General features: G+C 46.5%; 2 protein-coding genes and 1 long non-coding RNA gene across 3 annotated transcripts; all 3 read right to left on the bottom strand.

Annotated features, from left to right (window-relative positions):
• Window positions 1-26,859: 26,859 nt before the first annotated feature.
• LOC115332160 lies at window positions 26,860-56,374 on the bottom strand. Its single transcript, XM_042289143.1, has 16 exons — window positions 56,345-56,374; window positions 56,128-56,203; window positions 49,824-49,883; window positions 45,207-45,260; window positions 42,996-43,058; window positions 42,840-42,902; window positions 41,516-41,569; window positions 41,383-41,442; window positions 41,264-41,314; window positions 39,632-39,685; window positions 37,747-37,809; window positions 37,588-37,647; window positions 37,448-37,501; window positions 37,312-37,371; window positions 37,196-37,246; window positions 26,860-27,732 (listed from the first exon to the last, which is right to left on the bottom strand). The coding sequence occupies exons 1-16, from the start codon at window positions 56,372-56,374 to the stop codon at window positions 27,344-27,346; spliced, it is 1,242 nt and encodes a 413-aa protein (XP_042145077.1). The 3' UTR covers window positions 26,860-27,343.
• Window positions 56,375-58,150: 1,776 nt separating this feature from the next.
• LOC121046176 lies at window positions 58,151-80,174 on the bottom strand. Its single transcript, XM_042289142.1, has 18 exons — window positions 80,105-80,174; window positions 79,954-80,013; window positions 70,402-70,455; window positions 69,089-69,151; window positions 68,307-68,366; window positions 67,228-67,269; window positions 67,094-67,153; window positions 66,975-67,025; window positions 65,784-65,843; window positions 64,233-64,286; window positions 62,754-62,816; window positions 62,590-62,649; window positions 62,451-62,504; window positions 62,315-62,374; window positions 62,196-62,246; window positions 61,313-61,621; window positions 60,472-60,531; window positions 58,151-58,358 (listed from the first exon to the last, which is right to left on the bottom strand). Exons 1-18 carry the CDS (start codon window positions 80,172-80,174, stop codon window positions 58,201-58,203), a joined length of 1,389 nt encoding a protein of 462 aa, XP_042145076.1. The 3' UTR covers window positions 58,151-58,200.
• Window positions 80,175-96,877: 16,703 nt separating this feature from the next.
• On the bottom strand, window positions 96,878-104,666 carry LOC121046177. Its single transcript, XR_006077416.1, has 4 exons — window positions 104,373-104,666; window positions 103,516-103,671; window positions 103,230-103,324; window positions 96,878-96,891 (listed from the first exon to the last, which is right to left on the bottom strand). It is a non-coding gene; the product is annotated as an uncharacterized LOC121046177 (long non-coding RNA).
• Between the last annotated feature and the right edge of the window lie 13,208 nt (window positions 104,667-117,874).

Raw genomic sequence — 117,874 nt, 5'->3', positions numbered from 1 at the left:
ATTATATTTATGTAGAAAAAAAAAAAACATATGTGAAAGCCATGTTCTTGGGAGAAGCATTCAGCTTTATTTGAACGTCGTAGCTAATTTCGAAACTCGAAGCGTAGAGATTGCCAATGTTTTTCTATGGTAATTTGCACAGCCGTCTGTTTCATATAGAAATATGCACGCAGTAATAATTTTTCCTACATATTTCATTAAAGGCTTATAATATGTAGACATAATATTAAAAATTACAACAAACAATTTCCATGCAAAAAGTAAAAAAAGCTACGAAACACGTAAAGTTTATTGTGTTTTAGAGACATATTCAGAAATTATATAGCAAAAAACTACTTTACATGAAATGGCGCCAAATATATAAAAATGAGCATATCCAAATGATCTTTATGAATAAATAAAAAATATATGAACAGCCGTTATTTTAGTAGGGCTATTAATTCAGAAACGCAGCTGATTTCTCTAAATGTGGCAAAACTTCACGTCAATATTAAAAAAAAAGCCTTTTATTTAGACGCTCGTTATATCTTGAACTAACTTGTGATGGCAAAACCGTTGAGCAACATATGATCCCAAACAAGGAGAACGACAACACACTTTCACTCAAATTTATCTAGCTTGTCTTCGATAGGGGTTTTGCCGCGCGAAGTGGGCTCCAAAGAAACCGACAAAGGCTGTACCTGACTTCGGAAGTAATCCGTTAAAAGCAACAGATTACTTGTAATCCGTTACTTTTTAAAGTTATTTTGTAATTGCCATGCTACTTTTTTTCGGAAAAGATTTGTCATGTATTCTTTAAAAAAATATTGGTAGCGGATTACTTTAATTACTCGTTACTTTCTAAAAATATCAGCATAATACAGTAACTGGAGCAATACGAGCAGAACATTCAGCGGCACAAAGAGAGCAAGTTAAACACAATAGAAAGCATAAGGAAGATGAGAATAGCCGAAAAGAAGACACGATTTTTTGTATGACCGGTCACTAGAACCACTAGAAAAACGGGAAAGGCATGTACAAATATACGAAAGACAAAGATCACGTATAGACAATGTCGAGTAGGCTCTCCGTCGCCTTCCATCGTGTTTTTCTTCTCCCGGGCAGGAGAAAGCTCTTCGTGTTTATTTGTTTTTCACTTTTACATCGTTTCACCCTTTCCAACTTCTTCGACGTCTCCCGCCACCTGCACAGACATCAAACGCGGGTCCGTACCCCCTCGATTCGCGGCTTCAGAACTCGCGTAACAGACGATGTAGCCTCGCGCCAGGGGGCGAATTCTCTTTGTCTTTGATCGCCCTCGATGCACGCCTGAAAAGTGCCCTGCGCGAGGCTAAGAGCATCGTCTTCGAGGGTACGGACGATACTTCTTTTGGTTTACTTGTCTGGGCATGGTGGTCGAGTCTACTCATCATTTTACAGTCAACTGTCAACATAAAAGCGGGAAAGGGGGGGGGGGGGGGGGGGGTTAGGCCATCTAAGGAGTGCTGACAGAGGTAGAAAGAGATAGAGAGAACGCGTAAAAGTGGTGCAATCGTCTATTATTTTGTGAGACCGATGGCCATCGCATCTCTCGCTCTCTATGCCCTCCCCTCCCCTAGTCTCCACGAATATTGGTATGAAAGTGAGAACAGATGAGCGATCGATAACCCATAACCGCCACTTTTTCTCTGACTGGTCGAGTTTTCGGTCACGTCGTCTCCATGGCCATCTCTTAAAGGACACATGCAAAGGAAAAACACATTTTATTTTTTTTTAAACAGCTTAGGTGGAAATAGGATATCATAAAACGATTTTACTACGAAGAAAACATTTTTTAGAGCTATATTTACGGCTCTATACGAATTTGTAGTTGGCGCTCGCGGGCGCCGCGGAAAAGTGGCCCTTATTTATCACGTGACGGGCCCAAATTTATCACGTGGTGCTTTCGCTCTTTCGGAAGCTTCCTATGGCCTCTAAAAGTAACTTATTCTTCCTTGTTTGAAGTATAACAATAAACTAAGATGAATAAGTAACTTTTAGAGCCCAAAGGAAACTCCTGAAAAAGCGCAAGCAGACGTGATAGACCTGTGCGCCGGTCAGAAGACGGCGGCGGCGCCCCGAAGCAGACGAACTTGTGCGGCGGCGGCGACGGCGGCGGGAGAAACGGGTTGAAGCGGCGTCGTACAATGCTCAGCGTGCATTTGGCGGCGACGCAGGGCGGCGGCGCACAGGCCTGCCACGTGACCAGCGACGGTTCTCGCGGGCGCCGACTACAAATTCGTATAGACCTTTCCAGAAAAGGACTGCTGGCCGGTTTCATTTTCAGTGTTCGTGCGTATCGCGGGTGATTTGCTCGCTTTCCGAAGCGACGCACACGCGCGTGCTGAGCTGTGGAGATCGCACGCTGAGCTGTGGATTTGTAAATATTGGAAAGGTCTATAGCGCCGCAAATATAGCTCTAAAAATGTTTTTCTTTGTTGTAAAATCGTTTTATGATACCTTTTTCCCATATAAGCTGTTTAAAAAAAATTTTTTTTACTCTTTGCATGTGTACTTTAACACATCTTGGAATTAAAATTTTAGGCTGAAACTTTTTGTATTGAGCATTTATGCATTGTTCACTTTTAACAAAAAAATTTAGCCGCTCAGTGTTTCGTCCTTGCGCCCAGAAGTCGACAATATCGAAAAAGTCAAAATTGTGAAATTTTTTCTGCGGCAATTAAAAAAAAAAATCGTCCTCGATTTTTTTCAAATTTTCTTCGATGAACCCTTGGAAACGAGTAATCCAAAATCCGGAAAAACCATCTTGCATTAATATATTGTTTTAAATCAGGAAAACAAAAAGCATTTTGAAAACGGTCTATGTTGCAGCCAATTACCGTTCGAGGGTTTCTATCTTCAACGACTAGTGGTACTCGAACACCGCATTCACAGTGACTGTAGGTGGTCGAATTATCTCACAGACACCTAAAACATTCCACTTAAAAAAAAAAAAAAAAAGCTGGGAGTTTTTTTTTTTTTTTAATTTGTAATGTGATTGATATTGTTTATGAAAACTGAACTTTGCTGCGCATTCGCGGTTCTTAGGCTGTTGTGGCTGGTTGATAGCGCTGCGCTGCGCTACTTTCCGAGCGTTGGATATTAATGTGGGTAGCCAGTTGACAAAATTATTCGATTCATTTATCTTCTAGACATTACTCTACTCGGTTTCTAATTACGATGGATTCTAGCGGCCGTTACGAGCTATATCAGCCAATTTATATAGCGTATCAAGTGTCAACGCCCCACTGCGCATCTCTCAAAGGTCACGTGATACTCACACGATATTAGATTAATTTTTATGACTTGTAACGTCGTCTGTGGTCCATCGTAATGTAAAACGGAGCATATGAACAGGAGACGTTAGGAGTCTTATGCCCCAACCGATGGCGGGCGTGGCGAGGCCGCAATAACAACAGGCTGCGCCTAAAAAAAGAAAAAAAAAAAAAGGGACCAAGAAGCGGAAAGCTATGTGTAAAGTCGTTGAACCAGCGTTGCGCCGGCGCGCCAGATGTTTTTGCGGATTCTGAATTACCCGTTTCCAAGGGATCATTAAAGGAAATTTGTAGAAAATCAAAGATGATTACGTATCCTTTTTTTTTTTTTTTAATTGCCGCAGAAACATTTCACAATTTTGACTGTTCGGTATATTGCAAAATTCCGGGCGCAATACAAAAACCACTTACAATAGTTAAGCACGACATTTTTTTTAATGACAAAGCATGAAATATTATATAGGAAAAGTTTCATCCTAAAAATTTATTCTTAGATCTGTTAAGAAAAATCGCCGAAAACTGCCTAATATAAAAGAGTTACGGAAGATGCCAAGTTCGTAACTTTATTTCACTTAAAATATAAACTTAAATAAACTAAATCTAACTGCGTCGAGGAGATCAGCTGGTGTGCTTAATACATAAAAATGGTTACGTTGTAGAATTTTTTTTATCCCTTTGGCCCTCACAGTTGAGTCTACGTGCAATCGGAGAAATCGTAGTTCTACCTCCCCTCAGACGCGACATTTCTTGGCGAAAATCAGGAAGATTTTTTGCATAATTGAGGTACATTACGTTGTATGTAAAGCACCTCAATGTGTTTGCGTTTGTCTTTCAAGTAGTGTCAAATGCTTTAGTGCACGAGGAACGTGTCTCGAGCGGTACTTGGAGGCAAATGGCGGCGCAGCACTGAAATCAGTGGTCCTTGGAAGCGAAAGACGGCGAAGCACCCGTTCGTGGCACGCGTCTCGCAAGATTCCAGAACAATGCTTGGTGGTACTTGTAAGCCTGAATTTTACCGAGGGACTTTAGTTGTTGAATTCGTTTTTCTATCTCATACAAAAATGTAAATTAAAAAAAAAAATTCGGCAGAGACATTTAAGATTGTTTATGTGTAGGAATGCGAAAGGCATTTTTACAAGCAGCGCATTCTTACGAGCAGCGCGCCACGTCTTCCCTTTTGCACACGGCGCTCCGGCGGTGACATCACACTCCCTCACTGCGCAGGCGTGACGAACCCTGCCGGCTTCTCGACGGCTTCCGTGACGAAGCATTGGGTTGCTCTGCTTTTCTTTGTGTTTTATTTCTGAAGCGCGTTCGCTTTGATCTTGAGCACACCCGTCGGCTTTCGTGAACGAGGCATCTGGGATGCTGGGCGTTCCTTTGTGTTTTATTGGGAATGCAAATTTATGTGCCGTTTTTCTGCTATAGACGCTTTACAGCAGCTGTGCATGGGCGCCGCCATAACTGACCTTCAGTTTTTGTTCTCTCTTATTCCGTTCGCTTCACCTCATCATTACCACAGCAGGACAGGTTATTGCCATTTCAGATGCTACTGTGTTCTTGTGCCCAGCATAGGCCCTTGTGAAGACCTGTCAACGGCCGCTTCAGTGGCTCGGCATCTCAGTAAGACAAGAGAAGGGCGGCTATGGCGGCTCAATCTGGCGCGTGTGTAAAGCGTCTATAGACGGTTGCAGACAACGCCGGCTTCGCTCTATGGGACAGTTAATGCTTTCGCGGCGTGGATGTCGTGAAGCGTAAACACCGGTTGCGTAAGCTCCGTTTGCGTAGGCGCCGGCCGCGTAAGTTCGTAAGTGTCGGTATATATATAGCTGAGAATGACGTCACCTGACGTCCTTGACGTTGTCCTAGAGGTCGCCCTAAAGAACGTCCTAGAGGTTGTCTTCAAGGCCGTCCAAGAGGTCGTCCTAAAGGTTGTCCAAGAGGTCGTTCTTGACATCATCCTCTAGGACGTCATCATCGACGTCGTCCTAAACGCTGTCCTTGAAATCATCCTCGACGTCGGTTTAGACGGCGTCCTAGACGTCGTTCACGAGGTCGTCCTGGATACCGTCCTTGACATCCTCCTGGGGGTCGTCCTAGAGATAGTCCTAGACGACACCCTGGACGACGTCCTAGAGGTCATTCTTAACGTCGTTCTAGACATCGTTTTAGACGCCGTCTTCGGTGTGTGCACGGCACATTGCAAACATGTCATCACCATACCATTTCCTTTCCTAATCGTTTTCACTAATGACGTTCCAGTAAGGCTACCGCATTTCATCGCCCTTAGTCGAATAAACGTGAATGTAATATTTTTTTTCTTTTTTTTTTTTTTTTAGAACGTTGCTTTGAACATTTGTGAGGCGCGTCCGCGAATACTTCTGTCTTTGTGTCTGCAAAGAACACAATGTCTTTTGTAGGATATACAAGCTGCGCCTTTGCGGCTTTAGAATGTGTAGGTGGGTGCGCCTAGAGGTCACTGACTTATTGAGTGACTCTGCGCCCATGCTCCGATGCACGCGCTTCGATGGCCTCGCCCGGCGATTGCACGGAGGAGGGAGCTCCCGATTGTAAGGTCGTAACTACGTGTACGGGTGCAGAGCTTTTCAAACCGCCACCTAGCATTTTTTCTTACTCAGCAAAACGAACATCGCGTTGCTTGGCAGGATGAGCCCAAAGACTTTGATGTGGGCTCTTTGTGGACATTCTGGGGTCTGTTTAGCTGCAGCTCCAGTTGGGTCTGTTTTCGTTTGGTTGTGCCTTTTGTTGACTAGTAGCAGCTCGGATTTTTCTGCCGAGCGGCTAAGGACTCCATTGAATGCGTAGTCTTGCGTGGTATCATGGCCAGCTTTTTGAGACACCCTTTTTTAGTTCCCGATTCTCACTTAGTAAACAGGATAACTGGGCGAGTTGGTATGGATTCATAATGGAACAGCGCGAATTTTTGGAAGGACAGAGGAAGAAACTGGACAGGACGAGCGCTGACTAACAACAGTTGTTAGTCAGCGCTCGTCCTGTCCAGTTTCTTCCTCTGTCCTTCCAAAAATTCGCGCTGTTCCATTATGAACCGATTCTCACGACACGTGGCGTATCAACCCTGAGCAAGATAGAGTGCCTTCATACACACGCACGCTTTCGCTTGAGTGGTGATATCTTAGCCATTTTTTCCGCCCAATCGTTTTTTTTTTATGCATTTTGAAGCGCGCGCAATCTGGTGTCACTCAGCTCGAGCGCGTAGTTTTGGCTACTGCATAGACGCCATTTTACCGCCCAAGTCACGCACCGAGTGCGCGAGAGCGTCACGCGTTGGCACATTCAGGGCAGCAATGAATGTCTTCGCCCTGAGACAGACAGACATGTAGGCATTCTAGAGCAAGATAAACGGAGAATTCGAAGCGTGCGACCGCCTATCTGAACCTCCTCTCCTGTGCATCTCTCCGGCCTCCCACCCTTTTCACCGCTTGCGTCTGGCCAAATACTTTACGAGGGGGAATACATTCCACTTCGCTCATTTGCATCATTAACAGAACGCCTACAGCGCCGAATCCAGCCCTGACGGAGGGAAGGTCCGCGCCGAGTCTTGCTTTTTTTTTTTTTTTTTTTGGAAAATAAGCTATTATTATCATCAGTCGCAGACATTTCACGACTGCGCGCTCGGTGCGCCAGTGCAAGCCAGTGTCTCGAGGTGTGAAACAACGTCAAATGTGTTGCGTGGGGTTTTCGTTTGATACTTTTTCGAAGCGATGCACACGATATACCCCGAGTTTCAGCAAACATTAGTTTAGTTTAGGTTTCTGAAGTTGGCTTTCAGAAACAAAAAGTTTCCCCAATTATGCGTATTTTGCCGTTTTGCGTTCAAGAGACCATCTGTTATTTTCTGTATAGGAAGTATGCACTGGCGGCCATAGCTGTGTGCCCGACTGCTGAGCGCGTGCTGATGGCGAACTTCCACAGTTCTTTTGTAACGTGCATCCCTTACCCTCAAGATTGCCGGTCTTAGCAGCCTATAATTGTGAGCTCGTTCAGAGCATGCGCTCTAGACATCACCCACAAATATGGCGCCCAGTGAATACTCCTTATTGCGTGTGCTATTTCAGTGATGTGCGCTATGGTGTAGCTTTGGAATTTGTATCCTCGAAACGAGGAAACACTATTATTCTTTCTTTTAAGGCGCTACCGGCTGTTGGTCAGCAAAGCATTTTGACTTGAGTCCTTAGTTTTTAGTCTTTATTTATTTGGCTCTGGAGAGCCGCGGCACCGCGGAAAGACAGCAGCCCGTACCATAGAGGCCCGCGGTGCCGCGTCTAGTGAACATGATAATGTGATGAGTACAGGGTGTCAAAAAAGAAAAATTTACAGGGTTTTTTTCACCGCAAAAATACACTAGGCATCGCCGAACGCTCATTCTCCGCCCAAAGGTAGCGCTAGAGGTCACAACCAGATGCCGATTTTCTGAAATTTCAATGGAAAAATGGAGCCCATTTTCGCCCGTTTTCGGTTTCTGGTGCCATAGAGCCCCATGTATTCGAGAACTCCGTCGGACGCCATTTTCCCATTGAAATTTTCAGAAAATCACTTATAACTTTTGATTAAGTTATCGGATCAGGCTGAAACTTTGGCATCTGGTTGTGACCTCTAGAGCTACCTTTGGGCGGAGAATGAGCGCTCGCGGCGATGCCTACCTAGTTTATTTGCTTTGAAAAAAAACCAGTAAATTTTCTTTTGTGACACACTGTATATACATGCATGATGACGACGACACGGATTGTTGGTATTGGGGAGGATGGCAGTTCAATTCGCAGAAGTCCAGATTTCGTGGAGGTGGATTCGGCCGATCAGTAGCGAGCCGGATCTGGCACGCCGTTCGATCGGTGCATGAGGACCCCAGGAACATGATGGCGCTGTTGCTCACTGGGGTCCACTGGGTTCGAAGCATCCGGCTCCAAGGAGGTAGCCCAGTCAAAGTAGAAGCTGCCGCTTCCGAAAAACCAGGGCTCAGATTGAGGCACCGCCGTCGCCCGGTGTGTCATCCTCTCAAAGTCATCGTCGTCGTTGTGTTCTTTATTTATGCGCGTATATATGTATAAATAAAATAAGATAGACAAAAAGACACACAATCGAATGGCCAGCGGCGCGCCGTTCTAGTTATTTTTCTAGTTATTTCTAGTTATACACGCCTGAAAACATTTTGTTCAGTTTGTGTCTGTAACCGAGCGAAAACTTTACGTACACATGCAAATTCAAAGCAAAAGGTACACAATGCAAGTGTTTCTAACCCTACATAACAATTGCTTACATTTGAAATCCAGGGCACAAACTTTGATTCTAAACATCTAATTACTATATAGCCATAATATAACCGCCACATTCTTTGTCAATATGCTGTCACAAACGCATCGTACAAATCTTTTTTTCGATAAGGCTATGTAAAGGTAGCTTGGCCGCAAGCTACTTGGTGCACGGCGGAGTGCTAACTTTACAGGGGCAAAAAGCGGGCCGAATTCGAAAGTCTCGAGGAATAAAAAGTTTTAATTAAAATACCTAAATTTTACCTGCGGCGTGTGATATGAGTCGGCAGATATCATATTCCTCGTGAATTTTACAATTCTTCATTTCAGTGAGAAGAAATTTAAAATGTTGTTAAAGTGGCTCATAGGACCCAATGCAGTATTATATCGGGCCCAGGAATAAGAAATATACAATCCTGAGGTTCAAGTAGGTATTAAATAAGAGTGTATTGGTGCCCTCTATAGATATCCCGGGGAACTTAAAAATTTTTGCAGTAGTTTGGCTGAAATTATCATTTTACTGCGTTTTGCTGATAATAGCCAAGAGAGGGCGCAAGGAGACCGTGTCCAGTAGAGTTCCTGTATAACTACCTACGGTAGCAGAGTTGCGCATTCAGCCTCGGCGCGTGGCCGTAGCGCCGGCTTTCCCGCACGAGCTGGATGCTTTGCTCCTCACGTGACTAAATTTGGTGAATAGCGGCGCCGCGCGCGCCGCCGCGCTTGGAAAACAGGAGAGGAGGAAAAGGAGGCGGAGAGCAGGGAAACATACGCCGGGGCAAGAGAAGCGTCGGCGGAGCGACCGTAAAGGTGGCTTTCTTGCACGCCACCGGATGCTTTGCTCCTCACGTGATGGATCTCGGCGAATAGCGGCGTGGCGGCGCGGGGAAAACAAATGCGCAACTCTGGCTCCCGTAGGGAGCCTATACAGGAACTCTAGTGTCCAGGAATGCTGGGGATATGATGCTTCGTTTCCTGCCCTGGGTACTTTTTTTTTCGATACACCGGAGACTACGTCCAGGTATGGAAAATGACCTTATTCAGCCTCTTGTGAAAAATTTATTTGAACAGCGCTCTTTTTTTTTTATTTATTTATTTCACGAGAGGGTTTGGGTCTGTTGTCACCACTTACTCAGCTCTACGCGAAAACGGTCAAGGCTTTCTTTTTTTTTCGGAACAACTGAGCGCGAGAACCCAAGGATTATGCAACCGTAATAAAAAAAAAAGTTCAATGAGAAGTAACGTGGGAAGTAATCGATTACTTTAAAGTAATTTTTCGACTACTTTTTTAGGCTGTAATTGTAATTGTAATCGGTACTTTTCACAGTGAAGTAATTGTAATTGGTTACTTCTTCAATAACGTATACAATTCTGGTCGTAGCTTCCACAGTTTGCCAAGTCGTACTGAAACGGGCTTATTGGTCTGCAACCAGCAATGCAGTTTGGCGCTACACGTTGCGCCATTTAGCGGCCGCAAAATAAAACAAATTGGGTAGGCCAGGGCAGAGCCTTTTATACTGGCCAGGGCGGCCCGGTTCCTGCGGGCGGGCGCATTTAGAAACCACGTGTGAACGTGGCATTTCGGATCGGCGTGCGCCTTTTTGGCGCACGCCCCCCCCCCCCCCCCCCTTCTCCTTCCTCAGCCCTCCACAGCTGGTTGAGACATTGCGGAGGGCGCAGGCAAGGAGGAGCCTGCAAGAACAAGCACCCCCTCCCCCTCCTCCTCCGCCCTCCACAGGACCCAGCGCGTTTAGATGGCGGAGGAGCAGGCGAGCGACACCCAAACCAATCCTGAATCCCACGCAGTATAGTTGCGAAACGAGAGTCTCCTCGGCCAGTAAGATGGCCCGGGAGCTCACGCGATCAACCCAGCTAAGATAATACCAGCGCTCACCGCGACTCACCATGGCCATGTTCCTCAGACTCGTGTCATCACGCAGACTAATGCAATCACCAAACTCATATCCACCCTGTGACTCACGTCTTCAGTCAGGCTCATACTCATAAGCCTCGAAACTCACAATCACACTCAAGAGATCTCAAAACTCACACTCATGAGTACTTCACTTAGAGCTCAAGCTCACACTCATGAGGCCTCAAAACTCACGCTCGCACTCACGCTCATCAGTTTTTCAGAACTCACACTCAAACTCATGAGTTCTCAGGACTCAAACTCACACTCAAGAGTTTTCAGAACTCACGATCACACTCACGCGTTCGCAGGACTCACACTCACACTCATGAGTTCACATAATTCACGATCACACTCACATTCACAATTTTTCGAGACTCGCAGACTCACTCACGATCACCTCAAATCTGACGGTGAGCGTGAGTGATCGCGAGTGATCGCACTCATGAGTGAGAATGCCGAGGTATGCATCTAGCACGGGCGGACAGTGGCCTTGATGTAAAAAAAAGGGCCAAACCAACCATATACCTATAGTATCCCAATTAATCTTTTTTAAATATATTTATATGTTATTTCTTCTTAAAGGGGCCCTGCAAGGTCTTTTTTACTGGTTTTTAATTTGCACCGAACCTGAGCGCACTCAACGCAGTAACTTAATGCAACGGTTCTTTTCTCGAAATTCGCTTTATTTTTAATGTCATAGGCAAATTAAAATCACAAAAACAAGCAAAAATAACCTTCATTACGTCCTTGGTTGCTTGAGTGGCCGTGAACTAGAGGAGGGGTAGTGAGCTCAGCGAGCGGTCACGGCTGCCGCACTCCGTGTCGACGGCTCGAGAGGGCGCCACTAAAGCATGTTCTGGAAAGGCTGTATGAAGCGGGCAGCCAGGGCGGCTCGCATTGCATTTGCTGCGCGATTAAGCACTAATTCGGCATGACACTTCATTGGCCACAAACGACAACAGACACGGAGTAAAGATCAATTCAGAACGGGAGCCACTTCGCGCTGCCATACCGCCAAAAGGCGCCAAACCGCAAGCGAAAGCTGCTCGCTTGCGGTAGGGAAAGCTCGGAACCGGTTGGATCCTCCAGTCCGTACGACCGCAGCGCCGCCGCGTATATCCGGGACTTTTCTATGTTCGCCGCTCGCGTTGGTGGCTGGTATCGCTACACGTTTCTGGTGTGCGCAGCCTTTTCCACCGCTTGGGGGCGGGTATGTCGACGGGTCATTTCTTGCTCCGCACTTTCTAAACTGCATTTGTTTCTTTTCTGATCTAAAGTAGTGAACAAAAAATTGCGGTGGTTTAGCTCGGCTATGCCAGGATATACGTAGCATGAGCTTATGCGCACAAAATGAGAGGCGCTATCAAGCGGCTCCGGTGCAGCGTCAGACTTGACTACTGCGCAACGGAGGCGGACAGCTGGGCACGCGGCAGCGCCAGTGAGTCTGCCCGGATATGACGTCACTCCTCTCGAATGTGCAGACCGGCGAGGCGCGCGCGGTGGCGGCGGCTCCGGCCAACGTTATTAGATTAGCTCAGTTACGGAACTGCTCAAAGACGCCGCATGCACGAACAGTACCCCCCCTCACTCATTACGACTCGCCAAGCGTCGCTCGACGCGCCGCCAGACGGCTGCTTTGATAACTGAATCAGGAGACGTACGTTTCAACGTTACTAGAAACGTAAAAACCAACGGAAAACTCTCTTTTTTGTAGTAACTTTTATTGGAGTTTAGTACAAAATGAGGGGCGCGTGATGTTTTCTAATATCTTGAGTTTGCAAGGTTTTGCGGTACAATTAATATTGTTTTAATACAACCATGCCTCAGCGGTGATTTCAGGTAGCGCGTCCCGACCTATGTTCATCTTAACTTCGGGGCAAATTCGCGGCGCGTCCGCTGGGGAGACGGGGGTGGCATCCCTGTAACCCTTTCCACTGTATCTGTTTCGACTCCGAAATGGCCGATTGAAGCCAAAATAGATGTTACGCGCAGTTCCTTGAGTGACCGCTGCAGGATAAATGGCGGCGTTGTGATCGCCATTTGGCGCTTCAGCTGGGCTTTTTGGAACGCAGTTATGAAACGAAAATATAGATGGCGCTTCGAACGACGCTAGGCGGTCTGGAGTGAGGGGGGGTACCCCCCTCCGCGGGAGTTCCACAACTGAGGTAATCTAATAACGTTGGCTCCGGCACGCCAGCTGTGCGCCGTGTGACGTCATTCCTCCTCGCGCATGCGCAAACCGATGAGGCGCGCCACGCGCAGTGGCGGCGGAGCGCGCGGCGGCGGCGTCTCCGGCGCGCCAGCTGTGCGCCGTGTGACGTCACTGCTCCTCACGCTTGCGCAGCACGGCTCTTCGGGAGCCACGCGAAACTGCTCAACCTCGGCTAGTGTAGCTAACGCTACAAAAACCACCTTTTATAAATAATTGAAACGGTTTGCGCCACTTATATTTTGTATTTCGACTAAAAAGAAGCTTTTAGCGGCTCTGATCAGTAGTAAGCCAAGGACCAAAGACTTCACATATCGCGCGCACTTTCGGCACCGCGGGTCGCCCCCGTAGGTGAACGAGGTTTCCGCATCGTCCAGTTAAAATATGACGCACTGATATTTAGTTACTCTCTCCGTGCCCGCTGGCTTACCCGAACCCCAAGAGACGTAGAAACCGCAAAAAAGGTAGACGCCCTCATATTTAGGCGTCTACCTTTTTGCGGTTTCCACATCTGATGGCGTTCGGGCAAGCCAGCGGGCACGGAGAGAGTAACTAAATATCAGTGCGTCATATTTTAACTGGACGACGCGGAAACCTTCTCCACCTACGGGGGCGACCCGCGGTGCCGAAAGTACGCGATATGTGAAGTCTTTGGCCCAGGCCTTACTACTGTTGAGAGCCGCTAAAAGCTTGTTTTTAGTCAAAATACAAAATATAAGTGGCGGGAACCGTTCCAATTATTTATGAAACTAGTTTTTGTTCAGTATTTCAAAATCTGAAAAGAAACGAATGCAGTTTATAAAGTACGGAAACAAGAAATGACCCGTCGACATACCTGCCACCAAGCGGTGGAAAAGGCGGCGCCTGTATAGTGGGATCAGGCACCAACACCGACAAGCGTGGAAAGGTCCCGGATGTACGCGGCGGCGCTGCGGTCGTATACGGGCTCGAGGATCCGACCGGTTCCGAGCGATCCAAAGGCCTTCGGCGAGCAGCTTTCGCTTGCGGTTTGGCCTTTTGGCTTTATGGCATTACGAAGTGGCTCCCGTTCTGAACTTATCTTTACCCTGTGTTTTCTGTTGTTTGTGGCCAATGAAGTGTCATGCCAAATTAGTGTTTAATCGCGCAGCAAATGCAATGCGAGCCGCCCTGGCTGCCCGCTTCGTACAGCCTTTCCAGAACATGCTTTAGAGGCGCCCTCTCGAGCTGTCGACACGGAGTGCGGCAGCCGTGAGGGCTCACTTAGCTCATTACCCCTCCTCTAGTTCACGGCCGCTCAAGCGACCAAGGACGTCGTGAAGGTTATTTCTTGGTTGTTTTGTAATTTTAATTTACCTATAACTTTTAAGATAAATCGATATTCGAGAAAATAAAAGTTTAAGTTACTACGTTCAGTGCGCTCAGGTTCGGTGCAAATTAAAAACCAGTCAAAAAGTCGTTGCAGAAATGAGCTCCAAAATTTGATTTCCATACCGCTTTAAGTAAAATGTACTTAAAGTACTTCCCAAAACTGCCTGCCACCCCTATCGATGAGATAGGGGTGAGTCTTTACGATTGTTTAGTCATTAGGCTGTACGATTTCCTGGTGAGCCTTTTGTTTGGGGACTTTAACTTTCCAACTATTAGGTGGTCACACCCTTGTACCTTCTCTGAACCTGCTTTCGGTGAGGCGGTCATTTCTCTTAATGTGTGTTCCAACTTCAATTTGTCACAACTTGTTAGCCAGCCAACACGTGTAACACCTACAACATCCTCACTGCTCGACCTGGTACTTACATCCTCTCCAGACATCATGTCACCACCGAGTCGCATACCAGGTTTGAGTGATCACGATGTGCTTCACTTCACAATTCCTATTGACCGTGATGAATTTTTCGTAGCACACGAAAACAAATACGTTCCAGGCTTGAGGAATTTATTTAAATCTACAGTTACGTGTTTTATTAACAAATAGATTCCCCTTAGAATCATTTTTCGTACTTCAAATGCTCCCTAGTACAACAGATATCTTAAAAGCTCATCTAATAGAAAATATAGGCCTTTTCTTACGACCACAAAGTCCTCTAATACTGATCAGTGGTCAGCGTATACTAATGCAGCAGAGGCCTATACTAGTGCCTTGAAAGCAGCTGATTCACCTTTTTAACTTAAAGGGGCACTGACACCCCAAAGGTAGTATTTATTTTTATTGTCTAAAACGATGCAAGTTGCAGTCATAGACACGCAAAAAAAACCGCATCGCGAAAAAAAATTTTCCCGCGCGCGCGCGCGTTTTTTTATTTTTGGCGTTTGATTTTCCCGCCTCTCGCCTCCTCGCTTCTTTTGATCGGTGACGTCAAGAATCATGAAATTTAGAAGCTTTGTAGGTGACATCTCTATAACATTTATTAACGGCAATCCTAAAACATGTTTTTTAACGCAATTGCGAAAGCACTACGGCCCTTCTTTTTGAAATACCAAAAATCGGGAGTTCGTTGTGGTGCCGTCTCCTGGATTTGTATCCTCCAACGGAAAACAGGCGACACCGCTCAAAACCGGTCCGCCGGCGTTCGCTTGCGCTCGCTCCTTTCCTCCTCGCTTTGGGTCGCCATGGCAACAGCAGGGAGTGGTGAAAGGAAGTCGACTCTCAGGTCTCCGCAATTTTTGACGTCAAGGCACCGGCGCCGATCGCGCGGGAACTTCGAATTCGGCATTTGGAAATTGTTTTTTTACTTCACAAATACTGAATTCCAAAATTTCAAATTTTGAGGGTAATGTCCCGGCATCGTTTTCAATCGTTTCGGATAATAAAAAAAAAAATATGATTTTGATGTGTCAGTGCCCCTTTAACTCTCCCATCATTACTGGCAACGAACCCTAAACGCTTCTGGAATACTTTGAAGTGCAGCAATAATAGGGTGATTTCAGATAAGATCGACCAAAGGATGGCTGGTCGACATTTTTTAGATCAACTGATGTTTTTATATGACATTGTCTAGTGTCTGGTATAAACGAATCCACACTTAGTTTTGACCAGAAAAAAAATTTGGAGACAAGAAAAATTGTAAGGCAGGGAGAGGTGGACAGTTGCAATAACGCGCACTGATGGAGGGGGCAAGTTTGAAAGTGAATAATTAAAACAATAAAATTAGGAGAATTTTAAAACTTTTTACAAACAAACTATGGGTACAACTTGCTTGTAATATAAAGTAATAATATTTATTAAAAATTTATTTAGTTTTCTAAAAATTGCCAAACATGCCTGCTCGAACGACAAATGGCAAACTTTGGAAATCTGTATCTCATGAAATAATTTAATAATTATTACATAACTTGCAGACATTATTTTACTAATATATGGCTATTATTGAAAAAATAAATAAGGTATCTGAGTGACACAATAGTTCCAATATATTTAGGCAAACATGGGAAAAAAATCAAACAAAGAAAAATTCCAATGCGAATAAAAAAAAAACACCACCTTCGATTTTTTTTTAAATTTGGCTACCCTGTTATACTCTATTTCGGCATTCATTTCTATTAAAAACATGTTGCATCATTGCACTGTGAAAGAAGAAACAACTCCCCAAAGTAGGGTCCTTTTTCAAAGCCTACACTTAGCAGTGTCCTTTACAAGAAGTGACTCTGAGTTCCAGTTTCATGAAACTTGCACAAATCTTTTATATACATTTATTCAGATGAGGTCATTGATCAAAAGAGCGATCGGTCACACAGTAAAAGGGAGGAGAAACTATATACAGCATTTTACATAAGCGTACAAAGTGGTATCATATTAGAGACTAATGATTTGAGAAAAGATGATGCAGTGTGAAGTTGTACTGTCGTGAGCAAAAGTCTGGATAACACGGGAGCGCCGACCGAATTGCATCGCCGCGCTCCCTGACGGCGCGGCGCCTGGTGCCGAGACCCGCGCAATGCGCACGCGCGTCCTTTCTTATCTGCTGGCCCACTCGTTCGCTCGCTTCTACGCGATGCGCTCCTGAGCGATTAAATGGGCGCTAGGTGCCGCCCCGGCAACCAAGATTCCGAGAGCCTCGCTCACCGCTCGGGACGAGCTCGCGTGCTCCGCGGCACGCGCCGTTCGCGCATATCTTTCCCGCGACTCGGCGACGCGTTAAAAACTGTCGCTTCCTTCCATTCGTTATTTTTAAGCTTTCCCCCTATATTTGCCCCGGCTACAAGGCAAACAGCTGCTGCTCAATTTATTAGGCACGCGTTGTAAAGGGTCAAGAAGTCAAGAAAACAACGAGAGAAAAAACAGGGTACTGGCCACAAATTCTCAGCATGGTTGTTCGCGAAGTGACCTTAAAATGTTCAGTTTGACATCAGCTGTGATGACTTGACCCGGAAGTCATAAAATAAAGCGGCTATGCAACGATTTCCGGACAATGGCCAAATAATTATAGGAGTTGTTCTCCGACACTTCTAAAGTAAAGAACAGAAAAGCGATTTAATCTGTGTGCCCTAATTATAATTTTAAACAATAGCAAAGATTCAAGTTTCCGGCACCCCTCAACTCTCCGAATGACGTGCTCAGTGACGTCGACGTGAGGATGCCCCGGTTACCGAGCGCTCTCCTCAAGGATATTTACTCTTTCTCTCTCTACTGCTCTTCGTGAAGCGTTGAGCTGCAGCGATCCCCGCGTCACTGTCACGGCGCGTTTCCCATGGCCCGCCGCGCACGGCTGCAGAGGGAAAATATTTCCATTTCTGCTTTGCGATTACACAACAGAATTGCAACATTTTGCAGGGAAAGTGATGCTTTTTCGATTATATCTGACGCTATCAACAATATAAAAATTACAAGCCACCCAAACTGAATCAGCGCCTCTTTTTTCTTCCGCTTTGTTTCTTGTTTTTTCTTGGGAGGGGGTTGAAAAAGTTTCTTTCTTATTTGGCGTTTTCTTTTTGCTCGTCATTCACCACTTTACCGCGCGTGCATGATCACTCGGAAAGAAGCCCAAGGCTGCCTCGAGTACGCGAATACAAGTTCTACAAGTCATTGCGGCTGCATCAACAGAAGCGACAGTTTTTAACGCGTCGCCGAGTCGCGGGAAAGATATGCGCGAACGGCGCGTGCCACGGAGCACGCGAGCTCGTCCCGAGCGGTGAGCGAGGCTCTCGGAATCTTGGTTGCCGGGGCGGCACCTAGCGCCCATTTAATCGCTCAGGAGCGCATCGCGTTGAAGCGAGCGAACGAGTGGGCCAGCAGATAAGAAAGGACGCGCGTGCGCATTACGCGGGTCTCGGCACCAGGCGCCGCGCCGTCAGGGAGCGCGGCGATGCAATTCGGTCGGCGCTCCCGTGTTATCCAGACTTTTGCTCACGACAGTACCTTCCGGTATATTTTACATCTAGAGTAAAATAAATAACTTTACTTCCACACACAAAAACAAAGATATAATAGTAAGATATTTAGGTTGGCTGTGTATTTACGATTACAAACAATTTCAGGTGACGGATGCCATAGTGCCTAACTGGAGCAGCTTCGATGCTCTCGGTGTATGAATGAATCGTGGCAAGCCGATATATTTTATCCTCCTCGAGGATAACATTTTGGGATTTTTTTTTATAGTGATCAGATAAAAATTATTAGTAACCACCAACAAAAAGAGTAGGTTAAATACCCCGTGAAGAAAAATGTGATAAATAAGATGTCCCTGCATTCAAAATGAGCAGTCCTTGGGAAATCAAATTCGGCACTTTATGCTAAGGTTTTCCTCGCTGTACCCATTTAATAAAGTTGCTTCCAAGCAGATCCGACTGTCCGTGCTACATATACGTCACAGGTCCCTTCTGTTGATGACTTGCTGAGCCGCCACGCGTGCCAAGACTGAATGCCAGGGAAGGCGCGCACCGTCAGCCACTCTTCTTTTTTTTTGTTCACGATACCGAACAACCTCATTTTCGTCCAGATATACAAGATGCACGCCTTTCAGTTTCTTTGATAGAACACTCACCATTGTTCTGGCCGTCTGAATTGCGCTTACTGAAAGTTCTCTCAGGTTGTTCAGCGTGGCCTGGTGCTTCACGAGTCCGCCAACTCCGTCACATGCATTTTTCCCATGTCCAGATGCAGAAAATAACCACTGGGCTTGTGGGCAATCGTCCTTTGCAAATTGGTGAAGCTGGTAGCGATTCTTGAAATGACTGGCGGCGCCGTCACTTACGTACGTCACGTACGAGTATACCGCAACGTTGTCTTCAACCCACTCCTTCACTTTTTCTAGAGCCAAGCAAGCGTGAGCGGCGTCGTGACACAGGTCCTCACTGATGATGGCAAAGCTGTTTGTAGATTTTCTTGTCGTCACTACACATGTAAATATCGAAACTTGTTTTTTTTTTCCAGTGATATGCTTGCACTTCGTCAGGAAGCACGATGGTCCAGTTTTCAGCAAAGTCAAAATGAAAGACTGCTGCTTTGGTATAGTCTTTTTGTGTTTGCAAAAGTAATCTGCACAAAACACTCGTTCGGAGCTCCAGGACGTCTTCATAATGTGTACATAAATAATAGAAATTAAACCCCAACTGATGGCATATAATTGCCAAGTGAAAGAACTACTGGGTGCACAAGTGACAAGTCCGAGGCTGAGGAGCTCACTCACTGCAAACGTACATTTGAAAAGAGAGGTCACAACTGAGGCTGTCGGCAAAGCTTGATCCACGTCAAAGGAAGAAAGAGGGAAAGTCTCCAGACAAAAAATTGTGGTCAGCGGCCTTCGAAAAAGACTTTCCGGAATCGCACTGTCGTCCCTCCACGCGCTGATATGAAAGCACCCGAGCTTCTACCACGTGGTTCATGACACAGCCTGAGCCATGTCGGCGACCGGTTCGCGAGGGGTTGGCGGTGGGGTTACGTTGATGGTCACTCGGATTAGCCCTTGCTGTACTGAGCTACCGCCTGCAGTGCCTTATCGCCGGCTGGTGTCAACAACGAGAACACACACACCCTGTCTACACCAAAACTACAAGCGTTCACCGCACACGCGTCGCCGCCGCTTTTAAGCTTTTGTGAAATTGCTTTCTTTTGCCGCGGAGAACCGCCTTATCTTAACTACGCGCCTGAAATCCTTCCAGGCGGGCGTACACAATATCAGGCGTTTCGAGAAATGCCCGTGGAGTAGAACTATGGGAAAATTCAGAGCCCGCGATGTCGATATCGTCGCCGTTGTGTTAGTACGCCGTCGCGTACTGCAGTCCCCCGTTGGGGGAGGGGGGGGGGGGCGGTCTTACTACGATAACATGGCGACAGCGTTTACACTCTATGTATTTACGTGAGGCTCGAGTATTTGGGGATAATGCTGCCGGTTGGTGTGCCCCTTTGTGCCTGATATTATCGCCCGTGACGCCAGCGAGTGAGATGGCGACAGGCATGACTGCTCAGTAAACAGGCGTCGGCGGCCATGTTTTGCTGGTTGAAGCGAACCCCCTTGTCCTTGACAGCGAGCGGGGAAATGCGAAAAAAAGATTGTATCGGCCGTTTTGCCAGAACTAGCGACGAGTGTCGTCTGCGGTTTCCGGCAACTATTTTGCCATAATCGTGAGCTTAGCGAGGAAATGATTTTTGCTAGCCACAGAACACTACCACGCAGAAAGGGAATGCTTGAACATGTTTTTGTTCTGGATATATATCAGGGATATATATGAGAGAGAGAGAGAGAGAGAGAGATGAAGGTAGAGCGGAAGAGGGAATAGCATATAGTGTCGCAGGAGAATAAAGTAAACAAAGTTCCTAGTGGCCGATGGCTGCATGATCTTTTCTCGGATCACTAGTCCGTAATATGATACCTCTTTGTACACAGTAGTTTCTCCTTAATTTAAGTGTGTGAACGATTTCTTTAGTTATCATTGGCCTCATCTGAATAAAAATATATAAAAGATGTGTGTTGGTTTCATGAAACTGGAACTCAGAGTCAGTTCTTGTATAAAACACTGCTAAGTGTAGGCTTTGAAAAAGGACCCTACTTTGGGGAGTTGTATCTTCTTTCTCAATAAAATGATGCAACATGTTTTTAATGGAAATGAATGCCGAAATAGAGTATAACAGGTTACCTAAATTTAAAAAAAATCGAGGGTGGTGTTTTTTTTTTATTCGCATCGGAATTTTTCTTTGTTTGATTTTTTTTCCATGTTTGACTAAATATATCCTAGCTATTGTATCACACAGATACCTTAGATATTTTTTAAATATTAGCTATATATTAGTAGAATAATATCTGCAAATTATATCATAATGATTAAATTATTTCATGAGATACAGACCTCCAAAGTTTGCCATTTGTCGTTCGAGCAGGCATGTTTGTCAATTTTTAGAAAAATAAATAAATTTTAAATAAATATGATTACTTTATATTACAAGCAAGCTATACCCATAGTTTGCGCCTAAAACGTATTAGAGTTCTCCTAATGTTATCGCTTTAGTTATTCACTCTCAAACGGGCCCCCTCAATCAGTGCGCGTTAATGCAACTGTCCACCACCTCATGCATTACGATTTTTCCTGTCCCCAAGTATTTTTTCTAGTCAAAACTAAGTTTGGATTCGTTCATACCAGACACTAGAGAATAACATATAAAAACATCAGCTGATTTGAAAATGTCGACTAGCCATCCTTTGGTCGATCTTATCTGAAATCACCCAATAACATTTTATCTCTTGTCGACCAATCGGGTGACCCTGTTCCAAACCACCTTTGCACCTCATTATTGAATGATACTTTCACTCGCTCATTAACTCGTTCATTAGTTAGCAACCGTCCTTTGTTCCCCGAAGCGAATTTTTCTCGATGGGCCCCTCTTCGTGATCCTGCTGGAATTAGAGCAATCATAAGCTAAAGCGATAGTCTTGAGGCATTGATGGTATTAATTCGCAGTTTTTTCAAAACACAAGTTAATATAGCTCTTTAATATTGAATCGTATTTTCACTAAGTCTATTAGCAATGGTTGTTTACCTAAAGAGTGGAAAACAGGCGAAGTTGTTCCACTTCGTAAGTCTGGCGATACTCATATATTCCCTGTAACTATCGTCCAATTTCCCTTACCTCCGTGCCTTGTAAAATATTGGAACATGTCATCTTCAGACTTCTGGTAAACTTTCTGGAATCCAATCCGTTTTCTCACCTCTCAGCATGGCTTCCGCAAATCTTTCTCCAGCGAAACGAAAGGGCTTTTATTTACTAACGACTTGCAAACATTTTTTAATTCAGGCCATGTAAACGACCGCATATTTCTGGACTTCGCAAAAGCTTTCGATAAGGTGAAACATCAACTTCTTATACTAAAACTACAGCACCTAAACATTGACTCTCCGATTCTTCAGTGGATTCAAAATTTTCTTTTTTAATCGCACGCAATACGTAACTGTTAACGAATCTGACTGTACTGAGGTATCCGTCGGTTTGGGTATACCCCAAGGTTCCGTTTGGGGTCTATTACGACAGGAAAAGTTGAGCAAGTTGGCGATACATATTTGGGCAAACCCAACTGAAAATACAATTATCAACCATCCATAAAAATGAAAAGAAAAGAAAATGCGCATTCAACCGCTGGACCTACCGTACAAGAATTGAAAAGTAAGGACCTTAGGCTGCGCATATCACACAAGGCAGAAGGGTTTGTAGTTCTCGAATCCGGAGCATATGAAGAAAAAGACCCAAAAGCCATAATCGAGAATTTCATCCCAGTTCAAAACAAAAAAACAAAACAAGCAAAAAAAAAAAAAAGCCATTCTCACATTGTTAGAGAGCAACCACCAGGACAGTTCGTGCATCAAAATCTAAGCCGCCAAGAACCACCAACTATCCGTGTGCTTCTCAGCAAAAACACACAAGGACGAAGTTCCGTTTCGGGCAATTCTGTCGGAGAGAGCCACCTGGCAAGCATGTGGTTCCAAATTTTTATCCAATCAGATTTCCCAAATACAGATACCAGACCCCTTCCGGATACCTATAACTCGAAAAAAGTGGTATCCTATACATGGTTTCTCTATGAATGTCCAAGATATGTATTGTTCTATCCCACACACACGTCTCCTAGAAGTCCTCCGATCCACCATTGCGGACCAAGGCCTCGGATCGTTCCAGAATGCGGCGGGCATGTACTTGGATACCTTCTTGGAACTTTCACGCTTCTACTTGTCAGCGAAAGAGGTGTCCCACTAAGGCCGCCAGTATGTGCAGAGGAGCGGAGTTTGCATAGGTTCCAAAGTAGCTCCTTATCGCAGTGAACTGTTTCTCAGTGCGTGTGGACTTGCCATTCAAGAACATCCCGGTATGCGGACGATTTTTTTAAATGTTGTGTACTACGGTTTGAAGTTGACAAACAAAATGATGGGTGTCTCAATACCATCATGAGGAGTTTCCAACAATGTTCCATGTAGCTCAACTTCACATACAAGATTCCCATTAGGAAAACCATCAAATATCTTGATTCGGCATTCGAATTCAGAGAAAGCCATGTATGCCGGAGGTACCAAGCCCGATCGGGTTAAGGGTTCCTCCCCTTCAATTCTGAGTAGTGATGGGACGAATCACCGGAGATTCGGATTCGGACAGATTCGGAAATTTCCGAACTTTTCGCGACGAATATTCGGCAGATTCGGAGATTCGTCAGGTTCGTCGCTGGATGCAGGCGGCAGCATGAAGCTTGTCGTAAACCTCGCGAATGCGATCAGTTGTGCTCTTATTAGGTACTGTTCCTGCATACAACCAGATTTCGTGTTGTTTATGTCAGCGTATGGTATGTACTGTGCTGTCATTGTAAACCCTGGCACGCGCCCAGGTCCAGCTGAGCTGATCGGTGTGGTTGGCGTAGGCCTAACCAATGCACTTTCTCGCTTTCTGTGCGATTTCGCGGTGATCGGTAAAATGTAGCGAAACGCTGTGTATTATATGTAATCTGGCGCAACGCACAATAAATACATATTCAGGCAAGGAAATGATTCGTCTCCTTCTCTAGAGCTGCGTATGTCTATACCTGTATGGCGCGAGATGTTGCTCGTCACAACTTAGGCCGCGTACTGGCACCGGGGGGGAACTGTCGGTTCTCCATTCTCGGCAGCAAGTTTTGTATACATGAACTTTATTTGATGAAAAAGAAACACAACAAGGGTGTGTCCAACGCAACTTCATTGTTCGTAAACTAACACTAAATCGGAAAGCCTGCATTAACCAGGAGTTTCAGATTGTTTCCCGTGTTCCAATAGAAATACCTCAGTGGGCACTCGTTAGAGATAATCGAATCGAACATACTCACTTATGTGGTGCGTGCCACTGCGACAGTAATTATGGGCAAACATGTGTCTGTACCGAACAGCATGTACGGCATCGATCTCTTGCGGCGATGGAAACATGCGCTTGTATTTCCACGTGCGTGCACCAACATGCCTATTTGGGTCGTGATCCGGAACCGAAACCAATTTTTCCGCGATGTCTGGCTAGGCTACCGTTCTCGATAAACATCCAAAATAATATTAACAAAGCGGAACATTTTATTTATTACTCTGATATTATATTACAATATTATTTCGTGAACTTTGTAGAATTTAGTGAATTTAATGTCACGAAAAGTTGAAACACGCATCGACGTGATTTGGCAACCATGACAACGCTCCGAATCTTTCCGAACTTTTCCGAATCGCTTGAGATTCGGCTACTTTTCCGAATCTTTCCGAATCTTCAGATTCGGCTCCGAATCTCGATTCGGATAAAGATTCGTCCCATCACTAATTCTGAGCACTCCAAAATTGTAAAGCAGACAGTAGCCACCACAGCCCTGTCATCCAGCCTAAAAAAGTCACGTGAACATCAAATCCCACGAAGCTTCGATACACAAGTATTCAGACTTCAGAATGCTGGCTACCCCCAACACGTACTGGCCTTCATATGCGAAAGAATATGCCATAACATCAAGACCAGGGATGGGCAGTATTTCAACTACAAGTATTTTAAATACGTATTTCAAATACTGTGTATTTTGCATTTAATTGCAAATTGGGTAAAGTATTTGACGTGTGTATTTAAATACTAAAACGTGGGTATTTCAAATACAATTGTAATTAAATACAATTTTGTGGGCGAAAATACATCCCTCAAATTTATTGTCACTGTCCACAGAGCAGGAAGAAAACTACGTTCTGCACCGAATGCAGTGTCTGTCAATCAAGCACAAGCGTTTAGTGAGTTTGTGATTACGGCGCTAGTCCACGGCAAGAATAGTGCCGAAATCGACGTTCACAGGCAGACTGGCTAAATAAGTGCCTGTGACAACTTGTGATGCTTTCCAGCCTGATTTCTATCCATATTTTTGCCTGGAACATTCTAAATGCGCGGGTCGTCCAGATTTTCGTAGCTGGTGCGAGTTGCAACAATAAAAAATCTCTAGCTAGTGCTGCGCGTCTTGGTCGTCTCAGTTCTTTGTTAGTCTATACCGAAATGTAATCGACAAAAAAAGCTGCTTGAAGCTCGGTACTTTTTTCACCTATTACCCCCCATTTAGGGGAAATTTTTCCGCTAAATTTAGCGGGGAAGATGTTCCGCTAGATTTAGCGAGGAAATTTACCCATCATGCACCGCGCGGTTACGCCGACGGCGACGCCCCTCAAGCCGGAAACGGGCACCTAGAGCTGTGTTGAAAAAGCCAAAAAGAAATGCACGACGCATTTCTTTTGTGACCTGCTGCTGTTGCCAATTGGGGAGGGGGCTCAAGACTCTGCAAGCTGCACAAATGTAGCTTTTTTTGCTCAGTCCCCTTGCATCATGTACTTGTACTTGATGGAAAATAATTTTTTTTTTAAATTATTATTTACGATGATGATGATGATGACGACTGCCGGCCTTAGCCGGCCGCGCACCTCGCTGCCCTCTGGTGACGTCACGTTTGGATGGAGGGGAAAACTGGGGAAAAAACTGGAGAAAGATGTATTGGTTTTGGCAGCAAACAAAATGTCACTTTTTTTAATTAACAATAGTGAATCTAGAGGAACGAGATAGCATTTCGGAATCCGGAAGCCATTCGCATTCAGATGAATCCTTTGGATTAGGTAGCTCAACAAATCGGCGGAGCATAGTACACCACTTCGCGTTCTCAATTTTTGCTCAGTTCATCCCCTTCCATGCCCTCTTCACCTTTGACTGCCTTGGTCGTTTTATCCCCCCTCGCAGTTTATGAAGCGACAGGATTATCTTTCCTGAAGAAAACCGAGGCCGTACGTCGGTGGTGGAGTTTAGAGCTACAAACCAACAAATATTAAAAGGACGAGCGACAGAAGTGCAGATGAAATGAATAGCAGGTTTTGTTTTCCACCAGCTCTGCATGATAATCAAATTACCTCATTTCTTCATACTGGCTACTCCAGGTCAGGAACATCGGTGGTTTTGCAAGAACCGAGTTGGATGGACAACTCGGAATTCTAAGTTATTAGTGACTATATATGCAACTGAGATCAGCGCAGCCGCTTCGAGAGCCTCTTCCAAATGACACGTAGCGGCGCTTGCCGCCACTTAATTTAGCAGAGGCCACACTTACACTGTTGGCGAATGCCTTTGCTGCGTGATCGAGGGGTCGATGTCGGTGGTTTAGCGATTGCTACGATTCATATTTTGAAAAGTCAGTTACTCTATTTACTCGCATAATGAACGCACCTTTCTTCCCCGAAAAATCAATGCAAATTTGGGGTGTGTGTTCATTATGCGAGGTTAAACCTCAAACAATTATCTTAACGCTGAAATGGGAAATACATTAACAACCAAAACACTGCATCTTAAGACTCACCTTTATGATAAAAAGACAGGTACGCTCTCGGCCACAATTGACGCTGTCAATTTATTGTTTTTTACTTTCACTTCACTCCTAGTCGAAAGGCTCAGTGATGTCACTAGCCGCATCTTTGTGTTCGTGGTCCCAAAGGAGGTGGTCCTCGGAACCGTCAAGCCTTTTGGAAATCCCGGTCTCCTTAAAACTCTCGACGATGATGTCCCCAGGAATCATGTTCCATGCCTCCAAGACCCACTCGCAAGGCATTTCGATTGATGGTCTTTTGATTTTGCCCTTGGGTGTAAGCGCAAAGTTGCTGGCTTCCATCCACCCAGCGTAGAGCCTCCTCACATTGTCCTTAAATGGCTTGTTGAGCGAAACATAGAAAGTCTGCAGCACTAAGTCAGGCCACCCGGAACGACGGCAATGTCGGCGCATAGCTCCTTCAACTTGAGGTGAACACTGTCCAGGAGATGCCCAAGAATACTCTCCAGCACGAGAAGCGATGGAAGAAAGGCATTTGGCTGGAAACCCCACACTGTCGTAATCCAGTCCACCCTCAGGTCCGCTGAAATCCACCCCTTCTCTTGTACACGAATGTGAATGACATCTGGAAACTTGCCCTTGGCAAGTGTTTTCCTTTTGAAGACCATGTATGGTGGCAGCTTACAGCCATCCACCGTCACTGCCAGCATCACAGTGCACCTTTGCTTTTCAGTTTGTGTTGTCCTGATGTGAACTCTCCGTGCACCCTTCTGGTCTGATCGGCATTTCCAATCTGGGACACGATGAAGTTTTTTTTCTTGGCGCATCCTTATAAGGTAACGGTGAAAATCAGTGATCTTGTCCTCGTAGCTTGAAGGGAGCCGTCGGCACAGTGTCCTACGTATTCAGAGACAGAGTCCGTTCCGTCGCATAAAGCGTGTTGCCCAACCAATACTGGCCTTGAAATCCTGCGCTGAGATGCCATGTCTTCTTGCAATGGTCCGTGCGTGATTCTGAATCAGCTCATGTGACACAGCACAACCCTTCTTCCGAAAGTTCGTCACGTATTCGAGCACTTCCTCCTCAACGCGAGGAAACTTTCCCTGCTTCGGTCCTCGGAAAGACCGACGCGTCTTCTTTGCGGCTTGCAACTTTTCACGTTGCTGTTTCCAATACCGGACGCGCACCTCGTCGACGCCAAAATGTCTTGCGGCCGCGCAGTTGCCATGTTCAATGGCATGCTCAACAACCTTCAGCTTGAGTTCGCACGTGTAGCTGGCACAACGGACCATCCCTGCATCATCAATCAACACGAAAATGATGATGTCGCCAGTGCAGTCGCAAAGTGGTGGAAATGGGAAACTCCCGCGGTAACTTTTTTTAGTTTCTTCCCGCAGCCGTCACGCACTCTGCAATTGGTTTAATTTTTCTCTTCTCTTCCCTTCTTTTCAAATCAAGTCAAAATGTGTTTTCATTTGTAAACAAGATGTTAGTTAATTGCACGAGGGCTTCTCCTTCTTATCTCTTCGTGCAACACCGCAACAAAACTGCACTGCGCAAAAAAAAAAAAAGCTCCTCTTCATCGTTTTCTAAGCATTTTTCTTTTTTTGTTTTCGTGGGATCCATCTTTTTTACTGCCTCCCGCAAGGCGCTTGTTCGCCCATGCTGCTCATGTATTCGCGACCTTGCTGCACCAGGATAGAGAAGTGCGTTCATTTTGCATGGGGGGGGGGGGGGGGGATTTTGACGACTGAGTTGGGGATGCGTTCAATACGTGAATCTAAATTTTCATAACCGACTTGGGGATCATTACACTGGTGCGTTCATTATGAGAGTAAATACGGTAAGTTTGTTGTGTGGAACTTTGGACAGCGGGAAATTCGTCTGCAGCAAGCAGCACCTGGTATTTCGGCTGTAGATGACAAACTTTTCCATTCTCGGTACTGGTGATACGACCGCTCACCTGGCGTCTTTAAAGGGCAACTCCGCTTCATTTTCGATATTTAGAAAACTATGTAGCCCTCTTCAGTATCATATAGGAAGACCCCATGTCAACTATTACAATCTAATTCCGTCTCTATATTTAATAAACAGGCCAGCAAACCTTCAAGCGAGCCAAGTCGCCAAAATCTGCCAACTCTAGCGTGCGGCGCGAGGCGCAATCATCAGCGCAGTCAATGCCACGGAGTTGGAGTAGCCGACATTGAGCCACTACGTCAGAGGCATGACTACCTACGTCATTCTCACGTTTTGTTTGTTTTTCCTTCTCAGAGCGAAATTGAACGATGACGTCATGAGTTTCTCCTCCCGGTGTTGGCTGACCGGGCGTCCACGTGATCACCGTAACGCGGATGCGCTAGTTTGCACTGCCCTGCGCGCTTATCGGCCTGTTTCTTTGCTCCCCCTCTCCTCTTTCGTCTTCTCCCCTTTCCCCTCTCCCCCGGGCCATCAACGTCCACGACATGCGAAGCGACCTGCCCGCGCGTCATGTGTCCTGTTTCTCGCTCCCTCCCGAACGTCACAAGACCACGTGGTTTAACATGACGTAGCCATGACTCTGACGACCCGAGACCAATGTTGCCTGACGCAACCGAAGTTTCGGTTTCGGTATCAGCTGATGTTTAAATTAGGATTGCACAAATAATATTCCACATTTCGCGAATCCGAAGACGTAGAGTTGTTTAGTAGTGCTTTGTAAATTTGAATCACATGTAAGCCTAGATTTTTCGGAATTGAGCGGAGTTGCCCTTTAAATTGAGTCACGCAGCGGTGAGCACACAAACACATGCCAATACAAATTTCATTTAGAGACAGAAAAATAGATGCTGGTCGAGCTCAAGGTGCCTGGATTCTGCGGCACAAGCTTTCGCTCCATGTGTTCGGAGCTGAAACGCGCTAGCAGATTCTGCCACCGTTCCCTCTATTGATAAGTCATTTGTCGACGTACAAATCCTCGTTTCTGATATCGCTATCACTACCATTTGGCACCATACTGTTTCCTAAAACACCTCAAATGTAGCGCAGATATGTCAGTATGCGATGACCCAAATTCGGTTTCACGCGATTTAATTTTTCGTGCTCAACTACAACCAAGTTAGCTTCACGACGAAAATTTTTGCCAGTCGCGAGGACTTAGTTATAAAGGCGTTTGACGGTGCAAAAAAGCCAATGAACGAAATGCAATTAATCTTTTCACAAAAGTGTCTTGAAGTGGTGCATTTTTCATACGCAAACTTGGCAAGCATAGATTTTTGGGAGAAAAAAAAACCAAGAAAAAAAACACCTAATTTTCTATGCCCGAGAGGAAAATAACAGGCAAAGCCTCCTATTGATGCTGCCACTCACACATGGTACCACACACGCCCTGATCTGTTTATTATAAAAAATTAGGAAAAATTAGGCGTCATAAAATTAGGCTACCCTTATGTCACACTAAGCATTTTTCAGAGTCGCCCTTGATCTTGGCTATTCATGAATGGAATGACCTCCCTGAAAGTGTGGTTGATATCTCAGACTGTGCACAGTTTAGGAGTGTATGTGAAGAATTATTTAAGTCAGTTTAATTTTATACGCTCTCTGGTGTGTAGCTGTTGTGTATATAGTATGCTGTGTATGTGTGCGCGATCTGTCGCGTGCTGTTTTCGATGTTAGTGTTTTCTTGTTTTTTCAGCGAACTTTTTCTTTTGCCTCTCCCCCCCTCATGTAATGCCTCCGGGCGCTTTGAGGGAACATTAAATGAAATGAAATGTTCATCTCTAAGAAGAAGCTTTCAAGTTTTAGAGCACAGCTCTTCGGTGCCCTTTCCGGATTTAGTGGCGTCGCCGTCGGCGTAACCGCATATTGCATTCTGGGACATTTCTTATAGGGACTTCACACGTGACGTCATGAGAGTAACATTTTCCCGCTAAATTCTGCTAAATTTAGAAGAGAAAGTTTCCTGCTAACTCTAGCGGAAAAATTTTGTCCTCGTGACAGCACGTCACGCGACGTCCCATGTGACATCACGTGCGACGTTACGTGAATGAACATGACGTCACGTTGCATTCATTCATACCCTCCCCTCCTCCTCCTCAAGAGCTGCGCTCTAATTCGGCGTTACAAGGAATTGTAAACGTCTTTCATTTTTTTATGACATGCAATGCCATGCGTGTGTAGTAGCATCAGCTGGACAGTTTGCTTGTTTTCATTAGCTTCATCCATTAGCTAATTTATACAACTTTTTTTACGACCAAAAAGAGCTCAAGAACATAGTATATGAAGAGTTTTCAGGAAACGCAATGTTCCAATGTGAGAACCGTTTTCCCCGTACCCACATGGCGGGTAGAAGCTAAAGTCACTGGATGCTGGGAAAGTAGCACCATTGCCTTCCCCACCTGCTAGCCGGACTCAAAGGAATACCAACATAGAAACGACCAAAAACCATACGAGGTGATTGGCTGATAGGTTTCCGCTGACATGGCAATCGCCATTTCGGTCCTTTTGAATTTTCGAAGCTTCGAAAAGGTCATTCCGAACCAGTCGCGCCAAGATAGATATGCAGTCTCAGTTAAAAGCGACTCTGACACTGTGCATGCAGTCAACCAATCAATCGTGGTTATCTCCCCCGATTTCTTACAAAGACGCTGTTCTTCCATATTTTAAAGGGACACTCAAGCGCTTTTTGGAGAAGCTACTTTTTGGTGCGATGGTGTTAAGGAAGTGTCAGTGAATGAGTATCTTCAGTTTTAGAAGGCAGAAACGCCTATTAATCACGCAGGAATAAAATACGTGCGGACTCTTTTCTGTACTTGCGAGGACCAATGAAATTATCGTATGTTTGAAAATTTTGGCGGTCTTTTTAAAGTTTCGCTAAAAAAACAATTTTCAGTTCATTTAAATATGTTGTGCATGATAATTTCACAAGACGTAAAATATTTCTAGTTTAGAATACGCGATAGCGCAATTATCGTTTCACAAACAAGGGACTACGTTTTCTATTTGCCTTCCTCCGCGGGGGGTGAATTTCCCGTTCCCCAGGGATGCGCGGAAGCGCACGTATCTCCGCGCGTTGCAGGCCGGTCGTGCCGGTCGCGGGCCGGCCGGCTCCTTCTATCCGCAAACGTGGCGTCGGTGGTGATCGTCGAAATGGACGGCCTGGTGAAAGCTCATCGTTCCGCGTAAAAGCGCTATCCTTGACTGTGAATTTTCGTCGTGTTTCGCTATGATAACCCAGCACGTACTAGAAGGGAACATCCACCTACTCATGCGGCGATGTCGTGGCGGCACTCTCAAGATAGCAGAAACGCCCGTGCCGTCGTGTTTGTTTACTTCGACTACAGTGGTGCTTTCTAAGCATTTGTGTCCTCAAACATCGCCCGGATTTCTGATTTGGCGCATTTCATGCGTGTGCTCAAGTTCAAGGAATTACTGGCGCGTACCGTATAAAGGATGCGAATATTCACGCGTTTTCATCACCGGAGAAAAGTGATTAGTGTTAGCAATCCTGAACGCTCGCAACGTCTATCTGATCACGAAATCATATTTCTACGTTGCTATTCGCGACTCCAGCAAAACGGACGCCGCCAAGCGGGAAAACCGGGAACCAGTCGGTCCAGGTCGCTCCGCGCCCCGCCGCGTCTCTGATGGCTTTCGCGGACGTGTGGTGTCGGCGCGGGGGCGAGCAATGTAATTTGACGAAGGTCCGAAAATTTCTTAAGTTTGCCTGAGTGTTCATTAGTGTGGTGAAGCCCCAGTAGATTGTTTCTTTCCATCACGTGTTTGAAAGCCCGTTTACTCCACAACACACGGTCGCGTGCTTTCAATTTTTTGGATGAGGAGGAATCACGGAAAAACGTTTTGATTTCTCGTCTCTCTAATCACATTCAAAGTGACGACTGCTTGGTAACTGATAAATGGTTTCTTTTATAAGGATGTAGAACAGTGGACTGAGGTCGACAGACGAAGTGTTTCACTGGAGGGAACACCAATGTTGCAGTCAAGTGAATGGGAAGGTTCGATAGCTGCTTTCCTTGAGTTTGGTTGTGCTCGATTAGCTTCAAGTTAATTTGAGCCACTAACGCCGGCCGGTGCGTTGGCTATTCATCTTGGCGGCTTTTTGCCGAAAAAGACCACATTGAAAGAGTTGGGCTAATTTCGCAATTACTTGATTCAGAAAACCTGCTCGCTGCATATGATTAATCAGGGAAATTATCTGCTTTCAAAAGGTGGGGGACGCGTCTCGCAAAGTTGGAAGCTGTCACGTCATTAGGATCTATCGCGCCTCCAATATTTATATTATAACCCCTGTCGAAGCCAGCAGCAATATACGTCTACATCGCTCAGGTTGACCGGCCACAAAAAAATACTCATTTTATCTGTTCAGGATTCGAAGTCAAGTTCAATGCAGAGAGGTCTGTGTGAATCTCCGATGAAGACTCTCCTTAGTTTGTCCGCATTCGTCTCCGTTCTACCGGCTAGAACCATTTGGCTAAGTTTAAGTAGTATCTCTCTGTCAAATATACTTTTATTCAGCAGTTCACCTAATAGTTAGTTAACTAAGTTCATATTTCAACCCGAAGAATATACTAATATCGCTTTAGGGACATAGTACGTAATATGATACATAATCCGCATATTCGTCAAAATGACTTCTCGATTGCTACTAAAACCTGAATTGAAATACGAGTATCAGCTGCTTAGTGAAGCGCCAGCGAGTTGACATGCTCCTTGGCTCAAGAAGCGCTTGCTTAATTTTCGTAGTTTTCCTGCAGCCTGTGTTCTTGACCGAGCACACGACTGGAGCTTTTTCTTGAAACGCGGACAGGCACAAAAGCTCCATTTCACGGACAGATAAGTCGCATGGTCGAGGCATGCGAGTTAGCTAAAAATTACTCTCGGTGGAACAATTTTGTAGCCCTCGCCGTTTTCCTTAGATGATCAAAACTAATTAGAGTCTATTACCGTTTCTCCGGAGCCCATAGTTTCGGTTTTGATCGAAGTCTCCGAAACGAAAGTTTGACATGAAAAGAAAAAAAAAAACATCGGCAAAACAAAACTATGCTCGGCAAGTTTATGTGCACCGGCTACACTTAACTGTCTCAGTTCAAATACCCATAAAATTGGGCATTCAACAAAATAAAATTTGTTAAATTGAATGCGCCACCCATTCAGGCCTAGCAACCGCCTGTTCTCCCGAGCCGACGCGACCTGGACCACGGTGACCTGGACTCAGCCGCCATGTTTGTTTGGTGGTGGCGCCCCCTATAGGTCGCTGGAGTCGCAAATATCGCTGCTAAGATTACATTGTCTTTTATAATCGTAGAAAAGGCGTGTGGCGATATTTGTACTATTGCAATGTCGTGTATTAGAGTCGTGATCGTCCAAGACGGCGCTGCATCTTTTTATTTTATTTTTTTCATTCGCTGTACCCTGCAAGCCTATCAAGAAAAAATAATAAAGCTTTAGACTAGAAAACTGTCTCTCTATATTCTGTTACGGCATTGAGTAGCAGTGCGTCCCCTTTTTTAGAGGGGCCGCTGACACAGCTGACGGCGGCGTACAGAAGCGGTCGCCGTGCTGACGACCCGCTGCGCTTGTTGTAGTGGTTACAGGTGTGTGTACGCGCGGCGCAGTGAGGTCGTTCTGGTCGCTCCGGTTGCAACGGACGCAGTCGTAGGTACGCGCTCGTTGCACATGTCTGAACCAGCCTTCCCCCCGTTCTCCCGAGGCGAAAGTCAACGTGGCGACATCGTTTGACATCACGTACCAGAGGTAACGCTGCGATGTCAAACGTTGGTTTGGTTACGACTTGCCCCAACCGCAAATCGAAGAACGCCCGAAAAGGTCTGCGTTTCGTCGTCCTCGGAACCCGAACATGACTCCGAAGCGCTGCTATCGTCCACATCGCACGTCGGAGTGGCGTCATAGGAAATCATCCCCAGGTCGGCTGTCCGCCGAAGAACTTCAACCTCTAACGGCGTCAGGTCCTCGAGCGTAGAGAACTCCGCCATGATCGAAGCTCGAATGACAAAGAGGTTCGGCCGATGCGGCTACCTCGGGATCACTGCGCGACGGAACGTCGTCCAACGCCATTGGCCCGAGATCCTTTTGATAAGCGTGCGACGACCAATGAGAGTGGTTTCGTTTTCGGATGGATCCGAGGTTTGGCGGCCTTCAATTACATTTTTATTAAAGAAATAATCACCATATGACTATACTTTTTGGTTTTTAGGGATACTTAAGGCGTTTAAATTCAGCTGTCATTATCAAAACACGAACTCAAAAACCACTTGACTGCCCCTTTAAGACACAAAATTGTTTGTCAATACCGCCAAGCACCGAAGCCGCACTTAGTGGCGGACTTGCCCTTGTTTCGCCGGTGCGTGTATAACATAATTTCGCGACTCCAGCGACCTATAGGGGGCGCCATCCCCAAAAAAATATGGCGGCTGAGTCCAGGTCGCGTCGGCTCGGCCGGGCCGCCTGGACGGGTGGCACATTGAATTTAACAGGTTTTCTTTTCTTTAATGCCCCATTTTATAGGTATCTGAAATGCGACAGTTAAGTGTAGCCGGTGCACATAAACTTGCAGAGCATAGTTTTGTTTTCCTCGTGTTTTTTGTTCTTTTCATATCAAACTCTCGTATCAGAGATTTTGTTCAAAACCGAAACTATGGGCTCCGGAGAGACGGCAATAGACTCTAATCAGTTTTAATCAGCTAAGGAAAGCGGCGATGCCCACAAAATTGTTCCGCCGAGAGTAATCTTCAGCTAACTCACATGCCTCGACCATGCGACTTATCTGTCCGCAAAATCGAGCTTTTGTGCATATCCGCGTTTAAGAAACAGCTCCAGTCGTCTGCTCGGTCAACAGCACAGGCTGCAGGAAAATCACGAAAATTAAGCAAGCGCTTCTTGAGTCAAAGAGTGTGTTAACCCACTGGTGCCCCACTAAGCAGCTGATACTCGTGTTTCAATTCATGTCTTAGTAGCAATCGAGAAGTTATTTTGATGAATATACGGGTTATGTATTTTATTACTTACTATGGGCCCCACTAAAGCAATATTAGTATATTCTTCGGGTTAAAATATGGGCTTAGTTTACTAGCTATGAAGTGAACTGCTGAATAAAAGTATATTTGACAGACAGAGAGATACTACTTAAACTCAGCCAAATGGTAGTAGCCGGTAGCACGGAGACGAATTCGGACAAACTGAAGAGAACCTCTCTGGCATGTTCCCTTCATCGGAGATTTACGCAGAACCTCTCTGGCAGTGAACTTGACTTTGAGTCCTGGACGGAGAAAATTAGTATTTTTTGTGGCCGGTCAACCTGAACAATGTAGACGTATATTGCAACTGGTTCCGAAGGGGGTATAATATAAATATTGGAGGCGCGATAGGTCATAATGTTGTGACAGCTTCTAACTTTGCGAGACGCGTCCCCCACCGCGTCCCCCACTCTACTGCGTCCCCCACCTTTTTAAAGCAGACAATTTCCCTCATTAATCGTATGCAGCGAGCAGGTTTTCCGGAATCATGTAATTGCAAAAACAGTCCAACTCCTTCGTTTTGTTCCAAAGGCTTTCTCGGCGAAAAGCAGCCACGATGAATAGCCAACGCACCGACCGGCGGGGGTGGCTCAGACTTGAAGCTAATCAAACGAAGCCAAACTCAAGAAAAGCAGCTATCGAACCTTCCCTTTACTTGACTGTAACGTTAGTATTCCCTCCGGTGAAACACCCCGTCTGTCGTCCCCAGTCCACTGTTCTGCATCCTTATAAAGAGACCACTTATCAATTACCAAGTAGTCGTAACTTTGAATGTGATTCGAGACAGACAAGAAACCGAAACGTTTTTCCGTGATTCCTCCCCATCCAAGAAATCGAAAGCATGCGACCGTGTGTTGTGGAGTAAACGGGCTTTCAAACACGTGATGGAAGGAAACAATCTACTGAGGCTTCACCAGACTAATGAACAATCAGGCAAACTTAAAAAATTTTCGGACCTTCGTCAAATTACATTGTTCGCCACCGCGCCGACAACACGTATCCGCGAAAGCCACCAGAGACGCGGAGGGGCGCAGGGCGACCTGGTCCGGCTGGTTCCGGGTTTTCCCGCTTGGTGGCGTCCGTTTTGCTGGAGTCGCGAATACGCCAAATGCCTTTATAAAGCGACCCGTCGCCGGGAATTCGGATCAGCTCGCCAAGATCGGGTAAATCAAGGAGGAACTGCGCACTGCCCGAACAAAAATAGCAACCGTACGGCGCCACTTTCCCAGTATCAGGCGACCTTGGTAGAAACCAGACGTTCACAACAGCGACGCGTCGCACAGAAAGCTATTGGCAATTTTTTAACCTACTTTTGCGGCTCGATTTTAGACCGCCAAACACCATGAACGATCAGATTCACCTAAAAAAAAAAAGCTGGCAAGCGAATCTGCTGTGACAGTTTTCTAGAAGTCGCCAAATGTCATCGAAAGGGATGAGAGCGACAGGACGTCTCCAGCAAGCACCCGATGCCTTCCGAGGCACCACTGAAGGTAGGAATGTCGCACCAGAGTAAGGACGACCGAAACTCATCCGGCCAGCGGCCGTAGGAATGGAGACGCCTCGAAAACAATTGCGAGCTTAATTGTGGTCTTTGCTGCGATCCGAGTCGGCATAAAGTGGCGTACACGAGCAATTCCTTTACCACAGTAAGTGTGATGGCTGCATCTCAAGTCATAAAAAAAAGCCAAAACTGGGAAAAATAAAATAAAATTAAGCGTAACTACATACCCGTCTCCGCGGGATCTGCCCGATTGTTGACTTCCGTCGGATCCTGAGGCTCTGCAGACAGAGACAGTTCCAACATTCAGAATGGCACCTAGCTGTGAAATGACGAGACAACAAACCAATCTCAGCGGCCACCGCTGCGTTGCCATGTTGTTGAAACCCTTCGGAAACCTGCGGCTCTGCAAAGGACGAGGTTGAATTAAACCTGTTGCCAGAGATTGAATGTCCAAATTGCCAGTTTAATGAAGCACAGACCTGGATTTGTGTGGAATGTAACCTTTGTCACGTCCGCATAATCTGATGGTTCGCCTGGTGGGGAAAAAATATGACGAGAGACATGACGTTCTGGTTACATGTTCCCAATTACAAAAATAAATGTTATCGGGAACCTATACCTTCCGTAAGAGCTGGCACATGGTTCCTGGGTTTCCGAACTTCCTCGTAACATTCTGTCTCTGTGGGTGAAGAACGAGGTGAGGTACTTTTAAATAAAGATAATGTCTTGTAAGGCCCAGTCTAAAAATCAAAAAAGGAGCACTAATTTTAGGACTGACCTGATTTAACAGATACAAGATGACTGCCAGGCGCTTCATCCTGTTCAACATATTCTGGTGGCTCTGCAAATGCAGGGACGGCACAGCGACACATTAGCTTATGCTAAAATACCGTGAAAACAATACTATTATGCGATCCTAAAAGGAAGCTTAGCATGAGATGTTTGCCTTATGCCAAGATGCAAAGGACGGAGCTACATGCCTAGGCTTAACAGCTATGATAGAGATGCCCTGGACGTGCTTTACTAACAAGAATTTCAGAAAAGGTACCAAGGGACACTTTAGGTTATGTTGAAATTAAATAAAGCTAGAAGACACCTGAGTTAACAAGTTTTCTAACAATAAGAAATACTGTGAAATGTGACAACGAAGAGGGCAACACTGCTCGTAACATCCCGGCTCTAAATACTTTTTTTTATTTTTTTTTTATTCAAGGTCTTTTTGTTTTAGAAACAAATTATACACCCTGACAATAAATTCAATAACCATCCACCAAATAGTTACGTTGATATAAAATATTTTCAACACATTATGAGGCAGTAACAAAGTAGATGAGTTCAATGTTTGAACGCATTTTTCTCAGTTCCACTTTGTGCTGCAAATTTCATACGAAGGAATCTCTTGTTCAGAGGTAAAAGTATTCTGATACCACAATAATGATGTTTCTGAACTGAAATTTACAGGGGAACTGGGCTACCTACTTAAGTCCTTAAGGAGAAAACTATGTTTTCAGAAATTGACACAGGACAGGTATGCATCCCATATTTTGAGGTACAGTAATACAGTCTAAGCTCGTTATAAGAGACCTTGATCTTGACAAAGATTTCAGACTGTTGTAAAAAGAGTATGTTGTATGCAGATATGAAGTTGAGTCAATGGTATGTAGAGGAAAACCAACCAAACTTCACAAATCAGTATGTTATATCCAAATGTCTGTTGTAACCAGGCCTGTTTTAATGACCTTAGATTGTAACTCTTCCTAAAGTATTTATATTTCAGTTATAAAAACTAGATAGCCCGAAGTCGCACAGTCCCGACCTTATATTCAAGCAGTCAAAATGGTTCTTAATAGCCTCATTTGCATATCATAGATTTCTTATTGAAGAGTGACACATCATCTTATGCAGGTATGTAAAATTGTCCTAGAGCGCTGCAAGTTTGCACAATACATGTACCTCTGATGTTAAATCTCCCCTGCAAATTTTCTTCCAATTACTTGAGTAGTTCAGAAGTTAAGTCGCAAGATAGTGTCCCTTCTCAAGATCTGGGGGTTACAACAATCTTTGGAGCAGTCAGCCCTCTTAAATTACAGGTTTTTGTTTTTGTGCTGTGCATAAAAAGATAAATGGTGGAATAATAACACCAACTAGCTATTGTAAAAATGAAGTGGAGACATATAGACAACATAAATTATACAGAATTAAGGCATTAAATATGCTACCTCATCTTGCTTCAAAATCTGTACAAAGGAAGACAGCTCTACGTTATTAAGGCCTAGCGTTTTCAGAAGCAGATTAGAAATTAGGTATTGAACTAGCATAATTGTTGCTAACCGTGATTTGGCAAAATTTTAAAAATATTTTTCATGCCGCAACTTTTTAAAATGTGGCTTTCTGTGGCACACTTGTTAAAATGAGACTCGCAGTTTTCCATTTTTTTGTAAATTATTCTGGCTCCTGAAGTTATATTATTGGATTGTAACAACGATCTGGTTAAGAGAAAGAGCTGTACGACTGCAAACGTCTAGGACAATCCCACTGCAAACGTTTCGGACAATTCCGTTTTATCGTAGAAACTTCGAATGTTGCCAGTACTTTTTATGCCCAGTTTTAACTCGAAATGAGCAACTATACATTGTACGTAAACCGGTCATGTGGCAACACACCCGTCTTGATAGTAACAGCTGCCATCGCACTATTGTCGCTGGAACCATCCATCCCTGGAAGAGAAGATGGCAAAAGGCTACAGTTAATAGAAAGTTACGCACTGGAAATTATGGTGCCATTAAATGGGTACTCAGGCCATTCTTTGAGCTACCCCAACTAACTACCATATTTACTTGCATAATGAACGCACTCGCATGATGAACGTGCACCCCCCGGGCATCAACATTTCGACTTTTTTTTTCTCCTCGCGTAATGAGCGCACCTCCAATTTTCGGCTCCGCGAGTCTCGAACTGTGTCCAACAAGCCAATTTTCTTTTGCCGCCAAGCGGCCAGGGCGAAGGCAAGTCAAGCCAAGCCAAGCCAAGCCGCTCTCGTAACGGCTGCGAGTGCATAGCTGTGGAAGTGGTGGACCGTGCAACTGAGCGGCGTGCACACCTACCACAGCTGGGGTCAAGTAATTGCTCAGCCCTCGACATGCTTCGCCAATCGGAGCATTGATGTCAACAAACACGCCATCATCTGTGGTCCGCTTTCGGACAGAAATCGTGAAAGTGGTTAGGCCTAAAAACGGTCGTGTCGCTCCCCATGCTAAGTAAGCTTCGTACGGCACTTTTCGTTCAGCAAAAGGCACACCGAAAGTGCCCTAAAAAGGCTTGCAATTTATAGAGCATGGCTACTGATATACAGGGTGTTTCACGAAAAGTGGACAAATTCAATATTGCGAAAACTATGCGTCGCCACAAAAACAGGCTTGTGTCATTTTGGTCCTGGTCTTGGGCCAGGGGCCCATTTAGGAAAATTAATAAAGTTTGGAATAATTAAGCTGTTAATTATTTTTGCGTAATTAACTTTTTAATATTGTGTTTAAGGGCATTGTTTCAATATATAAAATTGCTGAGCATCATCGAAAAACACTAAATCAATAAATTGCAGAACGATAGAAGGCACGTGCAGCATTTTACGGCTTTCTAAAAAACCGCACAACTTCGGCGGGTTTTCAGGTTTCGGTTTGCAATCGGAGCGCTTTTCGGCACCGACGGCACCGCACCTTGGGGAGGAATAGTGCAACCAGCCTCTGCTGCATTACGCAAGGACAGCGGAGCAGAAGTTGGTTGCACAATTTCTCGCCTGGATCGCCGTGCCACCTACGTCGGCGAGACGAAGGACTTGGACGAAAGACTCTGCCAACCCAAAAATGACGTGCGCAAGTTTGACCACGAGCGCACCAAAGTAGCCGAGCGCCGCAACGCCGAAGACCACCGGATTTCCTTCGACGACACCGGCGTCGTCGACGCAGAGACCAACCCTTAGCATAGAATTTTCGTAGAATCCCGGTACTATCAAACGATGCCGGGAAACATAAATGGATGCCTCGGCGCTTGGCCAACAGTCTCTGTCGACGGGCTTTGTCACGTCGTCGAAAGATAGAAAATTACTGCTACTCGACGGCCATCGGCGTAGTCCCCCCCGAAGAACCGAGTAGGCCTTGAAATGTGGGGTTCCCAATTTTAAGATTCATTCCATTGCTGCCCTTTTATTTTTTTTGTAAGTACTTTTTGAAAGATTTTATTCTGAATTTCGTAAGTTACACAAAGCTTTAAGCTGCAGGAACAATCGTAAGTTTACGTACCCGTCCCCATGGCAACTGTCTCGGTGCAAACTTCCGTCGCGTCTTGCGGCTCTGCACACACAAGTGGTTCCAAATTTTAGAATGCTACCTAGCCGTAAAATGCCATTAAGAAAACAGACCAATCTTAACGGCCACCTCTGTGCCATCGTGTAGTTGGGACGCTTCGGAAACCTGCGGCTCTGCAGAAAAAGGTCACGTTTGATGTATTGCTGGCGGCTGAACGTCAAAATTCCAGGTTAATAGAGTACAGACCTGCATTCAAGTGGAACGTAACCTCCGTCATGTCCGTGTAATCTAACAGTTCAGCGGGTAGAAGGAAAGAAAAAAAAATGATATGAGACAACATTTAGATGACATGATCTTACCGTAAAACACCGGAAGAGCGCCAACCACACTTTCAGTGAAAATTGGATTAATGTAGATGTCGGCGCTTGTCCGGTTAAATCGGCTGCTTGACGTATGGAGTGAGATCAAAAAGTTCCGGCGCCGACGTTGTAAAGGGACCTTCCTGCATCATTATGCCAAAGGGCGTCGCTATGTGAACATTTAGAACTGCGCTACGAAAGTTTGTTTGACCAGATGCTTGAGCACGACGATGATCTCTCCATAGACTGCCAACCAAAGCGAGAGCGAACATCAGTTTTATGTCGAACTCAACAAATCTAAAACAGAGACCTCTGAAATGATTTAGAAGGCTTATGTCAGAAAGCAAAGAGGTGTGCGAGGTGTTCTAAGTGGTACTCGTGCCACAAGAATGGCAGAACGTCGCCGAAGAGAGGTCAAACAAAGCCGTCCTACCCCTCTTCGTCTTACAGTGATGTTCGGCCGTTCCCGAAGTGCGAGTGCCACTTAGCAAAATTTGCTGCTTTTTGTCCCGAGCCTGCTGAATCATTTCAAAGGTCTCCGTTATACTTTTGCTAAGTTTGACGTAGAACTGATGTTCGCTCTCGCTCTGCTTTGCTGTCTATGGTGAAATCACCATTGTGACCGTGCACGTGGTCACAAAAACTTGTGTAGCGCAGCTCAAAACGTTCAGAGCGATGCCCTTTTTTATAACAAAACAGGAAGGTCACTTCCTTCGACTGCTGCACACGCATCTCTTTTTGACGCTAGAAAATCAGTTCCGTAACGTTTAACGCAAAAGCATTAAGTGTCCCATGGAGAGGAACCCAGCGTTGTCCGTAACACAGAAAAAATGGCAGAGAAATTTCCTCCGTGGAACGGCTCTTAAAATGGCTGCGACGCGGCCCGCGAGTTGGACAGTTACAAGGAAGGCCACTCCACAAAGAAGCCCTCCCCTGGCACAGCTCTCGCGTGCTTCTGCTCCCCAAAGCCCGGCCGGCCTTTGCAGAGGACAGCGAGAGTGCAGCTTGCAGGAATACGTTACATACATGAATGTCCTACACGTAGCCGGTCTTAAATGCCCTGTAATTTTTTTTTTTTTTTTTTGTATCGCACCTTGTCTAAATTGCAGCATTCCCAAGTATGGGAAATGCTAACAATGGCGCTCTTGAACAAAGCAGGTAGCTTTTGCGGCATTTTATGGTAGGTACAAAAAGAAGGGTTATCAACAACCTACCTTTCGTAAAAGCAGACACTTGGCTGTCGGGTTTCCAATCTTCCCCATAGCGTTCAGACTCTGCGACGATAAAAGAAAGCGATGTTCTTTCTAATAAAATAATGTCTAGAAATGCTCAACGTCCTCAAAGCAGCCGTAAATTCAACGACAGACCCGACTCCGTGGACGAAAGATGGCTGCCGGGCGTTTCGTCCCGTTCAACATAATCCGGTGGTTCTGCAAGTGGAGAGCAGTGACATTTTAGCTCGACCCGAAACACAATGAAAGCGATTAATACTATGTCATGCCTAAAGGTGGCCTGTAGCTTAAGATGTTATGCCAGGGAGAGGCACCGGTCGACCCACCTCCAAAGCAAGCTTCCGACCTTTGAAAATGCTTCAACGTGTCATGCACTCCGCTGTTCCAACTTTGTCATTGACGATGACAAATATGGAGCCAAAACGGGGAAGAGGGGCGCTTTAGGCTACACCGAAATGTATGGAAGAGAAGTTAGAAAGCTTGGGAAGTGACACGCTCGTATGTCACCTACGTTTAGAATTTTCTGTTTTGGAAGCAAAGAGGCAACACCCGCGGAAGCAAGCTCCGCAGGTGTTGCCTCTTTGCAGTGCACCGGTGCTTGGAAAAAAGCGCACTCGACGGTGCCTCGAGAACAGAAAGTATGAATTATACGAAAACGCCGTTCGAAATAACCGCTTTATGAATGCATTAAAAACATAGCGGGACAACCAAAATTTCGAAATTTGTTTGAATTAACGAGGATGAAATATCAAAGTTTGATTTATCGCGACCCTACTGTATGAGATGCAAACGTGGGACAAACTATGCGACACAAGCATCCGTCTAAATATTTATCATTCGAGCATAAAAAGAAACTGTCTTATTTCTTTGAAACTCTGCAAAGAAGAACTGCAAGTACTATACTCAGTTTCTCGATAACTTGGCGAATTGTGGAGGCTGTGGCCCCTGCGATTCAATAAGGGCGCCGGAGCAAGCCACGTGATAACACCCCATGGTCGAGGACTCCCAAGGAGGTTATATTATATTCCTAATGAGCGTGTAGGTAAAGAAAACTAGATAACAGAAAGAATAAAACATAGAGAGGATAAAACACAGGCAGGCACATTCTTCCGATTTGCAACAAAGTTTATTCCATGGACTGCAAATGCCCATTCCCCTGTGCAATTCTTAGAGAAAGGGGGAAAAGGCAGGGGGGGGAAGTCAGAAGAAGAAAGGATGGGTGGGAGAGGCAGAGCGGTGCATTGACCCATTGGGAACAACCACTCACAAAGGTTGTCTAGTCACCTCGAACAACCCCAGCCGCAGATAACCCACCTCTATCGGAGAGGGCTAGCGAGGGGGGGGAAGAGACATTGACGCCGGAGTTGTTTATTGCAAATATTTCGATTGCCACCCTCCCGAACCTCCGACTTTTTTAACCTAGGTGCACATCCTCCGCATGTGCTGCGATGTACTGCTATCGGGTGCACCGAATCCTCGATGGAACTGACGACCTCTCGGAAGCGCCCCCTCGAGCAGCCATTTAGGCACCGGCCCGTGTGCCTGATGTCCTCCTCCGCAAGAGAAAGGAATGGAAAAGATTCCCTCTCTCCGGCAAGGAATAATCTGCATTTGATGTTTCATGAATTGTTCCCGAAGTGCTCGCTATTCTAGCGGACGGAAATGTTGCTGCGGTGTACGTTCATTCGAAGTCGGTTGGTTTCGGAGCAGACGACTCTTGGTTGGCAGACGACAGCCGGTTCCTCCGGGCCTGGCGCCTCGCATTTAGCGCTTGACACAAATGCTCTCGCGATGTCGGGTCACGTGCCTCGCTCCGACGCTCTTATTGGGTCGCGAGGCCCTAGCCTCCACAGTTTGCCAAGTTATCGTGAAATGGAGTATAATGTTGAGTGTTTTGAGAAGCCCTATTAAAACATTCAGCTCACAAAACTTTAAGCTATTGTGACCCATAATTCGTGTGAATTCACACCCTTCTAGAAACAGTGACTAGTAGTTTTACTTCTCAGTGCAAATTAATATATTCTCAAATTGGAATGTTGTCCAATTGTAAAAATTTGTGTTAGAAAAAAGGAGCCATGCAAAAGCAGAAATCGAAGTCACCAATGCACTGGATTGCTTCCCGTAGGACGAGCAACGTCTCAAAATTACTTTTCGTTCCTGTACCCAGATAAAAAAAAAACAGAGGCCTAGATGAGGGTGCAGCAGTCCTTCCTATATGGTTTGTGTCCGATTTGTGCCGCCTGTTTGATCGTATGAACCTCAAATGTTGGCAGCCCTTTTCACGCTGTGTTTTCAACCGACATGAGATGCTACCATAGTGTGAAAACTGCTCACGCAGAAACGAACCTGTCTTGATAGCCTCAGCTGGCATCACACTCTCGTCAGTGGATCCACCCCATCCTGCAAACAGAGATAGCAAGAGGCTTTAAAGGGACAATGAAGACGATTTTATTTAAGTTTTTAAAATGGTGTTTTTATGCTTCTTGGGAACACAGCATGCCGCCCAACTTTTTGTAGACATTTATGATGCGTATTCCTGTGCCTACGAAAGAAGCAAAGAAACTGAAACTGAACAATCTCCATTTTCGTTTCTGGGCCTCCGAAAACGGAGGTGACGTAGGGAGTGATGTCAAGTGTGAATAGTCGGTATCGGTAGTATTTAGGAGATGGAGACTCTGGTTACCGCGGTGGGTTATAGCAGCATGATGGCGCGGCCGTTTCGTCGAATCTGTCAACATGGACGGCAATGCCGCTCTCGCGGGCGAGTTCGAGCTTCCATTCAGTGACCCAACGCAAATGGAACGGGAGTATGTGTGCGGCGGCCTCCGCCATCACCCGAGGGAGACCGCCCAGCCGGTAACAAGCGGCCCGCATGCCGAAGTGCCCATAGTTGCTCGTTGGCCGTTTCGCGTCCAGCGTAGCATAATATATCTGTAAAAATGTATTGCGATATGTATCAGAAATACATTTTAAAAAGAGGCAAAATGTCTTTGGAAATACAAATACAGGAGTACATTTTAAGGAGGGCAGAAATACAAGTACAGAAATACTGATACTGCAATACATTTTTCAAATTTGTTTGAGACGCCAACTGGGATGAAGCTTGAAGTGGAAGTTTTTGATCCTGAAATTACTTTTCTGTAGGCTTGGAACTTTGCCTTGAAGGTGGTGGTTTTGGACGAAGAGGAGTCTTCAGTGGGCTCAAAAAAAGTTTCATCAAGGATTGATCGCGGTCCCTTCCCTGACATCCTGTCTGTCTGACGAGTGACGCGAAGAGACTTCGACCTCTAAATAATTTCAATGTCATCCATGACAAAATGCTATATGAGGGGGAGGGGGGAGAGGAGGCCCCAGCAGAATGAAAGATTTCGGAGGGAGGGGGGGTTCCATGGCCCCCTGGCTACAGTCCTGGCCCCAGCATTTCCTTGACCCTGTTGCCCTCAGAAGTAAAAGAAGAAAAGGGAGAAAAAAAAAGGCGTTCGAACTTGTATTTTGAAAGAAAGGGGGGGGGGGGGGGGGGGGGCAAGTATTTCTTAAGAAACATTACGAAATACATTTCATTCTGCTTGTATCGTGATACAAAGAAACATTCCAAATGTATTTTTCAATACAGGAATACATATACTGGTGAAAAAAATTTATTGCAATACAGAAATACAGATACGAAATGTATTTCTAAAATACTATCGCGATACATTATTGTGATACTACCCAACCCTGCCCCATGCGAGCAATGCACTTCATCTGAAGTCTTTCAGGAATAATAAACTGAACTGCTACCATTATTAATGAAATTATCCCATTGACACTGTGAGAATCAGCCCCCCCATCACCGTGAAGGGACGCGGAAACAGGCTCTTTTCTTTGCGTGTTTGCGTTTGCACGTGTGCCCCGGTGTGTGGGTGAACTGGCGACGCTCGTGCGAGCTGGGGCAGGGGACATTTTTTGAGAAGAGAAGAGGACGAGGAGAGCGCGTGATGTGACCTTTTTGGAGACATTCGGAAATTAGCTTCACTTGTAAATAGACGTGTTTTTTTTCTTCCCCCTATCCGCGGAGTCCTGTCTGGTTTATTCTTCCGTCAGCGACCATCAGCTGCCTCCGTCGTCGGGTCCCGGCGCAATCTCGAAGGAAGAACATCTTTACTGGCGCAGTCGACAGGATTGCGTCAGCGGACCCCGGCGGCGTGATCTTCACAACGGAATCGGCGGACAGCGACTTGACGCGGCATTGGTGGGGCCTTCTAAAGAGAAGACTGGACCACCGGGTTCCTTGAAGATTGGACCACCGAGCTACTTCGTGGTGGCAGAGCTACCTTTGACCGGATGCCGTCCCACTCCAGCGAGGAACGCTTGAGTCTACAGCTCGAACATCATTTTCGTGCCTGACTATTCTGAGGAGCGGGCTGCGTCTCTGATCCAGCGGCAGTCGTTGACCTTACGGTAAGGTGATTCTTTGACGTGTGCCCGCCATGGATACAGACAGCGCAGAGCGGCAGATGCCGGTTCTAACGCCAGAGCAGGATAGGGGTCGGAATAGGGATGTTGACGGGCCAGGTGAATCGTCACCTTTGAGTGGATTAGTGGCAAACTTTCAGACACAAGGGGATGGGAACGGAGGAGTCCGATCATACAGCTCAATTGAAAAGGAGATAGAACTTACAAGGGAGAAAGAACGGCTGTTACGCCTCGAGCTAGAACTAGAACTTCTACGCTCAGAAAACCGAAGGCGAGCCAGTGGAGGGGGCATGGAGTTCAACCTCCGAGATGAAGTTTTTCGCTTTTCGAGAATGATGAAGGGAGTGCTGACTCCCATGCCGTCATCCGACTTATTAGTGCCGAGCTGGTTTGATGGCGTAGAAAACGTCTTCGAGACATATGAAGTCCCTGAGCGGCTCAAAGGATATCTTGTGCGACCTTATTTCACGGAGAGCATGCGTGCACTAGTGAATAGGCTTAACATGGGTGAGAGAAGTGGGTATGGTGCGGTCAAAGAATCGGTCTTGTTAGAGCTCGGAGTGTCGCGAGCTGAGGTCTGGAGGCCCTTTATTGAAACCACCACTTCTCTCAAGGAAAGACGCGAGAGCCCAAGGCAGGGCATCGTACCTGAAAACTATCGGGTGAAGTGTTTTAAATGCAAGGAATTGGGGCACTATTCCCTCGAATGTCCCCGGACGAAGACACCAGACGAAGAACCTCTGTTTCAAAAGAAAAAAGTAGACGCCAAGAAAGTCAAAGTGGAGGAAGATTGCAGCTGTGAGCCCGACAAGGTGACGACCGTAGTGGGCAAGATCGTCGGTAACAACTTAGACCACCACGGTCAGAAGAGTTGGGACCCATCGATCCGCGAGGCGCCTTACATTCTGTTACAGGCCGACGACATGGAGCGGTCGTCGAAGAACAATCGCGGCTGCGTGTCTGTGCAGGCGGACGTTGACGGCAGAAATGAGCTGAACGTCTCGCGTGCCTGGAGGATGTCCCAGCGAGCGGAGGATGACCACGACGAGCAGTTGAACATCGACGACGAAAGGCCGTGCACTTGGCCTGGGCAGCAGGCATCCTGGCAATCTGAGGACGACCCATGTGTGAACTTCGACAACGTCGAGGCCGGTCCCGACATCTTACCTGATTTGCACATGTTCCTACAAGCCAATAACGACCACGTTGAGAACATGGGTGGCGGTTACAAAGAAGAACCTAGAGTATCTCCTGGGAGGTGGGCGTTCCGGCAAACCGAGGACGATGACGGCGAGAACGTGGACGACGGCGGAGGACCGAACTTATCGCCTGGGCAGCAGGATGACCATGACAAGAACGTGAACGTCGACGACGAAAAAGAAACGGATATTTTGCTTTGGTGGCAGACGTTCTGGCAAGCTGATGACGACCACGGCAAGGACGTGGGTGTTGACAAGAAGTCGGACAACTTGTTAGAGCGGCTGACGTCACAGCGGGCCGGTGAAGGTGTCAGGGAAAGCGGGAACAGCGACGAGGACGTGGTCTTCGAGATGAAGTCGTCCCAGAATATAGCTAAGGACGCCGATGAAAACTCGACCACCTACCAGCCGGCCACATGTGAGAGAGCTGAGATTGCAGAAGACATCGACAACGACGACCGCCTGCGAGGCCCCTTCCCGATTCGTAAGTCAGGACAGAGCATACACTGTCGTCGCTCTTGCGCGGGGATGTTCCGGAACCGGCTATGCACCATCGAATTCGAGCCCTGTCGAAATCTGGATGGCTTGAATAACCTGTCAGCAAAGAGACCGAGGCTAGGAGGCTAGATGCTACGCTAGTTTTAGCACGACATTTGTCACTCCTTTGGAGCCGTGGCGGGCACAGTAAGAATCACTTTACTAGCACGGGATTTGCACTTGGTGTAAAGTGCAAAGTGTGACTGATACGCGAATGCGCTGAACGCGAACGAGTTTAGTTGTGATATATTGTTTTTGACATTTCGGGTCTAAAAAATATACTTAGTCGGGAGGTGTGAGAATCGGCCCCCCCATCACCGTGAAGGGACGCGGGAACAGGTTCTTTTCTTTGCGTGTTTGCGTTTGCACGTGTGCCCCTGTGTGTGGGTGAACTGGCGACGCTCGTGCGAGCTGGGGCAGGGGACATTTTTTGAGAAGAGAAGAGGACGAGGAGAGCACGTGATGTGACCTTTTTGGAGACATTCGGAAATTAGCTTCACTTGTAAATAGACGTGTTTTTTTTCTTCCCCCTACCCGCGGAGTCCTGTCTGGTTTATTCTTCCGTCAGCGACCATCAGCTGCCTCCGTCGTCGGGTCCCGGCGCAATCTCGAAGGAAGAACATCTTTACTGACACTAATGTGCTTATGAATTTACAGATTTTTCTCTTTTTTTTTTTTTAGAAGCGTAAAGTTTTGGATGAAGAATAACCAATAACGCCAACCTCCTAAACTATCGGCCACATGGGCCAGAGACATAAAAGTGAAAACTCACCTGGTCCATCATCTGGCAGTATGGTTTCGCTTTCTTGGACTTCAGAGTCATTCTGCACACCTGAAACAAAACATTGAAGACATAATAAATAATAAAAAAATAATATATATATATATATATATATAGTAAACAAGTTGGTGCTCTGCTCATGTACCTGGCCTGTCAGACGGCCCACAAAATAGTTATTTCCCAAGTTCTTTTCAGAAACCTCTATGTCAAAATTTTGTAAACTAAAAAAAAAAAAAAAAAAAAAAAGATTTAAATTAAATTAACCTGACCAAGAAATGGTCTGCTAATGGCAACAGGGAATAAAGATGCGATTACAACCTTTCTAAAAAAATAAAAGTTTACTTTGAAACAGTCTGATAATGCATTGATTTTACATTATGCCAAAAAAGCAAAAATCACGAGCCATTCCACACTATGAAGCTGGATGACCAGCGAAGCCGGCACCTTTGAGCAGAGAATCTTTACACGTCCCGCACACTTCGAAGTTTTCGACGTCCCCGGCGTCCGGCAAGGAGTCCGACAACACTTGCAGCGCACGAGTCCTCTTTGCAGGATCCCGCACATCGCCGATCCTGGTCAAGTCGTTGTCGAACCACAGCCGACCACACACCCTACAACTACACACATACTGTCTGTCCAGAAAGTCCCTTTTGAATTTAGCGCATGCTCCGTTAAAGCTGTCCAATTTGGCAGCATGGTACCTGCGTCTTTTTGACGCGTTCTCCGCCCCGCGACGTTCGTCGTCTTGCCTCATTTGCCGCAGGCGCTCGGCGTTTCGGGCACGATCTTCATCGGTGGTGTTTGCAGCCCGCCGCCGCCGCTGACATTCTCGTTGCTGTTCCCGCCGTCGCTCTTTGTAAGCGCGTTGCTCTTCGGCAGTCCGGATTATACGCGGCCTCCCCATTACGACGAAAGAGAAGCGAAACTGAACCGATTGAACACGGAAACGGCAACTTGCCCAACCTCCGGCAAAAAGCGAGTTGAGCCTGGTTGCGCGGCGCGAACACGGATGGCGCCACCATCAAGGTGTACACAGAGCCGTATATTGGGTGTAGGGAGGCTCTAGTATGGTGTACTACTAGTACGACTAGTACTAGTAGTACTATCGCGCTTCCCCGCTTGTTCGCTGCAGCGCAAGTGAAGCCACCGGGCAAGGCACGAACAGCTTCACGCACATTGCACTCGCTAAACACATTCACATGGCGTCGGTTCTTGGTCGGTATCCAAGCGCGCGAAGGCACAGAGACACGGCACTTCGGCGTGCCAAGGATGCTTTGAACACGCCGCCAGCCCTTCCTTTCGACGCGTTGTGCCTTTTTCCTGCGACACTGCACTTTCGTAAAATTTTCCACGTGTTCACAACGGAAAGTCTCAACAATACACAGGGTCTTCAAAAAACTTCTTCGGCGAATGACGACGAACGAGTAGAAAACGTAACGTCAGCACGCTGGAAAACCGCAGCAAAGGCTAGCAAAAACGGCAAATCGTATCCCAAGCGAGTGACGCCCGGTGGCTTCACTCGCGGGAGCGGCAAGCGCGATCCAGCAATTGTCATTGAGATCAGTGACTAGTACACCATAGCTCTAGCTCTAGTGAGGGTGGGCGCAACTCAAAACCTGGAGTCCTGGAGAGCGTTTGCAATTTAATGGCGGCGCCTGAGGGAGAGGATTCGAGAAAGGATATGTGCCAATGTTGCCTGCACGAGAGCAGACGCCCGCTCTGTTGCAACTCTGTTGCTCCAAGCCATAGCCCCATAGCTCCAAGCGCCTTTCCTCCTCTCGCCTCCCATTGCAAGCAACGAACGCCTTGGCGCAGCCTCTCTCGCTTCCTTCTCGCTCCGAGAATTGCAAACGTCGAGAGGAGAAAGCAGGGTTGCCAGACAAGCAGCAACGTCCAAGATGGCGAAATTTACTACTTTTCGCGTTAAAAAAATACTTAGCCTATCGGAACAAAACTGGTGGCTATAGAAAGGTAATCAATTATACCTTGTGTAAATTATTCAAGCACCTTGATGGGCTCTTATGACCTGAGTTAGAAAAGAAAACGACCCTTTGCCCCATAGACTCCCAGCAAAATTTAGCAATTAAATGGCGTCCATGTCCCATGATCCCCGATCTAGCAGTTGCACCCACCCTCACTTGAGCCTCCCTAATTGGGTGTATGGGGTGTACTATCGGGGAAAACTGAAATGCGAACAGAGGAGCGCGTTGCTCGCGGTACAGGCTGCGCCGCCTGGAAGTGAGTTTAGGAGCGAGTTTGCGTGGCCTACTTTGATGTGTTTACGCCCCTCCCTCTGCGCTTTCCAAGCTTCAGCAGTGCGCCTCTTGGTGCGCTGAAAGCTATCACCGCTATCTTTGCTGGCTCAGCGCGTGCAGTGCAAAGAAGCTCGCCGCACTCGCCGAGCAGGCAAAGATAGCGGTCACAGCTTTCGGCGCACTGAGAGGCGCTCTGCCGAAGCTGGCGGAGCGCCAATCGAGGAGCGTGAACACATCGAAGTAGGCCACGCACCCTCGCTCCTAGGCTCACTTCCAGGTGGCGCAGCCTGTACCGCGAGCCACGCGCTCCTCGGTTCGCATTTCATTTTTCCCCGATAGTACATAAAGCCCCTCGGTGTACAGTCAAGGACACTGGTCAAGGAGGATAGAAGGGCCCTTGTGTACCTATGATCTCTATGTTCTGTACAGCCAAGAACAGCAGCGCTCGTATGGTGGGAGGCGCTCATTACTAAAAACTAGTGATGGGCCGAACCGCAGTGGGCCGAACTTTTGCCGATTTGAAGATTCGTCAAAGCCTAATTTTTGCCGAACTTTTCTAAAGGATGAATGGATAGGAGGTAATGGTAACGGGCGGCAGCTTGCGCCACCTAACCTAACATTTTGTCATCCCTTTTTTTTTAATTTGTTTAAATTAAATTTTTAAATTAAAATAATTTAATATAAAGATTCAGCAAAAATACATTGTTACCAGAAATAAAAGTTTAAATATCGTTTTTTCATGCGAAAAAAGAAAATTGGTGTTCTTTATTGCACATTGACAGTTATTAGTAAATAAGGTAATATTCTACAAAATAATTGTATCGGTGTCATTCTTTGAGTGTTTACTGGTAATTTTAAAAGCGACTTTTTGCATAAGTAGTGCGACAAGGAGATTGGGTAATAGCAGCCGCAGGGGCGATACGGGAGTTTCGGTTTTGGGGCCTGATCAGCGCAAGTTGGCTCAAATAAAGGTGGTCTGCGAGTCAGTTTCGTGCGCGAAAGCGAATGCAACGGTTGCTGAGCCTTCACCAGAAGAGATTACAATATTATTGTAAAGATGCATTTTTTCGATTTGAGTCACTTCAGCTTTGCATGAAAGTGTGCGTCCCATATTAGCAACGTCTCATTTTTTAATTTTAAAATGCCGGTTTCTGATGTTAGGGCACAGATGGGCCCGCATTTGGGCCCGCGTCGCACCGGTCCGGTGCGGTTCGTGGTACACGGAAGGCTAGAGGGGAGCTCCCTTCTCTTCCTGCCAGACTTTTGTTTACTAAAGTGGAAAGTTTACTGCACTGGACGGGGGTGCGGTGTGCCCCAGACGAGTAGGAATGTCGGATGTGCTACATGGAGCATGATAGTTCTGTGTTTAATTTTATGCGGATAGATGAAAACCACGAAATAACGCTAATTGAAAAGCAATATTATTTTGTTTTGGCACAAACTACTTGTGGTGAGCCGAAAACAGGCGAGCGGTGCTTTAAAGTACTCGTCGGTCAATGTTTCAAAAGCTCGTTGCATATCACTGGAAAGATAAAATGAAAATCATGTTTTCCGGAATGTACCGGATAATTTGCCACTTGCGCAGTGAACTGCGTCGTTTTTGAGCCAATTTCTGGTCGACCTTCTGTTCTTGAGGCAGAAAATATTGAAAATATTTTCTGCCTCAATTTTCGCAAACGGTGACAAACACACAGTTACCATGTCACCTACTCCGCACCTTGCCGTAACCGCTGCTGGACGAACTACAGTGAAACCCGTTAAAAACGGACCCACGTACAGTGAATTATTGTCGATATCGAACTCACAGAAATTTGAATAAAAATTCACGTAAAAAGTATGTTTTATAATGATCAACATATTGGCTATACGAACTTTTTCCCCCAGGAAGGCTTCCAAAAACGTGCAAACAATCGTCTTCTAGGCTGTCCCTTCCCCAAAAAAGAAGTAGGAAAGAAAGAACATTCCAAAAGGGGTCCATATCACAAGAGCGAATGACATTTTAGCGAACGGCGACATTTGAGCGAATGGTCGTTTTAGCGAATCGCGGCGACAGTCTGCGGCAACTGATTACAAAAATATGAACTCACTTGGCCCACCCGAAAACGCCGCTTCGCGGCGTCCGACTATTCGCTAAAGTGTCGTTCGGTGAAACGTGGGTGTTCGCTAAAACGTCATTCGATCAAGTGAGTGCCTCCCGCACGCACACAGAAAAAGAGGGGAAAAAAAAAAAAAATAGCGCGGGGTTACAAGGTAGAAGTGAAGAGATGAGAAAGAGAAGCTCTCGCCTTACAACGAACTCATCGTGGAAGTTCGTTGTAAATGTTTTTGCTAGATCGAACTGATCATAGAGTTTCCTGCTGTTCGTTATAAACGGGTTTTACTGTACACTGTATGATGGTACAGAGGCTACAAGATGATGGTAACCGCATGATCGTACAGCGTCCATTTGCAATCCATGGCCCCTTCTTGTCCTCGCGCGAGCGCAGACGTTTGCCAAATTTTTGCCGAATCTTTGCCAAACCTGAAGTTCGGCAGGTTCGGTCCATCACTACGAAAAACTAGAGAAAGAAAACAATAATGAATCAAACTTCAGTTAGCTCTAGTTATAACTGTATATAATTTTACTAAACACAAATTACATATTCCTAAAGATTTTTTTTTTTTTTTTAATTCATGTCCACATTGCACTTTTTAATTTTCGTCTTTTTCAGTTTTTTGCGCTTCTAAAACGAAACCGCTACATGTGCGCATGCGCGCCGCACCTTGATCATCGCACTTTCGGGCTAGTGAAAGGATTTTGGTCTTTGAACTGTTTGAACTACTTCATTTTGTGCGGTTACGCAAAGTAGTGCCCAAGCAGCGTCAGGGACAAGAAACACCCGCTTGTTCAGATCCCAACTGACGACGGTGAGTTTGAAAGTTTTCCTAAGCTGATCTTCCAGCCACAAATTGAACCATTTGAGGGTTATGTACTTTTTGGGGTAACTGAATATATCATTTAATTTTTGAAATTCACAAAATGCCACCGTGATTTCATTGCGACGCACACATTTCGGTGAGCGTTTTTAGCACGTGGTTCTGTGGATGAAGACTGTCCTGCAAATATTTTATGATCTGTAGACTGTTGGTGAAATCTCACCTCTACCTCTTGTCGATTTCGTGCACAACAGTGTAGATCCCCGTCGAGTAAATTGTAGTCTATATATAAATATTCTTCTGCCAGTTTTATAATATTTCAGAGTTTATATCTCATATCTTTGACAGCCCTGCGACTAGTTTGCCATAGTTTATTTCTTTCAGAAATAAATATAAAGCTGGATAGTAAAATAATTTTATTTCGAAAGACGCTTTTAAATTCGCGAAAGGTTTACGCATAGAAGGGTAGAATGCGGACAGCAGAGCTTGATCGAAAGATATGCTATTCGTCCTTCTAGGCTTCTACCAACAAACTCCTCTCAAAACAGTTAAAACTCACGTTAGTGATTTTTTTTCTTGTTCGTTGCAAATAAAATAGCTTTGTGTTCCTCTTGCATCACTCTATTATTATTAGAAGTTAATAAATAATATGCCCCAATCTCAAAGAAAACACAGTTATTATCAAAGATGAGCTCACTTAGCTATGCAGCCACTTTTTCATTTTCAAGTGATGTGCTAACAGATGTTGGCATCTGCTCCAGAAGCATTGGCAGTTGCTCTACACAAATATTTGGTCTGCTACAGAACCTGCTGCAAAAGGTCAAATGGCGCCTCCATCGAAGTAATGAATTCACAAAATGGAAATGGCTGTACAATGAATGAACGTGAAAAAAGAGTTCTAATAAGCTTCACAATGTCACACTCGATCGCTGACCCACTTGCACACACAGACACACACTGTGGCACTCCGACGGGCACTGAATGCGTCCACGAAAAGCACCGTGCAGGGCGTTCCATTTTGCACGGGCACAAAGACTCGTTTGGTGCATCGACGTTAAGTTCGTAGCCGCACATAAACGACGACACCTTCTCACTACTCCAAGCGACCCTAGAGTCCGTCGTACCGTAGTCCAGGCCGCCAACGAAGAGCTTGCCGGACTGCTCAAGCTCACTCTTGTCATCTTGTGGACCCACGGCTTCCTGCGGACAAACGTGTCTATGATCGTCATGGAAGTGGTAACAGACCAGTGGAGGAGCAACTAGATGAAGCGGGTCGTTTCTCAGATCTTGTCCCAAGACCAGCGCTCCTCCAATTTTTTTTTTTTTCCCTCACAGGCCAACTTTTTTGAGATCTACTGTATTTACTCGCATAATGAACGCACCCCCCACAACAGCCATCAATATTTGTACTTTTCTTTCCCTTGCATAATGAACACACTTTTAATTTACAGCTCCACGAGTCTTGAACTGCATCCAACTAAGCTAGCCAGCAAGGCACTAAGCCCGCCAATTTTTTTTTGCCGCCAAGCGGCCAGGCCAAGTCAAGCCAAGCCGCTCTCGTAATGACAGCAATTGCGTGGTTGCAGAAGTGATCAACCGTGAAACCGAGAGGCACGCACACCTAGCGAAGTTGGGGTTGAGGAATTGCCAGGTCCCACACTTGCTTCGCCCATCGGATGCACCGATGTCAACAAACACGCCGCCGTCTATGATCCGCTTTTGAACGGTGATATCATGAAACTGGTTAGGCCTAAGAACGGTCCCGTCGCTCTCCGTGCTGAGCGAGCTTTGTAGGGCGCTTTTTTTTTTGGCAAAAGGCACGCCAAAAGCATCCTAAAAAGGTTTGCAATTTAGAGATCATGGTTACTGTGGCGCACCCACGACCAGCTTGGGCGTGCCTCCGTCAGTGGAGATGTGTCACAGTACTCTGCCAAGTCATATTGGCACCTAAAATAACATTTGTGCAAAGTGTGTAAATGCAAAGATTTTACCCCTCATAATAAATGCGCCCCCAAGTATATGTAGATTTTTCGGAAAAAAAAAAGTGTTCATTATGCGAGTGAATACAGTTTCAGTTGACAAGCTCCACGAAGAGAGAGATTCGAGAATAGTTCTTCTATTGCCTGCACGCAAGCATGGCCCAATCGAATTCCTAGTGCCACTGGCGGCACCGCTTCCACGGGTAACAAAGAAAGATTGTTTTCTAACGACACTCTTTTTCTGCTTTGTTTACTGTGAAATCCATAATAGAATTACTTTTCACCGCACGCCATGTGCATCCAACGTTCTGCCGCTTCTGGATAGTGTAGCCAGTACCACCGAGCAGGCACGCTACGAAAGGGTGCCAGGTGTTCCGGAAGCTTGTCAACCGATTTTGATCTAGCAACGTTGCCACCGCTGCTTCTTCGCCTTGAAATCTAGTAGAACAGACATCTCACGCCCTCGCAGTCTAGCGTACCGTACATATATGCTCGAAAAAGGGTCCGCCATTTCGCAACTAAGCCTTCGTGACCGTGCCCAATAAAGTCTGCATGCCCACTTTCCTGCGGAGCATGCAAAAAGTGAATCGTTGAGGTTTACAGATCAAGCTCCGACAGCAATTGCAGACAAAAAAAAGTAGCTTCGCTAAGGTACGACACCTGGAACGCGTCTCCGAACGATGTGCCCAGCGTCCCATTTAGCCCGCACGTCTAAAAGTGGTCTCGAAGTGACAACGAACGACGTCGCAAAAGCCAGAGTGTCGCAGTCCCGGCGGTCGGGCCTAGAAATCCCGGACAAAAAAGCGCAAGAGACCGCGAGTGTCGCTGTTGTGGCGGCATTTTAACTCCCGGCTGTTAAGGCTACTGTGGAACATCAAACTCGAGAGCTAGCAGCAGCAATACAGGAGTCTCCCACGCCCCACTCCACCGCTGCACCACCGCTAGGATCGCGGCAGGAGACAGTGTCGCACTTCTACGACGTCGTCCGGCGAAAATCGAGGTACCACATTTGAGGACGCGTACAACAGTCGGAGTTGCGTTCCAAGCACCGTACCGTCCCCTCCAAAAGCTAACCAAGGGAGTTCCTCACCCGAACCAGCGGGCCGTGCCGGCACGACGACGACTTGTTCCGGTTCAATGCGCCACGACGCCGCCAAACGCCGTGCCGCAACTTTGTCGTGACAAATGTCAAAACAACTAAGTCGCAACAACTCTCTGCTATGACTGCTTGAACTCTTGGAATTGGACTAGGTCTTCCTGCGATTGTACACCTTCGCTGACGGCAAAGGGTCCGTGAAAAGGTGACTGCACCGGGACAGTCGGATCCACGTGGACTCGATGTTGCTCGACGTCCCGCAAAGGTGCTGCACCCGGACCTAGAAACAGCAAACAGATGGAGGCACCTTAAGTACACACAGTGTACGAACACCGATGCAATAGACCTAACTTTCCATTACGGAGGTGGGACCGATTGTCAGTGGTCGCGTGGCAGATGAAGGCTAGACATCTAAGGGCTGATATGGTGCAAAATGAAGGCCAAGGTTGGAAGTTCCTAGTTTCAGGAGCTGGTTCTACTGCCTTACAGTACCGTATTTGCACGAATATAACGTGACGGCAAGTCACTTTTTAAATGGGACAGCACTTACAATGCCACCAAACCGTAAGATTGGTCGCGTCCGCCCGTAAGCAACTCGACACCACGCCTGCTCATCGGTTTAAATTGAAGGGACAAGAACACATCTGGCGAGGCAAGCGGTGCTGTGCCTGTTGAAGCACATCATGAGAGGCCAATTCACGTTGGCGTGAACCATCTGCACACATAGAGAGCTACGCACAGCTCGTTAGGAGGAGAAGTTGCGATGTGCTCTCCTGTCCCTTTGATTGCTTGTCTCCCAGTTCCGCGACGCAGCGCAGGCCAATGTTTAGACAAGAGCGGGGAGCTCAGCTCCGGACAATTGATGGGCTTTCAGTTTGGTGGCCATTTTTGGAGAGATGACAAGAGGCTGCCATTAAGGGGAGACACTGCCTAGAAAAAAAAAATTCTGCAAAAAAAGTTGATTTTGAAAAATGACATATTTACATCCACCAACATCTAGAGAGTATCCCAAAGAAGTTTAATTAATTTACACTGCATAGTTAATTTTTTATAAATTATTTTCTGTCCACCAAAGCTAAAAAAAAAGGCAGGGTTTGGAGTACTTTGAACACATTTTCCTCCGTTCCACTTTTTGGTATAAATTCCATTTTAGTCAATCTATCGTTTGATAATGGCAAAACAGTTGAGGCTCATTCTTCCCTTTTCCTGACTGAAATTTAATAAGGAATGCGGCTATGGAACTTTTTCGTCACTTTAGGAATTTCTTTTATAAAAAATGTTAACATTTTGTCGAACATACAGAAGACCAAAAAGTTGACCAATTTTGCAGAAGAGAAAAGTTATAGAAATAAACGACTTTTTATAAAAAATGTTCCATAGCCGCACCCTCTAGGCATTCTGATACATATCTAGCAAATAAAAATCTTTAATATTGTGATAGCTTTTTGACGATAGATTAACTAAACAATGTAGGCATGTTGCTGATAGAAGCGTCTCTAATTTCTTTCTCATGTAACCGACAGACCTAAAATTTTGTTATGCACTCTCTAGCATGACCACCAGTCTACCCTGTAAATTTCATTAATTTTAAGACAAGGGTTCAAAAGTTGACCCCCCTAGGGGGTGTGTCCCCTTAAGTAACACCGGGCGACACTTTATATAGTACCGTATTTATTTGAGTAACAGCCACACTGTTGATAAAAAAAAACCGAGTGTCCGCTTTTTCGCGGAGCATGCAGATTGCCAATCACCAAGATCAACAGCATGATGCCAGCGATTTCTGGGACAGAGACAAGGTCTTCACGCGAAGGTATTATCGGTGAAGATTGCATTTCTACGGATAATCATGTTCCCTACCCAGTGAATCGCTGTAATTTATGCGCAACGCGATGATTGGCTGTACATGTCCTGCGAGAAAGTAGACACAAAGCCATTGTTCATAAATAGAGTTTCTATTACTCGACTAAATATGGTATTTAGAAAGGGGAGAGATGGGCTTTAAAGTGGCAGAAAAGTTGGGATCAATCAAGTTTTGTGAAAATAGTTCTCTAGTTCCCAATGTCGGGTCACACCAAGCAACCATTCTGCGGAAAATTATCACTACACAACTGGTAAGTTTGAACCACTTCAACAATTCTAAATACCTTGCATAGTATTTCTCTATCCATGCCTAATACAGATTAGAGAACTCTTCTGCCACGATTACTAATGGAATGACCAGTGCCGACACTAATGTATTAATGTATTTTTCCATAATTGTAAACTTTTAAGCTTTGCAAAAGGCAAGTGACAAGGTCTTCTAGTGTTAAAGGCACGCAATTTCTAACGAGCAACGACGCCAACCCATTAAACTGTCGGCCAAGCAGGCCGAAGACGTGAATTGTCTATCTCACCTGGACCAGCATTCAGCAGAACGGATAGACCCTGTTGGGCACCAGACTCACCCCCCATGTCTGAAACAAATCATGGAAGATGTAATCAACGAGGGACAAAACAATATTTGTGATGGGTCCAATTAAGATAATGAAACCCGGTTTTTTCTTCACATAAACTACGCATTTCAGAAAGCTGAAATATCACGAAAAGGTAACATTAGCGGTATTGATTGAATGGGGAAGTTTCAGAACATGACATTACCTGTCTCAAAAAATACGAGAAAAAAACAAAATCTCTCTAAGCTGACATCCACCTAAGCCTAACAGTCATCAAACAAAGAAATGACACTGTGGGTGCCTGAAGCATTCGTTTCAGTGAAAAACCCTTGCCAGCAAGAAAGATGACGTCATCATCTTTGTCGCTGACAAGTTTGTTTTGCACCAGGGTAATCTACATGACTGAAATGGCCCCTAACCCCAAACAGCACGAGCACGAAACTTGCGCTTTGCACAGATCAATCAATCCATGTCTTATAGTGCCCAAGGACAGCTGTCAACCACAGTTTCTCACTCTCTCAACATTGTGCATTGTTAAAAAAAAAAAAAGGCCTTTGCTTTTATTGACACGACCAAGAAATGTATTTTTTTGTCAGAATGTTTCCATGTTGGCTGTCATCTCACTTGTTGCCCCTTTAACTGAGTTACAGTCAGCCAACTTTCACCAAAAGTTGGGTGGGCGCTACTTCGGCACTCTACGAAACAAAGGAGAAACGAAAACGTCCACAACAACAGTTGCAAAGCGAAAATCCGGCACCGACATCACCGAAAACGCTGCACCGAAGATATCCGAGAGACTTGCCGGAACGAGGAAGCCACGCCGGCGCGACGACCGGCTGTTGCGGCTGCACTGCCACGACGACCGCCTGTTCGGACTCCGCCGCCACGACGGACTGTACTGCCACGACCGGCAGAGTTGTCACCACGGGCTGCATCGCGATGCCGTGCTGTTCCACCTTGTGGAAGTAGATGATGTTGGCCTGCGGCTGCGCTTTGTCGGAGATGGTGGGGAAGACCCACTGCTGTGGCTGCGCCATGACAGCATACGAGCCCATGGGATTCACGGGGACTAGATCTTGCTGGAACTCCTTCGGAGCTGCCTCACCCAGGCCTGGGAAGAGGAAAGGAAAGAGCAAACGGATGGATGGCACGCTGATCACGCTATGTACGAGGTGTGTCAGGGCACTATTGGGCGTAAAGAAATGAATACAGTCAAGCGCTTTTATAACATCCACCTCTACTATGAAAACGCCCATTTAACGAAGTAAAATAAAGTCCCAGACAATCTCCTATTTGTTCAATGTGTTTCCCTGACTTACAACGAATTCATGTTTAATACAATTTTCCTTTATTGAAGCAGTTTCACGGCCCCACGAAGCGAAAATGACAGGTATTACATATTTTCTAGGTAAAAAAAATCAATTACACATAAATTTTCACCCTGAAGTTGCGTGCCATGAGAAGGAAAATACTGCCGCGACGGCGACAGTTGAAAACGCCGCTACCGCACTGCGCGTTCTCGGTTTTAGGTTTAATTATTTTGTTTGTGTACAACCTTGTGCCTAGATGGCGCTACGAGACTATTATGCTCCTGCGCACAGGCTTTCCCTGCAGCAACATAATCACGTAGCGCCATCTAGAGATCTAGAACTGGGAAAAACAAAAAATAAAGCGTAGCTACGCACCTGTCTCTGCAGCGATTGCCTGATTGTCGACTTCCGCCGGCTCCTGAGGCTCTGCACATAAAGGCAGTTCCAACATTCAGAATGGCGCCCAGCTGTGAAAAGACACAGAGACAACAGACCGATCTTGACGGCCACCGCTGCGTTGCCATGCTGTTGGGCCTCTTCGAAAACCTGCGGCTCTGTGAAGGACGAGGTCAAATTCAACCTATTGCCAATGATTGAATGTCAAAATTGCCAGTTCAATGAAGCACGAACCTGAATTTGCGTGGAACGTAACCTTTGTCACGTCAATGTAATCTGGTGGTTCGCCTGGTGGGGAAAACAATATGACGACACGCGATGTTCTGGCGTCATGTTCCCAATTACAAAAAGAGATGTTAACGGAAATATATACCTTTCGTAAGAGCTGGCACTGGGTTTTTAGGTTTCCAAACTTCATCGTAACATTCTGTCTCTGCGGGTGAAGAAGGAGGTGAGGTATTTTTAAATAAAGATAATGTTTTGTAAGGCCAAGAGTATTAAAAAACAAACAAGCCAAACATTAATTTTAGGACAGACCTGATGTGACAGATACAAGATGGCTGCTAGGCTTTTCGTCCTGTTCAACATATTCTGGGGGCTCTGCAAATGCATGGACGGCACAGCGACACATTAGCTTATGCTAAATCACCATGAAAACAATACTATGAGGGGACCCTAAAAGGAGGCTTAGCTTGGGAAGCTACGAGACATTCCGCTTATGCCAAGACACGGAGGAAGGAGCTACATGCCTAGGCTTAACTGTCACGACAGATATGCCCTGGACGTGCTTTACCAACAAGAATTGCAGAAAAGGTAGCAAGGGACACTTTAGGCTATGCTGAAATTAAATACAGCTAGACGACACCTGTGCTAATAACTTTTCTAACATTAAGAAATACAGTGAAATGTGCCAACGAAGAGGGGAACTATGCTCGTAACATTCTGGCTTTAAATTTCGATTTTTTTTTTTTTTTTTAAAAGATGTTTCTAGTAGAAAATGTACTGGGGAATCGGGTTATCTATTTTATTAAAAGTTAGTCCTCATTGAGAAGAAACTGTTTTTAGAAATTGACATAGGACAGGTGTGCACCTTTAATGTTCACGTACAGTAATACCTCTTACTGAAATATTTACATTTGAGTTAAACTAGACAGCCTGAAGTCGCACAACTTCCACATTATATTCAAGCGGTAAACAAATGGTGCTCAATAGCTTCATTTGCATATCATAGATTCCTTATTAAAGAGTGATGCAATATCTTATGCAGGTATGTAAAATTGCCCTAGAGGGTGAAGGTTTGCACAACACATCTACCTCTGATGTTAAATCTCCCCTGCAAATTTTCTTCTAATTACTCGAGTGGTTCAGAAGTTAAGTCGCAAGATAGCGTCCCTTCTCAAGATCTAGGGGGTACAACAACCTTTGGAGCAGTCAGCCCTCTTAAATTACAGGTTTTGATTTTTGTGCTGTGTATAAAAAGATAGTTGGTGCAATAATCACACAAATTAGCTATTGTAGAAATGAAGTGGACACGTATAGATCACATTTTTCTTAATTATATAGAACTGAAGCATTAAAAGTACTGTCTGGTTTTGCTTCAAAAACTCTACAAAGGAAGACAGCTCTACATTATTAAAGCCTAGCGTTTTCATAAGCAGAGTATAAATTAGGTATGAAACTAGCATAATTGTTGCTAACCCCGATTCGGCAAACTTTAAAAAAAATATTTTTCGTACCATAACTTTGTATGATGTGGCTTTCTGCGAGTAATTTCTAAAAACAAGACTCACTTTTCCATCTCTTCGTAAGTTATTCTGGCTCCTGAAGTTATGTCATTGGAATAAATAAAAAAGAGCTGTACGACTGCAAACGTCTCAGACCATCCCACTGCACATTGTTTGTGGTCGTTCCGTTTCACCGTAGAAACCTCGAATGCTGGCAGTCCTTTTCAAGTTCCGTTTTAACCCGAAATGAGCAACTACACATTGTATGTAAACTGGTCATGTGGCAACCCACCCGTCTTGATAGTAACAGATGCCATTGCACTATTGCTGCTGGAACCGTCCAACCCTGGAAGAGAAGATGGCGAGAGGCTACAATTAATAAAAGGTTACGCATTGGAAATTATGGAGCCACTAAGGGGCACTCAGGATATTGTTTGAGCTACCCCCAACTATATTTTCGGAATAGCACACCTTTACAATTTCCGGTATATTATTTGGTATCGCAAAATTCGGAATATTTATTGGGAAATCGGCAAGCAAAAATGTTGCCAATACGAGCATTCAAATATACCTGCGCTTTTCAATGCCTGGACGTCGGGGGAATGCAGGTCAAGCGGGCAGTCTAAAAATGAACTATGCCCAGCATTTGTTTCGTGCTGTTTAACGAGGTAGAGGGCCTTTGAGCGATAAACTGACAGCTGAAAGTGACCCCCATAGGCCGCCGCCATGTCACACATTTTTTATCAGTAGACACGCAATCCTTATAGTTTTACGTCTAGATTTTAACAAAGTAACGCACACAAATAATTGCTTATTGATCTTTAATAACAGTACCGACGAGATAAGTTACGTTTCATTTGTTGTAAGTGCAAATTGTGCTCTTACGACGAAAACGCGGGCAGCTTCGCAATGGCTCTGCTAGCTGCTGTCAGCCGCGGTGCTGTATTTTGGGTTTTTATCGGAGCTACACACTGATCTCTGGGACTACCAGTATTTAAAAATAGTTTATCATGTGTTTTAGAGCAATCGAAACACAAACCTCGGCTCAGTTTTGCATAAAAGCCCCAGGATTTGGTACGGTCATGCGTCTACCGTAGAATACCGCGCCCCCATCCGCCCCTCCATTCCACACTAAGCACCTATTCCCAAATTCGTAAGATTTGAGAAAATGTGCACAGTACATAGATATAAAAAATTGATGACCGCCAAAAAAGTGGGGGATGGACGCTTGCCCATCCCCCACTTTTTCGCAATTATCTCTTAATTTTGAGTGGGGACTTGCTCGGTATTTTACGATAGTGGTCAAAATTGTACATCATGGTGGATGCCAAGGGGGGGTCACTTTTGTCTGGTGAACGGGATACCAGTTTATCGCTTTAAGCCCCTCTACCTCGTTGGTGCTGCCACACGGATGCAGTAACAAGCTTCCAAAGCATTCATTTGACACCATGAAACTGCTTGTAATCAGTTGGAAACAAGGTCTAAAACCACGAGAGTGAATCCCTGCCTTCCACTGACATCACTTCTTCATTGTTGCCAGTAGACTTACAATTTGAAAAACACACACAAAATCAAAAATATAGAAAAAAAAAATTTTGGTCCAATATTTGGGTTATTATTTTAGCGATGTTTGTTGGTGCATTTGGCAAATCGGGGACAACGAAATAAAACACCGGAGTACCCCTTTAACACCATAGAAGAGCTTTGCCATCATTATTAATGAAACGATCACGTTGACAATCCTGATGCACTTCGACGAATGAAAGACTTTCAGTGTCCAAGGCACGGAGCCTCCTACAACTAGTAACGTTAACTGTCGTCCACACAAAATGTGCAAACTTACCTAGTCCAGTGTTCGCCGGAACATTTCCCCACTGCTGGGTGGCAAAGCCGTCCCGCACGTCTGAGACAAAACACGCGAGACACAGTCAATAAAGCAAAAAAAAAATATATGTATATATTTAAAAAAAAAAGTCAACAAGCTGCTGGTGACATTGGCATGCATCTGGCATGTCACGGAGCCCACAAAACAGTCATTGTGTGGGCTCCAAAGTAAACGTTTGAGAGAAATTTCTCTGGTTGAAAAAACACTAAAGGACGACAACCAACCATATCCTAAAAATAGGGACCCTACGTTTTAAGGCCTGCTCGGCTCTTCTTCGGGGGCTACTATGACGATGGATGTTGAGGTGCCTAGGGCGAAGACTACACGCTCGTCTGAAACGGACAGAAGAAAGGAAGAGCAAACTGTCCGAGTCAATCTAAAAAAGAATGAGGACACGAGCACCTTTATCCATTGAGTTGCCCATCTTCGAGCCTGAGATAACCAACACCAGCAGCCGCATACGCAGCCTCGCTCAACCCCGCGCATCTGCATATCCATCGCTGAAAAAATAAGCGAAGCGCTAGCACGCGTGCTAACCCAAGAAGGAATCAACAAGGCCCACGAGTCGACATCCACGCTCAGACGGCTCACGCCCCGTCCAAAAGATGATTCGCCGAAAAAAAACCCGAAAAAACTCCAGGCACGGTTTATAAGATCCCTTGTGCAGTCTGCCCAGACACTTACGTCGGCGAGAAGAAAATCTTTGACGAAAGACACTGGAAACACAAAAAACGACGAGCAAGTTTGACCACGGGCGCGGTGCAGTCGGATGTAGAACAACACCGGATTCCCTTTGACGACACTGGCGTCGCCAAGCAAAGACTAACCCCCGGCATAGACTTTTCATAGAATTCCAGCACGGTCAAATGACACCAGGAACAAATGGGTGCCTCGGTGCTCTGCCGACAGTCCATGTCAACAGGCTCCGCCACGTCACCGACAGATAGAGAAATGCTGCTCCTCGACGGCCGTCACCATAGTCAGCTTTGAAGAAGCGAGTAGGCCTCGAAACGTGGGGCTCCTGGTTTTAGGATTTGATCGGTCGCTGCCCTTTATTTATATTGTGGGCTTTCTTAGGGAGTCTCCATGTCTGAACTTCGTAAGTTACAAAAAGCTTTAAGCTGCAGGAACAATCGTACGATTACGTACCTGTCCCCACGGGAACCTCCTCGGTACACACTTCCGTTGTGTCTTGCGGCTCTGCACACACATGTGGTTCCAAAGTTTAGAATGGCACCTAGCCGTAAAACGCCACTAAGACAACATACCAATCTTAACGGCCACCGCCGCGCCATCGTGTCGTTGGGTCGCTTCGGAAACCTGCGGCTCTGCAGAAAAAGGTCACGTGCAACACATTGCCGGCGATTGAAAGTTGAAATTGCCAGGTTAATAGAGTATGCACCTGCATTCAAGTGGAACGTGACCTGCGTCATGTCTGTGTAATCTGGCAATTCAGCAGGTAGAAGGAAAGAGAAAAAATGATGTGAGAGACAGCATTTGGATGGCATGATCTTACCGCAAAAAACTGGAGAAGCACCACCCATCTTTCATTGAAAATTGGGTTAATCTAGACGTCAACGCTCGTCCGGTCAAATCGGGCGCTTGACGTACGAGATGCGATCAAAAAGTTCCAAGACTGATATTGTAGCGTAAAAAGAGAGGGCAGCACAGTGATGCGCACGCAGCAGTCGAAAGCAGAAACCTCCCTGCGTCATTTTGCCGAAGGGTGTTGCTCTGTGAACATTTGGAACTGTGCCACGTGGGTTTGTTTGGCCTCATGCCACAAGCATTATGGCAATCTCTTCGTAGGGCAAACCAAAGCGAGAGCAAAGATCAAATTCACGTCAAACTCGACAGATCTAAAATAGAGACCTCCAAAATTATTTAGAAGACGTGTCAGAAGGCAACGAGGTGTGCGAGGTGTTTTGACTGGCCCTCGTTCCACAAGAATGGCAGAACGCCGTCGAAGTTGAAGAGAGGTCAAACAAGGCCGTCCTATCGCTCTTCGTCGTCCAGCGATGTTCCGCCTTTCCCGAAGCGCGAGTGCCACTTAAAACACTTCGCAAAATTTGCGTTTTGCACCGAGCCTGCCGAATCATTTTAAGGGTCTCCGTTTTATTTTTGCCGAGTTTGACGTAGAACTGTTGTTCGCTCTCGCTCTGGTTTGCAACCTATGGTGAAATCGCCATTGTGCCCATGCACGTGGTCACAAAAACTTGTGCAGTGCAGGTTCAAATGTTCACAGGCTGACGCCCCTTGGTATAACGAGACCCAAAGGTGCCTTTCTTCGACGTTTCCGCGCGCATCACCGTGCTGCCTTTTTTACGCTACAAAATCGGACCCAGAACTTTTATGATCTCACCCCGTCTAAATTGTAGCATTCCCAGGTTTGGGAAATGTTAACAGTGGGCTCTTGAAAAAAGCGGGTGCTTCCGCGGTATTCTACGGTAGGCACAAAAACAAGTGTTGTCGGCAACCTACCTTTCGTAAGAGCAGGCACTCGGCTGTTAGGTTTCCAGTCTTCCTCGTAGCGTTCCGACTCTGCGTGCATAAAAAGAAGCGATATTCTTTCTAATAAAAAAGTGAAAGCCGTTTACAAATCCCTGTAACGCCGAATTGGAGCGCAGCTCTTGAGGAGGAGGAGTGAAGGGTACTGAGGGGAGGGTAGACCCCTCCTCCTCCCCTCATTCTTTAATATGCTCCGGGGGGGGGCGGTCACGTGACCTCGGGGGGGGGGGGGTGTCACGTGACTTCGGGGAGGGGGGTCACGTGACCTCGGGGGGTCACGTGACCTCAGAGGGGTCACGTGACCTGGGGGTCACGTGGGGGTCACCTTGGGGTCACGTGACCTTGAGATGACCTTGGGAGGGGTCACGTGACCTTGGGGGTCACGTGACCTTGGGGAGGAGACCACGTGACCTCGGGGGTCACGTGACCTCAGAGGGGTCACGTGACTTGGGGGTCACGTGACCTTCAAAGGGTCACGTGGGGTCTTGGGGTCACGTGACCTTGAGATGACCTTGGGAGGGGTCACGTGACCTCGAGGGGTCACGTGACCTTGGGAGTCACGTGGGGTCACGTGACCTTGAGATGACCTTGGGAGGGGTCACGTGACCTTGGGATAACCTTGGTCACGCCGACGGCGACACCGACGGCGACGGCGACGCCGCTCAAGCCGGGAACGGGCCCCTAAGAGCTGCGCTCTAAAATGATGTCTTGAAACGCACAACTACCTAAAAACAGGCATAAATTCAATGACAGACCCGACTTCACGGATGCAAGGTGGGTGTCAGGCTCTTCGTCCTGTTCAACGTAATCTGGTGGTTCTGAAAGTGAAGCCATGGGACACTAAAGTTCTAGCTCACACTAAAATACTACGCTACGCTAAAAGGCTTTAACGTGCTGCATATTGCAGCATAACCTCAAAGATCTTTCGTTGAGAGGCACAAGAAAACTAATTTTAAAGCTAGTTAAACTATCTTTCCATGTGCACCTCGTGGATGCCTGTGGAGCCTATTTGGGAGGTAATCTAGCAACGTTGGGGAACTTGCTACATAGTCATGACGTAGCAAGTTCCATCGGAGCAGCGCCGCTCTTTGGAATTCAACATTTTCCTTCATAGCTTTCCTCAACTCACAAACCGCGCATTGTACCAAACCCTCAATTGTGTACCCGGACACAGCCCTTTTCCCCCTAGAAGATTAGCCCGTCTCTCAAAATTTGGACAAAAGTTGCTTTTCCCGCCCTGTTCACCCCTAAGCTGACAGTGCTGTGGAAGCTATGTGGTCCTTGGGCCAGCTACACACTCGTTATCCTACGGGTACTTCGAACGGCTCGGTTGTAACGCGTCGACGCTATTGACACCACCACAACGCTGCCAATGCCACCAATGGCAAAGCTCATAACCATTCCAGCCTTGCTACGTTACGAATGCGGGGAATCTTTCTTTTCTGTTTTTGTTTGCGCCAGATATTCCATGACGCATCGTGCTCTCTGTTCGCTTCTCTTCGAGCGCTTGCTTGAGTGCACCAATTGGAACCAAAAATATAGCCAGTCGTTCAAAATAAAAACGGGCGATTATCATTTACGGTTATTATCCGTCGTGCTCGACTTACTTCCGAACGAAATTTGAATATTTCAATTCTTGTTTCCATACCCCTTTAAGCTATTGCGACCCATGATTTGTGTGAATTGTCACCCTTCTAAAAATGGTGACTAGTGGTTTTTTGTCCCAGTGCAAATTAATATAGATATTCTCAAATTATAACGTTGTCCAATTGTAAGAATTTTCGTTAGAAAAATGGAGCCATGCAAGGGCAGAAATCAAAGCCGCCAATGCACTGGATCGCTTCTCAAAGGATGAGTAATTTCTCAAAATTACTTTTTGCTCCCCTTCCCCAGACCAATAAACAGATGCCTAGATGGGGGTGCAACAGTCCATCCTATTTGGTTTGAAACTGATTCATGCCGCCTGTTTGATCGTGTGAACCTCAAATGTTGGCAGCCCTTTTCATGCCACGTTTTCACCCGACATGAGCTGCTACATAGTGTGAAAACTGCTCACGCAGGAACGAACCTGTCTTGATAGTGTTGACTGGCGTCGCACTGTCATCACTGGATCCGCCCCAACCTGCAAAAAGAGATAGGAAGAGGCTTTGTGAACAGAGACCCGCTGGAAATTACGATGCTACTAAGGGCCAGTTCTGAGCACAAAAGTGCTCTGCTTCCAGTGTTGGGTAGAGGACATCTAAAAAGTAATTTTTAATTGAAGTACAAAGTAAATTGGCGCACACTTTAAGTAAGGTAGCAAGTACACAGAGCTCAACATACTTGAAGTAAACTACCATAAATACAATGAACTTTCAAAGTGACTTTTGAACACAGTCTTTCGTGATGCCGCTATATCCCCATAGTTTCCAACTGGTACACATTTCCCCAACGGCAATTAAGGGCGTGCCAGTTATTTTTGGAAACGGTGGCGAATATTAAATAACGTCAAGTGGCCACATACTACAGTAAAATCTCGATAATTCTATCACTGTTTATTCGGAACCCCAAAAATTCGCAGAATTTCCACGCTCCCGTGACTTCCCACGAAAATATGACCGGATAATTTAAGCGCTCCGCACGGAGAAGAGAGTGAGCGTGACTCGAACCGGCCAGTTCTCGATAGGTCGTTTTCGGGCGGCAAGAACACGAATTTCGAGCCGCGAACTGTTTTCTGGGTAGTTGGGCTCTTATATGTCGTGTACAAATAAAAGCCTTGGCGAGCATAAATACCCTGTTAGTGTCCCTTTAAGGGCACTGACGGTGAGTCAGTCGGCATGATGTTCACAGACTACTTAAACATAAAAAAAACGGGTAAACCTGCTACGCGAACCTTGAGAACAAAATCGCCGAGTGTGACAGCACAGATTAAAGAACGACGATGAGCTGCCTAGGGAACGTTGTACAGTCGCTGAATGTCGTCTGTAGCTTTGTGGAATGTAACGACGGCGATTCTGTGATGCTGCACCTAGTTAGCCTTCTTAAAAAAAATGACGGTCGGAGCCGCTAATTACAGAACGCAGCAGTCCCATATCGCCAACTACTTTGGCTGATGTTCTGTCGTTTCGACTACTTATTTTGAACAAAATGTTTCCTTCAAAACTTGAGGCTTCGAGCACAATATTTTGTTGTTTTCTTTTGTTTTTGGATAATTCGCAAATCCGCTTAATTTGCACATTTTTCGCCGTCCGACTGACTTCGAACGAGGTTCGACTGTGGTAGTTTTACTCTCGCTAACAAACTGTTTAACAGAATCAACTTGCAGTCAAACCCGGATATATCAAATTCAAAGGGGATAGTAGAATAGTTCGATACATCAATAATTTGATATACAAAAATATGTTCAATTAAGCTCAAGTTGAAATTTCCTGGCGTGTCTGCTAATACCGAAGGCCGCAACAAACGGGGGCTCACCAAATAGAGAATCCAAGAGCTGCTACATACGGTAGAGCGTAGTTTGCGGAGACCGAAACACCGCCGAACTCAGGCACGATCCAACCCAATGCGCTTTTGTGCGTGCATAGGCCGTGCGTATCCCAGGAATTGCTTATTTCATGACGTCGCGCTGATTCCTTGCTTCTTCGGGACGCGTGTAAGAAAGTTGGATTATTGCAACTTTTTCTGAAGGCGCACGGAAGGGCGCTGTGATGTAATAGGGTGCTCCTCACCCAGCCAATCGGTGGAGGGCACTAATTCCAGCTCCGCATTTCTTCGATGCCCAGCGCAGATGCTCTCCGCTTGCCCGAAGCCGCACCAGACCGTCCTAACCAATGCGCATGGTTGCGACTCGGAAAGCGCACCGGAAACAGCAAAACCGTCACGAAATACGCAATTTCCGGGAAGCGCACGTCGTACGCGCGCGCAAGGACGCGTTGGTTTGGATTGTGCCTTACACGCTCACCTGGCCGGGACCTCCACACAGCATAAGTAAGGTTCCGTGTTTTCGGATAAACCCCAAAAACACTCGCCGGTAAATTTTCCGTCAATGCGGATTTATCAGAAAAACTGAATTTCGAGGTCACAGCAACAAAATAAACAGCAAAAAAAAACAAACAAACAGAGTTTTAGAATTAAACTTTAGAAGACCACAAGGTCAGTGGCCCCGAGGAGATTCCACTTCAGTTTGTTTCCTTTGAAATCTAGAACTACTGACAAAAGGGGTTTGCCTTTTAGAATGTTGAGGTTCATTTGGGACAACGGGTGACGGTACCCGAACCTTACTTTCATTTTTTTTATTTTACTTTTTTTTTTTTTTAAATTTTACGCAGTAAAATAAACAGATTTCAAAGAATTGAGAATATAACAAAAATAAAACCCAATAAACCCCGAATCCCCAGCGAAAAATAAACTCCGAAAAACACCCTCCGAATTTCACGAAGACTAAACTCCGAAAACACAGAGTCCTAAGCATAAGCAAAACACAAAAATAATTTAAAAAAAAATGAAAGAAAAACGGAAAGGCAAGAATCATAAAAAAAAAAAAAAAAATGTTGATCCATAAAAGTTAAGCAAGCAACAAAAAAGCTCATAATTTCAAGCAGCAAATAAAGAAACGAAAAAAAAAAGGTCAAAGCAATAGACCCTTTCCGAAATTCAGTCTGGCCACTTTGATCACTATCATCATCTGTTGAATGGCATCTGTGCCATACCAATGGCGGCCTTCTAGGGACTGATAAAGGAAGACGTTGAAGATGCTTCTAAGCGGATGATGCGAGGCCTGTACATTCGGGGGGTCAGCACAACGCGAAGTAGGAATGGAACACAAGAGCTACGTAAGCGTTTATTTCTAATAACTAGATTCAGTCAATCTGTGGGCGGCACACAATCGGCTTTAAAGCACTTTGGTGTACGGAAATTTCTCGAGGCATCTGAGTGGGTAGCAGCTTTGTTCTGAATGCAGGTTCTTGGTCACCATTGAAATGAAAGTGATCGAGAAAGAACTCACAATGAACAATTCCTCGCGTGCCGTTGACTTGCGAAAGTGACGGTGCCGATACAAGTTCATTTCTGCCATTGATATGGCAAAACCTAAACTGCTTTACAAACCACCAGATGGCACTGAATTTCGGAAAGGGTCTATAATGGCAAAGGAAAAAAGTCAAACAAAGGAAAAGGAGGCTCATAAATCCTAGCAGCAAAAAGAAAAGAGGAAAAAAAAAACATTGTGGAGCCTATCCACTTTACGTGAAGAGGGAGGACCCGCGAAGCTGTTATTATCTCTACGACAACGACGGGCAATGCGTTTGCGCTTGGCATCGGCGGCCCGATCTTCGTCGGTCCTTCTTGCCCGGCGACGACGTTCACACTCCCGCTTCTGTTGCCGCTGACGCTCTAGACGGGCACGCTCTTCGTCAGTGAGTGGAGGATCAATCGAAGCCGATGGACCCACACCATTGTCTGCACCGCGTCGGGCCGCTGCGCGTTCGGCTTCTCGACGCTTTCGCACACAATGGCGCTGTTGAGCGCGCCGACGATCCTTGTAGGCGCGCTCTTCCTCTTCAGAGCGAACAACACGCGGCCTGCCCATGGAGAGCCCAAAGGAAGCAACTGATAACGTCGCTAGGAAATGGCTACGTCAAGAGACGAAGGAACACGGCCATTGGTTGGTAGCAGGTTTTACAGTGACGTTAGAGCGAATGGCTATATTGATTGAATAAAGCCACATACATACATAAAGGCCACGAGCTCTTTCAATACACGACGTTGTAAGTTTTAACCCCAATTTTTCGAGGCACACCTCGAGGACAGTTTTTCCGACTGAGCCCAAGTCTCCTTATCAGCGTCGCGGAAGCGAGAGAAAAGAAGGCTAGATCGGCGCGTTCTGCCCTCAGCCTCGTCACAGCGCACTCTTAGCTGAGATAAGTCGGTGACCGTAGATGATAACAAGAGATCAGGGCCTCACTATCTAATAATGCCAAGGAAGGCTGACTCACGCGGGTCGCCCCCTCCTTTAATTTATACTTGCTACGACCAATCAGAACGAAGGAGCGCCGTTTAAACGGGAGCTTTTTTGTTAACATCCATGGACACATTTTTTACCCAGATCTTATAGCACGTAACAGCTTCGCTGTAAAAACCGGGCAGAGCAATGACGGCTAAAGAAAAAAGGCAAACAAAGATAAGGAGTTCAAAGTGCGATGGCACGTCCATTGTTGTCGACGCACTAAACTTGCCAAAGACTTTTTTTTTATTTTTTTTTTTTGGGGGGGGGGGGGGGGGGGGCTTAGGAGTTGCGCAACATCAGCAGTGTTGGGGGAAGGGCGCAGGCTACCTTTCCGACAGCAGGCACGGGCACTCTCGCATGCGTGCCCTTCTCCCCTTGCTTTTAACCATTTATTTATTTATTTTTTAATTTTTTACAATTGTTTATTTGTTGCATATCTTCCAGCGTTTATGTTGGCCCGGCGGTCTGCCAGCCACGCAAGGCAAGCATGTGCTCGCCACCGGCGCAATAAAGCAACAGGCGGCCCCTCAAGAAAAGAAAAAAAAAATCTTTTAGTCTTTCTGTTCTGGTGAAGATGCAAGACCAGCGAAGCTGTACTATGGTGGGAATGAAGTAATGGCCAGCCGCAAGTCGGCAAACCAGAGTGGAAAGGCTGGAAAGGTTGCGACGGCGGCAAGCGGACAACCGGCAAACACAACACTCTGGACGGCTACCCCCATCTATGAGCGACGGCAACCAGAGTTTTGTGTCGACATTTCTTTGCGGGGGACGCGATCATGGGGAAACTAGCCCTTAACAGCTCCGCTGTAAAAGCGCCATCTGTCGTACGCAACGGCAACCGAAAGCGGACCACGGAGGATGGCGTGTTAATTGAAATCAATGCATCAGATAGGCGAAGAATGTCCGGGGCTCGGAAATCCCTCGACACAAGCTTCGTCAAGTGCGCGCGCTGCTCGGTTTCACGCTATGGTTTCACGACTGATCACTTCCGCAGCTACGCACTTGCAGCCATTACGAGAGCGGCTTGGCTCTGTTTGACTTAGCCTGACCTCTTGGCGGTAAACGAAAATTAGCTTGGTGAGTTGGACGCAATTAGAGACTTTATGGGGGGTGTGTTCATTATGTGAGTGCGTTCATTAGGCGAGTAAATATGGTACTTCCCGTTGTGGCACTGCTCTTGCTGATCTGATACCGCATTACATCGAAGCTTCAGACACGTAATAATAAAAAATCTTTAAAAATATACCGTAAAAACCCGCATATAATGTGAACCCAGATACAAAAAACAAAAAACAATTTAACACTCAAAATAAAAAAAAAAGTTTTATCCGTGAGTAATGCGACCCAGGAACACCACTTTCATGAAAACACTTCTTTTGGCTGTGCCCCCTTCGGACCTATTCACTGTCGTCAGTGCTGTCCCTAATCCCAGTATTCATTATATAAAGGACCGTCCACCGCACTCCCAAGGTATACCCAAGGTACTCTCCGATTTTCACGCGACCATGTAAATAAAGGGCCTGAAGTAGAGACGCCCTGGATTCCGGCCGTTCTTCCGTTTTGACGAGGCCGGCGCGGGGTTCAAGCGGAACACCAACCCCTAGTCTACCCCCTTATAAATGAAAAATAAGAATAAAAGAAGAATTGAAATATGCACGTCAACAATGCGCACAATCTTGTATAAAAAATATGTATAAAAAAATAATAAAAACTTTGCACTTTAAGTGGATTCATACTACTGCCACCGAGACGTCGGTATCGCCAGAGCAGCGCCTTATACCGCTTGTCCACGAAACGCGCGGAGTAACATATGTTTTTGTGTCTTTTCATACGCACTACTTCAGTACCTTTCCCAGCGTTGCACGCTATGTATGAAACGGAGTATAGGTACACTGGCGTTTGGTCGGCAATGCTAATTTGTCACAACTGAATGTTGACAGACTTTCGTAGTCCCAGAATGTGGCACTGAAACGAAACAAGCAAGCTCTTCATAACTTTCGGGCAGCTTTTGAGACACCGACGTTCGCCAACGTAGCGAAAACCCGGCGTGGCGCACGAAGCGGGAGACCCAACGCTTGCTCGTCTTGAGGTCTGCCCGTGGTATGCCTTTTTCTCTTGCGAGTTCCCTAGCTTTGCCTGCAGCAGCTCGATGCTTCCGGCGAGGTGAAACGCTTGTTGCTCCTTGACGAACTGGGCTAGGTCTCCTTCAATGTCGGCAAACTTTCCCTCTTTGGGCCCTCGAAAACGTCTTCTTGTGCCCTTGCAGGCGAAAGGGGCTTCCTTTTGTTTCCCCCATGCTGCCTTCGTTCCCCGTAAACTCCCGTCCCGCTGCACTGTTGCCGATACTCTCGGCCACTAAAATAACTTCTCTTAAATGCAGCCGAGTATTGCTTTCTTGATAACGCCATTACGCAGCGGGATCACGGGGTGTAGTGCAGGACAGCGGGACACAGAGGTGAAGACAAAAGAACGAAAAGACACTGGCGACTGCGTAGTAGCAGTGTTGCCAACTCATAAAGCAGAAAAATAGCTAAAACGGTAACCAAAAGTAGCTAAAACGTCAAGACGCTAACTACCGTTCTGTTTGAGTCAAAAGGGCCTAACTACTTGTGGCGAATTCCACTGGGGTTTTGGATTGCGCCGGGATCAGTTGACCAGATCCGGAATGGAGCACACAATCCGAACGGGGTCGCGCCGCCTACGGATCCCCAGTGGAACATGACCCCTGCTCCAAGATTGGCGGATGCCTTCCCGTCATTCAACTGCCCCAGGACTTCCCTTTCTGCAGCGGTCGTTTCGAAGATGTTTTCGCAATCGCGGTGCTAACACGTGTTCGACGCACGAGCGGCAGGAATGGCTCACGAGCTTCTAGCAAAGATAGCCAGAATGCCCGTAGTGCGGCAAAACCTTCTCCTTTTTGGAAAACGAACCAGTTGTCGAGCCAAGGGGTAAGCAAGCGGCCATTATGAATTCTTCTGAGGCGAGATGGGCGAGATCAGGCGAGATGCCCCGCGAGAAAGGAAGTCACGCATGTGCATCGAAGGCTGGCCCGGCTGGCTTCCGGTTGAATCCGCCGAAATCGTCGGAGCGACTTTTCTCGTATCCAGATTGAGATCTGGAGCGGGAGCTAATCTTAAACGACCAGTGGAACACGTCCGTCTCGATCCCGATCGCCCCGTGGAATAAGCTCGCTCCAGAAAAGTCGATCCCGGCGCGCTCCAAAATGACCAGTGAAATTCGCCATTAGTTCAAACGGACCGCAAAAAGCGGAGTCTGGTGGCGGCGCTACCGTGCCACTAACTGCTGCTGATGACGATGGTGGTGGTTGAAACCGAAACCATGTTCGTATGTACCCAAAAAAGCTTAGAATTGTTCGGATCCGCATATAATACGAGCGCAAATTTCACATGCTAAAGTCGGGGAATAAAACTTTGTATTACTACATTTACTTGCATAATTAACACACTTTTTTTCCCGAAAATTTACAGATATTTGGGGGAGGTGTGTTCATTACGCGGGGTAAACTTTTTGCATTTACACACTTTGCGCAAATGTCATTTTAGGTGCCAATATGACACGGCAGGGTGCTGTGGCACCTCTCCAATGACAGAGACGCACCCACGACTGGTCGTGGGCGCATCCCGGTAACCATGCTCTATAAATTGCAAACATTTTTTGGGGCGCTTTTGGCATGCCTTTTGCCTAAGGAAAGCGCCCCACGAAGCTCACTCAGCACGGAGAGTGACGCAACCGTTCTTAGGCCTCACCACCTTCACTATTTCCCTGTCTGAACCAGACCACAGACGATCACGAGTTTGTTGACACCAATGCATCCCATGTGCGAAACATCTCCGGGGCTGGGCGATTCCTCGGCCCCAGTTTCGCTAGGCGTGCACGCTGCTCGGTTGCCGCTGTTGATTGATCAACAGTTTCACTGTTGATCACTTCTGAAACTATGCACTTGCAGCCATGAGAATGTGTATTGCTTGGCTTGGCTTGACGTGGCCTGGCCACTTGGCGGAAAAAAAATTGACTTGATGTGCTTGGTGGCTAGCCGATTTGGACGCAGTTCGAGACTCGCGGAGCCACAAATTGGAGGTGCCCTCATTATGCAACGAGATAACAAAAAGCCCAAATATTGATGCCCATTGTTTGTGGGGGGGTGCGTTCATTGTGCGAGTAAATACGGTGTATGCGGGTCTTTACGGTAAAAGTTTTAGGAAAACATTTTTCTTTTACGTAAAAAACATTAAAAAAAGCAAAAAAAAAGAGCCAGTTATTTAATTAACGAGCCTATTATGTTGATTTCTGCAACATACGGTAAAATTGACATTAATCACTACAACAAAAGTAATAATAATTACACTGCACTTCATTTCGTTGACAGTTCAAGCGGAAGATTTAAAACACTACCACATCAGATTCACTAGTCCATCAAAAGAAAAGGAAGCGGTGCGGTAACAAAGCAAGGGAGAAAATGGGAGGAAATATAGAAGCGATTTTGGTTGTCTGCTGCCTCTATCCGTCGTCAAACTTAGCTTTGCCATAAAAGCATGCACAAAATGAGCATTGTTCTGCTGCTCAGTATAATTGTGCAGCAATCCACACTGTCGCAGCAAGGTTGCGACAGTGTGGATGGTCGGCGCTGAGCAGGTCCGCGGCGGTATGGTTGTTCGACCACCGAGAAAGTATTCGACGGAGAGGGGTGCGAGTGCTTGTGAGTGAGTGCTGTGCATCATAACAACACTCAAGCCACCACGAATTCTCGACCCCGACTGGCGGCGCAACGAACCGGACCCCCACCGGCATCTTGGGACCCTGACTCGGCTTTCCCCCTCCAAAACTGTATGACAACCTTGATTTGACTTTTGATATTTTTTTTCTTTCCTTTTTTCGACTGTGTGCACGTCCAGTGCGCCTTTCCCTTACTTTTGAATTATTTTATATAAAATACTGTTTGTAATGTCGGCATGCTTTGCTCTCAATTCCTCCCGCCTCTCAGGAAGTCTATCGCCAAGGTGTGGTCCTAACACCTGGACAGCGGTCCAAGTCAAATCCCAAATTTGTTTGTTTAAATGGGACCTTCAACATCCGAACCTGTGACAGGTGGCTTTTTGTAAGCATTTAATTCAGTTCGAACTGTTTTCTAGCTTTTTTTTCAACGGAATATTGGTGTTTGTGAAGTCCTTCTTCAGTCTGCTTCAGATTGAAGCAGAGAGATGAGCTCCGAAATTTGGTTTCCACATACTGCTTTCAGTACAACATACTTTTAAAGTACTTCCTAACACTGTCTGCACCCTTATCAATAAAATTCAGCCATCCCTTGCATACCACACCTCAAGAATGTTTTTTATTAATCGAAAGGTTAGATCTCCTAGGTACCCCATGCAAGTAATGCACTTCATCTGAAGCATCTTTCAGGAATAATAAACTGAACTGCCTCCATTATTAATGAAATGATCCTATTGCCACTAACATGCTAATAGATTTACAGGTATTTTCAGAAGCTTGAAGCTCTGCACGAAGATAAGTGATAAAGTCTTTTAGAGTACAAGGCACAGAATCTTCAATAACCAATAACGCCAACCTCTTAAACAATCGGCCACGTGGGCCAAAGACACAAAAGTGAAAACTCACCCGGTCCATCGTCCGGCAGTATGCTTTCGCTTTCTTGGACCTCAGAGTCATCCTGCATATCTGAGACAAAAAATTCAAAATGATAATGAATGATGCATGAAAAAAAAAAAAAATACATATAAGGAAATAGTAAACAAGTTGCTGCTAATACCAGCACGCGCGTGGTCTGTCAGACGGCCCACAAAACAGTAATTTCTTAAGTTCTTTTCAGAAGCCTCCATGTCAAAATTTCGTAAATTACGAAAAAAAAAAAAAAAGCTTTTAATTAACGAGACCAAACAATATTGTGCCAATGCCAACAAGATATAACTATATGATTACAAACTTCTAAAAAAAAGTTAGTTTGATAATGCATTGACTTCACATTATGCCAAAAAAAAATGAATTAGGGTTTTGACAACACCATTTTTTTGGTCAAAAGATGTTCCTGGTTGGGTTTTGTTTCCAAAGGAATAGTCCAATAACGGGGTCAATGCAAGGGCTCTATTTTCAAATATTTGGCGGAAGCACGTACAGTGCTTGAAAGTTGTTCAAGCTTAGAAGCATTGAATGAAAATATTGAAGGTGAAAGTTGTCACCTTGCTTTTGTACGGTTTCACTTTGCCGCAGCTGCTTCTACGACATTCCGGCGATTTCAGAATCCGAATCTGTGGTACTTTACAGAGATTCTCCGTCGAATGTGAGCTCTCGTTCCCTCAATTAAATTCTGAGAAGCAATTAAAAAATTGAATCGGAAAAGCCGGCACTTCAATGCCACTACCGCGAAAGCTGCCTACAACTGAAGTGACCATCTCATGCGCATCACGTGTGCGGAGGGGAGCTTCTAATTATTTTACGAACGAATCAAACACGATTAAAGAGTCAAACAAATAAAGAAAGATCTCCAGTCAAGAAAAACAAACAAATATACAGATTGAATGCAATTATAAATCTTTGTCTCCAAGTAACCGCAAATTTGCTCGCTTTGTTCTTCAATCATTACAATGCTTTGGTATATTCCCAACTTAATTATTGTCATCTAGTTTGGGGAAATACAACAAAAACAAATATAAATAAATTACATATTTTACAAAAGAAAGCTGTGCGTGCTATTGCCAATGTTTCATACTATGATCATACTGAACACTTGTTCTCATTGTTTAATATAAAACCAATTTCAAATATTTACAGGTCCCGACATCTTGTGGCGTACAAGAAGTCTATGCAGTTCAAAAATAAAGTTTTTGAGGAATTATGTAACCTAGTCCTTTTCACTTCCTCATATCACCTCTGCCCTAAAGAAAAATGGTTTGTTTCACCACCACATATATTATTTTTTAACCACATGCTAAATTACCAACTACTTTATTAAATGAATTATTTTTAAAAGGTGTTGATATTCATGCAATAACGCTGGCAGAGGTACGAGCATTATCTTAGGGTAGTTTTCTTAAGTATGGCTAAAGCATACAGATCACTGTACCATTGTATATCACAATGAATGTATTAATTTCATGTTTTCTCTTGTTTTTGTTTGATCTGTGGTCTGTACATTTAAAACACCATTCTTTCTCTCAAAGCAGCTATTTTGTCCATTTTTGAAATCGCTTAGGAACCTGCTGCAGCAGATTTTTGTCTTAGTCCCCCGTTTCAGTGATGAAACAAAATGAAGATTTATTATTATTATTATAAATTTGGCCTTAGCTTTGGTAGACTGCGAAGCACTTGCTAGATGTTTATGCATCCCATTCCCACCCTTCTTTTGGATGTATTTGAAAGGAGCGCCGAGCGGTCCCAATGCCGACGACGCAGAATCCGTGCCACACAAATGGCGTCGCTACGCCTTCAAAGCGCGACGGCACGAGCGGAGGGACACATGGACGGAGGACAAATTTCTCAGGTTTAGTTCAGTCAGAACAGGAGGTACTCCCACAACGTTAAGCTGCCGTTCCGTAGTCAGATGTCAGCGTGATCAGACTTGAGCGCCAAGAAACAGAGAGAGGAGCAGACGAGAGCGCGCAAGGACATCAGAATGCAGAACTCTGCTTTTATTGATTAGTGGGTACAGCTAAAGCTAGTTGCTCTTGCCTCCACTGCCCTTGTCGAATGCGAGAGATAAATGCTAGACGCTGGCGCTCCGACGCGTGCAGTGGAGAAGAAGGCAAGCTAGCTTCAAATCTACCCACCAATCGTTGCGACCAGAGCTCGGCATTCCGACGTCGCCACATGCTCTCCTCTCCTCCTCTCCCCGTTTCTCGGCGCATAACCTTCCGTGCACTACACACGAGGATGCCACGTGAATCCTTAAAAGGCTCGACTTCAGCACGCGTCAGACAAGTCAGAACGGGAAACTTTTCTCGCAACAACCTCGGACTATGAAGAAGCCGGTTAGAGAAGAGGGTCCATACCATTGGCATTCTTCTTCCTTTTCTTGCTAATCCTCCCCGGGGCTATCTGGAGCTGATCTGGGGCAGTGTCTCCCTGAAAAAAAAAATAAAAAAATAAACAAATAAAATAAAAAATTGCAAACGACCATTCAAAGTAGACTGCGATCAACAGCAAACGGCGGCAGCTCTTGCATTGTAGCAAGATGTTCTTTAGAATATATACTGTTAGCTGACGTGCTTTAGGGTATTTGCTTTACAAGCTCCTCTTTTAGCAGTACAGTTGTAGATATGGTCTGGCACAGTGATTTTATGAAAGGTGCTCTTTGGCGAGAAAATGACACTCAGACGTGCTTCTAATGTGGTGGTCGCCGCAGCGGAGGGCACAACGTCTGGATCCTGCCGCCTCTGCTGCTTTACGTCCGCCACAAGCTCCCGCAGATTGTCGTCTGCGGCCCGTCGTTGACGCTTTCTCTTTGCCTCTTCCTCATGAACGCGGGGGTCTTGACGCCTTCTGCGCTTACGCGCTGCCTCTCGTGCGTGGTATTCGGGGTCCTGCGCCTTTTGCTGTTGTCGCGCCGTTGCGGCCCTCCGTCGACTCTGCTCAGCACAATGCGCACGCTGTTCCCGCTCCTCGGACGGAGAACGAATCTTGCGTGGTCTGGTTATGTCAGGGGAAGGGAAAGGACCGATCTATGGTCGGCCAGGGCTGAGCTTTTTCTTTGTAGGCGTGTCGAAGAACTTTCCAGAACACCGAAGTGGTAGCAACTGCCGTTTCAGGGCTGCTTCTGTGCTGGGGGGTGGCGTGTCTCGCCATAAACGACGTGGTTGTGCAAGATGACGGCAATGGGGAGAAGATCTCACCGTGGGAAGAAGTCGTTATGATCCAACGTACGCCGCTCCCAAAAAACACTGGACTGCAACGTAAGGGCCGAAGAAAAAGTATGTGAAGAGACACAAGCAAGAAGTCGAAACGATGCGAGAGAATGCAAACTCCGTCGTCCGTTACATTGTCCACGAGAAGAACATCCATGGTTGCATGGCAGATCGTAAACAAAGGACATAAAGCAACTTGCATCAAATGGTGCAGAACAGCAGAAGTGAAGGCCATCCACGCAGCATTAAAATACATAGTGGAAGACACAACACCAGATTCAACAGTAACGATCTTCACGAACTCACAAGAAACAATAAGGGCTGCCAGATGCACCACGAAATCAGCCCTACAATAGATTTTTTTCAAAAGTCTAAGCGACATTGATGGTTGCCATTTCTTGGGCACCAAGAGCGTGACAGGATCAGAGTCCTCGCCTAATGCAGACGCAGCACCCGTCTTCAATACGAGCCGAGCTCACGCCGAACACCGACACAGCCCTCCAGTCCAATACGTGCTCAGAGTATGTGATCCAGCAATGGCGGACAGGCGATGACACAGACTTTTGAGAAGGGTCCATTGCCAACGGTGATGCGAGAGCGTACAACTGTCTCCACCTTCGCGTTGCTAATGTTATAGCAAGGGTCTCGGTCCCTGCATCGATGGGCCGGCGATTCGGACCCCCGCACCGCAAGACCCCGTTGGACGCCCAACAGAAGTCAAGGTCCATCTGAAGGAACGAAAATTGAAACGACACAAGGAAGATCAAAACCCTACTTCCAGAGGCCTCGGAAGGTAGCAGATGGTGCTCCTACGGAAACCAGGGACAGAAAGTGCCGCCACACCGGCCTACAAGAGGAAATAGACAGATGCCGCAAGTTTACATAAACATCCCAATTCCTACATGGGCAGCATGCCCATACTGCAAGGAGCAGACGGTAACTGACTTGACTCGTCTCATGCGGGTGTGCTGCTGCTTCATGAACCAGCGGGAAGACGCCCTTGCATCAATCACTGTGCAAGACAGACCGACCGAAGCAACTCCAAGGATATGGTTGCATCCAACGGGTAACATCAACCATAAATGCAAGATCCTGGCCTTTGTACTCGCCTACCTGAAAAGGACAAAGCTCGGGAGAGAAATCTAAGCCTCTCCCCCTCCACACAACCAACCAACCTTACCTTTCTAAGCCAACTTTCACCATCCGGCCCTACCATTTTGTAACTGTCACAGTACAGTATGAAATCAATAAACGTTCCTTTACTCCACTGCAGCGGTGAGGGGGGCTATCCCCCTTCGCGGAGTGCCACAACTGCGCTAAACATTGATCCTTCCCTAGCGTGACGTCACGTGCAAGGCAGCGCTACTCCCACGCCCAAGTAAGTAAAATTTGGGGGTTTTACGAGCCAAACCAACCGCGGTCATCTGGCACGCCGCAAAGGAAGACCGAGGGTCAATTTGGACCACCCGGGGATCTTTTCACGTGCAACCGAAAGCTCGGCCACAACTTTCCGTCCGATTGCGGTCTCATGCCCACGAAGAAAAATGTACGCACCTCGCGAGAGTATCCCATGTTGACAGTCGGGACGGAGTTCTCCGTGCGCACCCCATTCGTGAAATGCTGCGAGCACACTCGGGAGTTTGGCGACGGGCAAAAGTCTTCCCGATTTACCGAGGCGACCCACTGACGCCGGAGTTCCTCGCCGGGCGGAAAGCGATGAAGCTTAAAAACATTACACCCGCACTCGCGTTGCAGGCTTCCGTGCACGCTGCAGGGCTGGTTACATGCTATTTGACGCTTCCGGTCGTTGTTCGAACAACGTAGAACCGCGCAATGGTGTCCCGATGTCCGGGAGATCGGGTACATCCAATCCACACAAGTAAAACCGAACCTACAGACAAAGTACGCGAACGACAATATATGCGAGCAAGCTCCGCACGGCCAACAGCAACACGGACCGAACCACACCGAACTCAACATACAGCCGGTAGAGCCGTAAAGGAAATGACTATTTCGATGTCTACCGTCAGAATATCTGCCTTATTTCGACGTCCGTGATGTCATTTCCGTCCCGAGGGGAAACATGGGGTGATGCGGAGATGCGCGTGAGGTTGTTGTCGAACCAAAGTCTATCACACACCTTGCAACTGTGTCCGAAGCTTCGGTCCAGGAAGTCACGTTTGAAGCGAGCGTCGGGCTGCGCGTGCTGCTTGGCTCGCGACGCCGCTTTTGCTGCGCGCTCGCGCTCGCGTGCAGCATCGGGAGCAGCCTCTCGTTGTTGACGTTTAGACGCGGCTTCCCGTTCTCGAAGGTCGGGTTCCGCCGCTCGCTTCGTACGTTTACGTTGAGCTTCACGGTCCCGAACCTCAGGTTCTGCTGCTCGACGTTCTCGAACCGCCGCTGCTTCACGTTGTCGTAGTTCAGCATCCGCCGCTCGACGTCGACGAATGGACGCCGCTTCTCGTTGCCGTAGTTCAGGGTCTGCCGCTCGCTTCAAGCGTTTGCGCTCAGCGTCGCGTGCCCTTCGCTGCGCAGCTTTGTCTTCAGTGAACCTAGCGTTGCTGTTAATTTGTAATGTGGTGCTGACGCTTGCTTGCGCCAACCCACTAACTGACGGGACTGTTGCTTCCATCATACTTCATCGGAAGAAATAAATAAATAAATATCTATCTATCTATCTATCTAACGGAATGAAGTGGAGTCAACAGCCGAACCAACAGCCAACACACGCAACCAACGCAACTGTTGGAGAGAGGGAAGGAGCAGAGTTGCGCATGCGTAGTGCGAGTGCGGACTACGACGCCGCATCTACGTCCGCCCGTCCGCTTTCGACGGTCGCAGTGGTAATGTGGTAGAAGCTCTGTCGTGGTTTTGTTTGTGATGGTGGTGTGTTGACGGATTCATGTGTTTTCGGTCGTAGTTGGCAGTGGAACCAGTGGAAATGTCTTATCCAGCGTGTGTGCGGGGGGGGGGGGGGGGGGGGGGGGGGGGGGGGGGGGACTGACGTTTCGTTGCACTCTCGCTATGCATCTGGCTCCCGCCCTGTTTTCAACCGGGTTTCGTCAGCTCGTTAGATTAATTTTTTTTTTCTTTGGTTCGTGTATCACAAGCCGGTTAACTTGGCTAACTACGAAACGATCGGGATGTTATAGAGTGCTTACGTGTAGGAATGCGAAAGCATCACAGTTCCGCGGGTGGAATGTTTTCGCGGCCTCGCGCTCCGCAAGTTCTCGATCCTGTTGACGCTTGCGACGTTTGTCCTCGGCCTCTCGTTGTCTAAATTCTTGATTCTCTTGACGCTTCCGACGCTTATACTCGGCCTCTCGTTTTCGAAATTCTTGATCCTGTTGACGCTTCCGACGCATAGCCTCGGCCTCTCGTTTCCTCAGCTCCGCGTCCGCGTTGCGTCTCGCGCGTCGTAAACTCGCGTGACGGGCACGCCGAGACTCGGGAGACAGGGCTTTGGTCGCTTTTGCTGCCCGCCTCTTCGCTCGCCTGGCCGCATTGATCCGCTCCCTTGCTTCCTCGGCTGTGGCGTATTTGCGTGGGCGGCCACGTTTGCACGCGGAAGCCGCCGTAGATGTATTCGCGGTCGCCTCCCAGTCCATCGCAGGCAGGGAACGGATGAACTCCGAAGACGAGCGGGAGAGAGAGACGGCACAGAAGGTGTTTGGAAAGGAAGAGAATCTTCTAATACAGAAAACAACCAAAAGCTAGTTTTCAAAGCGAGCAATTTAAATTACATTTGCTACAAAATAACTTCAAAAAACCGAAAGCCCTTTAAATATTTGTTTGCGAACCCGTGAAAGCGCCCTCTCACAAGGTATGGGGGAACTACTTTCGTATGTCTCTGTTCTGTTGATTCCTTTTTAAAGATGGCGGCCCTCATGGCGTTTGGTTTGCTCCGGTCCTCGCGTTCGCCGGCATTGCTCTTCGCTTTCTTGTGATGTGCCCGTCACTCGACAACAACGGCAGTTGAATCAAAAGAAGAACTTGTTTCACGCAGGCAACTGTTTATACTATGTGCATGCATCGATGCGATGGTTGAGTAATAATCCGCAAACACGCACGGTGGCACGAACAGCTTGGGTGTTTGAACCATACCGTCCACAGGCTCTTCATGCTTATACTGTTCAGATATTATGTCGGGAGTAGCTGCTCAGTTTGAATAAAGGCACACACCTAATATAGCCAACTGATCTATAGCAACCGGTGCAAGCAATGTCTGTAAATATAAGGAATGGTCAATTTATTTTTCATAGCAGCACCGAATTCTGCTACTGCTCTTTTTATTAACACAAGCTGGCAACACTATATGCTAGTCAGGCAGATGTTTCAATCTTTCAGATCTCATCTTGCCGTGTTAAGGGTGCTGAATAAGCTAGGCTATGCATGCCCTTGGATGTCAAAAACAGGGGGTTTGAGAAGACGACAAATTAAAGAAGAACCTTTGTCTAAGCTCAAGGAGGGGATGGCGTTGTTCTTGTCTCAAAAGCCTTTATTTTTCCCTCCGTTTGGAGAGGGGAGGCAGAGAAAAAAAGCAACTCAGTGTTGCTTGACGAGCCTCTGCCCCCCTCCTACTGGCTAACACAACATGGTGGCAGTGACCGGTTAATGCCATCATCATCCAGGTGATTTCCGAACGAATATAACTGGGCTTACGACAGCAAGCCCACAGCAACAGCTCCAGTGTTCAGGAGCGTGAAGTTAGAACTGCCACGACAGCTCCACTCTTCATGTGCCGAATGACGAGACTACTTGCACATAGCAGAACAGTTTGTGACCTGGCTCGACTGTATAAGGTTTTTCTGTGAAGTGCCTTCACAGATACCTGCAATGCCTTCGTGTCAGGTGTCCTAAAAATTCCCTCTCCGACGAATGACTGAACAGAGCTCGAGACTGTTAGTCATGGGAAAAGTGAGCTTCTCAACCCACATTTTTCTGCAGCTACAGTGATTGCCCAACCAGTTGAGCAGAGACAGTGGCCTATGCTTTCACAGCACTATGACCTAAGACCTCATGAAGTCCAGCTTTGTTTGGCAGTCATGGGCCATGCAAGCACTTTCAAGTGTGCCACTGTGCAAGACTTTAGCATATAGACCCTTTCCCAAATTCAGTGCCATCTGGTGGTTCGTAAAGCAGTTTAGCTTTTGCCATATCAATGGCGGATATGAACTTGTATCGGCAACGTCACTTTCGCAAGTCAACGGCACGCGAAGAATTGTTCAGTGTGAGTTCTTTCTCGATCACTTTCAGTTCGATGGTGACCAAGAACCTGCATTCAGAACAAAGCTCCAACCCACTCAGATTCCTCGAGAAAATTCTATACACCAAAGTGCTTTAAAGCCAATTGTGTGCCGCCCGCAGATTGACTGAATCTGAGTTATTAGAAATAAACGCTTACGTAGCTCGTGTTTCATTCCTACGTCGCGTCGTACTGACCCCCCGAATGTACAGGCCTCGCATCATCCGCTTAGAAGCATCTTCAACGTCTTCCTTTATGAGTTGCTAGAAGGCCACCATTGGTATGGCACAGATGCCTTTCCACAGATGATAGCGATCAAAGTGGCCAGACTGAATTTCGGGAAGGGTCTATTGAGCAGTTTACCCATCTATTTTAGAAACTCTGCTGTCTTGTGCCATCTTGTGCCTCACCTGCAACCCCGTGGGCAAGCCGTAATGAATGCAGGAGAAAGGCTGGTGTACTCCAGCCCATGTCCAAAGTAGGGAGCTCGCACTGGAGGCGGGATAACTAAGGCTCCTTATTGTCGCCTAGCCAGTGACTATACACGAACTTCACTGCTATGTCACAGCGCGGTGGGGCGCGTCGAGCGCACTTAGGTCTGGAATTGTGGGCGGAGGTCACCATGAGAGACGTGCATTCCTGCGTTGTTTTGAAAGAAGCCAGAGGAAAAACGTGGCTTCTCGCCAAAACGCCGCGACCGTGGCTTTACCCAAAAAAGCTGGGAAAGGTTTGAAGGTCAGTTTTCATGCATTTTCTGCCCTGTTTGGTTCATCCAAGAACGTAAACAGGGACCGTTAAAAAAGAAAAACGGACGTCGTCCGACCACGATTGCTTTAGCGGGAAACACTTTGGATTGAATTCATGGATACTTGTGGTCATCAGAGATGTTTGTTTTGATCCAACATGAACACGGGAAAACCATCAAGTTGTACAGACCACCTGCGGACTATGTTTAGTGTGTCGTAAAGTTCTAACGGCCACCTGATCGTTCGAATTGTCGTCTGCTCTTTCGAGCGTTTCTGCTTGTCGTCTGCTCTTTCAGACGACACCGGCCCGTAGACCAAACGTTGGCCCGGTAATTGAGATAAGACGTAAGTGCAAACCTCAAGGACTCAAGTTTGCAGAATGGTTGGGGTAAGCAGGCTCAGTGTAAACAGTAGATACGAGGAGATGTTGACCATTGTTACCAGTGGCCATCACCGACTTGTTATGCCCGATTCACTTGGTCCGATTCTGCTTGCGATTTTCAGTATCGATGTCGACCATCTCAGCTATGGTTCACGCTTTTGCAGCCCGTGTGACGTCTCAACTGAAAATTGCGAGCGGAATCTCATGATGAGAATAAGGCTTCAGCGTCCATTTTGTGGCATCCACGCGGAATGAATTGCTGCATGTCGCATTATTCATGCGAAGTTTTGCGGTCTAATGAGCCTTGGTAACTTCGCTGAGGCCGCTCGAGTGGTCAGATATTGCCAGGAAGCTTCTTGCCCATAGTGTCACTGGATAGGTTTTCAGAGTACCGCAACCACAACAGAAAGGTCTGGTAACGCTGTGCAAAATCCTTCATGTTTCATCCAGCACTCGAGACAACCAGCCGCGCTGCTCTGTGAAGCGTGCGGTTTGTGTTTACGGATTTCCGTGTTCCGTATATTTGCTAAATGTGTTCAAGAAAAAGAAAAGAACTGTTGACAAGTACCAAGAACAGGGTGTGAACGCAGTTTCGTGCTATTAATGCTTTTTGGCAGCAACAGGGACGCCAGGAAGAGTTCTCGTTCGACGAATGTGTTCAACGTTACTGCTGACCAAAAGTGCAACGACGCTACCAAGACTCTACTGATGTGTCGCGTCACAAAAAAAAATTGTTTTCTTACGACTAGCACCAGAGGACTTGATCGTCAATCTAAACTGCCTGTACGTGGACCTGGGTTGGCGCCGCTTCGGGAAACGACAACTGTTCAGCGGTGAGCTTGTGTTGCTATCGGAAGCTCGTGGTTTGCGTTCAACAACCCGAAGACTGTCGGGCACACCACCGTGGATACAACCTTAATTTGCTGCGATAACTATTAATCTGTGTTTCAAGCCCCTGCAGAGTGTAGCGCTACATACAGCTCATTGTCTAAACATGTAGCAGGACCCTCCATGGCGGTAGTTCCGTCCAAGTGACCAGAATTGGCGAATGTGAAGGCGAGCGGCGAAGGGAAAAGGAATGCAGTACTCTGAAAACTTATCCAGTGACACAACTTGCCCACACTCCATCGCGCATGCGCGGTGCCGGTGGCGTTCGCTAGGGGCGCTCCGGTTTGTTTGGAAACATGAGTTGGTCTACAAATCAGACTCGCTTTCGGTGTGCCCATGGTGCAAATGGTGAGGAGATCACATCATGTGGGCCTCACCTGCGTGGCGTAGTTTTCCAACCCCAGACGGTCACGGACGTAAGCGTCCACGACAGGCGTCTTCGCCAACTGCTCGTCGGCAAGCGCTCGCTCGCCGAATCGCACCGCCACCACACATCTGTCCCAGGCCGCAAAGCGTTGCCGTAACTTCCTACGTGCCCGACGCTCGGCTTGCTTCCTGAGAAACTCGTCGTACATGGGCCCTTCTTTGAGCCGCCGCCACCGCTCGCGTGTGGTCTCAGCTTTCTCGCCCCTCTGTCGACGCATCGCCAGGGCCTCGGGCTTTCCCTCGTACAGCTTTTCTCGTTTCCGTCGCCGGTATTCGCGCTGGAGTTCGGCCTTCCAGGCTCTTCTTTTTAGGACCGTCTCGCAGTCCTCGCGCGCTTCCTCTGCTTTTTTGCGACGCCGACGCTCACGCTCGGCTGCGGCTTTCCTGGCCCTCCTCCGAAGTTCAACGAGCGCGTATTTGGCGTCGTCTTCGCGTCGGCGGATGCGTTCTTCGGGAGACGGGGGGGCTTCGGTGCGGGGACGACGGGAATTCCACATCTCCGGTCTTTCTCCGAGTGAAGTTTGTAGGATCCGCGGGGGCAACCACTCCACCTGCTCGCTCTGTTCCGACGCCAGAACTGGCCGCGAATCACCGCACACGCGTCCGCACCAACCGCACCACCGCGATCCACACATCACGAGAATGCGAGCACCGAGGCACTGGGCACCAGCAGTACATGTCAAAGTTGGCTGGGCTGATCGAGACATGAGAAGTTTGAACTTTTGGGCGCGATTCCTCGCCGGCTTCCAGCTTCACTGTGGCTTCTCTTGCCACCAGCACGCGCAGCCCACTACGACAGCTGACGACAACTTGCGCGCGGAGTCAAAACAAAATGGTGGTGGCGCCACATTGCACATAAAACGCTTCAGAACTGGACTAAAGGCTTCGCAGTATTGGGGAGATCAAAATCTGCGCACTATTTACGGGAAACGGTTTCGTAAACCATTGTCAGAATTATCTAAAGCCCGTGGTGAAAGGATACCGCGTAAAATATTAGGAACAGGGCTACTCGATGGATGGCGGTAGCGTAGAGCGCCTAGATTAAAGAGAACGTTCAACACAAACTATTCCGCGGTTTCTGCGCGCGCGCGCGCGAATTGGGCATGCGCGGAAGTAAACCCCGTGTCCCAAATCAAGCAGAAGTACTAGGAGGGGGCACGTTGCAATATTGGTGAAGCCTAGTCATAAAAAGTTTAAACGATTTTGTGCCCAGCGTGACCGCAGATCTGTCTGGCGATTGGTGCGCGTGACACATCACGTGTGAGATGGATGGTTGATTGTAGAAGGACTCTTTGCACGCTTGCGCGCGCTCCGTCCGGTAGTTTTTATCACACCGAAGGCTAGACTGTGGTATATTCTAGTACTTCATAGCAAGACGAAGTTAGCTATGGTCACGTGATGTGGTCACGTTGGCGTGGTAAGTGAGGAGAGTAAGGAGGAAAATGAGAAAGAGGCGAGGCGTCAAGGGAGCATGGCTTGTGGAGGTTACGCGGCTGACGTCATGCCCTCTCCTACCCTTCTATTCTCCATGAGTTGGAAACACTCTGTGATACACCCTCTCTACGTTTTCGCGAGCAAACGTCGCACTCCGTCAACTCTTTGTAGCGGGCGGTAGCTTGCGCCACCTAGCCCAAGTCCAAGCAGTGAAAGTGTCCCAACAGTGGGAAAAGCTAGAACAAACCAAGAAACTAAAACTTTTACCTGTGTCGGCAATCTAAACCTTTGCTGACCCCCTGTCTCAAAAGGGGTTAGGTACCGCTAACGACCTAACTAACTAGGCAAACAGGATTTCTCCCGCCCTTCTAAGACAATTTTCTCCCTATCATCAGGCAGTGTGAGCTCAACTTATCCTATGCTGCCCATATATCGAAAGTGGTCTCGAAGTGGCAAAAGATGACGTCACAGAAGCCGGAGTGTGTCATGCTAGGGCGGCTCTAGTGAGGGTGGGCGCAACTGCTTGATGGGGGTCACGGGATATGGACGCCATTTAATTACTAAATTTTGCTGGGAAGGGGGAAAGGGCCGTTTTATTTCCTGACTCAGGTCATAAGAGCCCATTAATATGCTTAAATAATTTATGCAGGTTATAAATGATAACTTTTCTATAGCCACCAGTTTTGCTTCGATAGGTTAAGTATTTGTTTAACGTGAAAAATGGTAAATTCCACCAGCTTGGACGTTGCTGCTTGTCTGGCAACCCTGCTTTCTCTTCTCGACATTTATAATTTCCAGAGCGAGAAGGAAGAGAGAAAGGCTACGCCAAGGCATTCGCTGCTTGCAATGGGGGGCGAGAGAAGGAAACGCGGATGGGCAACAGAGTTGCAACAGAGCGGGCGTCTGCTCTCGTGCAGGCAACATTGGCGCATATTCTTTCCCAATCCTCTCCCTCAGGCGCCACCATTAAATTGCAAACGCTGAGTTGCGCCCACCTTCACTACTGTCTGAGGTCGCGATCCTGCCGGTTGGTCGCACAAATGCTGGCGGAAAGCACGAGCAAAAGTGAGTGTCGCTGTCGTTGCGGCGTCCCAACTTCTGGCTGCCGAAACTTCCATGGACCGTCACACTGGAGAGCGACCGGCAGCAGAACAGGCGTCTGCCACATCTACCACCGCTGCTGGGACACCGTCGGGGTCGCGACCGGAGACCGTATGAAACTTCTACGACGTCATCAGGCGGAAATATAGGGGCCCTTTTTTGGACGTGGTAAACACACCAGTCGGAAACGCGTTCCAGGCGCCATAGTTCGTTTTTCTATCACATTGCCCCCAAATAATTTTTATCAACATAATTAGAATACAACTTGGACCTGTCGATGAGTTGATGTGCCACTGTTCTGTGACATGAAGGCACTCTACTCTGCCATGAGCTGCCACCTGCACCCCCTAAGAGCCGATTACCCTGAGGGGGCGTAGCCGGAGGGGGGGGGGGGGGGCTTATGGGGCTTCAGCTTTCTTGAAATCCAGTCGACCCTATAATATATGCATGCATTTTGACCCCCCCCCCCCTCCCCCCTCCCTCTCCGCACCCTAAGTCACGGTCATTCCAGCCACCTTCAGTATAACCTTTCATTCACATAGTTGCTGCTTTGCGGATCTGTTATCGTCTCCTTCGCCGGAGGAAGCGATCAGAAAAGTCTCCAGACCGGAAGTTCTCTGCTTCTTCGTGGATGTTGAGAAAATGATCTCATCAGCAAATGACGAGAACCGAAAAGTGCCGAACATGTCAAAAGAAATAAATGGTAACCACTGCCCGCCTATTTCGAGGAAGAGAAGGCACCGAAAACGCGGAACCCCGTTCGGGACTTGTCTGCAGCTATTTGGCGCCTTCACACTCTGCTGCGTGCGGTAAGTAATACAGTAAGTAAGAAGGATCGTTACGACAACGTCCCGTGCAAAGTATGAATAATGTGTTTTCAAGCAACAATGACGCCGATTCGTCACCTAATGCGCACACCCTGAGGAACGAGCGGGTCGGGGCTTCCATATTCCAAAGAGCGGAGCCAGTTCTCTATGCCTGCTCCTCGAGGACAGTGTACAGAAGTTCAACTACTCGAGAACGTCGATACCTCCACCCAGTGAGGTCGGGGCTGGATTGCGGAACAGGCGGTTGACCATTATCTTAAGCCCCGGTTAAACAAGGCAGGGTCTCCGGCATTTTAAATGAGCTCGCGCGCAGTCAACATCCCTGGGTTAGAGGGTACCGCTCTTTTTTCACGGTACCTCGCGTAGCTCCACGAATCGCGCTTTCAGTTGCGGGGCGTTAGGTCGGAAGGCAAACTGCGGACTAGAGAACGACAGTGGAATTAGGAATCCACTCCAGGGATGCCACTTTCGTGCCACGGTGCACATGGTTTGTCCAAGCTTGCACAAAACTCAACTGCCCAATTTTTCCAATCGGACGGCAACGAAAACATGCGGGCCGCAGAAAAATTAGCCTGGTGTGTCTTCAGCAGCGGCTGACGTGCACACGTGCCCTGCCAAGCAGCTGGTAATCACATTTTAACGCAAAGAATCCCAACATTGTTTCGACAAAATATTTCGCTTGGGATCGTATTACGTCCTACTAAAGCGATATCCTTAACCATAGGGGGTGAAAGGTGTCGTGGTCGAGATAAGGTTGATTTAACTGCGTAGGTTTATTTTAGCATAGCAATACAGGTACGTGTGAGTCGTGCCGTGTCTGGTCGCGATCTCGTGGAGAGAGGGTCTGCGCGCGGAAGCGGCGGGGTCGGTAGACGCTCAGACTCCAGAGGGAACTCTCCTCCTATGACGACAATTTGTTTCTCGTGCAGCCAAAGCCGGCCCAAGGGCAACGAGCGCACGATGGGAGCGGAGCTTCTAAGAAATTCTTAGCCTGTCGCGACTATAGGTTTGGTGTGGACTTTCAGCATAGTTTCCTTTTCAGTATCCCACCGACTTTTACTGAAAGCTTAATGATAGTCAGGCCCACCCGGCAGTGTTGAGAAAGCGACAAACAGTGAATCCAGCCGGAGAATCATGCAAACCCCACCGCAGCAAGCTCAACTTCAAAATCTGAAGAAAATAAAAAACAACCGCAAGAAAATGTTTGTTTGCAGCCAGACCATCTGAAGAAAAAGAAAAGTAATTGAATGGCAGCACGTCTATTCGCTCTTTCTCGCGCGGGTTAAAACGCGGTGGTGCCAGTGTGCATGTAGCCCGCAACCATTTCTGGTTCTGAACTATAGACGGCGGGCTTTGCAGTATTTGCAAAATCAAATACACACACTATCTTCTCAAACTGGCCACATATAGCACAGTCAGATTTAATTCGCGCTTATGATTAAAGAATGACAAGTGAAAAATTGGACATATACGCGGACCGGAAATGCCCGGGGCTGCCCAATAGGTGGTTCCACCGAGCTCGTTGCCAAACGAAAAAGGGCTAATTGCAATGCGCTCATTCCGCAGATTTCAGAAGTGACGCCGCAGTGGCTTTTAACATTTGCGAGATCACAACCCTCGCAATTTACGACCCACCGTTTCCGAGTGTGCACTGCGCTATTCATTATGCTTCCACGCGTCGCCGAAAACCCATAGATAAAGTCTAGGAATGTATTCTATGTATAAAAAAATGAAGTTGGCGGACTGTTTTTGTAACTTGCACCAGATGTAATGATCAATAAGCCAGTGATAATTTCTTTTATCAGCTTTAGTCAATAGGCCTGTTTGATGGGCAAAGTGCTGTGGACTACGCTCTGTATCGCCGTAACTTGGCAGACGGCGAAGGGTATGGTCCCAGCGAGCCAATCGGTGCATTGGAGGGAGGTGCGTCGCTCTATTCGATCTCATTAGTAGCGTGCAGTGCTGTCAAAGTCATGGCCGGGAGAAAGAGGAAAGCACTTTTGTACAAATTTTGAGTGACTGGCTAATCTTCCAGGGGGGAAAAAACAACGTCTAGGACACACAACAGAGGATCCGGGTATCGGAGGAGTCCCCCTTCCCTCTTCTCCAACTGCTTGGGTTTTGCTCTCCCCTTGTCTTTCATCAAGAAATTTGGCAGATTTGTTTAAGCGCTCGAGCGTGCCTCAAGGGGGTGGATTACGTTTTGTTCACTTCTCATTCTTGTCCCCTTGTTTTTTTTTTCGCGCTGTTTCCATGTTTGCCCTTGTATCCTTGGTGAGTGCTGTCACCTGCTTTGCCCCCATTGCTCCGACTGGCTCGGAGGGGCGCTAACATTCGCTCTTCGCCGAGAACCGGTGAAACAAAAGTTTTGTAGTGCAGCCCCACTGTGTGGCAGCGAGAGCTCGTTCCTGAACTACCCAAACTGGAGGAGTCAGTTCAAGAGAACTGGAAAGACCTAATGAACACCCTGCAGTCATAAGCAGGACTGTTCCAGTAAGCGAATACGGAACACCCAACGCACAGTGCACACAGTCAAAAGGAATGACCTTGGTAGCAAGCTCACCCAAATGGAGCCTCCAACAGGGATGCCGGTGCTAGATGTACCTGCTGGACCCGTCGAGAGAACTGATCCCAGTGGCACCTGGTTGGGCTGCACATAAAAAAGGGCAGTGGTGAACGAGTATATCATACTTTCCAGTGTACAAGTCATGATGCCGTTATTTGAAAATGTTACGTCGGTGCGTCTTGCACAACGGTGCGGCTTCTCTGCATTTCCTTCTTAGAGTTGAAAAGATTTGAAGTTTCTTTTATACCGTTTATCTAGGCACAAGGGAAAAAAGGAAAACGTGCCACCTTCCTCCGCTGCGTAATCGCAAAGGAAAAAATTTAATTGGCGATTAGTGGATGGAAATGCGCTAGCATTAGGTCTTCCTAACCCTTTTTTACCCCTTTCCACTCGTTTATGGCAACTTTTTCACCCTTTTTCCTTCTTTTTGCACCCCTTTGCATTTTATTTTCACTCCATAGATCCTTCTTATGCCACAGTCTATGGCACACAGAGCATACTTGGCCAAATGGATTCTCCGGAAAATCCCGCTCGAAGGTGTTCGTAGCCTCCGCTTCCGCGGCGTCGGCCTCCTTTTGCCGTAGTACAGAATCCGCTTGCCGCCCGCGTCGCTTCGCTTCGGCCTCCGCTAGAGTAACTGTACCCGCTACAGCTACTCCAGCGTCCGCTTGTCGCCTGCGTCGCCTCGCGTCGGCCTCCGCTAGGCGTAGTGCAGAATCCGCTTGCCGCCTGCGTCGCTTCGCTGGCTTCGCTTCGGCCTCCGCTTGCCGTAGTGCAGAATCCGCTTGCCGCCTGCGTCGCTTCGCTTCGGCTTCCCTTTGCCGTCTCGCAGAATCCGCCTGTCGCTTGACCCGCTTGGCGTTCGCTTCGGCTACCAAACGTTGGTGCCTTTCCTCTTCGCTTAGCGCCGCACGCTTCATACGCGCCGCCTCTGCTTCAGCTACTAAACGCCGTTTTCTTTTCTCTTCACTTTCCGCCGCACGCTTCCGACGCATTGCCTCTGCTGCCGTCGCCAAACGGTATTGCCTTTCCTCTTCGCTTTCCGCTGCACGCTTCCGTCGCCTTGACTCTGCGGCAGCAGCCAAACGACGCTTGCGTTCTTCCTCAGTCTCGGCTTGACGCCGCCGAAGCGTGGCCTCGGCTATCTTCCGTCGACGCCGTTGGACACGGTCTTCCATGTCATTCGTGGAAAGAACAACATCGATACCACTCGTGGAAGGAACATCCATGCCAATCGTGGAGGGCACCGCATCTATCGTTTTAATTACACACGCGGCTCACAGCCCCACGCACCGCTACTACGGAAACCCGAAGCGAAGAACCCCCGGCGAGCGGCAACCAAACACGCCCGCATTCTACCACCGCGCCGCGGCGCCTCCTTCAGCGCCGGGGAAAGAGGGAGAGGGTGACGCGTGCTGACGTCAGCGCTTCGGACCAATAGCAGTGTCAATCTCTCCTAGGTGCTGGCAAACTGACAGACACCGCCGGGTTTTTGTCAAAACAAACGTTCTAATGCTAACACATCAAAAAAAAAAAAGGTACTTGCCAATCTGCAGTTACGTGTGGCGGTTACGTGAAACTACGGCGTCGCGTGAGTGGGAGTACATGCAAGCCAACGAAACCAGTCCCCATCCGCTGCTACACTCACCGTCAGCCCCGTGGCGAACCGTCTTTTGTCTTGATTGCTCACTTAATTGCGACATTCGGCGATTTTAATCTTGAAAAGTTGACAATTGTGGAGGGAGCGACTGGGGTTTTTGAAGACAGAACTCGATGGGAAACTAGATGGTCCCTCAATGATGTCGCTTGAAAGAAGGTGCGAGAGTTGAAGGGTACTTTGGCCTTCGGTTTGTTTCATTTTTTTAAAATAAAAGCTAGCGCGGGCAAGAAAGAATGGTTATCTATTCTTCGTTTCATGGGTGACAGATTAATTCCTGCAGTTAATCGGTCAAAGTAAAAACGTCACGCTGCCCCTTTGACTATGAAAATTTGCAGCAAGGGTCATATTTCCCGATCAATTCGTTGACAGGAGTATTGAAACTGCCTCCTGCTAAGGGCGCAAACGTGGGGCACCAATCGAGTCTGGGAGCCAACGCTGACGCAGCACTCGATCGTGTCCAGTCTGGGTAATCGCCTCCTTTCGACGACGTTGAAAATTCAATGCTACAGCTTTCTTATATGGGGTGTGCTCGGCGGCATAATTCCGCTCGCCATTTTGTTGTCATGAGCTGTCTGGCACATGCTGAAGGCGAATATTTCGACGCCCTCAAATCAGCAGTGCACAAAAACTATAAGTTTGATCGTGCCTCTTTTTTTTTTGAATGAAAACATTTTCTCGCTCACTCACTCACTCACTCAAACAACAAAATGGCAGATCGACGTCATGTGAAAACACCCTAAAGGGGGTGTTGAGGATACGCCCACGTTACTAGATGAGCTCGGTTACGAAACTGCCCATAGACGCTGCTTCCACGAGCAGTACTACCCTTTTAACCCCCCCCCCCCCCCCCCACTTAGCTCATGTCCCGCCGTTCAACGCGCCACCGATCTGAGGATGGCTGCTATGGAAACTGCGAGGTATATTCCATGGAATGCCTGTTTCTAAGCAAAGCGTTTAGAGTGCGTTTAATCACACTCCACGGAAGGCACAGCTCTGAAACGAAAATCTAGATTGCGCTTCGAATGATGGAAGGCGGACTGATGGTATCAACCAAGAGGCAACGACGCAATCGCCTTTCTTTTCAATAAACATATTTACTACTGCTACTCAAGGGAGTGAGGGGAATGGAATGTGTAGCCCACTTTGGGGGGAGTTCCACAACCGCCATAACCTAGTAACGTTGGTATACTTACGGATAATGGACATCCGTAGCAAAATGACGAGACCATGCACATTTGGACGAATCTGATGCTAGGCGAGCACCTGACTGCTTGCAGCCAAATGGCTCACAAAAGGACACCTGTCGGTATCCCGTGGCCACTTTCACTGTGATCCTGGCCCCTGCAGCCCTCCATAGAGCAGCAAGGTTTTTAACAAACCGACATCTTAAAATCGGCGTCTACCCGCACAAACAAACCGATGAAACGAAACGAGACATGGTTGCGGTGGGCCCGTAGGCCAATAAGGCAAATCCCGGACAGAAGCTCACCGGAGTTTTTGCAGACACGGACGAAAACTCACCGCTTACTCGTGAACCCAGATAAAATTTTCTGCTTTTCTACATGAGCTCAAATGAGATGACAGATTAAGTGGCACATTCTATTAAAAAGTATGCTCAAATAAGATGCCAAAGTAATCGGTACATTCTATTAAAAAGTATGTAAAATGATAAAAATGATGTCTATTGTTCAAGTCTTTAAAGGCCAATACAGAATTCCACTAACTCCAGCCGTTTCAGCACGTCTCTGTGAAGCCGATACTCCACACAACTTCCTCGGGCGGTTCTGAAGACGCTTCGTTGCTTTCCGAAAACTCTTCACCACGAATTTACCTTGGCGTACTTGTAGCAAAGCTATCGTGATCAACGCTTTATCCTGTTGAAAACATTCTATCAGCTTCCAGACACTTGCATGGCTGATCTACACTTGAATGGTTGCTTGGAACCTCTTGTTCTACCCTTCACACGAGTTATTGGTCCTGTCCTTGTCCCTTAACATGGCCTCGTGCTCATTCCGCAGCTTTGAAGGAAATTCTGGTCTGGTTTGACCTCGGTTTTTATTTAACCGGGCTCAAAGAATATACTTTTCAGAGGCCTGTTGAAGCGACCCCATTTAGCCCATAGTTTAGCCCAGCTCATATCTTACCCCGAGTAAACTTTTGTCCGGCTTATCAAAAAAAGAAATTAAGATTTTGTCCGGGTCTGCCAAAATTGTCCGGTGAGCTTCCGTCCTGTTACCGGTAAGGCACTGCCCGCACTGCTACGAAAACATAAGTTTCCCCGCAATGCTTCTGACAAAGACTACTTGAGGCAGTTGTCTGATTTAAACAATGCCCATTGAGGAATGACTCGCGCTAAAGAAAATTCCGGAGTTTAGATAAGAAGGGCATGCTCCTGGCACCCGTTTGCAAATGCTGGCAGCGTTTAAAATCTGCTCTGCATGCGCTGCCATCTTTTCTGCTTTATGCACAATGTCGTTTGAAAGACGGTTCCCGAGTTGAGGGGCGGGGGCTTGCATCACCTAGCCAATCTATTTAATCCGTGAATGAGGCACTGGTAACTAGAGTCTTGCTCGTGCCGCTATTGCCAACCACAATTTTACGTTGCTTTCAGTCATTGTGCTTTTAAATAACGAGTGAAGATATGATAAGCCATGCTAGCAAAGTGGCCACCAGGTGCCTCTAGCAGCAGGGTCACTATGGGTTACCATGCCAACCTCTGGAGGCTCTCAAGCCCCAAATGGAGATCACCGTCACTGTTGGCGCTTTCAAAGTATTTTGTTCACCGACCTTGCCGATGCACTCTCTTAAGTAATTGTTCGCCGATGCAAACCCTTGCAAATTGATGCCCTGTTTCTTGTAGTAGTGTCTTCTTGCAGCACCTTGTTCCCTCACACGATCCTCTATCGTAGCATAAAAAGGCCGCTTTGCTTCTCTGCCCTTGGCATGACGCTGTTCCCTCTTTTCCAGCGTCTCATTGACACGATGAACAATCTGAGCTTCAGCGTGCCGGCGCTTCTGTTCAGCGACGTCTTCTTCAGACCGCTCCTTTTTTCCCGCGACGCATCCTAGAGACAAATATCGCATAGAGATTGAACCGTTTTGCCACCATGCGGCCGAAATTGAGAATATGCGAAAGCAGAATTTTTCCGTACGTCGTCTGCTATGGGCGTGCATTCATAAGCATGGATCTCGACGACGCAGGCCCATTTCCGGCTGAGCTGAACTCTCCTTATTAAATGCCTGTTTTTGTTGTTTTTTCTTTCTAAAGGTTGTGTTGCATCGTATCACACGCGTGGAAATTGAACCAAGCGATAAATATTAGGTCAGATGCTTCAATAATCTTGCTGCTGTGGTTTGTAGAACCGCTGGCCCTACATATATTTGTTATCTCGCACGCTCATAGCTTTCATGAAACAGTGATTGTTGATTAGAGCGGGGGGGGGTTGATTAAAAAAAATTAACCCGAGTGGTTGCCACTCTCTAATAGACTAATCAATCCATAAATCCGTTAGTTGATTTTTCTAGTCGCATTGCTGGAAAGAGGATAAAAGTACAGATTGTTGTGCTAGTTTTATTATATCCTAAATGGCATGTTGCAGTCCCATTTCAAACTTCATGTTGTGACGCCTACAGAAATATGAACACAGGAAGCCTTTTAATATGGACGACATTTTTAACTCATAATCTAAACAGTAGATACAATTACAATTAAAATCACAAGCATGCTGAAGTGGCTTACCAGGAAGCCTGTGAATTGAAAGAAATAAAGTCGTCAGAAATATTAAAACAGCCAATTCTTCACTTTTCCTTTTTGTCCTAACTCTTAGCAGCACAAGACTCCAATTAAACGGCTAAAGAAGATGATTGCAATTTAAGCATCACTTGAATAATCTGAAGAATAGTCAATGAACGGCCCAGTCTTGATATGTGTAAGGTTTGGGCGGAGGGAATTATCAAAAGCCTGCGTCGTGGTGTGGGTCGTTCGTTAGAGTCGCAGAGTCTGCTACGTTTTAATGGAAGAGGATTTAGGCAAAAGACATTTATAATATGAGCCTGTTGGCATCCGCAACCCTCCCCAAAAAATTAAAGTGGTTAAACCCAGACCACTGAAGATTGCATCTAATAACACACACACTGCTCGATTACACCCGTTTATGCCACTTTGTTTTACTTGGCAACGAGAAGTTTGCCGATCGGAACCAGAAGAGACACTCTCTCCTCAGCAGAGGGAAACATTGGCTGCAGCAGAACTTTTTTTCTCTAGAAACTAGCATTATCACGGTCATTTCTAATAGAGCACTAACTTCTCTCAATCTGCATTATTTATATTACTGCAGAAGCCAAAAGTTATGCGCAAACAAAAAATTCATGGAACCTGCGATTCAACAACCCACAGTACCAGTATGTAAGTATCCGGCTTGGAATTCCTTGTTTTGTTGCATTTCCACGCTAGTGATCCGAAATATCTCTTTTAAAAGAAACAAGTACTTCACATAAATAGTACAGTACACACGGAAGCAGGCACCTGTCATGGTGATCCATACTTCCCAAGTCTGCCTGGAGCAGACGACGTATCCACACAAACAATTATTTAGATTTAGGCCGCATGCTGGTAACACGATTCAATCTTCACTGAAGCACCGAACGGAATCACACCACTTTCTGCTAAAATTGTTTTCCCGCCGATACTATACGACAAAATAAACGCAAGAATCTACACTGTCTCAATTGTGAACGTGAAGAGCCTATGGGGATACCATACTTTTATCCCCACTTCGGTGATGATGATAGCCAGAGAAGATAGCCTCTGTGCCTGTGTAACCGACCCAGACTCAGTACTTGTAGACTGTCCAGTGCCTGTGGATAAAAATTTAGTAAGAGATAATTAGTTTCGTGGTTTTGTCCCCTTGTGCCCATTGTTATCCGTACTATTGCAAATGTGAATCAGCAAAAAAAGAAAAATGTTGCAGGCATTTTTTTGCAAAGATCAGTGCATGAGACAGACTGGTAACAATGTAATCAGCAGTAACAAGAAATGATAACCATACTTTGTCATTTGTAGCAACTCGTTCCTTTGGTGGCTTTCTCCCCTTCACAGGTCCCTTGGGCGCATTGTGTGCAAATAAGGACGGGACGGCTGTAGGTTTAAGTTTTCTCCATCCATCCTTTCTGTTCATTTCAAACTGTGACAATTCGAAGTGAGCCTGAAACCGAAAGTCAAATTTGATTGCGAACATATATCATTACAAAGATGCCAGTCTCACAAATTCATTGAGGTTCAAGCAAGTTTTGCTCAACTGCAAAGGCAGACATTGATCAAAATGATTTTTGCCACACTCATTCTTACACTTTGGATGGAGCTGCCTGATCCAATTAAAAGTGTCACATTAAACTAAAACTTGCAATTGACACAAGGTAACAGGAGCGTGCAGCAGAGGGGAAACAAGAGAAACGGAAAGCCAGCTACTGCCATCTATGAACGACAGCGGCAATTAGACAGACTGCTTGCCGGTTGTCTAGTTGCCGCCGTCGCTCATAGATGGCGACACATAGTACAGCTCCGCTGTACTTCGCTGCTCTTCCTTCTCCACCAGAGTGGAAAGGCTGAAAGCTTTTTAGACCCTCGCGTGATTTATGCGTGATTTTTTTTATTTTATAGAGCTAATTCTTCATCCCCCGCAGTGTGCTGGCGATCGAGAGCAACGTGATATTAATTCGCTCGCCAATTTTTGACGCTAAAACACAAACTTGTACGTGAGTGAGCACCGATTTGTTTACATGCTATTGCCAAGCACCTCGGGAACTAGTTACAAGTTAAGTCGCGTTCAAATATTACTATTCTGGCGAACTCCGCGTCGTCAGTACAGAGAACGTATTTAAGAAATATGTACCAATATCGCCTTACCTCACACAGCATCATTCGATCAGTGGGTTTCCACATGGCCCTCTTGATTTTTGCCACCCATATTTTGCGCCGTACCCTGTCTCTTGGCAGTTTGAAAAGGCGGAATCCTTTTTTAGTGCTGTTGCTGCACCCGACAGCACAGCAGCCGGCCATTGCATTTTCCGCTCACGCCGAAAACATCCAGCAAAACACCGCCGTCGCCGAAAAACTCAAACGCGGCTGCAGCGCAGTACGTATGGGCTGGGATAAAATGAATGAAATTAGCGGTTTGTTTTGGAGCGTATGGAGTAGTGATGGGACGAATCTTTATCCGAATTACGGAGTCGATTCTGAAGGTTCGGAAAGATTCGGAAGAGTAGCCGAATCTCAAGCGAACCGAAAAAGTTCGAAAAGAATAGATGGATTGATGTTAATGGCTATACTCTTTGTAAGGGGCGGTAGCTTGCGCCACCTATCCCAAGTCTAAAAAGACGAAAACTTTATATGATTTCTTTTGCCATTCTAAGAGCAATTTTCTCCCCCTAACTACCAGTAGGCAGTGTGGGATATCACCAGGATAACCTTCAGGAGATCGGGCAAAAAAAAAATGCGGTGACTTAGCTCGGCTATGCCAGGGTATACGTAGCGCGTGAGCTTATGCGCACAAAATGAGAGGCGCTATCAAGCGGCTCCGGTGCAGCGTCAGACTCGGCTACTGCGCAACGGAGGCGCACAGCTGGGCACGTGGCGGCGCCAGTGCGTCTGCTGCGGCTATGACGTCACTCTGGAATGCGCAGACCGGCGAGGCGGGCGCGGTGGCGGCGGCTCCGGCACGCCAGCTGTGCGCCGCGTGATGTCACTGCTCCTCGCACATGCGCAGCACGGAGCACGGCTCATTATGCGAGCCACGCGAAACTACTCAACCTACAAAAACATCATTTCCCTGCCTCTTTTCCTCGGCAAAGGAGTCTCCAATTTTCCTGGTCAAACCTTGTCGGCGTTACCCCAGCACCGGACCCACTGGGAGACAGGGTTGAGACTTTGGGCCGGAGCCACGCGGGGGGGAGTCCCAATTTTCCTCTGTCCCGCCTGTTCCCAGCTGTGTTAGGTAGTTGTTCACCATTCAATTTCCCCTAGATAATTTCCACCAATCTTCTGATCGTCTCTTTGTCACTGAAATCCTTTCCTCTTCCGTCCGTCCATCGTCGCCAGTAAAACCCAGGGCCCCGGCCAAATCCGTTACCCCTTCAAGGAGGGTAGGGCGAACCCCGTGAGCTTCAAAACCAAGTGTTCTAGTGTCTCGCTATCATTATGGCAGGCGGCACATAATGTGTCTGTCTTCTAAAATTTTCCTCGTCCTCAAAGCTCCCGTTCTCGCCTCGAACAGCAAAGAACTTCCCAGTGAATTGACAAACACATTTTCCTTTCTTATGTCGTGTTTTCGTGACCTGTACACTGTTAGAGCCGATTTCTCCTGCATTCTTCCCTCCCACTTTTTCCTCTCTGCCTCTTTCACCCCCTTTTTCAATGAAGTAGTCTGTTCAGCCCCATCACCAGTGTGTAGGTATTTAAATGTAAGTTTTCGGGCTCGGTTTATCCTTTTTGTGTTTAAACTTTTCATGTATAAATATTTGAATACCTTCCGTGCCCACCGCGTATCATCAATTTCGGTCAACCTTTGTTCAAATTTCAACTTACTAATTGCCCCCCTGCTCTCAAAAGACGACCATCCCATGATGCCCCCTATACTCCCTCATTGGGTGTCTTTCATGTGCTCCCATGCCAATCTGCCTACGCTTCTCTGTCGAATTTCTAATCCTGATTGAACCTCTGATTTCATGCACAGTACTGCATTGCTGAAATACGGTCCTGGTACCATCACTCCTTTCCATATGCCTCTTATTACTTCTTATCTATTATAGTTCCATAGTGCCTTGAGCTACATAATAGATTAATTTCGTTCCTTTTCTAATTATATTCTCCTCATGTTCCTCTAGATATTTGCTTCCCTTATTGAGCCAGACCCCCAGATATTTGTATTTCCCTACATGGCCTATTACAATGTCTTGTACCCTCATACTTGTCACTAAGGTGTCCCCTTCTTCTCCACATACTCCAGCTAGTTCCTGTCGTGGGACGGGTGGCTACCCTAGTCGAAGTGTAGTGAAAATGCCACATACTGCTGGATTCAGACCCCATGTGGCGGGTTGCCCGCAATCTGACGGAGGCTTATTGCGGAGGAGGCGCCGTGTCACCGAGCTTTCGGTCGCACGTCAAAAGATCCCCAGGTGTTCCAAATTAATCCTCAGACCTCCGCTGGGGCGTGCCAGATGCCCGTCGTTGGTTTGGCACGTAAAACCCCAAATTTGACTTTGCTGGATTCAGAAACCAAAGCTACAAAAGCGCGTGTACTTAATATCGCAGCAGAAGTGTAAACATGCCGGGGTAGTGGATCGTCGTGGCTTCGGAAGTACAGCTTGGCAGTGACAGAAACATGCGGCTTCCAGACGAAAAGCTTGTTTAACCTAACATCTGAAATTCGCCTCTTTGCTGACGATTGTGCTCTATACAGACCAATAAGTAATAATAATAATCACTTACTCTTACAGGCTGACTTACTAATTATAGAATAGTGCCAGAAATGGCAAATGACAGTTAATGTAAATAAAACAAAACTAGTGTCCTTCATCAAATCATAGACCCCAACATTCTTCTTTTATCAACTCAACGATACAACAATTGACCCATACACATCTTGTAAATACCTCGGCCTTCATTTAACCTGTGATATATCTTGGGCAACTCACATTTATTTTATCTAAGCCCAATTCATCATTGGGATATCTTCGGCGCCACCCCAAAATGGCCTCACCTGAAATTAAGCAATATATCATACATAACATTTGTTAGAAATCGTCTAGAGTGTGCGTTTTTTGTGTTGTCTCCATGGCAGCATCACCTGATTATGAAATCAGGCAATGCGAAACCAATCTTTAAGGTTCAATTTCACAGACTACTCTCGTTTCAACAGCGTAACAGTTCTAAAGAGCAAAGCTAACCTTCACCCACTCTCGTTTAGGTGAATTCTTTCTCGACTAACCCGGTTTCATAAATTATACTGTAACAATGTCTCTATTAGAGCATCCATCTTCCTTCCACCTCACAGAATATCTCTCCGCCAAGATAACTCTCGCAAAGTTCGCCCGACTTTTTAGTTTAACTGTAGCATTTTATAATTCCTATCTGCCTATGACAATCAAGGACTGGAATAAATTACCCGATATCGCTGTAACCGAGACTAACTCCGATAGATATGCCGAAGAATTAATCAATCACCTTGGATCTTCACAGTATATATCATGAAAACAAATATTAATAATATTGCGATATGTTGATAACTGGTTGCATTTTGTTTTTCTTTGGTTCACCTGTATTGCGGACCTCCTTTCCGCGAGTGTTTATTCATTTTAAACGATGATTCTTAGTGTGTTATTGACCCTCCTCGTATAGTGCCCTAAAGGGCCCTGAAAGATTAACAAATGAAATAAACAAAATTAAATGAAAGTGGCGGAAGCGGGCGAGTGTGTTCGTGACTTATAAAATTACAATGACGCGCTCGGCGTCTTGGGCCTGACCCCGGCGTGTGTTTGTCGGGTCCGAGTTTTCCGAGGGGTCCGAGCTGTTGGTCGAGTCCTTGTACCTGCCGTCAGTGGCGCCACCGAGGTACTTGGGGCTTCCAAAGAAAAAAGGAGTAGACCGCCACCACTGGCGACTCCTCCTCCATGATGACGAGGCGCTCGCTGCCGCTAGAGATCTCAAGGTTTTACGTGCCACCTCGCTCCACTAGGTGCACGTATCCACAGCACGCGTGATTTCCAGGACCTTCCGCATGAGCGGACGGGTGGACCAACAGGTCGTTGCGGACATAGGTGGGCAGGAACATGCAAGTGACGTTCGTCACCTGCGGTCCGGCTGGAACGATGCTGGAAGCCAAGTACTGCCGAAAGTAGTCGCCTGGTGTGAAATTTCCCTTGCTTGGATCGTTTCGGCACCCAGTCTCCATCACTGGTAGGCGAGAGTTGGAACGGGGGCTAGCCGAGGGTTTCCAAACTTTCCTGGCTGGCGGCCGGGATTCATCTTCATCACTTGATTCGTCGGAAGACGAAGAATCCTCCCTAACTTCATTTTCTGCTGCCACAAAATCACTGTCATTGTCACAGTCGTCAACATCAGAACTTGTGGCACCGCACACGATGTCTTAAATGGCGTCAGCCTAACTTGTTGTTAGTACTAAAAAAAATAACACAATCAATCGAACCAATTGTTTTCACTTCGCGAGTGTTTGACATTGATGGTGAGTAAAACATAGTCATCATGAAATTCAGGTCACAAGTTTTGTGTCCCAGTGTCTACCCACGTGGACACACGAGCGACTATATCACAACCCATGCTAACACTGTTATCACTAGTAGGAATTACTAACCATCTGTGAACTTTAAAGAGAGCTAGAAACCTAAATTAACAAAGCCTCCGTTTGTGTAAATAACGTAAACTGATTATATACATTGCCGTCGCCCGTAGTACGTGCGTGTGCTGCAGGTCGTTATTAGCAACAGCGAGCAGCCAGTTTCTTGTAGTGTTGTTTGCTCAACACCCCTCCAGATGGCAGCATGTCCATGACGGTGGACAAACGTTCTTTTCCTAAAAACGGCGTCGTTTTTTTTTTTTTGTGTGTGTTAAAAAAAAAAAAAAAGACTTAATGGTTACACTGGTGGACGCAGCGTCTCAGGAGGTTTTAAGAATGGTGACTACAGGCTATAGTAACAACGTATCACTAAGACGGCTAGCTTGCGGATACCGGATAAATATGAAGATATTTTCCTCAGTCTCTGCAGCATTTGTAATCGTTTCAAAGAAAGCGTAGCCTTCTATGACTTCAGCATCCACCTGGGATATGTGTATTCACGAATCACAACTAAGTTTTTCACAAGCACAGGTGGAACCTCGGCCGACACAAATAACAAAAGATTCAGAAGTTCATTCCCATTTGCTGCTAATCTTTCTGTCGTATTACGCTGGTCAATGATTGATGAGTTCTATTGTTAATCGAAAATTTCAGTTTCGTTCACCCTGCAAGCACGTGTCCAAAGTTGGGAAGGTCTAAGTCCAGATGTTTGTTTGGCTACGCAAAGCAACTGCTCACAACTTGTTTCGCCATCTTAATTGTATAGAAGAACAAAAAACAAGAAAAAACAGTAATATAAAAAATAACGAGTTAAAAAAACTGCCCTGTTTAAACGTCTGCGGAGTAAATTATCAAATATTGCTGTATGTTAAAAGTCTACGTAACGGTAGCTTTTCAACCAAGTGAGCTTTCTTATCTCTACAGGATGTTTTAGGCAATACATAATGTAAGAAATCAAGCACTTGAAATAAATACATATATCTTTCTTGATGGCATTTTAAAAGTAGCCCCTCATTCCTGCTTTCCAAGAGAAAACACAAAATGAGCTCCATTGACCAGAGTTCGCACAAGTGTAGCATGGAATCTAGGTCATGTTGTAGTTTTTGTGAGTCAGAGTCATTAGAGATTACTTAATAAATAGCACAGTCGTCAGCAAAAAGTTTGATTGAAGAAGAAAGCACCGAATGGAAGTCAGTAATATGTATTAAAAAAAGAAAAAGTCCCAGAACAGACCCCTGACGTTCTCTGGAAAAGACGGGAGCAGAGGAGGAGTTAGTACCATAGTACACGTTACAAGGGTGGGTGGGCTATTGGGCTATAGGTTCCTTGCACTGACGTCATATCGCATACTTTTGAACACCAAGTAAAAGGAGGAGAGGGAAGCTGCCTTTGTAAGAATTTTGAGTGACAGGTTAATCTTCTATAATCTTCTGGGAGGAGAACAGCGACGGTCTGTGCTTATCCGGGAGGCACAAAGGAGGATCCTGATAAGAGGGGAGCTCCTTCCAGGTTCTTCAGTTGTCTCAGACCTGCTTAGTAAGCCAGATGGCAGCAAGCCCGGCACATCCGGTGTTCAGGCAGATGTCCAAGCGACCTTTTGTGTGAACTCCGAGTTGGGAAATGCAGCGGGCAGCTGTTGCCGAATTTCTACGTATGCTACCATCTGTATATATATGCGTTTTTTCTGCGTACTTTTTAGTAATGAACTCTTCAGTAATTGATCGTGCTACGCGATCTCCGACCCTGCCTCACCGAGGTAGGTCAGGAATACTTGGCAGTATTTGCACATGCTCTTCGTCCCAGTAAGGCGGAACTGTCTCGGGAACGTTAGAAGGAGAGCCGATGGTTGAACAAAATGCTTCACCCATCCTTCCGCAATAGGAATTATGCCTCGCTATGATGCCTTCGATAAGTTCGGTTGTATTATGTGCACTGTGGAGCCCAGTTAAATGTCTAAGAGCTCGCTCTTGTACTCGATACCGTAGTAGGGAGTCGCCGGCTTCTACGAGTGTAAGCAAATTTAGTGATGAGAAGGGCAGGCCGAGGCAGAACCTTACCGCCTATCAAGTGAAAGTTTCAAAAGTTGTCCATTGTGGTCTTGCTATGTCGAGTAGGGGAAGTGCGTAAAGCACTCTGCTTACAATGACCCCCCGATAGATTGCCAACAGTGACGATTGGAACGGACCCTGTTTTGACTCGCAATCCGGTGAAGAGCACCACATAGTTTACGAGACTCCCTCATGACGTGCTTAACAGCAGAGCGCCAGTTCACTCTGTCGTTTATAATGACGCCAAGGTATTTAACTTGTGTCCGCCTTCCAATCCGTTCTCCTTCCACGCAAAATCTTAAGAATTCAGAAAGTGATCGCCCTCGTGGTCTGTAGGTGAGTGCGGAGGTCTTAGCAGTAGACAATGTGAGGCCAGCGTGAAAGTGGAATGCCGAGGTGGTGTCCAGAGCCTCTTGGAGTTGTGCCTCAACTGTTGTTGAGAGGAGCGTTGGACCAGCACACCACAGTTCGACGTCGTCGGCGTATATTGCACTTTTTACTGGAAAAATACTTTCCTTTGGTAAAGCAGAGGGGAGTGTTGCCATGACAACGTTGAAGAGTAGAGGGCTGAGCACACTTCCCTGTGGCACTCCTTGTGTGCACTCCCGTGGCGTGCTCAAATGTCTGGCCAGTCTAACTTGGAGTGTTCGTTTGTTTAGAAAATATCGTACGAAGGCCAGGACCCGACCTCCTGCCCTGATTAATTGCAATCTCTCTATTATTACGTCGTGAGGAAGAGCGTCGAAAGCACGGTGTGTATCCAAGAGCACGGCATGCAGAACATGTTTCTGTGCTTCATCTTCAAGAGACGAGGAAAGATCTCCGATGGCATCTGCTGTGGATCGACCTCTTTGAAGCCCGAAAGGTCGTGTGGGAACGCGTGTTTATGTTTAATTGTTGCTAAGTGAGACGGCGGTGGATCATCCCTTCCATTTGCTTGCAGGTGCAGGACGTCAGCGATATCGGGCGATATGAGGACAGTCGTTCGTGCGTTTTCCTGCTTTCTTGACAGCTACCACGGTCGATTTCAACCAGGCATCGGGTAGTTCACCTCTCTGCCAAATGTTGTTGATGTAGGCTAGTAGTTTTGGTCGGTCTTCTTCGTCGATGTTTTTAGAGCCTGGTTAGTTATACCGTCAGGTCCTAAGGCACCCCGTCGACGGCAGTTTGGCAAGGCGTAATTTGACTCTGATAATGTGAAGTCGTCACCAACTAACACTTTTGGGAAGTGTAGAACTGGAGGCCTGGGTCCAAGAAAACTTCCTTTGGTGAGTTGATGTGAGCAGTGAATTTGTCTGCAAAACATTCTCTGAGGGCAGCGAATGAGATTTTGTTTTTGATGGCGATTGCTGCGAAGTTGTTTTTAGGTGGGGCTACAGTGAGTAGGCATTTGACTGTCGTCCATGGGAGGCGGGATCCAGCACAGTGTTCAGAGAATTACTTCTCTGCTGCCACTGTTGATGGCCAAGTTGTACGGTATATATATCTGCGAAGCTTGGCCTCAATTCGTTGTCCAGTCTTGTGGTCGCTTAGAACGCCTAGCTATTTTTTTAGCTCGCCGGGATGCCGCGCGAAGGTTTGAATATATCGGGTCTGGGACTGGTTTTGCAGTTGGGAGCGTTATTGTTTTAGTGGTGACAATAAAGGCTGTAGTTACGGCCTCCTCAATTGCTGCGGGATTTTGGCTTGTGAATATAGTGCTAAGAGTCACGCGATAAACATCCCAGTTGGTAATCTGGTGCGTTCTGATCTTCCGTGGGATGGCCGTGATAGGGAGAAGCAAGATGGGCACGGTGGTCACTTCCCCATGTGTCAGGTTTCTGCATTCTATTCGCGACTCCAGCGACCTATAGGGGGCGCCACCACCAAACAAACATGGCGGCTGAGTCCAGGTCGCGTCGGCTCGGCCGGGCCGCCTGAATGGGTGGCGCATTCAATTTAACAAATTTTCTTTTCTTGAATGCCCAATTTTATGGGTATTTGAACTGAGACAGTTAAGTGTAGCCGGTGCACATAAACTTGCCGAGCATAGTTTTGTTTTGCCGGTGTTTTTTTGTTTTTTTTTCTTTTCATGTCAAACTTTCGTTTCGGAGACTTCGATCAAAACCGAAACTATGGGCTCCGGAGAAACGGTAATAGACTCTAATTAGTTTGATCATCTAAGGAAAGCGGCGAGGGCTACAAAATTGTTCCACCGAGAGTAATTTTTAGCTAACTCGCATGCCTCGACCATGCGACTTATCTGTCCGCGAAATGGAGCTGTTGTGCCTGTCCGCGTTTCAAGAAAAAGCTCCAGTCGTGTGCTCGGTCAAGAACACAGGCTGCAGGAAAATTAAGAAAATTAAGCAAGCGCTTCTTGAGCCAAGGAGCATGTCAACTCGCTGGCGCTTCACTAAGCAGCTGATACTCGTATTTCAATTCAGGTTTTAGTAGCAATCGAGAAGTCATTTTGACGAATATGCGGATTATGTATCATATTACGTACTATGTCCCTAAAGCGATATTAGTATATTCTTCGGGTTGAAATATGAACTTAGTTAACTAACTATTAAGTGAACTGCTGAATAAAAGTATATTTGACAGACAGAGATATACTACTTAAACTTAGCCAAATGGTTCTAGCCAGTAGAACGGAGACGAATACGGACAAACTGAGGAGAGTCTTCATCGGAGATTCACTCAGACCTCTCTGCATTGAACTTGACTTCGAATCCTGAACGGATAAAATGAGTATTTTTTGTGGCCGGTCAACCTGAGCGATGTAGACGTATATTGCTGCTGGCTTCGACAGGGGTTATAATATAAATATTGGAGGCGCGATAGATCCTAATGGCGTGACAGCTTCCAACTTTGCGAGACGCGTCCCCCACCTTTTGAAAGCAGATAATTTCCCTCATTAATCATATGCAGCGAGCAAGTTTTCTGAATCAAGTAATTCCGAAATTAGCACAACTCCTTCAATGTGGTCTTTTTCGGCGAAAAACCGCCAAGATGAATAGTCAACGCACCGGCCGGCGTTAGTGGCTCAAATTAACTTGAAGCTAATCGAGCACAACCAAACTCAAGGAAAGCAGCTATCGAACCTTCCCATTCACTTGACTGTAACATTGGTGTTCCCTCCACTGAAACACTTCGCCTGTCGACCACAGTCCACTGTTCTACATCCTTATAAAGAAACCATTTATCAGTTACCAAGAAGTCGTCACTTTGAATGTGATTAGAGACAGACGAGAAATCAAAACGTTTTTCCGTGATTCCTCCTCATCCAAAAAATTGAAAGCGCGCGACCGTGTGTTGTGGAGTAAACGGGCTTTCAAACACGTGATGGAAAGAAACAATCTACTGAGGCTTCACCACACTAATGAACACTCAGGCAAACTTAAGAAATTTTCGGACCTTCGTCAAATTACATTGCTCGCCCCCGCGCCGACAGCACGCATCCGCGAAAGCCATCAGAGACGCGGCGGGGCGCGGAGCGACCTGGACCGACTGGTTCCCGGTTTTCCCGCTTGGCGGCGTCCGTTTTGCTGGAGTCGCGAATACCATCTGTTTTTAGGGTGATGCGAATGTAAGAACGAGAACCCTGTCTGCTTTTAGGAGAAGACGAATGAAGGTTGGCGATCCGTTGTTGAGGCATCTTAAGCCTCGATTTTTCTTTACATCAATGAGCGCATTTCCTCTTTGTGGAGTTGTGTCCCTTCCCCAAACATGGTGGTTCGCATTAAAATCCCCGCGCCATGAAATTGGCCCAGGACAGCGCTTTCTGATCTTTCTCATTTCATCGGGATCCCATGGTTAGTGAGGAAGTATGTAGCTTGAGACAACAGTAATATCCTCTTTGTCCATTCTTATTGTTATGGCTGTATGTTCATCGTAAAGTGTGTTCAAGTCGCTAAGGTTGATTTCCAATTGCTTGAGCTGTCTCTGCACGAATATAGATGCCCTAGACTTCCCGTCGAGGTGCGGTGTCTTACTTGGATATTGGACGTATCAAGATAATCGATGAGGTCCTGGTAGCACATACGTGTCTTGGAGAGTAAGGACATTTCGATGAAGCTCCAGGAGGCGGCGACGAAGTTCGGCAAGACGAGGTTGAAGAGTACTAACATTCCACTGGATGACCGCAGGAAGCATCTTGATACGACCTCGCGCGACCGGTGGGCGCACTGGGGATCCTGCAGCGTTGCTCTCAGGCATCGCTGTGTTGAGAAGTCTTCACGATTCCGACGACAGCTGCCTGAAGGAGCATCATTCCTTGTAAAATTTTCTTCAAGGTGCTTGTTGGCATTTGTGCAATGGCGCTCCGCAGTGCAGAGACGATGAAGCATATTATGCCATCGGCAGATGTGGATGATTCTTGCGTTGGCTCCTCAGACACATGCCGACCAGAAGGTACATAACTGTATGCAAGATTTTTCTTTGGTCCAGTCTGGGTCATTTGTTGTTGGTCCTTCTTCGCATCTGACTTTCCTGAGTCTTCTTGATCAGTGAATCGAGAACCTTAAAGGCTGGTTCACACATCTGCGTTGGTTGCGTTCGCATGCCACCGAAACGACCGTAACGATAAAGTCACCGGGACAAGTGTTCACCGTACACAGCATGGCAAGCGATGCGAGAGGTAGCTTCGCGTAGCAATCCACGAGTCACGGTTGTGGCGGTGTTTTGGTCGTCGTTTTGGTTGCATGCGAACGCAACCGTTTCAAATGTGTGAACCAGCCTTTACAAGGGATATGCATTGACCTCGATGTAGCTTTTTTTGACGAGTCTTTCTTAGGTTGTTTTTATCGTCCTGCTTGTGCATTGAAACGATCTGCGTGCATTGTTTCTTTTTGGAGCGCAGAATAATCTTCTTGTGCTTCAGGCAGTTCACGTTGCGTTTAAACAAGCTTTGGCGCGTGAATAAAATATATATATATTTTTTAAAGCGCTGTTAGGCGTATCTTGCAATTTGCATAAGAAGCAGGATGGTTTTTGCATAAGAAGCAGGCAGCAGAAAATATTTGCACAAGAAGCAGGATGCATAAGAATCAAGAATGGCAGGAATCTACATAGTAATGAAAGCGCCTTGCCCGATGATAGTAGCCAGCCGCATTTTCGCACACCGCGAAGGCAGCGTCTTATAATTGCCAAGGCAAATATCAGAAAGATAACATAATTCTCAAGCTAGGTGGTGGCACATTTGCTTTCTTACATAGATAAAGTTAGATTTTCTTCTTTCCCGAGGGACGTAGAAAAGTGTTTAAACAGCAGTAGAGGCTTTAATACACGACGTTTCGGGAAAAGACTTCCCTTCTTCAAGTGTGCTGATGCAGAATGCTGATCATGTCGTATTACACCTGAGACTGCGGTGGAAGAAATCGGAAGAACTTTCAGTAGAAGGAACAGACACAGAGAACGTCTCAAAATGAGGAATGCTGCTTCTAACACTATAGAAATGCCAATCGCTGTTGCCCAGCTGTACTACTTTTTTTTGTGTGTGGAGATAAATATTGAGTAGTTTAATGGCAGCAAAACAGAAGAATAATTACTGTGTCGTACGAATAGAGATCAGCGGTTGTACCGATAAGGTACAACCGCTGATCGCGCTCGAGGCAAGTGACGTAGTAGCTCTTCACAGACTGCCATCGAAGCCCGACAAAGTTCCTGGAATTATCATACGTTTTGCACAACAAGAAAAACGCGACTAGTGGCTTCGGAATAAAAAAAAAAAAAACTTGCACGGCGGTCAGCGAAGTATTTATACTTTAGAAAACTTAACCAAACAAAACAAGGCACTTCTCTGGATCACAAAAGAATGGGCAAAGCAAAGGTCCTATCAGTTCGTGTGGCACCAAAAGGGAAAGATTCTTGTCAGGCGTGGGGTGGGCGAGCTGTTGTCAGATGTGGGGATGACCTGCGAAAGCTGCAGTAATCTCTTTCCCTTTCTTTGAAAGTTCAATTGGTCGTTTATCGTTTGAATGCTTGGTCATGATTGTTTACTTCCATGTGACCTTGAAGCATATCTTGGTACTGAACGCCATGCTTTCACAAAATATTTTCATGCGAATGCCCAATCTGCTAGAAATAAAAATATAGATTTCGAAGTGTTTTTTAATCAGGTTCCTTTTTTGTTCAACGTAGTAATGTTTTCAGAAACGTGGTATCGTAATGATAGTGATGTTTTGAAACTTCCTGGATACGTTAGCTTTTCCTTAAATCGTACTACTCGCCGAGGTGGAGGAGTATGTCTACTAATTAAAGACACAATTAACTGTGAACTATTGTCAGATTATTCGTGTATTACACGGGACTTTGATGTATTAACAGTGCGCGCGAAATGTGTAATAATAAGTGTGTTCCATCGGTCTCCAGATGGCAATAGTGAGAACTTTTTGGAATTTTTCAACACATACCTTCGTTTTGTCAATGATAACGGTTATACCGTAATTTGTGGAGGGGATTTTAATATTGACATGCTGAACGATACTGCATTGAAGAGGGAAATGAATATGATCACAGAAACCAATGGGTGTATGAACATAATAAATATTCCAACTAGAGTTACTGTAAGCTCTGAAACATTAATTGATCTATTTATTAGTAACGACGATAGTGAAAATATAAAATCCGGAGTTATAAGCTACCATTTAAGTGATCACCTTCAAATATTCATGTGTTTGAAAACTGGGAACCCTAAACAAAATAGAAATAATGTATCGTACCCGTTTCAACATATAACCACCGGAGGGTTGAACGCATTCAGGCAAGAGATTGCAGATACTAATTGGTGTGATATGTTTGGTTCAGAAGATGTAGATGAAGTCTATGGACATTTCCTAAAACTATTTAAAAGCATTTAAGTCGTCATTTTCCGTACAAAATGTTTAAGGCAAGTAAAAAAATCAGAAAACCATGGATAACACCCGATTTACTTGAAAAAATTAAAACAAAGAACGCGATGTACCAATCATTCGTTAAATCTAGAGACCCGCAAAGTCTACGGTCCTTTAAAATATATCGCAACCAACTAA

This window comes from Ixodes scapularis, unplaced genomic scaffold, assembly GCF_016920785.2.
Source record: "Ixodes scapularis isolate PalLabHiFi unplaced genomic scaffold, ASM1692078v2 PGA_scaffold11__112_contigs__length_91849675, whole genome shotgun sequence".
Lineage (NCBI taxonomy): Eukaryota > Metazoa > Arthropoda > Arachnida > Ixodida > Ixodidae > Ixodes > Ixodes scapularis.
This window is presented reverse-complemented; position numbering and strand designations above follow the sequence as displayed.

What these genes read in the sequence shown, in the direction of transcription:
- LOC121046176 (XM_042289142.1), bottom strand. Translation starts at nt 80,174, where the DNA reads ATGGAGGCTTCTGAAAAGAACTTAAGAAATTACTGTTTTGTGGGCCGT. An exon ending in ACTGCCGGACGATGGACCGG is followed by an intron (nt 70,456 to 79,953) that starts GTGAGTTTTCAC and finishes CTCTTTTTGCAG; the next exon opens with GTTGGGGCGGATCCAGTGAT. An exon ending in GGCGGTGGCCGTTAAGATTG is followed by an intron (nt 67,026 to 67,093) that starts GTATGTTGTCTT and finishes ATGTGTGTGCAG; the next exon opens with AGCCGCAAGACACAACGGAA.
- LOC115332160 (XM_042289143.1), bottom strand. Translation starts at nt 56,374, where the DNA reads ATGCGAGTAAATACAGTAGATCTCAAAAAA. An exon ending in CGTTGGCGGCCTGGACTACG is followed by an intron (nt 49,884 to 56,127) that starts GTACGACGGACT and finishes GTTTTGTTTCAG; the next exon opens with GTGTGCAGAATGACTCTGAA. An exon ending in TACGTTCCACTTGAATGCAG is followed by an intron (nt 41,443 to 41,515) that starts GTCTGTACTCTA and finishes CTTTTTCTGCAG; the next exon opens with AGCCGCAGGTTTCCGAAGCG.